The 121,896-nt window shown below is 42.1% G+C and overlaps 3 protein-coding genes across 3 annotated transcripts; all 3 read left to right on the top strand.

Annotated features, from left to right (window-relative positions):
• Window positions 1–8,497: 8,497 nt before the first annotated feature.
• sdk2a (sidekick cell adhesion molecule 2a) lies at window positions 8,498–86,364 on the top strand. The gene is made up of 45 exons (XM_026363182.1): window positions 8,498–8,729; window positions 50,903–51,065; window positions 52,540–52,646; window positions 52,931–53,078; window positions 55,033–55,166; window positions 59,431–59,542; window positions 59,981–60,171; window positions 60,418–60,501; window positions 60,647–60,841; window positions 61,331–61,447; window positions 61,715–61,882; window positions 62,351–62,453; window positions 63,288–63,464; window positions 63,740–63,876; window positions 64,502–64,649; window positions 65,794–65,934; window positions 66,298–66,479; window positions 68,943–69,058; window positions 69,335–69,530; window positions 69,630–69,728; window positions 69,856–70,047; window positions 70,180–70,301; window positions 71,645–71,754; window positions 71,919–72,069; window positions 73,464–73,701; window positions 73,793–73,908; window positions 74,050–74,239; window positions 74,482–74,580; window positions 74,985–75,179; window positions 75,288–75,489; window positions 75,574–75,677; window positions 75,953–76,023; window positions 76,134–76,269; window positions 76,407–76,463; window positions 76,881–76,982; window positions 77,122–77,237; window positions 77,364–77,550; window positions 78,997–79,134; window positions 79,761–79,922; window positions 80,063–80,188; window positions 80,298–80,462; window positions 80,549–80,689; window positions 81,846–81,990; window positions 84,335–84,464; window positions 85,857–86,364. Exons 1-45 carry the CDS (start codon window positions 8,573–8,575, stop codon window positions 86,265–86,267), a joined length of 6,681 nt encoding a protein of 2,226 aa, XP_026218967.1. The 5' UTR covers window positions 8,498–8,572; the 3' UTR covers window positions 86,268–86,364.
• Window positions 86,365–92,294: 5,930 nt separating this feature from the next.
• Window positions 92,295–103,636, top strand: cdc42ep4a (CDC42 effector protein (Rho GTPase binding) 4a). The gene is made up of 2 exons (XM_026361943.1): window positions 92,295–92,579; window positions 100,544–103,636. The coding sequence occupies exon 2, from the start codon at window positions 100,639–100,641 to the stop codon at window positions 101,695–101,697; it is 1,059 nt and encodes a 352-aa protein (XP_026217728.1). The 5' UTR covers window positions 92,295–92,579; window positions 100,544–100,638; the 3' UTR covers window positions 101,698–103,636.
• Window positions 103,637–117,959: 14,323 nt separating this feature from the next.
• On the top strand, window positions 117,960–120,694 carry pmp22a (peripheral myelin protein 22a). Its single transcript, XM_026362423.1, has 5 exons — window positions 117,960–118,094; window positions 118,835–118,925; window positions 119,128–119,221; window positions 119,332–119,472; window positions 119,623–120,694. The coding sequence occupies exons 2-5, from the start codon at window positions 118,848–118,850 to the stop codon at window positions 119,775–119,777; spliced, it is 468 nt and encodes a 155-aa protein (XP_026218208.1). The 5' UTR covers window positions 117,960–118,094; window positions 118,835–118,847; the 3' UTR covers window positions 119,778–120,694.
• The last annotated feature ends 1,202 nt before the right edge of the window (window positions 120,695–121,896 follow it).

The following is a 121,896-nucleotide window of genomic DNA, read 5'->3' as shown; positions in this document are numbered from 1 at the left end:
TCCAGTAGTTTCTGGCTTTCTAACTCTGTATGTATGATCGACTCCTATTGACTTTTGGCCCACAGGAAAGAAGCCTGCAGAGAACAGAAATCATGTATTTTCTCTTTCTTTTTCTTCCATATGAGATGAATATCCAAAGGCATAAAAGTATAGTTCTGTCTGAGCAGATGCAGGTTTTTCAGCTCTTCAGCATCATTCCCATGTGTCACTCTCCTCTGTCACATTGGAGCTGATGAGCTGCTCACATTGCTTCAGCAACTCAAACAAGCCTCTAAACAATTTCGAATTGGTTGCTTTTCTGATTGGTTTCTTTTCTGAAGTCAAGCCAAGTTTTTATATATACAAAGCTTGAAGCTACAAAGCATGAATTTCTGTCATTAGAACACTTTCACTTTGTCTTATTAACATGATAAGAAGCGATGGCTGACAGAGACACAGAATCCTTTTGAACTAGACTAGAAAGGAGGATGGTGACAACAGGGCTGCTCACTGAGTCGCCTCCTTTTTGTTCATTCAGCTTCTAAAGTATTTGGTCATTTTGCCTTGTAGGACAGAACATGACTGGCCTGGATGCTCTGCCCCACAGTGGGACGCTGCCCTTCACACCTGGGTTTTGAAGGCATGCTAGGATGGCTAGAAGATCAAACATAGGTGATGAAAAGCATAGTTGAGCCTTTTTGTCCATGCAGTCACATCCACTTGGGTCAAATTGTTGTGAGGTGACACAGAGAACCACTGAGGACAGTGGGTTCTTGGCCTTAGGGCATAAATTCACATCCAAATTGAGCTCAAATCTGACTCACAACATTGGTGTTCAGCTTCCATTAGCCTGCCGGTGGCCTGCACCAGCACATAGCACACTACTCTCAGTCAGGGTCAGCCCCTGCCAGAACTAGTCATCACCATCTTGGCTGGATGGAAAGAGCTGCAGGAGCAGCTAACAGGTGTGAGTCCACTGTTCTTCACCGTCTGAGAGTTGTTGCAGACAGGGAGGGTTGTTAGCGGGGCATGGATCTAAAGCAGGCTGTGAGCCAATAGAGCGTCTTCTTTATTGCAGATGCTGTTTTTGAAGCTGGAGGATAGAAGGGAAAGAACGGAGCCTTTTTGCCATGCGTATGTGTGCAGAAATATATTTTTCCACCTTAAAAAAACTTGTATTTGAATTGACAAGAGGTCCTCTGAGTTCTCCCAACATGTTTATTTTCTTTATGCAGTAAATTCATATATGGATTTGTGAGATAAGATTAGATTACACCCTAAAGATGAAGGAGGGAAAAGCTGTTCAAGGGTTTGGGAGCTCAGTCACACTGAAGTCTCATGAGGCAGCTACTATTGAATTAAGAACAGCAGAGGTAAGTCAATAAAGACCTGTGAGAACAGGAGAGCAGGACAAAATGAATGACCCAGGATTCATACATTCGACAGACTCCACTTCCTCTTTACACTTCTCACCTTGTGTTGCTAGTTTTGCATAAATTAAGTACAGTTGATTGGACTAATCATCACTTGATCTTAGCATAATTGCTTGGGAATTACATCTGCTGAGGCACAACACAGAGGAACAGTCTCTCTTAAAGTTAATTTCTAGTGAAGTCTCTCATAACATCTTTTATTATTTACTGTGGTTGATGTGTATGATGCGTTTAGGAGATGTAAACATAAAGAATGATGACGACAAAGCTATCTCTGATGTGTTTGACTGTGATCCCTTGACAGTGGTAAACCGCAAGCTGAAACACAAAGGCTCTGCGTTTGGGAATAGATAAGGGCTCAATTGTACACTATTGAGGCTGCTGAAGCCCGCAGGCATTCTTCCTCGAGGTTTGGAGGCTGACTGTATAGACTGACTGAGGCTGCTGCATCAACAGGAGATAATATCTGACTCCCCTCTCTTATTGCCTAAGGGGGGAAATATATGTGAACCTGGAATGCGCTCACTCTATTCGATCCAACTCCGTTGTCAAAAAGGCAACCACAGGCCTGCTCAGTGGTTAACGTTTAATGGACTTAAAGGACATGATTTCCCATTGGCGCTGTATCAAATTTGTGGAGCAGCTATATTCAGTGCCAGAATGAAAGGTTTGGCTCCACACTCCTAATGACAAAAATGACCTCGATCACAAGTGTACGTCTCCTGAAGTTCCTGCAGCTGTCTAATTTCAAACCCGATATGCTGACGTCACCAGGACACTAATTATGTTTTTGACATAATCACTTCACAAGAGCTCTCTATGATTAGCTCAAGTGGCTTCTCTAATGAAAATAATGTCTTGCTTTGTTAACCTTGTGTGGCTTTAACACTCAGGTGTTAAACAGTGGAGGATGTGGGCTGCATCCTGAAAATAAGAAATTACATCAATAACATAAACCCTTAGTCTGCAGCGCCATCAAATCTCCTCGGCTTTGACGATGGTATAACTGGGTTATGGCTGGATGTACATTACAACCCACTTTATGAAAATCAATGTTATTTTATGGCAAATCTTAGAAAAACTGTCAATAAACTGTTAATGGGTCATCTAATTTTACAGTGGCCAGCTGCAAAAGGGACAGTTTTTCAAGCCTAATTTGCAGCACAGGATCATGTTGCACAAATCTGCTCTCGGACGACATTGGTGACAATCATCATTACTCAGTCTAACCAATCCTTGGTATGTCACAGCTATATGCTGAATAATTGCTTTATTTATGTCATTGTCAGTCAGTTTCCTCTCGCTGACACTGTACAGTTAGACGAGACAGTCAGAAACCTGTAACACAAATAGTAGTGTATAGTCGATGGAACTTAAAACACACTGCTCAGACTTCACATCACACTGCTGGAAAAGGATGAGTCACTCCTTATTTTATAGTCATCTCATTTACACTCTGATTATGTTGACAATAAGAAGGAGGGTGCACAGACCCTTTAGACTGAATTCTATTTTTTGTACACCTTGTCTTATGCTTTCAAGACAGCCTAAACAATGTCGGACCCACATGGGAGCACTCCAGCTCCACCGCATTCATTTACATTACACTACAGCCCAAACTCCTGAAAACTACATTAATCACTCTGTCACTGCAAAGCTACTTGGGCAATTCAATTGGCCTAAGTTTAGCCAGCTAATATGGTATAATGGCATCTGTATAGTGCAATAATTCAAACCCAGTGATCTGGTTACAAGCATTCTGCTCCATAATTCATTGTGTTGAAAACGCATTCAACGTACGCTGATTGAGCAGACAATAGTTTCATCTTGGTAGAACTGACACAGGTGGGTCAAGCATGCATGTTATCATTTTTCTTTTTAGTTTTTCTGCCATTGGTTTTATTTTCACACTGCTGAACTCAAAGCTGGTTGTCGCTCTCCTTTGTGTACTGCAACACTGCCACACTGTAATGAACACCCAAAAACACAGAGATCGACAGAGATCAACATAATGCAATTGAAACACAGATCCTTCTCTGTTTAGATGCTGTGCCGGACAGGTATTCTGCAACAGCATCGTACACGCAGTAACACTTCTGATATCATGGTGACCACGGGGATGAATTTCACATGCTAAAACCGATGTGAATTGAGAAGAAACCTCTGGCTTCTACATCTCTATTCATCCCACCTAATCGTTACTGTGTCCAGGGTATTTTATAATACTACGAGGCGCCATGTTTGTAGGCTCAAGGTTTTAGCAGGATGATGCAATCAGACAAAAGGCAGTTGAGAACTGGTGGGGAAAAAGATTTTTACTCTGCATGTAAATACCCGCTTTAATTACCTTCCAACAAATGAATATGAATATAACAAAGATGACCTTTATCAGCTGGAGATCTAAAATTACCAGGCGTATGCTCTCTAATGCTGCTTCCGCTCACATTTTCAGCTTTCTTTTGTTTACAGTGATCCTAACAATCTTGTGATTTATGATCTGCTTTTCATATGCAAGGAAGAGCAAGCAGTCATACTTATTGATTAGCTGATTCAATTTATTTAGTAAGAAAACTCATAACTCTGCAGCACAATGTGGTAAACATCAATATCTCACTATCTATGCAGTGCTGTAAACTCAATTTCTTTGCACTCTATATCTCAGAATGACCATGTCTAATAAAAATATTACTCTTTATATGCTGTATATGCTACAGCCTTAAGATGGATCTAACTAAGTGAGAGGGAGGACATAGATACAAACAAACAACAACAACAAAAAAACAAAAAACAAAACGATTTCCTCAAACAGTGCTTTCTTTTGCAAGGACTTGGGGTGGAAGTAGAAACAATAAATTGCCAAATCAGTGTGGGGAAGGTCGCAGGGAATGACACAGGAAGGAGGAAAAGTTACAAACAAGGACAAAACAATCGCTAAACAAATGTCAAACTGTCAAGTATGGGACTTATGAAAAGAGTTGCTGTGAAAGCAAACGGTCTGATAAAGACTTGGCCCTGGCGTGGCAGTTTATGGCGTGGCAGTTTACAGCGTGACGTGAAGTCGTAGTACTGGTTGACTCTGCGTTGACATCTAATGGAATGCATGTACATGTGGATGTATACTATTTATTGTGCTTTTTTCTGACAGTGGATGGTAGGCAGAAATTACCCTCTGGCGAGGCAGAATCCGAATCAATCCCAATAATGTTGCATCTTTCAGGTACAGTGCAGCTTCTCTGACAACTTGAATGAGATGCAGACTTCACATCTCCACTTTAAGTCTTTCAATTTCCAGCTGCTTCTTGGGGCAGGATTCTGCAGTAGAAGATCAATGTAAAATGACTGGAAAATTGCTAATGTTATTTACATCAAAGTGAGACTGGAGGAGACCAATTATTCCGGTGATTCAAGGCAATATTCCTAAGTGAGTTGTCCTTTGGGTAATAAGGATATAATATTTTGAGATTATTAATATTCTGAGAACCATCTTGTATTGTTTCTTTTTCTTTTTTTATAACAAAACATAGACTTGGACAACATAACTGCATGTATCTGATATGCTGTGGATGCTAGAGCCAGTTTAGCATTTGGAATAATTCCTTTTCAAATGCCAATTGTAATGACGAGATTTCAGTCGCAAGTTGAGAAGACGTACAAAGAAAAACAAATTGAGTTTGTTGTGGGGACAAAAAAAAAGAGGGAGTGAGATGGAATACGGGGCCATCCTCTGATATCTTTGCTCAGACACAGTTTTGCATCGCATAGCAGCAGTTGGGTTGTATTTTTCATGTTTCAATTTGCAACTGGAGTTTACCACTGTCAAGGAATGAGCTATGAGATGATCTGTTACTGGGGAGAAATCAGATTTTGTCTGTGAGACACTATAGATGAGGTGTCAGGACTGATGCAGCAACTTTGTGCAGTGTATTTCCTGACTGTGTGTGTACAGTATGTGTGTGTGTGCTGGCACTTGAGAGGGAAATCTCTTTTTTTTTTTTTTTTTCTGAGGAAATCTCCTCCACATAAGGAAATCAGCAGCGGGAATATGTGTGTCAAATGGCAGCAGTGTCTACAGAGGAACATAAAGAACAAATCTGAAGTGAATGGCTACAATGGTTTTTGTTCCAAACAGACAAACAATAGTAATCTTACTGTGTGTACAGATGTGATAGGCAGAGATTGTTTTCTCATGGCCACTTTGTTCACTTTGCATTTTCATGCCTGCATATACAGTCTAAGTTAGGGAGTGCAGGGCTTCTTTCAAATGGAGCTCATTTCAATCAAGTCATTTCAAATCATGCAAGCCGCTGGAAAGAGACCAGCTTTTGAGAGGCCATGGTGCATTCCCCTCACTTCACAGACCAACATGAGTATTTATTTTGTTGTGATGCTATATGAGACTCTCTCTGATGGTGAGCTACAGTGAACTGCCAAGTGCCATCCGTGACCACGAGAACATGTCGAATCCTTCAAAAGTCCCCGCGCTAAGTAAAACGAGGGGCAGAAATAATCACATGTGAGCGATGTCTATAAGCAGAATCCATCTACACAAGACTACCACTTAATCCAATGGCAAATTGCAAAGAACATCTTTAACACATCTTAACAAGTCACTTCTAGCTCAAATTCAGCTTTCAAGACTACCAAGAAAATTGCTCTTGATTGTAGAAAATTCTCACAACAACTACATGCTATAAGAAAACAGGACAAAATGAACTGTTAAGAGTGATGTATTAAGGTCTAAAACATGTGTCCAAGGTTGCCAGAAGTTGTGTACTCAAGTTAAAGGTCTCTGCTTAAAAACAACAAAGCGTGCTTTTGGATTTTTTCAGTGAAAATCACTTAAAGAAATGTCAATGTCTAACCATTTAGGCCATCAAGGACTCATGTGGTACCTTTTGAAAAACGCCACAACTTGTTATAATGCGTTACACCTCTGCCATTCGTTTACTTGTCATACAGCTGAAGCCCTTTGATTAAATACATTGCAATACATTCTCCTTGGAAACTAATACATTTTGTCTTTGTCTGAACAAACGGAGCAGCTGTGACGCTCAAAGAATAAATCGGGGTTTTTTTCATGCTCTGTGTAAAACTGTACACTGTCTCACTCAGCAAGTGAAACTAGCTATTTTCACTCAGTGTACGTATAAATGTCAGTTACACAACACCTCATTGTTTGACATCAACCTGGGGTGTCAAACGCACACATACATACGCACGCGCACACACACGTGCAACTGTGGCTCGTGACATCAGGCAGCTTCTGCTTCGTCTGCTGCAGAGCGCTTATGGAGACGGAGACGGAGCACCTGCCCTCGTGCCGTTCTCGGCAGCTTGCTAATGTCAACCTGCCTGATACACACAGCGGGGTGGGGGCTCCAAGACAGCAGCAATTTTCCACTGCATGCGAATGAGACTGGAGAGCAATCTGCTGGCCCTAAGAGCCTCATAATCAGCACATCATTATCAGGAGGGGGTTGGTGCACGGGGTGACAGCAGGCTGAGGAAAGAGGAAATAAAGGAGGGAGGAAAGGATGACACCAAATGAGCCCCTAGCAGCAGTGGGATGTCATAAGACGTAGAGGAAGGGGGAAGCTGGTGTTTGTAAAAGACAGGGGAACAGATTCACTGTGGGACTCCACAAAGAAAAGCCTAAAAGGGACTGTGGTGAGGCAACACCCCACAGGCAGAGAGTACCACCTTTGCCTACACTTTGACTCGGCTCTTTGATAAGCAGACGAGTGAACATCCAAGCTACCAAGAGCCTGGATGTTTCCTGTTTGTCAATATTACTCGTGGTCTTTGGAACTCCCAGATCGGCACACGTCCTCACATGTTTTAAGGCAGAACTAAAGTGACAGCTCTTTGAAGCTTACTTTGCAGCGCATGCATTTTTCAGTGAGTTCAGAAGGAACGAGGAAAACAAAGCCCATATCAGAGCCCATGTGTAGCTACCTGCCACTGTTTTCAGGAGTGCCCGCCGTTTTCTCTGCACTCGAACTTGCTTTTCATCCTTTGTCTGGTGGTGGAGGGAGCATTCTGATGGGGAGAGCGTTCGCAGATGGTAACAGTCTGCCTTTCCACTTGATCTAATACCTGAATCACATTAAAATATTCAAATGGAAAGTCATTCCGTAGTCTGTGTGGTGGTTTGGTGTGTGCAGCTTTGAACCACACCACAGAGCCAGGGTTTGCTGACGCTGATGCAAAAACATGGCTCAGACCACTTGCTCATATATTTTATCCTAAGCAGCAAAAACATCCAAAACCGACTTAGTTGTCATCGGGTAGTTTTTAAATCCAGGTTTTAGGTTTTAAGTTGTCAGCAATCAATCACACCTGTCCGAATAGATTTAGTTTTTTCCCTACCACTTTGTGCCGCGTGGTGGCAGTAGCGCACAGGCCACTTAGGCTGGCGTCGCTTAATTCAGGTTGTGCGTCTGCGTCTGTGCTGCTCAATTCATAGAGAACTGCTTGGATGTATAGTCAGCGATCACACACAATGACGAACCCAGAGCCCCAATATAGGTCATTTAAAGCATAAGAACCCCTTTTTAACCCCTCTGTCCCAGTGGACAGAGTCTAGTTACACTTTAAAACAACACACGCCAGTGAGGCAGAGTGCAACCTAACTCCTGGCCACTGGGTAATGAAATGGAAATAAATGGCTTTCCTGGAGTGCCCTGGGAACAGCTGCTGGAAATAAGTATGTGTGTAGGAATCAGACAGAGGGTTATGACACTGACAAATGTCAGACAAAAGGCAAAAGCTGTCACTCAGGCACTACGTGAAGTTGGAGACCGTGTGGAGACACCACCTCACGCCTTTCTGTTTATTTTACGCATCTCTCTGTGACACATTCGCGGGTTATTCGGAGCAGGAAGAGGATGATGTCAATACACCGTCTCGCACACTTGACAGCCGAGCAAATTCAATTGGGCTGACTCCGCCTTGCTCATGCGGGACTTGTCCACAGGCTTTTCACACTACCAGCGTGCCCGTGTGCATGCCTGGCGCTCTCTAACGGAGTGAGCCCCTCGCCAGCCACACTCTTCCCCCCCCCACCCAGTCACTCACCCGCATCACCAGCGAGGAGCAGCTTGACGCACAGGACCAGCAGCAGTAAGGACTCTTTCCCGGGAGTGTGGCCACCGAGCAACATGTTCCCAGCGTGGAGACGGGGAAGGCGCATCGGGAGGTCGACGGTGGCACAGCGGACCATGGTTACAGTTGGATGGATTGGACAGCTTGGACAAATGTCGGTGTCCTGTTGGATGCTGCTGTCGGCGACTTGTATCCTTAGCGCCCAGGCTCAAGGTAAGATGCGCAACTCTGATTTTTTTTTCTTGACTAAGTGTAGGTGCAGTTGTTGTTGGCCACAGAAGCGCACCAGAAAGTCTTTAGTGAATATCTCTAGGGTGGCTTTCAAGGCAAACAGTAACTCTCCCATAATTACGTGATTTTAGAGATTTGCTCGTGGAGCCAAACTTAATACAAATATAAAAAAAAAAAGAATCTGTAAAAATTCATTCAGTCAAATAACAACATGTACAAAGATCACAGTCTCCAGTCACAGAGCACAGCCTGCCTCTGCAAAACTGGACACTAATGTGATAAATGGTGGGTGGTTTTAATGATCCTGTTTGTGAGCAATTTAAAATGCATCAGTCATTTCATATAACGGCATATTGCTCCAAAGCGTTGTGGCTGTGATATAGATTTCACATTTTCACAGTCATTAGGCTAAATTTACCGTTTCCCAGTTTTAAAAGTTTGATATTAATGATAAATTAACCTCCAGTTTGTTGAGTCCTCACGACCTGTACAAAATATTTTTTATTCATTTTGATTACTGTGCTGAGGACCCTCAGAATAAATAGTTTTGCTCCCTGTCCCTGCCTATAGGCATTCTTAATATTCTAGCAGAGGCGGTCATTAACTTGCATGCATATGACTATGAGACAATGAAGCAGGGTCATTATTTGATGAATGTGTTACATTTGCCAAATGCCTGTTTTTCTCACTCTTACTTACAGGCTGCGTGGACGTAATGTGTGTGGTACAGAATGGAAAAAATCAGAACATGTGCTATAGGTGTCAGTCTTGTCCATCACAGTCAGTTGTATGTGGATGAAGGTGTGAACATGATTACACTAATCATACAATTATTGGGAATTTGGTGTGGCTTATCGCTTGTCATCTGTCAGAAAATGACCTATAACTCTTGACCGGTGAGAAGGTAATGATAGATTTTGTAGATGCTAGTTAGATGGAGTAAATCAAGCCTAACTCCTTACAGTATATCATAATTAGAAAAGCATAACTGCCAGTGGAAGAGCCGAAGGTAAGTTGACAAAGGACAAAGCATATTGTGTGGGCTTACCGGCATATGAATTTCCTCAGCACCCCTGGTGTACATTTACAAATGACATTTATTTTGGTGCTTCCGAATTCAGAACCACAGAGTTATAGCTTTTATTACAGAAGGATGCAAAAGAAAGATGCAAGTTTTACATACAAGTCCTTGGGGTATTTACTTGAATAGTTCCAATGGGAGAAAAATGTCTCATATTAGAAGTTGATTCATATGAGAGGAGCCTTATTTATGCACTTCCCATCTTATAATCATAATGCTCAGTGCACCAAAGTGCTAAAAGCAGCATAATCCCTTTGCTTGTTTGTCTTTGAACAGGTCGCATTGCTCTAAAGTGCTCCCAACCTTATCTGAAAAGAGTCTCAGGCGTCTCTTATTATGCAGGGCACAGTTCACCTAGCTGTTATTACCATCCTTTTCTCAGACTCAACATGCCTGGAGTCTGTGAGGAACTGCTGAGCGCATCTAGGCTACTTTACAGGGCTTTACCTTTTCTCCCAAACAGACCTCTTTCTCATCATTGCAGTTGGTATTCAGGGCCCTTGAATGTTCCCGGCTGCACATTAGCATTGGTGAGAGATGCACTCCTCTGTCTGCCCGCTCTTTTAATTGAGAAGGATCTTCTCTATGGTGCACAATTGCTGCTTTTGGTTCTTTAGTGAAGATGCAGTTGCAGTCTTTGTAGGGGGTCCTCTCAGCATCCAGAGGGGTCTTGTTCTTCTGAAGTAGGAAGCAGATCTCATCCTCGTGAGGCATCTGTGTTAGCAAATGACTGGCAGTGCAGCTGTGCCTGTGCATAAAGTTAGATACGTTGCAGTCATTCCCAGGGACCACAGGACCTCTGAGGATGTCATAAATTAGGCGACACACAGGCACATGGAGACCCCCGGGGAACTGGAGGTGGCATGTACTTGTTTTTCAGCAGGTTCCTACTGAGGCTCCTGCTGCGTTTAATACTGTCGGCTGCTACAGAGCAGAAGAGCATACCTGAGAGAGTCCACAGGGGGAGCTTTCTCCTGCCACAGGCTGCTCTCAGTGGGGCATTTTAAAACTCATTTAGGCCCCCTCATCGAAATGCCAAAAAAATAGATGTGAAGTTGTGCCTTTCTTCATCTCTTAGCGATATCTGTGTCTCCTCACCCTTCCTCAAAGTGTCTGCTGCCGAAATGTACGAGCGTGTTTCTGTGTGCGTATGTAAAAGTGTGAGTATATGCTTGCTGGTGCTTGTGTTCCTGTCTATTGAGCTTTAATCTAGATAGCAGCATTGACATTCTGCCAACCAGCAGCTGCTATAATTTTCTGGACGTACATTATTATGCAGCTTGACAGCTGTCAGCCATTTCCAAATCTTTAAATCTTATGATAATCCACCATGCTTACAAAAAAGCATTTGTTTAAAGCATTCTGAATCCGTGTGTGATTAAAACTCTCTGCTTTAATGCGGGCACCAGATCATAATTCATCTACATCAGTGACACACTAACACACACGCCTGCAAACACACCCACAGAAAAAATAGGAAAATCAATGCGTACAACATTACACAACTCCATCAAAAGAAATATAATACAGTTTTAATAGAATCAAAGGCATCTCAGTTTCAACAATGACTGATGACAAACCTGATTGTCTGCGCCCACACGTACAAAACTCTGCCACAAATAATAGAAATCTGTTTTTGTGTACCTACACAAATGTAGACCCACAGACTCACATTCATGCCACATTTGCCTCAGGCATCTGATTTTAGACACGATACTAATCCTGAGCCCTGTGTGATGAAATCATTGCATTTTCCTAAACTTAAAGTACTTTGATCACATCACAAGTCCCATTTGGGGCATAGTGACGTGGGAGTGCTGTAACTTCTCAGCTACCATACCATAATTACACACAGTGCATATTTATGACATATGCATCTCTCTTTTGGGTGAAATGTAGTTAATTAAACATGTTTACTATTCCACAGAGCTAACAGATGTCTGCTGAAATTTGGACTAAACGCTTGTTTTCTTCGCAGCGTGGCTCATGCCCAGAAAGACCAGCTAGTGGCTCACACAGCCTCAGGTGAAACATGGTGGCAGCCTGACTTCCAAATCAGGCTCCTTGTGTGTCTTCGGTGCCTGCCTCCCATATCTGGCTGGTTGGTTGCATTTTCTCTGGCTGCCAAATGCTGTCTACACATGTTTATTCATGTTGCCACAGGACGCTTTATTCACCAAGATGGAACATATCACAACTGAGTTAGAAAAAAAAAAAAAGAATCTGTGCTCACTTACAGCACCATTTGAAATAAATGAGTGGAAAAAAAAGCTTTTACATAAATTAATGGTATTGTTTCAGAAGGGAAAGTAAATGTAAGGGCCGCGAACATGTTCCAGGGTGACACATGATTACAATCTGCTCTATTGTTGAAGAACAATGGGGCCGCTGCGCTGTCAACGTTTTTTAGCTTCAGGAGGCCTTTAATTGGCTCAGTCGAGCAGCAAAACTGTGTTTATAGTTCATAATGGAAATGTAATCAAATTAACTTGTACCGCAGGGTTTTGGCATTCACCCCTTGCCCAGTAATTGCCATTTGCCCAAAGGGCTATAGTAATGGCTATTTGCACGGGGAAAGAGTCCTAGCCCCACCATGCATCTGTCATGCTTAGGGCAGCTGGCTGAAGTTATTACTTGCCATGCAGGACTTTTTGTTATGTGCTAGTGTTAGCACATATTACTAGGGCGAATTCATCACCCAACTATCACATCCCTACTTTGCCAAATGGGTGAAAGAGACAGTTTGGGAAATGTATAGGCTACTCAGATTAGATTTTTCAGTGCTAGCAGACTGAAGAGACAAGTCCTTCATTTGGGGCCAGTTTTAATCACATAGCTGAGAGTGGTTTTGTTGCCAGTTCCTTGTTTACTGATGAGACTGTGGGTAGGAGCGCTGCAGGGGGATACAGACAAATTCTTCACATATTAATTCTCCTGGCTAAAAGTCTAATCAATCTGACACAGGACCGAGAGGCACCTATTCAACTATCAAGAACAAAAGGAAATGTCTCAGCATAAGCCCTGAGCTGGGATAAAAATTAAAAGAGGAAATGACCTTGGATAGGGACAGGGGTGCAAATTAGCACCATTCATTTAATTTGTCTAGTATGGTTTTGACAAGAGAGCAAATGTTGAGATGTTGTGCACGCTGCCTCATCAAAGCATCATTCTAAGGGTCCATTTGAAAAGCTCTCAAAATGGTATCATTAGTTTTATCCAGGGAAAAGAGAAATTGTACTGAGGCAGCATTCTTGGACCATACATCTGTCTTCAAGCCCCCAGGCTGTACCATGTAAACATTTAAACAAAACAAAGGCAACTCAATGAAAACTGTGGTGAGAAACAATGCATTTTACAGCATAATGTGTGCTCAGAATCTCTGCTCACATTCAGCGTGCCCCTCCTGGGGACTGGTGAGTGTATTCTTGTGTTGTGAATAAAATGGCAAAAGAGGCAAAGAAATAGAGAAATGGAGGAGTGACGGTGTAGGGGGTGGGGTTGGCAGGTCCGTGTTTTCTTTCCTCTCCTACTGAAAACAACTGGTGGTAGCGATCCATTTTTCTTTGTACAGTCACATGAATGAATTCACATCTTGACATTCTGCTCCACTCTTTTGCTGACCTCAAACCAAGCCAATCACAGTACTCGATAATGTTTGCCAACCACCTGCAGTAAGATTCCCCGTAGTAAGTGATGATGCCGATAGACACGCCAATATAGCTCTATATTCGCTCAATACAGATACAGCCTGTCAGCGGAACAACAAGCCCCACAACATATGGAACTCAAGAGGACAGAAAAGATAGGCTTGTTTCTGCTCCCAGTCTTCACTGCCTGCTTGTTTGACTATCAAAGCTGCATTTTCTTTCAGCTGATACTGACAACTTTTTACATTGCGCTTTGAAGAGTCTAGATATTGGATCAAAACCATGCATGTAAGTGGGGTCATGGGTCAGCGGGTTAGCAGGGCTGGGTGAGCAGAGGAACTGGTTCAGTCTGCGGCATACTTCCTGTCTGCAGGCAAGGTCTTGTCTGGAAGGAAGACATGCTCTCCATCTGCGGGGCTGAGTTTGGTGCTCTGCTCAGGCTGTGCTTGGCAGCAGGCCTACCAGTCATTATAGGGGGACTGGCGAAATGCCTGTAGCTGCATCTCAATGCCTTGTGCTCAGTATTGATCAGGACTCCCGGTCCCCATTATCCTAATCTTGGCCACATTGGATCTCATATCATGTTTGATTTCACTTCTGTTTTCAATCCCCTGACTCTTTGTCTACTCCAACGTAGGCTAAACATCACGTCCTCCTCACTCCTATCAAATTTTGACAATACTCCAACTTCACTGTAAACAAATAGCTTGCAACAGAGGGATGTCAGTGTGTGTGTTTGTGTTAAACAACATTTAAAAGCATCAACTGTGATAAATCCCAAGAAACCCTTACCTACAATCTCATTGTTGATAAGAAATTCCTGTCTGGTGCAGTTATTGTCTGGTACAGGTACATGTAGAGTTAGCTGTCAGTGTAGCATGGCAGCACTTTAATGTACACATATCTTTGATCAATGCCCTTGCCTCTAACATCAGCAGAGTGTCAGTTAAGAAGTGTGATGGTGATGGGAACTGGCAGCAGTACTGCGAGCTTCTGCTCTATGGCTCTTGTCACATCTGTATTCCCTTTTCATGGGCCCTCAGCAGAAGCCATGAAAGCATATGGTGGGATTAAACCTCCGGTGAAAGCCCAGACAAAGTATCAGAGGGTGTTGTAGTAAATGTTTTTACCTTGTCAGTTATGTTAGTTAGATCAGTTATATATATTCAGATTTTTTTTTTACTTCTGAGGGGAAACATTTTTGACCATAATGTCTTAGATTATTACATTTTCATTATAATAGGGAAAGAATTGTCTGATACAGCTTAAAGTACTTAATCGAAACACATGCAGTGAACAAAGGCTCCAGAAAAGGCTCTCTTTATGTAAGTATGCTGTACATACGAAAATCAATACATCCTAGCAGCTTCTATTGAAATCAGCAAATTGAGGAGCTTGTGGTATCCACTTTGCTTCTACATGTTTACAGGATTAATAGGTTCAGGGCCATGGAGAGCCAGTGTTTGACAATGAAACATGAATCCACCAATACACAAATCAAGTCCGCCATGTGTTTCTGCCTGAAATGATTTAGGATCAGTTTGAGAGAGCTCCTCAGAGGTTAAGTGGGAAGTCTGTGGTGCATTGCCCCGCTGAAAGCAACCGGTACTGACAAGGATAAAAGAGATCCTGTGCAGATACATTTGCCTATTTATTTTAATTTCAAAGACAGCCTGAAAGAGGAAACCAATAACAGTCACTTTATTGCTTTAATACATGTTAGCCGATGCAGAGACATGCACACAGCAAAAGTGTGCATGTACCCTAATCTGCAAACACATTTTCTTCCTCTAACCCATGTATCCAAACACATGAACGCAGATTGTTTCATTATCGCTAAATAGAGCTTTCTCAAAAGACCAAACCACTGTTTTTGGCATAACTAATGAAAGTGGGGCACAGCCGTGGTGTCTCATGTGAATAGACAAAATCAGAATCAGCTTTTTCAGTGTGAAGCGTCATGTTCGGATGGTCCTGTGCACAAAATCATTTCTAATTTAACTGGTCTCCCTGCCATGTCATTGGTAATAGTTGAGAGGTACCAGAGAAAGGGAAATAGAAGGAGAAATGAATATTGCTATGGATGTTGTGAGGAGGCTATGGGGGTTGGGTGTGGGGTGAGATGGGGCCCGGTTGGGGTATTGATGGAGGAAAGAAAGGAGAGCGCTGCATCAGTGGGGCAGAGATTGCTGTGGTGTACAGTAGCACAAATCCTAAATTCTGTGCAGATCCGACGGTAGCTAGGAAACAGCTGACAGTAAAATGGGGGGATCAAAGGGATTAGTGTGCCCAGTTTGAGCCCAAACAGTAACCCTTCCATTTCACCCACTGCCAGCTTTTTTTTATACATTCAACCCTGTATTCCAGGGGTGTGCTCGCTTTGGTAGACACATCCCATCTCCGGTCATCATCCCCAGAGACTGATTGTTTAATTTGGAATCCCGTTTTTGCACACTCCTACATGCTTTCATAGACGATATGCAGAAAAACGTCAATGTTTTAGGACGAGAAAGACGCTCCAACACACATTCATGGGCTGCACAAAAATACAAATACATACACAAGTAAGTAATTCAAGCAAAACAAAGACATTGCATCTGATGGAAGAGTATGCACATGTCAGACACAATCAGTGCTGCCTTTCTGATCTGAGTGAGGTTTCCTGTCACTGGGGCTTGAGACGTAGTCTGTTTAATTCTACAGGGGACTGCCATGTCCCAAATACCTTGGTTACTGTCTCCTCTTGTCTTAGAGCCTGAAAGATGTTTGAAACAAATGAGCCCAAGCGTTCTCTTTTGGGGGACTGCACCAGGAGGACTTCTGACAAAGTTGGGCCCCTGTCTCCACCCTAGGGATGCAGCTAACATGTGAACACACTCTATACTGACACAATGCTTTACCCAAGAGAATGAAGCCAAATCAGATCTACATCACATGTGATGTCCATATGATGGCACACATCTGATTTGTGATGCCTGACTTAAGCAAGGGCATTGTGGCAGCAACAAAGGCAGGGTTTGGCTCTTGTTCCCGTTTGGGAGCCAATTCTGCATGTGGACACAGGATGGCTGCAGCTGCTCTGGCTTGTGTTGCTGTTTCAGGGGCCTTGGGCTACATTTCAGTGTCATTGTACTCAAAGATTTCACAAATTGCCGGTCAAGCAGTTTTAATTAGCAAGAAGGGGGCTTTCAAAGAGTAATTTCCTTGTTCTGTGAGAGGAAGTGTTTGAGCACATATCTTCTTGCAGCAATGTTGGACATGTTTGCCTTTGGGGGAAGCAGAAATGGGAGAGTCAGTGGGATTCTATCATTTTAATGAAGTTGTTCTGGCCAGTGTTTAATTTCATGAAATTCAATTAAAAAGCTTTTTTTCCATTTCTGTAATCACTCAAGGGGTCACTGTCTTTAGATTATAGAGAAGGCATTGTAAGAAGTAATGACCAATAAAGAAAATTCTTTGAGTGCTATGAGTGTTATACAGATCTGCTAGTGTCATTCCAAGGCTAACCAGTGAATATAGTGACTATAGTTTCAACAGAAAACTTAATTGTAGGCAGGTAAGGGAACAGAATGCAATAAGGACAAGGCTGGGTTTCTGTAGTATTTCTGTGTTGAAGTAAAACAGCAACTACCTCTCTGCTTTTATCTTCTTTCCTTTGTGGGAGCTGCTATTGGTGCTCAGACTTTATTGTTGATACTGATATTGCTATATATTGTACTGTATGCGAAAGTGTGCCCAGCACTCTTCTTTCCCTCACTGCATTAGTAAAGGCAAACGACAAACAGAACATGCATGCCACCAGCCTTACAAACTCAGACTGCAGAGCTGACATATGCAAACTCAAAGGGTGGCAGTGTTTAAAAGCTTTAATCACACCACCGCTCACAGCCCAATGTGGCGTTGCACTTTGCATCATTGAATGCTTGTTTTATTAATGTTGTCCAGAGTGAAGTATGGTGGGGTAGGGCGGGTGGTGTGCATTGTGCTCTTGATTTAAAGTGGGGTGGAGCAGAAACAATGGTCATGAAAAAAACATGGCAAGGCTGTGAGAAACAGCCCACTTCCATTACTCGAGACGGCATAGTGCCCCAAATGGTGCAAGGGAAAGTGCAAGTATGGTATAAAGAAAAAAACATTCACGCATCTCTCTCTTAATTTGCAAATAAATAAATAAATAATGTATATGCCAAGATACAGTCATGCCAGTCTTTGCAGAAAAGTGTGTGTTTTTTTTCTCACATATTAGTCATAAAAAAATTACATTCTTGCGCTCTGACTGTAGAATTAGTTCATTATGTGCTTTATGTGACACATACAAGCCAATCAAGGCAAAGTGCGCTGTCTTTGAGCTGGTGGGTAAAGTTAAATGTGGTGTGAGTCTGATGCCTAATTGCTCTCATTAGCAGCCGACGTTCAAACCAGTTATTCTGCACAATTAACCGGCTGCCACCAAGATGTTATGAGGCAGAATATCGCGGCGGGTCAAGAGAAAAAAAAAAGGTTGTAATTAATTCTCGCTTAAATTAATGATTTCAAATTTCAAAGGGTGGTACAATGGCATTTTTGTTGACATTCCCCAAGGGAGACTACTGATGAGTGTTTTTTTGTGTGTCGTGTGAAAATGAGGAAGTGCGCACAGTTGATGGAAATCAGGAGCCATTGTTGTTTGACAGTAGGCACCTTTGCAGTGATTGCCTGTGTTATTAATTTGTGAGATGAGAGGAGGCAGGCTCCTCCAGCCTCTGATGGGGTACGCACCACATTAAAGAACGGCTGCTATGAATGACAGTCAGGACTAATGAATATGAATACATTTATAAAAATAGGCACGGACTCCCCTCTCAGTGCAGATTGGGAGTGACAGTCACATTGGCTGGGCATGGTTGATGAGAGAGGAAACCGCTGCCCCTGGAGATGGAGGATGTTGCAGGGATCAGACAAACACCCTGCACACACACACACATGCAAACACAGACAAATGCCCCGGCATGATGACATTCAAAAGGGCTCCAGGATTTAAGAATGACAATCTTGTCATTTTATGATACTATTTACTCCCTGGACACAGACAATCTGATAGATCAAAGCTTGTATCTACCTCATTGTTATGTCCCTTATAAATAGTAATTATCCCAGTATCCATCATAGGTAATTGCTCCATTTGCACATGATGTCACAGTGAATAGATCATTTATATTATTATTATGTGTGAAATATAGAGCAGGTAGGTGGCTCCAAGGAGGATTTCTCTTACTTCTAAAAATCCACAGGTGTCATGTTCTTAACTAATGATTTATGCTGCACAAACAGCACATTTACATTGCCTGTAAACCAATTTATTCACTGTGTCTCGTGGACTCAAAGTGCTGCAATTTGTTGTCATTAACACACAATGCATTGCTTTCAGACAGACTTTAGGGACATGAAGATATGTCAGTTTATCTCTCTGTAGTTGTAGTTTTGGATTTTAGCACATTTGTTAACCTTGCAAGACCATTAATAACGATGGCATTTAAAAAAAAAAAGTTCATGTTCAATGTGGTGGATAAAAAGAGGAATTCATTTTTTTATTACCACTAGAAGAAATAGGCAGTATGACATGTTTTTAATGATTCAAACCAGTGACAATAAGTTATCTATCACATGCACAGTCCATCTCAGGGTTCTTTTGATAAAGATGGATATTTCTTTCTATTTATTAACATCAAAAGCTCTGACCTCAAAAAAAAAAAAAAAAAAGCCACAGCCCACATCCCACATCCCCCACAGCCATCAGAGAAATGTGTTTTTCTTTAACACTGATGAGAGAGATGACAAACAAGAATATGCAAATGTGTTCATCTGTTTCCCTCAGTAGGCGGCGATTTTAATTGATTAATTGAAGATGTTTATTTGATTGGTTGCAGCTTAATAATCCAAGATGTTATTTGTCAAGCTGCTCAGTTTAGGTGCAACAGCGTGACTGTTTCCCCTATTTCTATATTTTCCTAGAAATTGAATATCCTTATTTTTCCCAACTTTGATGCACAGGCAGGACCAATCCCTCAAAGATCTGTGAAGGTCTTTGATTGAGATAAGTGGGATACTCATTGGCTCTGACAGACATAACCTTGGTGAGTGTTCTCTGGCAGCCACTTGAGGAGCGTGGCAGACTGTGAGTGCCGGACACTAGGCATGACTGACACAATGCTGCTAACCTTGAGCCAGGTTCCTGTAGAGCAGCAGCTCAGTATTTAAGGCCCAGAGAAAACTCATTGAGCAGCTGACTTAACTGGGTTAGACTGCATCCATGGATGCGAGCCATCAAACTGAACTAATTAACAACTGAAACAACCTTGAAAGCTGCAGACAACAGTGTGTTAGCAGCATTTCACCCCCACCACTCTCATTCCCTCGCTATTTTCTGGTGGGGAAATATGGGCCTGTGCTATGTGCTATGCTAAGCAATTCATTTATTTTGCACTTGAACAACAGTTACTTTATAATCTTTTTCTCACCAGCTGAAATTAGGTTAGAAGTACCTTCCCATCAAACCGTTCTGTGGAAAATTGGAGAGGCATAAAAGACAGATAAAAGCACTACACATTGCCCTGAAAAAAAAAAAAACATTGGTTTGTGGGGTTTGGAGACAGACAGAGAGAGTGGGAGAGAGAGCAAACACAAGAGCAATCTCAGAAAAATACTTGTCACTTTCTAGGATGCTCGTGAAGACTCTGCTTAATGGGGTGACTCATTTATTTACTTGTTATTTGTACATTGGCTTGTCTGTGTTCATGGTGTTGCCCTAGAAAGTGAATGTCTCTCCGTTTGACTTATGTTCACATGAATCAAAAACAGCAACAAGGATTTACTGAAAGGGGAGACTCATCAAATTCTGTCAGATTTGAACTCTCATACCGCTAAGCCCCAGGGATTCTGTTTGATTTCCTCCTGATTCAGCAAGGCTGCCATTTTCTTCTGAGGGTAGTTTGGCGTAAGTTGCTGCTGGGGGTCAGGGGCCAATTCAGAGTTATTGAATAATAAATAAATAGAAATGTGTTCCAGCTATAGCCGATCCCTGTTGTTTCTTCTCCCCTCACATCCCTGGGCAGAGCGACAGCAGCTGCGGCCTTGTATTTGCTGTAATGGCCTGTATATATGCAGGGTTTCATATTTCAATCACCGCCACGGCAGCAGAAATTGGTGGTTTAAGATGAAGTTGAAATTGGAAAGTGGCTATCGTGCCTGCATGAGGAAACACATTTGAATCCCGGTGGAGAAGGTGCTTGGCAGCCGCATCTGGAACACAGAGTGACAAGTCCTTAGGAGTAGAGTTAAAGTTAGAGCCACAAGTGCTCCAGCGCTTTTCAAGCCTTTGCCAAATGATTTTCCAGTGGAGGTCGCGTCAGGGACATGAGATTCGAGGAAGTATTTCATAATAGCACCATAATCAATGATTCATCCCCGGAAATATTAATGAGCCATAAATGATATATTGGACTCTGATGAGGTAGCTCTACAATCACATTGTTAAATGTCACAAGGGTGTTCATTCATGGTAATAAGGTATTTATAATAATTAATGCTTTGAGTTATTTGGCTATAAAGTCTGTATGGGAAATGATATTAGAGTGTGCATTCCTTTTCCTTTTTCTAATTGTACTGTAGTTTAAACACGCTGAAAACAAGTTGAAGAGTTTCCCCTTTTTATTTCTTGCTGTCACTTCTGTTTCTCGCACGGTCTCTTCTCTCTACTACACTAACTGATTATTCATTAAGTGGCTAATAGTGGTGCCTTTGAAGAGGAATGATCATATTTAATTTTCTCGCCTGAGAAGGAACAAGTCGGTGAGGAAAGGGCGTAGAAGAGGAGTGTGGAGAGAAGATGAAGGGGAGGGAGCGAGAGAATTAGATCAAGCAAAGAATGGAGCGACACAGGGGCACGGAGTTTATGGACGGGCTGAGGTGGGGGGTTGGCTGGCTGAGATGAGTCTCCAGATTACAATATGATTATATATCAGTCTATCTGCCTGATAGCATTGATTGACCTGCACCTGTGTCTCTCTAGCTCTATCTCTCGATGCATTACAGTGTACAAGGGAGCATTGTTCTCTCCTCCACATTGTGCCTCTTCTGCTTAGAAGAAAGAGAGTCTTTCTTTTTACTTTTTTTTGCCTTACTCTTGGCAAGAGGGGATCAGCTTATGAGAAAAAAAAAAAAAAAAAAAACTCAACCAGTGGCCACAGCGGTATTTCTTTGCTCCAGCAGCTGCAGTCCCTGGCTGCGTTTATCGCTTTATCGATTACCATCACAAGGCAGTAATTTGCCGGGACTTGCAGGGACATGATTAAAGATCCGCAAGCGATGCATGGTGGCTCAAGTTGGTACCAGGGTGTCATGTTGATGAACACACACTGACACATATACACGCATACACTGACACACTGGTAAGCAAGAAGCACTCAAGGGAGGGGGGTAAACGGTGCATTCCTGTCATAGACATCAATGGCTTTAAATCTTCTGCGCTTACCTTTTAATGCTCTCAGATCCTCATGGCTGGCTGGATAATTGATTGTGTTTGGTCTAATGGGATTAAGAGGCAGTAGTGGCCTTGGGCTGGACACAGTGGCGATGCAGTGGCAGCAATGGCAGTGGATTGGAGGATGGGGAGGTAGATAGAGGCACAGAGCGAATGGAGTGTGGATTGAATTGAGGCGGACGTGTGTCTGTGTGCGTGCGTGCACGTGTGTGTGTAAGAATGAGAGCGGGAGAGGGAGACAGACAGAAGGCAGAGTGACAGAGAGAAGCGGCAGATTTGAGAACGTCTGCGAGGATAAAAACAGGGTGAATAGATAGCTGCAGGTCTGCTTCTCAGTCCGTCACTAATTAGCTGTATGAGAAAACCAGGGAGCCGATGGTATCCCCAAGTGAAAAGCTTGTTAGCGTAAGAGATGCTATCTGCTGGCTATTGGTTTTGGCTGTGTTTTGCTCACTGGGTGAGTCACCGGGTCTGCGGTGTGCAACGAGATGAAAGCGGCGGGAAAATGAGAGCCAAGGTGGTTAGGCCCATCACCCGGGATAAAGCCTGTCCCATCCTAACTTATCAACAGCCGCTATGCTTTAGTTTCATCCCTTACACCAGAGCTTGTTTGAATGTGTCAGTCTGCTAGCCCCCCTTTCTTCTCTGAATTATTTTTAACTTCCCTCCACACTTGGGATGAGATAAAAGCAGAAGTTTGTGTGGGAGACTAGTGAGGGATGAGGCTGCAGTTAGTAAATTGTTGCCGGAGTTTTCACTGACTGCTTGTCGCTCTGTATATTGCAGCCGTGTGTCTGGAATCCCTAGTCTCTTAATGCGGTGCATAGCTCTATCATGAATCCACACACAGCACAGAGCTGTCATCATCAGTGCCAGTTTTTCAGTTTGTACATCTACCGCCTCTCTAGTACTACACACCAGCACCTCCCTCTCAATTTATCCTGTATACAGCCAGGCAGAGCCTCATAGTATAAGGGTTAACAGGGTCTGTCATTGCTGGATTGCTGGCTCTATTCACAGGTCCAAGCAGCCAGATCATGCCACAGATCCAGGTTTTGTCTCTAGTGAATAGAGAGGCTACTGCAGCCCAGCAGCCCTTTATTCTGGGCCACGTTTTCACTTGGGCTCAAAATATGCCAGGTCAGGATAACTCTTGCCATTTGGTGGGCGGTGAAAGGCATTTCGCCAGCTTCGTGTGGCAGGAGTGGTGGAGTTGAAATGCGTTATTTGTACTTATGTGTCTGCGTATGCGTTAGTATCTGTGCAAGTGCTGGTGAATGGGAGGGAAGAGAGAGCACAGCACAGAGTGGAGAAAAAGGCAGATGATAAATATGGGGTGCATAGAGTAGATTTTGTGTATCTTCTTATGCTCTGATGGGAATATAAGAGAGTGTGGGGAACTGTGCAGCTCATGAAAAATCATCCTGTGTTTGCGAGTTAGAGAAAATGTGTCACTCTGACCTGGCTGTCTGCCTATTCTTGTCGAGGAGAAGACAGGTGATACGTTGCTATGGTTACCTGGAGTAGGGGTAGGGTTGGAATTAGTGTTTTTGTGTGGTGGCCTTACAATTTCACATTTAGAAGTTTTTTTTTTTTTACACATCAGGTCTAGTTTTGTTGAGGTGATGGGTGATATTACAGTGCCATATGGGTGCAGCAGGTGTTACCGGTAGTAGTAGTAGTGGGTGTTAGACAGAGCTATCAGTCAGCCCTTTTCTCGCTCCATAGGGACTTCCCACAGAGCTGTGTTGTCCCTACGAGGGCCAGATGCTGCCTCTGTTTGCTCTGCTGCCCTCTTTCCTCTCTTCCCTCGTTCTCAGGCCCACATCAAACACACAGAGCCCATTTCCCCCCACAGCTCTAAATCTCTTTAATTCCATCATCTGTTGCCGATTGAGGGCAGCAATTTAGTCTTTACGCAGCATTTTAGTGTGCCATTAAAAATTCTGTGAGGTTGGCGGCCAGGCCCTGTAGCAGAGAGGTGGCCAGTCTTCAATCTGTGTCTCTGTGTCTAACCTCTGTATGCCGTCCCCCGAGATAGAGCTAACCATAAAGATGGTGTTTGAACAGCTCGGCCTGGGTGCACAGAGAATAATTTACGTATTCTCTACACACCAAGCTCAACCACACCATCAGGATGACTCTCTACATCATTTATATATGGTTAACTACAGAGGCCACACCCTTGGATAGTTACTTTTTTTTCACTCACTGTTTAATAGCTGGAAAATTAGATTTGACCCTAGGTAACATATGGAGAGGAAGGTTATTAATGCAAGCATTTTTTAGTTTTACGCTATTTCGAACAATTTCACCATGACTTTTGCAGTGAAACTGGCTGTTCTCTGTTAATGACTTCCCTATCCCACAGATGGTGAGCAACACCCACACTCAAAACAATGATAGAACAATGATTTGCAAAATAGTTCTGTTTTGCAGAATTATACCAGTATGAATTGTTTACATCAGTACAGGAACAAAACTCTGGACTAACCTGTAGCTGCTCGAGCAATAAGGCAAATTGTTTTGTTGTACACTGAACCAGGGATCACCTTAAATTGGCAGTCAATGGTTCGTTCCTATTAAACGGGGGTTAAATGTACCAGTGTTGGTTCTGTGCCACTATGCTCAGCCATTCTCCTTCTCTAAGTTGAAAGAGATGCTATGTCCTCAAGAGACCTGACATTGACACAAAGGAATCTATTATTCTAAAATAGGGCCCAGACACAAACACAAGTCAAATCGAAACTCGTCCAACAAGCCAGATACAACCGGGTTCAATGTGGGAGAGAGGTTGACCACATGATGAATGGATCATTGCTGGAGATAGGCAGGCTTAAATGATTCACTATACATCTCCATAAATATGCTGTTTAAGGTAGAATTAATAGGCAACTTAAGTATATTGGCGCCGCAGTTACATCAGAGCCGGCAAATAAAATTAAACTCGCCTCCATCTATTTTTCATATTTGAAAACACATATTTATGTGTTTTAAAATACAGTAAATATATATTCCTACATGTAAATAACAAATAAAGCATATCAGAGAATATAGAAAAACAGAAAGTTAAATTTTTTGTGGACAGTGGACAAGATCAGTTGACATCCAAGAATCTCATAAAAGTAATAATTAATAAATCCATACTGTATCTGTACTGTATCAGCAGGAAAAACATAAATGCAAATATAATTAGACAAGGCAAAACAGAGAACTCTCTTTAATAATCATTTTATCTGATATATAAACTGGGGATTTTTGTGCTTCACAAAAATGGCTTGAAATATTTACTTAATCTCAGTACTTTAAGTCATTTCACTGTCAATTGACAATATGTAAGTAAAAGCTTTCTAGTCCAGTGTTTAAAGACATACAGAGAAATATTCCCAGTTAGATCCAGACTGGCCCTCTCACCGAGTCCAGAGATTGAAATAATTGATGAAAATGCTGCTGCTGTGCCAGTCATGTGTAAAATTACACACAGTTCCTCTGTCAAATCCAAGACTACAGGTGAATCGCATGTATCACTTTTGTTGCTTTTGGATTTAATATTTAATCAACTACACAGAAAAGATATGATATTCTACAAGTTGCTGGGAGCAGTAGTATTTATATGTTTTCATTCATAATGATTTTATTATTATATCGTCCCTCTCAGCCTAATAAGAAGACGTATTTTGCTGTATATACATGCACCCATGCTCCTTAGTAGGGTCACATTGACCAATGAGGCATCGGTGTCAAGTAGCGCTGGAAGACAAATCAGGCACCCTCAAATGAATCATAGTGCATAGACTGGCACCATCATGAAATATAAAACAAATTATTAGTTTATAGCACTGTGTGAATCATTTCCTCTTGGTCTATGTGCACATTTAAGTGACCGTTTTTTTTATTTTTTATACTTGCTTAACACTCTGCATTTACCAGCACATATACAGAATGTGTTATACCACACAGTGTTTCTACCAGTCAACATGACAGTGAAGATGTTTATTGTTGAAAAAAGGGATCCTCCATTCATCTGTTTGATGAGATTATTATCAGTAAATATTCCCTGTCTAACAATTTACTTTGGTATCTCGTTGGTGGTGGCATGCTCCCATCTGGGAGTGTTCACCCGGTATCACACAGACAAAGATAAACACCGGTGTTGTTTGCTGGTGAGCTGATGTCAACACCAGTGATGTCACTGAAACCCACTGGAACAAACAAAACCATGAAACAATGATTTGGCATTAGCTGCCTGCCAATCAGGGACAGCCCAAGGGTAGAGAGATGCAGGCTTGTACAGTGCTTTTGTTCAACACATCTTGCGGACAGCTGTCCATCCACATGTCAACCAGTGCAACAAGACTAATCCACAGCTGCATGACACCGCATAACAATAGTGACAGTAAGGAGAGCAACAACATGTGCCCCTCCCTCTGACTCTGGAAATGCTAGGTGCTGGATTATTTCTGGTGTGGAGGATCATCCGTGGCCCTCACACCCACCCAGTCAGCCTCAGAGGTGGATTAAAGAGCTGGTAATCTGACTGTGTGTGGTGACACATGTCAACCACAGGATGTCTAGAGAGGAGCTGGGGTGAATTAGAAATGGCTGGGTAATCCAGGCTGTACAGCCCTAGAGTATTTCGCTTCATTGTCACACCAGCCCCCCAGCCACACAGAAACACACACACACACACGCACACAAATGTATGAACATATTGCACACGCATGCAGACATCCCTGTACATGGGCCTGTGGGCTTCCTTGACATTACCTCCCTGACATTACCTCCTCAGCACAAGCCCAGTCTTGGATTCCTGTCACATCGTTCCATGGGCAAGACTCACATTTTCATTATGGTGGAGCCAGTGGCGCTGCACAACCTTTTTCTCCTCTCTTCCTGTCCTCTTCTCCTCTTCATCACTGTGTCAATCATCACAATGCTGTCACTCTGGATCTGTCTAAGATCCAGACACACTTGAAAGACCGAAGCAGACTACTCACCCAGACACTTCTCTCTTGAAGTTGTACCAGTATTTCACTCTTTTCTGCCTCTTGACAGTTCTGTTTTTTTTTTCCTTTTCCTAGTTTTTTTTTTCCTTTTTCTTTTTACTGATCTAATTTGCAATACTGTATTTCCACATATTAGATGAAGCCTGTACATGCGGAACAGAATACACATGGCCAGGGAATTGAGAAGTGCAAATAATTCCCTCATGTGGAAAGGCTGCAATTAACTGGGGATGTCAGCCTTTGTAAAATATAATTGAGTTCAGGACGAAATGAACGTCTCTAATCCGGCCGACAGAGCACTGTCAATCAGCGTTCCTTGCATCCCCAAAACCAACTGTCATGCTTGTTTATGTCTGTCTTTCTACTGAATTTTTGGACACTAATGCCCTGGCAGCTGCCTCTAATGCGTGGGTGACTGAGTGACTCTGTGCATGTCCGACGTTGCACTATAGGGAAAGACTGGACATCTGTTTTTTCTGGCCAGGCTGGTGATAACACTGTGCACCGAGGCATGGTGTCAAACACCTGTGTGATTGAAGAAACATTTTCTCCATTACAACGCATAAATCACTTCTTGTGACGTGCAGAATGATATCAACAGGGACTGTAGGTATTAGCATGGCTTCACCTCAATTCGGGGGGTCAAATAACAGTGAACCGTTCAGCAATCTCTCTAGTCAATAGACCTCTTCCTCTCCCGTAGATACTGTATATCAATTACCTTTCCCATCATTGCAGTGCTGTGCAATGTTGTGTGTGTGCGTGAGTGTGTGTGTCTATCCTCAAGACACTCGTGCAAATGTCAGCCATTTCAATGTCAATATTCAAATGCTGCCTATCATGACATAAAAGTGTCTGGATAAAATACTCCATTTAGAGAGCCTCGTTTTTTTGTTCTTTTTAAATTCTTTCCTGTAGCACCGTCTGCTTCCGGTTTTGATCTGTGTCTTTCTCCTAATCAGCTCCTTTACTGAGAGGTAAAGCTTTTAGCCCACATCATATATGCATGATATGATATGCACTCAGATCGTCACTCAGAACAAGTTTCTCTGTCTTTCTGTGTCTGTCTGTGTCACACAGATCAGTTTTTGTGTTTCTAATGATTGCCTTTAAAGGACCTTCTAAGTGATCTCCAGACTCCCAACAGGCTTCCATGGAAATGGATTAATTACAGGCCGCCTGACAAATGGCTGTCCTCCGTTGTGGCGACTTTGTAAACTCTCCTGACTAATCAGCTAAGGACAGACTGGTCACTCAGCGTGACCTCATCACTAGCCTGACACTTGTAGTGGTGGCTGAAGAGCCTTTAGTCACAGATTATTGCTGTTCACTGTTAGCGCTGTCGTCTCAGTCTTGTCAACAAAAGTGGTGGTTCTTCTGCCTGGATACCTGTGGACCCATGCTGATGGAAAAAAAATAAATCTAGTCCACTTCAAACCGTCTAAGAGAGCTCTTAAAGGAATTGTCTCACTGTGAAGCTCTGTGGTTGAGTTCAGTTTTCTCTGAGATTGTTGAGCAATTGAATGATATTTTTGCTTTGCTTTATTTGAAGTGATCAAGAGGAAATTTAAGATGTTCTATTGCAGACCTTCTGAGCCATGAGCATCAGTATGAGTACATACTGATGTGCAAATGTCGAGCATGGTTTCACTAAAATCTCAAATAACCAGGAGTCTTTGTTGTCATTCCCTACCCTTACTGTGAATTACTTCACAGTCTGTAGTCTGTTTTCTTAGCCATTTACCTACCATATGTTGGTTTTGAAACTAGTTTGAGATACTCAAATCTGAATATTCATTTAATGTATTCAGTCTGCATTTTCTGAAATACAGAGAAGTGCCTGCAGCATTGTTTATAAATTTGAATAAATCTAAAATTGTTGAATACTCATGGCGTAACTCTAAGAACACCTTTGTAAGTGAGTAAATGTGTATGTGGAGGGAAGAGCAAGATGGATGAGAAAGGGTTGGTGGGGTGTTGGGCATGCGTGATCCCCTTGACTGGGATCCAGATCCACAGGCAGAGAGCACAGAGCTCTCAGTCAGCACATCACATAAAAGCACCAGGCTTTGCAGGATTGCAAACTGAGATTTTTTTTTTTTTTCCTCATTTGTTTTCCTTCCTCTTGGTGAGGACAGGTTTTCTACTATTGTGAGGAGTACACAAAAGAGTCTACCATTATCACAGCCGTAATCGACCATTACAGTTTCTCTCCCACTAGAATGCTCGTTAACAGCAGGACAAAAAGCCTCCAAAACAGACAGTGTGTCCTGCTGCAAACAACAGGGTGGTTCATCATGCCAGCTTAAACCAACAGCTTGTAAATTGAATCCTGTGGCATACAGTCAAGTTTACAGTGTTTAGTGGAGCTTTGCCACTATCAACCAGCCAGCAGAGCCCCAAACTGACCCTGTGGCTGAACAACACCTGGCTCTTCCCTTGTTAATCGTGGGAAAGGAGCCAGTCTAGAGAGAAGTGTCTGTATGGTTATTGCATTTCATGTCAGATATAAACCATACTTATAAATCATTGTATTTTTATACTTCAAAAACAATGCTTGTACCTTGTGTCCATAGGTTTATTGTCTGTGTAGCTGTACTCTTTCGTCTTTCACGCTTAGTCCCACTGCTTATTATTGATACTAATTGGTGTAGATGCCATAAATGATTGGAACTGTCAGCATGTAGATAAAAATAAAGGCCAGTTAAATGTGGACCATGTGTTTTAAAGTGTGCGTCTGTGTATGCGGAGGGACAAACTGTTACCTGTGTTTGTGCCTGCATGCAACTTTCCGTACGCTTCAGGTGGCTGATTCTGGGGGCGCGCTCACGACAAACATCCAGTCGCATCAGAGAAATTATGTGCGACAGCAATCACTTTACATCCCCAGAACTGAGCAGATGGAGCGTGCTATACAGTGAAGTAAACACACTAGTGAATGAAGTACTGGTAAAATCAAGCCACCTCTGGGGGGGAAGGGACGTAGAAATAATAAAAATATCATGGAGAAAATAACATTTGCCAGAGCTTTATTCAGGGCTGCATGTTGTGTTGATGGACTTAAGGTAGAGAGTTAATCTTTTGATTGAAGTAACATTCGTCCTTAACACCAAGTCATCCGTTTATTTTAAACACATCATTCTATCCCTCAATCTGCTCTCTTCAGATGTCTTCTATTTTTATTGTGTTGTGGTCAAATGGGATTATGGGGAACTGGACCACATATGGCCTGTGCTGGTCCCCATCCCTGTTAGGGGATGTAATCCTACCCCCACCCCCCACCCCCACCCTCTGCCCTAACTCATTATCAGATGGTCAGCATGTGTAGCAGTATTATGCCACATACCATCACTATCAGCAACACTCTCACACAAAGAACTAAGCACTTCCTAAAGAAGTTTATATTTCCTTCAGTTAACTGTCTCATTTCTTTTCCTTTATCTCCACGGAATTGTATCTGACCTGGATGTTTGATATACTATATTTGGTGGACTTGGGGGACACAACGGACTTGCAAAGAGATTACAGTGAGGGAAGTAGAACAACAACAATGTACGGATTACAGGCAGGATTTGTGTGAGGAACGCATGATATCCTCTCTCATCCCTTTATCAGATTGGCTGCGATGGAGAGACAGTAGTGACTGGTACCAGAGAAGAGTAGGTTTGGATTCATTAGGACAGAGCCAGATCAGGACAGAGAATGATGATAGCAGCTCATAATTCAATAGAAAATCATCTCACAGTCAGATGAGGCGCCTGCCTGCAAATTCCATCTTAACAAGTAATGTTAGAGTCAGCCTTTTCCCTAAGACAAGAGAATAAATTTGCCAGTTGGGTTGGATAATTGCAGCTTATTAGACTTGCTTTGATTAATGGATTTCTATATTTTAGACACATTGCTATCGAACATATCGAACAAGTGTAGTAATTTCACAGGGGCACTTGTTATAGAACCAAGAGAAAGTAGCCTTGTGAAAATGTGTTTTTTAAAACCAAGATTTTAAGCATCCACCAGGACTGAATGTCCCAAAGCAGCACGTGTATTCAAGCATCGTGGGAACTGGGACTGTTGTCCTTCAGTTGCACTTGAAGAAGTCAGTTGATATGAGAGTCACAAAGTCTATATGGAAAGAAGGTCATTCTCATTTGAGGGCAATTATGTTCACATATTCAACAGAGAAGACAAGTGGTTTGAGAGAGCTGTGAGGGAAACTTTGCATATGCAAATAAAACAGAGGTGGAGGCCTTATATAACCTGTGTTCTTTTTATCAAGCTACGCTTTCATTCTGAACACACAGAAAAATCTGATCCAATTCACACATTCACCAGGTTGGCCCCACCTTAGAAACCCATTTTAGAGAGTAAGAGGGGTTGGAAGAGGTGTGACTGTTACATCTTTTTACACCCTCCCCTTTCATTCTCTCACCTAATGAGCCTTGTCAGGTCGGTTGTGAAGTGAAACTAACCTGGAGGATAAATTTTTGGTCTCTAACCAACTATTCTCAGGCTGAAGAAGCTACTTGGATGAGTAGTGAAGTGTTTCGACTTAACAACAAGTAAGTCCATGTTGCCATAACTCACCTGAGTGATTGAGAATCTTCACCAACTTAACTATGTTAGGGTTACAATTGTAACCATGACAGCAAAGGTACAAAGCATACATGCTGAAGCCATTTAAACTCAAACATGTCTGTTTCAGAATAACACAGTGTAAAAAAAAAAAAAGCCCTGGATCCCAATAGGGTGGGAAAATGTCATGATTTTTCTCCAAGGATTGTGATGTAAAGCCACTTTTACCTCTGACTAGTAGATTAAACCACACAAAAACAGCTTTCATGGTCGTTTAAGTTACCACAAGAGGGTCCACCACATAAATAATGTGAAACTCTTGAATCTTGGAAGTAGTAAATGGATTATAATTTCACCTATACGGACAGAAAAGTCTTTTATTTTCTTCCCATGAAGCTCAAACACAGAGCACTCAGCAACATGCCCTTTTACGTGTATTATGTGTGCCCTTTGTCTGTTCTGACCAAGGGGGAAATGAAAACACAATTCGCTGCCGCATTCATAGCCTGTCTTCTAGAGAGCCCAACTCTGGCAGCGTCAAACAGACGAGGCTGGGTCCATCACAATTTAAACTGACACACCTTCTCGCAGTGCTGTCCTCCCACACCTTTCTGTCTACTCCCGTTCATTTTCTTCTCTAAATAGCCACAGTACTGACTCGCTGTTCATGCAATCGCTGTTAAGACAAAACACGCTATCAGCAACTTTTTTGCAGTGTAACTTTAACACAGTGCCAGACAGAAGGAGTCGGGAAAGTAGCAGGCAAATGAAAGAGCGGAGAAATTTAATATCTAGAATGAGAGAAAGCGAGAATAGAGGACTTAAAGAAAGGCAAAGAGTTGAAGGACTAATAGAGTGAGAGGAATGGGGAAGGAAATAGATTGAACAAGAGGATGCCATGACAATTATAGGCAACAGAGCTCTAACGTCAAGGTGGAACCCTATTTCTGGGATATGTCTATTCTTTCGAATGTGAGACAGTAAATACCTTGTTTCCATCTTCCCCAGGCGTCATTGTGACCACCAGTGCCACAATGGAAACCCTGATGAGGAGCACATGCAATTGCTCTCTCTTAATAAAATCTCACAGTTCCCATTACACCCAGGCACAATGGGCCTTTCGGCTGCCCGCTGATTGAGTTCCTACTCTCCAGGAGCTATAATAGCAGCCAAGCCACTTCCTCCCGCCACCCTCATCCATTTGCTTCCCTCTTCTGTCTTCACCAACCATCTCCAGTCCCATGCTTGGACCTCACTTTTTGTTACAAGTGAGATCTTTTCATTCAGTGTTACACCCCTTCCTTCTCTCATCTCTCTTCCTTTATTTATTTATTTTGCCTTTTACTTTTCGCTCAGAGGAAAGAGTAAGAGCGGCATGATTTCTTTGGCCTGTATTTGATCGATAAATGACTACTGTTTGAGCGTCGCCCCATCTTACAGATGTGTGGTGCACCTTTATCAGCATGACCTCGGTAGCTGTGGAGACAGAGCCTGTCAAGGAGCAGTGCTGATTATGAGGGATTTTGTGGAGGTTTGCAGAAAGAGTCACAAGGTGGGTTGGATTCCTTTGCCAGGGAAAAGGGCAAGATTTTTCTCAGAAGTGTGTTTGGTTGTGAGAAAGGGATTTTATATTGTGTAATTGCATTTTCTTCTGTAGCAGTACAACAACCAACAAATATAATAGTGGATGGAGAAACAGTAATTATGATTTCTTTTTGATATGTGAATGGGTGCAGTTGAATGTCAGTATTAATGTCTTGCATAGACATAAATCAAATAAAATTTGCCATAAATACAAAGTTTGCCACCCATAATGAATGAATAGCATAAAATCTGCATCAGTGGAATTTTGTCTGTGGCGGTCAAACCATGACCTTATCTGATCTTTTTTTAGGTTCTGGCTTTTGGTCTTGAATTGCAGTGGTTGGAACAGTCACATGACTGTGACTACAAATTAAAGGATGAACATGAAACTCAGTTTTGATTTATTAAATTCTTCTGACTCACACTAACTTTGAGGGCTTTCGCAGCACAGCCCACATCCACTTTGTAATGGATCAAAGAGGTAATTTCCTCTCCTTATTGACTTGTAATGATCAATAATCAAAACATAATAATGTTTAGGCACAGGAACACCTTGTGTCCTGGTACCTACATAAATGTGCACACACAGCTCCTCACAGGTGGTAATCCATCAGAGACCTTTTGATTAGCTGTTTTTTAAAACATAAGTCAGGTAAACTCAGGCACTCCCTGCTGCTATGTGATGCTAGTAAAGGTCAGCAGCTTGTGGCTCTGCTCTCACTCCCTGAGCAGAACGTGGACACCCTGGGATGGAGGAGAAAAAAAAGCGTGTATTCCCTAGCTAGCATCATATGGAGGCCACACATGTATTCTCCAAGGATGACACACAGAATTGTAAGCAGATGTTTAAAAAAAAAAAAAAAAAAAAAACAACGGACAGGGTCTGCAGTTTTTTGTGCTTTACACGCTTTACACACTTTTTAAGATAAGAGAATGGCTTCCAGATATCAGTTTCTTTTCTGGCACGAACACTTTTTTGATTTCTAAACTTGGCAGACTGCGAGAAAGCGAGGAGGAGAGATAGAGGAAAAGAGAGCTGTTCATTCTGGCACTGTCCGGCCTGCTGTTTAACTTCAGTGAAGCTGTTTCATGCAGGTCAGAGCTCTTGATGCAGACTTTCTCTCACTCTGATACTCCCTAGGCCTGGCATCAGCTGCTTATGTCATATTAATTTCATATGGACTAGAGGATGGGCAGCCTTTGATGTACTTTATATTGATTTTTTGTTTGTTACTTACATTTGAGCCAGTTGGCTGACTTATCTGTGTCAGGGACTGATACCATGATGACAAGGGTGTCAGATCAGTCGGATACCATGCTTTATTTCCCCCTCGACAAATCTGCAGAAGTTTTCACATTTCATCCCCACGCCACAGTGACAGGCCGACAGGAGGGGTCTGGCCCGACAAACTGCAACGATAGACAGCTCATGCTGACAATAATGCCATCGTTGGCCATGCTGACAAGAGCCTATCCTTTCTCATTTCATTGAGAATAGAGGGTAGGGGAGAGAGAGAGATGGTGGAAGATAGAATGGAGGGGTGGGAAAAGAGAGAGCGGCTGACTGGCATCAAGTCAAGGAAAAAAGGCTGCTTTTTTTTCAGCTCCAGACAGCCTGCCACTGCAACGGTAATCCTTCAGCAACGCCCTTCTTCTGCTGTGTAGGTAGACTGTCAGACTGATAAACACATGCAAACATAAAGACAGATTATATAAAGTAGGGTCGTACATATGTATATGTTGTATGTATGGTAACATACTGCCCAGGAATAATCACTGTTTGAGAAGAGAAACACATTTACCACCACAAATAATCACTACACATGCAAAAACCAAAACATTAGTTGAACAGACTGGAGGACAACTGAGAAGCTTAAAGTTAAAACTGTTTTCACAGCAACATTTTATATGTTATATTCAGTTCATATGTATTTATATGTATTCAATCCCTCCTGCAACTCTTCCTCACTAGTCTCTAAGATAATATCTATGGCCTTCCTACATATCAAAAGCAACACTGGCTAATAGTGGAATGAGATTTTTGTTTTGTGTTGAACACTCTGAAATGCGTGGTATACAATATATGCACAGAAATGGATGCCACATCAAAGAACATAACTTCAGTTGTCTTCAAAAGCCTGAACATAGGGCAGTGCATCTTCAGAGTTATTTGTATCCACATTATAAATTTTTAAGTCATATTCTTGGCAATATGTTAAACTCACATGTCAAATTCCCTCCAGTGAAAAGCTGCCAAAAGTGAAAATCATCATTTATTGTGTTAAAATGTGGGTGTGTGGCTCTTTGAAACTAATGTGATTAAACTCATGCACAAATACGTTGGACTTGACATTTCTTATTTGGGAGTGGACCTGATAATCCAAACATTAAATGTGAGCTTACATCTGTGATTTCACACCAATAACTATTATTACTTTCAGCTGGAACAAAAGGCGTGATTTTTATTAATTATAATCACAATTGCTGAGAAAATTCTGAAAATATTCTTTTTTAATTTGACTTGAATTGCTCTTCAGTACTGAATAATGACAAACTGATTTTATCCTTTTATCGACCAACAACCTAACAAAACTACCTTACACTGCTGGGATATAATAGTGAACATGATAAGAGAAGATGCACTTATTAATATTGTTCAGTACAAGAAGAATCACAACATGTGTGAAGGAAACATTAATAGTTAATTAGTACTATATAGGAGTTGCATTAAAACTAAATAGGTAGGTAGGTACTGAGTATTAGTTTAGTGATTCCCAGTGTTAAACACAGTGAACAGAGCAGCAGAACCTCACTGCTCAATGTATAAACACGACATTCCCTGGCTGATATGCATTGGATTAGATCATAGTGGATTAGAGCAATGTGGAGGCAGGTTGTGAGAACAGATCACCAAGATTGAAGAGGGATTTCTAACACTTCTAAATGAGATATGGGCACGCATTCAGAGATAAGAAGCCACATATGAAAATGGGTCAATTGTTCTGCAGGTTTAGCTGGTGATTAAGAAGATTATGTTCCACCACTGAACAACAATGGTAAAGTCAGACAGCAGCCCAGTTCTACTTAGCCACTCCGTCAGCCTGGCTGATCCTGATTCTGTCCTTTCACCAGCATTCAGACTTTCATGTTTTGAGCGATGGGACTTAAGTAGTGAGGCTTGTCAGGCAGCAGATTTTCTGCTGGAACAGAACATAACAGAGCACAGTATAATTTGACTCATTCCCAGACCAAAGACTGTTTTTGATGAAAGTTTGCGCGGGTGTGTTTCTGGTCCTACCACCTCATCCTCCATTTTTCAGAGGAGAGTGATTAGAGCGGGGGGCACTTAGGCCAGAGCTAGTGGACTGCTATTGATTGATCAAACCCAGCCGTTCAGTCCTGGAGAGAAGGGAGGGTTTCCTCCATAATGAAAGGGAGGCAAAGCTTGCTGTCTCCTTTGATCCAGAGGGGATTAAAACAGTGTTGCTTATGGAAGTAGAAAGATCAGGACTGCCTGTTTCTCTGTCTGTCTGTCTGTCTGATGTACTGCTGGGAAAGATATACAGCTTTCTATTGTGCAGTCAGAGGCTGGGTCCCTTTCCCTTCTACTTGTGCCAGGAGATGTATGGTCAACTCCACCTGCTCTTACAATACTTGGATCGTCAGCAACATCACTCCATCGTGTTTGTTATTTTCAACCTCAGTTTTCTCTCTTTCTCTCTCAGTATGCTCTGTAAGATGAGTTGTGCCTCAATTGTTTGTCTGTTTGTTTCTCATTTCCTTCCAGAATCATATCTGCGTTTGCTGCTATTTCATGTTTCCTGTGTGTCTGCTAACAGTTGTCTTTGTAATGCATCACAAGTCTTTCAGTGAAGGCAACAGATCTGAGATTGGGGACGATCTGTCTGTTTACAACAAGGAAGGCAGGTTCGAATCGGTAAGATCATTTTGATATGATCAGCCTGATCTTGGATAGCAATTTGACGGAAGCCCTGAAAAAAACACTAATAAACTTGAAGCCATGCTTTTAATAATTAAAGCTGATTTTCTCTGAGAGAAAACATTTTCAAAGGAGCTGGTGAGGTGGAAGGCTTTGATACAGCCTAGAAGCCTTCATAAAAGTTTCAGATGTAGAGAGAGTAATTGACATTTTTCGCAAGTTGGCAGTCAGAACCACATATGCTTTGCCAAGTGAGCCCTCAAGTTTGTGTGGTCAGTCTCTCTCTTTTCACTCACTCATTTTTTCTCTCTCTCACACACACACACACACACATGCAAACGCACACACACACACACACACACACAGGGCATTTTCAGTTTGATCTGTTTTATAGATTTCTCTCACAGCTCAGTTGAGAAATTCAATTAATTGAGCCACGCTGTGAAATATCTATCAGATGAGGATACAGTCATTTTTCAGAGTGTGGACCATGCGGTATTCAGATCTGCATGATGCACAGATTGCAAAACATAAACTATGGTGGAATAGTTGATTTATGCACGTATCCGCCTGATTTATCTGCGCTGTTACACACACACATTGAGGCGGGCACTTTAGGTGATAAAGCAGTCAACCAGGTACTTAGGTTTTCTAGCTGCGGGGGAATGAGAATGCACTGTACAATATGTACAACTTTTTGTATGGGCTTAAAACTGTTTAGAATGGTCTATTGATGCTAAAGCCACCAGTGTTGTGTAGTTATTTAACACACACACACAGTTTGGTGAAGTTATTAGAGAGACACTGATCGCTGCTGGCAGAAGGTGTAGCTCCGTCTGATTGTCCTCTCTTGGAGCGCTGTGTTATGAGAGGGTGAAAACGCAGCAAGTGGCGTTAGACAGAGAGGCTCTTTCTACTCCGTTCATAGTCTCCCTCCAACTACCTTCTCATTAGACTGGGCATGGTGGAGCTGCATGAGGCCCGGTAAGTGCGTGTCTGCCAGAAGAACGTCTGACATTATCGCCTATTTATCAGAAGTTGCTAAACTCATCAATGCACTACGAGGCATGGGTGCATCAATAAATCAGTGATCACTATGGGTGGTCCTGACTTCTATAGCTTCCTGTCGCCCTGACACACTTTTATATACTCTGTTTTATTCACTTTTTATGTGCTGGGTTGATGTATTTTATTGAGCTAGTTACTACAGAACATAAACTAGGGATTACAACCTTGTGCATAAAAAATCTGCCCCCAGAGAGAAATCGAAGCAATCTGTTTTTAATATACTCTACTTCTCATTCTCTGCACTGTTTCCACGCTTCACTTTCCGTCACTCAGCCTGCCTTCCAACGTATGCAGAAACTGAGCAACATTGTTTTTATAGCCTATTAGCCAGAGAATTTGCCTGGCCCTCTCACCCCTCTCACTTCCCTCTACTTTACCTTTCTACCTGTTATGACTTCCAAAGGCAGATGCTGTTATCTCCCAGGCTTTCAACAGCCTGTCACATCCACTAGCTGCTGCCTTCTTCAAAAGCTGTCTCCCACTACCTTGCTGAATGCACTCCCTGCGGTTCCTGATACCTGCTGGGAGGTGCAGCTGGTGATGTCAAACTTGGAAGACAGCAGAAAAAAGGAGGGAACCAACAGAAGGGTCCGAATGATGGAAGGAAGTAGAAAGCATATGAGTGGAAGACTGAGGGGTGCCACTCCAAAAGGGTTGTTATTTTTTTTTCCTTCTGTTTCCAAAGCTGACTCTATTGATTTTTCTAACCTGAAACATAGCCACAGTAGAACCTTCCATCGTCCTATAGATTGGAATCGATTGCCTTGGGGCTCTCTTGTCCTGTAAATATTTGCAAGGCTTTATTGATTCCATTAGTGGCTGGCTTCTATTTGTGACAATGGTATGGATGGTTGCTGTTCGTAAGACTAAACTAATGCTGGGAGGATAGTGCTTTTTTCACAGCACATTAAGATCTTGTTTCACACGTGTATTGTTGTATACGACCTGTCCATGCAGCCATTATGAGGCAAATGGTTGGGTATTTAATTTGCGTGCCACTTTTTAAAAGCATGCTTAGGTGGATGATGTACTAGCTTTCAGCCATTCCCATTAGTCCATTTGTGTATCATCAAAGAAGGCATCAATACTCTGTTTGTTGCCAGGTGTTTCTGTGTATTAACCCGTATATGAAGAATGACAGATGTGTGCTTTGTTGTAAGGTGTTGCATTCCTTACCTTGAATGTGAGCCCTCACTTACACATGATGGAAAGGAAAGGAGGACGCAGCTGTTTTGAAAGAGCCTCACACTCGTAAAGCCTATATGCAGTGTTCAGTGATGTACAGTAGATGTACACTGTGGGTGTTTCATCTTATCTGAGGAAGCAAGGGGCTGGGAGAGTGCTGCTTAAGAGCACAGGGGAGAGTGAGGTGGCCCACGCACCACTGCTCTGTTAACTCGCATTCCCCCCACCCTCGTCCTGTTGTCTCAGGAACACAAAGACTATTTTCAGGCAGCCAATCCACAGCAGAGTGGGGAAACTGCAGCTCTGTATGCCCCTAAAAGCCTCCATGACTTTTTAATCAGTGGCTCGGGGCTCTGTGTCCAGTGGTTGGAGAGTGGACCCCACTGCCAGAGTTTCTCTCCATGGAGGGATCAAATCCCCTACTTGAATCTCAGGCCTGTCAAAGCAGTCAGGCATGGAGGTAGTGGATGGGTGGCATCTGAAGGTGAGAGAGGGAGGGAGAGAGACAGAGTTGGCAATGGAAAAGAACAGTTTGCGGTTGAGAAGAGTGGATGGTCGAAGGGAGCCAGGAGGGAATGTTTGTAGGGAGAAAGAATTTATGTGAAACAGCAGAAAGAAGGAATAGCCCTGCACCAAAAAAGCAATTTCTGAGGTGAGAAGAAGTTTGTTCAGTGGAGTTGTAAGTGAAAAAGGATGTGCTTGTGTGTGTGTATTTTTGTGTATATGGCACATTTGGAAGGGACAACACAGCATTAGGAAGTGATGGATTGTTACACCATACCAAACAGAGTAGGAAAGGTGGGTGGTGGAATTTATTGTAGAGCTGGAAAGGTTTTGTGATGAATAATAGTCATGGGTGAATTGGTCATTGTCAGAATCCTCTAGAGCCTATTGAATCAGCAAGGCTTGAGTTTTACAATGAGCTTCAGCCACGAAGATCAGCCTGTTGGGTCGTAATAGATGGAAAGTGAGTTGATGGAAGCAGGAGGTACAATAGATGAGGCTAGCGCTCACCAGTGGAGCAGCATTTGTCGGTGGGGAAATGTGCCACATTTCCTCCCACGCATTGTGCACAGATCAGAGAGCAATATGGGTGCATTTGATGATCACGTACAAGCATGTGCATGCACATGGTGTACAGGTAATGTTCATGCACACGTACAATAAAACTGAGCAGAGTAAACATCCTGCAACGGTAGCATGCTGGCTAATGATGCCCTGTTGACCCATTGCTAATGATTCCCCTGAAATCAGGCGGGAACATGATGGGGCTTTGATCTGTCTGTCATTAAGGGACTACAAAGTACATGCACTCTTTAATCTGATGAAGAATTCAAGTATACATGGCTCAACTCACTTGAGAGAGAAACACACACACACACACACACACACACATAGAAACATGAATCCACATAACAGCACATGCACTCTCAGGAAGACGCATCAAATTGGAGTCACATACAAATGCATTTACTGTATACAAATGCCAGTTTGTAGACACTACCAATAATACTCAGACATTTTGCATACACACAAACACACTCACACACCCATGCAGGAAAGCACAAAAAGCCTTTGAATTCATGTCAGAGATTAAACATGTAATTTATTTGCTACGCTAAAAGGGCTGTAATAAATAAAACTGATGATTTATTAATATCCATATTTATAATCCAATGCATTATATGTGTATTACAGCACATTACTTACCATGGTATGGTGAACGTTAAAGTGATTCTAATAAAATTCTTAAGTGCCTACAGGCATTTCAAAGCAGCAGCAGATCTCCGAGCAGTATCTTCTCAGTGTCTTACTAATGGGACTGATGGAAATATGTTCATTTGTGAATCTTCCCTCCAATTTAGCAGCGCTCATATTGTAGATGAAGATTATCCAGGGATTATGAGACTTGAAAAAACTGCTATTTGATGTGTATTTATGCACAGCTTATAGATGTAGTAATATGGAATTAGTTCCCATCATGGGTGGAAAATACAAATGGGAAAAAAAATATCACTCCTCCCTCCCCCCCATTTGGCTCCCTGTCAGGTTGTCATTTAGTGATATTCATTTCCAAAAGAGGAAATTTAACAGACGTTTATGATGCAAATCACAGGCTATAACTCTGTGTGGTGTGGCAGGCCGCATTAAGCCTTCAGATCACTTGTGCTGTTGCTTGGGCGCCAGTAACATTATGCCATATCCGCTTGATCGTTCGCGCATATTTCAATGCGTGATTGCAGCCAGCAAGAGTCAATGCCTCCGCTTTGTAAGTCCTTAGAGGCGGAGAAAGTTCAGAGAATTACCAACATGATTTTTTTTTTTTCCTTTTACGCTGGTGTGTTAAGAGCAGTGGTGGGAACATTTCAATTTCACAGGCGGAAATAATGCTCTCTGAATACATTAACCTGATGGAAGATGGTGTTCCTATTTAAATTTATGTAATTTCTAATGATAACCTCCAGGATATACCTGACATTGTGTGAAGACTAAAATTGCTGTGGTTGTGATTCCTTTTACTTATATATATATATATATAAAGAGCTCTTGCATATGTATAAGGCCATGTCAGAAATAGAGCTAACCTTGGTTTTTACTTTCACAAATTCAAAACTTTCTATACAACTTTGCATACTTTACATTGTCCTGCATATGCATGGGATGTATTGGAATTCAGAGTGTGATGGTTTGAATCCAGGAAGGGACAGGGTGGATTATCCCTTTAGCTGACTGCTTAATCTTTGCCCACAAGTCAAAAGGAAACAAACAATCCTGCCGATATCATTGCGGCAACACTGGGAATGATGTTAGCTGGAGTGCAGGCTTAAGAATATAATTAGAAAAACATCATCAACTGCATATATTAGATAGCATTGTTGGCACCGCGCTCCAAGCTGTAGCTTGTGCCAGTCTTATGATAACTATTGATTAAGGGGTATGGTTTTCTTGTAAGGTAGCTTGCAATTTTTAGATCAAAATGACACAGTCCTTACAAGTAAAATGTGTGCTTGTTACATTAATTGTGTAGTGAACAGATTAGAGGCCTTTGAGAAGGAGGAGATGCGTGTTCAAATACAGTTTGGTTGTTTTTATATGGTAAATATATCATTAGATTTACAGGACAAGTATTCCACATGGTATCTTAAGTTCTGTTGTTTTGTAATGAAGAGAAAAATACTCATCTTGAATGTTCTGGTGTAGTCTGTCCCCAGCTAATTAGTGTTGATTGGTTGTCATTAATTTAATTTTAAAGCATGCATAATTTCATAGTATCTACATAAGGTATTATCATGCACATCTGATTTTAGCAAGTTGTGCTTCACACACTAAACCGTCTGAAAGGATGTGAAGAGAACACAACCATTAGCGTCTTTGACTCAGAAATTCTCTTGCTTTGTTCGAGCTGCATGCTTCTCACTCAAGACCCGTTACTTTATCTGATAATTGAGATGAACAATCTGGTGTGAAGTCATGTAAGAACCAGCTAAACGCTTCCATTAGCATAATGTCAGAGCGTTTAGATCTTTGTCTGCCTGCTGGTGTGGTGTTGGCTGCCTGTCTTCACACAGTGCCACAAAACTGTCTTTCTTCACTGTCTTTTTTCCTGCTTTGGGGGATATGGCCGCTTCGATGACAGGAACAGACAAAGAAAACTCTTCTGTCTGTGTGGATACCTTAGAGGTCAGAAATGTGACCTGGTGGGATGCTGAATTGGACACTGGCAGCTTTAAGGTTCCATCTGAAGTATGTGATCTAAGGCGTGATGGGGTAGCTATCACACCATCACAGACCAGGACTTGGTGCTGTAGCATGGATGATGGGAGAAAATAGTGGTTAGAAGGCTTCTCTATAATGTGGTGGTGAGAGGCAGTGATGTGACAAGCTCAATTCCATCAGCTCTCACACTCCAGAGATCTCAATTAGGAACAGGGAATCTGTGCTCCTACAGGCTGCCCTGATCACAAAGGTCATGATCCTGCTGCACATCACTCCGGAGCTCCACCAAAATTAGAAAAGAAATAAAAAACACCCATCCTCAATACACTGTTTAACTCTACTCATCTATCATCTCTACCCTTTTTTCCTGCCCGCCTTGCTCACGTGTATTCGAGTCTTTGTGTGTGTGATGTATTGTCAATGTGAGGTCCCAGTCCCTGAGTGCATGATGCATTGACACCAAAGAAGGTGTTTGCCTTCTGCAAAACAGGTAAATAAAGCATTGCCAACACTGATTGCTGTTCTCGCCTGGGCCCTGAGGAAGGAAGGAAGACAGACAGACAGGCCATGTAAATGTAATGAAGGGGGATAATAATTCTTTTCTCTGTCAGCTGCTCTCTGCCATTAGCATTTACTGCCAGCCCCTGCCACTCACTGCTTGGCGCCCGTGCACTCTGCCACACTGATAAGAATCACAATCACCAGCCATTCCATACGCATATATTACAATGGCAGGTGCCCTGATACCTCGCACCTAGCACAACACTATTAGCATTCCAGTGGTATCTCTCCAATTCAGAGATTTAAAGGATCCGTTAGGGAGGAAAACACGAATGGGAAATGGCAGTTGGAGTCCACACATTTTGCCTGATAATATTCTGGTGCCTGTATCTTAAAAGACACACAGGCACATACGTAATGTTTTCATGTTCTGGCACACACCTGCACACACACACACACACACACACACATACATGCACTAGCAGGATAAAAGAGAACAAGGAGTAGGGCTTTTACTTATAATGTCAAGAGCCAAGATGAGTGTCGCGTCTAAAAATGTACAAGCCCGTATGTTAATGGTTGAATGGAAGGATCCAGATTTTGTCTGGTGCATCAAGCAATTAAATCAAGACTTGTCTGATGGCTGCATATCTTCATGGAGCACGCCGTGCTGTCTGTCCATCCATGCAGCGCGCCATTCCAGGTGCATCTGATCATCTCCATCTCAACGTGTGTGAAATAATGTTTCCCCCACCATACCATCTACTAATTAGGATCTAATTATCCAGCCTAGTGTAAACAATCGCAGCAGATGGTGTAGCGCACAGTATTACCTCTAATGACCTGGGGCCCTGTGGAATTCACATTTCAGCGCGTTTGTTTATTTTCCTCCATTAGTCTTTGCCCTACTTTCTAAATTCACTTAGGCCTATTTCCAACCTTCTCATGCCTTGAGAAAAAGCTGCCCGCCTCCTATTCCCGATGCTGCTCTTGTTGTTTTTTACATTTTGCTATTTTTTCCGCTTACTGTCGTTTATCTGTTTTGTGTTGCTTTCTCTTGTTGTTTTTTTTTTTTTTTCTTCCAAAAGATGTCAATTAGCTCTCACAAAGATCAAGTGAAATTTTGTACCTGTTTTTTTTTTCCCCAACACACTACCATCTCCCTTCTCCCAAGTGAAATGGGAAAAGAGGAAAGTCGGAAAGAAACGTGTATGTGATCTGCTGCACAAAAACCTTACTTCTTCCTCCAAATTGCAGAAGCCGTCGGTGACACCTGGGAAATAATTCTATGATGTCACTCACACAGGCACTATAACTGGTGGAAAGCCTGGATCATTTCCCATTGTGTTCTACACCTCTCCAAACCACACTTCCTTAAGACAAAAGGAATACAGCTTGTCCTTAGACAGTAAGAAATTGTCATAGTATCTAGCTTACATTTCTAAGTTGATACATTGATCTGTTGGCTCACACAATATGCTCACAGCTTCTTTGCTACAAGACAAATCTTATTTCAGTGCCACAGAGTCAGACAAGAATCTCTGCTTTATCTTTTACAAAGCTATGTCTATCCCTTGGCGATTAAAGACATAACTTTCTTACATCTAGCTACAGTTGTTCAGCTGTGGTTTCCCCACTGTTCATCAGACAAGGCTGAACAGACTAGAGAGTTGATGCTGCAGAGGGCGTGTAATAGTGGCTGTGGGTGTGTGAGGTCTCATTAATTGACGCCGGGCCTTGTGCCTATGCTCCTCTGCGTGCCGTGTTCTCTGCCAGAAGCTGGACTTGCTAATTAGGCTCCTGGATATCACAGACACGTCCCTCGGTACACCATACAATACACTGCTAGTGACTCAGAGTGCTGAAGAGAAGGAGGGAGCAGGGCAAGAGGATGGATGAAGATATAGGGAAAGGAGTGATGCAGAGAGACGGAGAAAGACGGAGAGACATCTTGACGGGGAGCTCAAAAGCGAGGGGTGCAAGAGAGAAGGATGACAAGTGATGAGAGGGCAGGGAGAAAGAGTGTGAAAACTACTATACAGGGAGAGATCAAGGCCACCAAGAAAGAGATATTGCCACAACCCACAGAGAGGAAAGTGTTATTGTGGTGAGGAAAAGGAGAAAAAAATAGAGGAGCTTACGATGAGAAAAGAAAAAAAAAGGAGGGAATCAAAGAGAAAGATAGTTCAAGACAAGCAAAGCAGAGCAGAGAAGTAGAGGAAGGCACTGAGAGAAGCAGCGAGGCAAACAGGGAAGAATTCCAAACATAAAGGGTGTGTGTGTTTGAGTATGTGTGCGACTGTGAATTTGTCTGTGCTGCCCGCTGGAGTGTCCAGATAATTCAATCTACTGCCCATTGACTGGCCTCCCGCTCCATCTTCGCTCCTAATTAAATCTCCATTTGTTGGCTGGATGCTACTGCTTCTAATTGTGTTGCTGTAGCATCAGATAGACACACCTAACCACACACACACACACACACACACACACACGCTCTCTTACACACATACACACACACACACAGGCCCTGCAGCGAGTGGGATCCCAGACACGTCACTGTGGTACATTACACCTCAATTAATCACATCAATTACACATCAATTAACCCGTGGCAATCCACTAAATACAGCTCGGGCGGAGGGAGTTTTTCATCTGCTGTGACCTGAGGACTGTTTTTGCAACATCAAAGCAGACGCATCATCAAAAAGAAAAACATTTTAGACAACTTAACATGAAAATCCATATTCCTGCTTCATCTCTTCCTCTGAGTATTGTGTATGACTGTATGAGCTGTTAAAATCATGTCACTTGAGCCACGGATTGGGGCCTGCAAATACAATGGACAGAGGAATGGGAGGAGTGGGGGGCGGCAGCATGCAGATGCCGATCCATAGACCATTTCTCTAAATCATGTAGGGCTATATGGTGACACTGTATCATCTCCTCTTCATGTCTTTTAGTCTTGCCCTGTTTATCTGGCTTCTGCTTTAATGGGTTGCTTCACCTTGCTGCCTACTGTTAGAGGACACCCCGTCTTTTCATTTCTCTTTCTCCTGCTTACTCTCTCATCTCACCCTGCTTCTACATTACTTCTCAATCTCTCTTTGTTTTTATCATTAAGTCCTGCCTCTTTTTTTTTTCCTCACCATCTGTTTCACCATCACTCTCTTCTTCCTCTCTGTCTTCTCTTGTCTGCTCTTTTTCTTTCATTTCCTCTCATGACTGCATGCTTTCTGTCTCACCTACGTGATGGAGTGTAAATCGGTGGGGTGCCTGTTGTCACGGTGACAGCAGCTTGTGACAGAGTGACAGAACAGCCTGACCTTCAGGGATGGACTGTGTTTTCACAGGGGATAGGTGTGAATATTTGTAGGTGTTTGTGTGTGTGTGTCTATGTATTTGTTAAAACTGCCTCATGCCAAAGCAAAATATCCTCACTTAAACTCCCAGAGCAACAAATGAATAGTAGAAGACAACCTAGTATGTATGTATGTATTCGACAGCTTTTAAGATGCTTTTAAAATCCTTGCACCAAGGCTCCAACACACACTATTTCACCAGGCCATTAATAGGCCAAGGTCACTGCCATGACTGTTGCATAACCCCCATCAGAGAGATGTTAAAGTCCAATTGGAGAAACTAAATGACAGCTGTAAATTTTCCTGGATGACATAATGTCCCATGAGGTGAACTAGAGGTGGTCGATAGAGCAGGGAAGTTATGTGCATATGCACCTAAACACGGGGCAGCTGACTTAGGAAGTAGAGACACTGCTTCTGGGGGGTCAGGCCAGTCCCTTGCAGGGCAACTCTGCCATCATTAGTGTGTGTTGTGTATGTGTGTGTGTGTGTGTGTGTGTGTGTGTGTCTGTGTCTGTAAATGGCTGGATAAGAAGCAGCATTCTAAAGTGCTTTAGCTAAGCTATAAAAGTGCTAAGTGCAGACCATTTACCATTTTCACATGTCTAGAAGAAGAAAATAGATGCCAGGGTATATTAAAAATAACAGACTTCCAGATGTTTCAGTGGGCACCTTATACCTGCTACATCTCAGTGGTACAGGTGTGCCAAGTGCCAGCTAGGATGTGGTTTCATAGGCTCAAACAAAGATACCCGAGGATTAAAATACAGGGCCGTAAGAGCTCCTGACTGGACTGGAGCAGAGGTAGGGAGGTGAGGCACAAAATAACCAAGAGAAAGAATACAAGACAAAAGCTGAATGTGAACACCGTCTGTGTGATTACATGCCAGCATGGCGCAGTAGGTAGCACAATGGGCCTTGGTTTATAAAGCTGCCCTGGTGCCTGTGGTCTTTGTCTCGCAGCCATTAAAATTCTGTGTATGCAGCAGGAGACCCGGCTGGAGCCATGCCACCATTCAACCTCAGCTGTCAGGTTAGAATAAGGTGTTTTTATATCTGTGGTGAATGGGCTGTGGTGGTGCAGCTTGACTGTTGGGGGGCAGCTGCTCTGTACAGCAGCCACATTAAAACGTTCCCGGTCTTCCCAAGCCAGTTATTGGCCTTCCCTAGATCTGCCAACTCACTTTGGTTGGCTTTTATCTCTGTGCATAGTGCTGCAGGAATTCCTGGTCCAGAAGGACTACCCTGTAGCTTTACATCTGGATTTGAAGCTTACAGCAGGCACTGCCGTGCATCTGCAAAATCTACCTCTGTCCCTTGATTCTTCACTGGAATAAAATCTTCATGGCCTATGCTCTTCATCTTATTCCTCACCCTACCCCTGACAGCTATACCTTGCCACAGTGCAATCTGTCAGCCACAGTCAGATAGACACATATCTTTCAAGCCTTATAGCCAGTGCTTTGTATTTTTCTTTTTTTGTATCTACAGGTATGTGTGTTTAAACACATGCCAAGGGTGTGCATGGTGTTCTTATGTTCCATAAAATCAATGCTGTCAAAGGAGTTGATGTGAGACATAATTAGGGAAAAGATCAGTCATCATTATACCACAAGTGGAGGCAAACAGATCGACCTGACACATTAGTGACAGCAGTTCTTTCTCATTCACAGTGTGCCGTTGCTATTTTACATAATGTATAATTCAGCAGAGGTTAGTGAACCCTCAGATATATATGTATGCAAGTTTAATGTACATTTACAGGAGAAAATAGATTTAAAAAAATGTTCACATGGAAATATGTTCATCTATTTACATTGGCACATGCACAAACTAAGTAAACTGAGAAAACACATTTTAAAATAATCTGGCTACTGTCACCACACATGCAGTTGACTTGGATTTTGCAGCACAGATCATGTTGGTCTCACCCTCGCTGGCTTTAGCTCTGGAAATACACACTTCATAATGTAATGTAAAATTGGACACAAATGGCACAGATAGCCAGTGCTCTGAGATTTAAAGTCAAGGCGGAAATGAATGGGCAGCAACAAATTTGAGCACATGAATGGCACTAAAACAGGTAACCACAGCAGGGATTACAGTGCACTCAATTCCCTGTTCCACAATTTCACATCAGTAACTTGGTATTATGCATATCCCTTGCCTCAGACAATCGATGTGGGAGTCTGGGTTTGGCATGAGCAGGTCTCTAATGGTGGCTTGTTGATGGAGCTGCATTGCTAAGTGCACATAGCCACCAAGCCTCTGAACCAGCTGGAAGTGGTTGGTTGTTACCTGGGTGCATTTGTTCAGGCATAAGTGAATGTTTTGGGATTGCGTGTGTATGCGTGTGTGTGTGTATATGTGTGTCGTGCACGAATACATTTAGTAGTGGATGGAATTACGGCAAAGCCACCACTCCAGCAGCTAGTGCCTGGGGTGCCCATTTGGTCACAGACGGGGATCAGTTTCAAGGGCCTGTTGCGTTTGACAGGTTTGTTTTGGAGAAGTTCGTGCAAGGGTGGTAGAAAGACAGATTAGCCAGGTAGTGAAGTATTGTTGTCACCAAACAGGAGAAATGTAAGGACTGGTTTTGGAGACAAAAAAGCAATGAGATGGTTGTTTGTTTGCCGGCTTTTACGAGTGGTGTGTTTGTGGGTGATAGAAAAGGGGAGTAAGCTACAGCTTTTGGAGGGTTATTGTGTGTGCTGCTGTATTTATCTGTGTCCTGTTATCTGTGTTTGTGTGTATGTACACAGTGTGCGCATGGCTGCTTGTGTGAAACACGGAGTAGCACAGTCATTCTTTTATTTACAGTTTCAATCAGGTTCAATTTTCTGTATCCTCTTTCCCCGCTCAGCAAGGCAGCCCTCACACTCACCTAGTTCCTCCACACCATCCTCTGCATTTGCCGCCATAAATCTTGGTTGTGAACTTGTCTATGGGTGTGGAGAGAGATCAGAAAAGAGCCCCAGTAATCAGCCATGAGAGTGAGTCAGCTAGTATGGTAGACCTAGAACCAGGCGTGCTTCAGGCCTTGGCGGCTTACTGCATCTATTAATACAGACTTTAATTAGCCCGCCACAAACACTGGCGCAATCGGCTCAGTGTCGCCCGTGGCTGGTGAGGCAGACAGATCAATAGGTCTGATCATGCCTTTTTCATCAGCTCAAATGAAAGCACTTTGTCTCGAAGCTCAGCCCTGGACCTCGCGTATCACCTTAAAGGCTTTCTGTGGCTCCACTGGCTGTGTGCAGCGTTGCGGATGGGGTCTGTATAATCTGGCTGCATTAGGGAACTATAAAGATAAATGAAGGGAGGCACAGAGCATAACTCATCCTGTCAGAGAAGAGGGTTTAAGACTGGGAAACTTTGTGTTTTCTAAAGCAGCCCCTACCACCCCAACACCCATGGCTTCCTAGTTTCTCACTCTCTCTTCCTCCTACTTCCTTGTATTTTTTCCTGTGTAGAATCTCTGCTGTATTTTTCTCCCTCTGTTCTGTCTATTTTCCTTTCCCTCCTCTCTCAATTTCCCTTGCTGTCTCTCACCCCATCCTCTTTTAGTGATCTAGAGGTATGGAAGTGTTCATTTACACTTCTTCTGCTGCACAAATTGCTCTTCTACATCTTTGCCAGCACATTTCAATTTGAAATAAAGGAGTAAGCTGCTTTTGCGGTAACAACTTATTCTGTTCTTTTTGGCAGGCTTTTTTGTTGACCTTCAAGTTCCCAATCAGAGCAGAAGAAAAATGGAAATAGCTTGTTCTGAGTCCTCATTTCCTGTGAATTGCTGGAATTGTGTTGTGTGTCTGCTCACAGGGGTTACTGAATCACTGAATCACTGCCTTTTCTGTACCGACTGCCCCCCCTCTCAATGCTTCCCTCTCCTTCTTTTTCTTTATTTCCTTATGTTTTCCTCTGTCTTTTTATATAACTCTCATTTTATCCCTTTTATTTGTGCTTCCTCTCTGCAGTAGATGATGTCCCACCTTATTTTAAGATGGACCCTCCTCAAACCCAGGTCCACCTGGAGGGAAATCGCCTAGTCCTAACCTGCATGGCTGAGGGCAGCTGGCCCCTGGAATTCAAATGGATCTACAATGGGAGTGAAATCACTCGTTTCTCCTTGGAATACAGGTAACCTTGCCTACCAAAACTGATTCTATTATCTTTTTGTAAAATTCATCACCTATAATTAGCTTACGACATTGGGACATTTTAGCAGCATTTAATCGTAACTGATAGCTCAATTGCTCATTTTTATTCATATTCCACACTCATTTCTATGGATTTATTCAGTACTGATTCAGCTACATGTCTCCTTTGCGACGTAACATCTTGTGTTCAGGGGATTGTCAAATTTATTCTGACTTGTATCGCACACTGTATTCAACCTTTAGAGATGTTGTGAGCAGATAACTCTTCTTTTCTCTCTTGTTGTTCACTGAAATACATCATTGCTGCAACAAAATCACACAATGCATATTTTCATCAGATTGCACAGTGTGGGTGGGTTACTTTGCTCTGTCAGCACTGGGATGCAGTTTCACTGACCGTGGAGTTCTTCTGGACACTTTTTTATTACATACTTCAACTACTAAGCACACTGCTGAAAACAGAGCGTGGCAAGAGAAAGCTTTAGCCCGTGCTAACAAGTGTTAACAATGCCTCTGTGTGGTGTGTCTATGCACATATGCATTGATGCACTGTGCACATTTGTAGATATCCTGTATGCATGAACCAGTATGTTCACAGGCCGCAATCACAGTGAAAGTCAGTTTCCATCCAATTCTAGTCCTGTTTTCTGGATTCTCTACTCACTGTCTGACTAGACCCTTAGACATGGACCGACATTCTCAGGTGGCATTGTCTGATTGTTATCACTAGCACACACCTCCTCTTCCCTGTCTCTTTCCCCCCCTTCTCTCTCTCTCTCACATCCTCTCATCCTCCCTCTCCCCCATCGTCTTCCCTTTCTTTCCCTGTCTTTCCTCAGCATTTGACTGTGCTCTCACGTGGCTTAGTCTCTGGGTCTGCCTTACAGGCCAGCCCTCTGCTTGTTATTCTTCACCAGTCCTGATCAAAGAGAAGAACTGGAATCCATTTAATCAGACCCCCCACCTCCCCCTACCTCGAATTGCAGTGCAGGGGGAACATGGCAGGGGTGGACTACACACTCCTAAGTGGCTGTAGCAAACCAATTAAAAAGGGACTCAGCTCTGGGGTTATCTAGCTAGCATTTCACACACACCATTTAACATAAATGCACATCACGGGGGGAGAAGGAGCTATGGCGGTCCAGGGAAGGATAACAATGGGATTTTGTCAGTCCTGCTACTCAGGAACTCAACAGCCACGTGCCTTCAAATGACATTCTTCTTACTTTACTTTGCTATGCACTGTCCACCAGACTCCTCTGTTATTCCTAATTTAGAATCTTTATGTCTCACAGCTAAATGAAATGCCATTTGAGCTGTGTTTCAGGTGCACGTTGAAACATCTCGATTAATTTAGCATCTTGAGTGTGGGGGATAAAAGTGCCAAGATGACAAATGTCGCTGTCTGTCATGATGATGATGACTAATGGCACTTTATGTTGTGTGCTCATTAGGTACCTGATCCCTTCACTGGACCGATCACACGCTGGCCACTACCGCTGCATTGTGAGAAACCGAGTGGGTGCTATAATGCAGTGCAGTACTGAAGTTCAGGTTGCCTGTAAGTGCTGGTTTCCTTCTATAAGCTCCGAGATTTGACAGAGTATGGGAACAGTACTATTTTTATGAAAGGTCTGTCATGCACAGTATGTGGATGAGTCACTATGAGTAAAGGACTGTAGCTTCTGAAAAAGGTACATTACGTGATAATAGTGACAATTCTTCTGTATATTCTCTTCGTTACTGACATGCATTTAGAACATTCTTCTCTAACAATATTTTGTTTTCATTTTTACGTTTCTTTGTCGCGTCTTCTTACACTCTCTAATCCTTTCTACCTGTTAGACATGGGTGGTTTTGTGGAGGGTGAAAGGTCTCAAACTGTATCCCAGGGTGAGGGTGCGCTCATCCATGCACCTCGAATACACAGCTTCCCCAGGCCACAGATCACATGGTTCAGAGATGGGCGTAAGATTCCCTCCAGCAGCCGAATGTAAGTCTACTTTCGCCTCAGCTTGATTTGAGCAGAGTGACTTGTGTGTGTGTTTCTGTGCAGCTGTGCTCAGATATATGAGTTGTTGCTGAATGCAGAGATGCTGAAGCAGAATATCTTTCACTTCAGAGAATTCTATTCAAGTTCAATACAAAACATAGAATTTCTCCAATGCCCCCCACACACCATGTGTGAAGTTGTGCAGAATAGTTGATGAACGAGTGTTGGCGCAAGCCTTGTGTTCATCATTGAATCATCTCTCAGTGATAAAGCAGGTTATTATATCTCTCCTATTGACTTTGCAGGCAAAATGATTGAAGGGTAGAGAAAGAGCAGCCAGCAGGGGAACCAATTAGACAAAATTGGACAAAAGGCCTCAATTGATGATACGTTTGACTGACAGAGCTCCCCTTGGGTGGATCTGTGTAAGGGAGGTTGTGTGTATGCATATGTGTATGTAGTAAAAATCAATGAGACAGTATGTGCTCAGTGGGAATTCTGAGGGTGACTGTATATGAGTATGGGCTGTGCTCTCACTGTGGCTGCATGTGTGGTTGTTTTGTTCTAATCTGTTCAGATGCAATTTTCCTGAAGAGTCACTGAAGGTAATCACCTGAGATTAATTTTGCCATCCAGACAAATAGAGGTAGGCAGTATACAACTCCTCAGAAACCACCTCCTCATCTATTATTCAGCAGTCAGCTCTACCGTGTCATACTGTAGGTGACATGAAGACTTTTTCTCCTGAATCGAGGCTCTTGCTTGACGAGCAGATTGATGTGTGTGTCCTGTGCCCGAAAGGTTCAAAAAAACACAGTATAAGCACAGAGGGAGATTGCAGGAAAAATCTCTGCCCATTCTATGAATGTTTGACCAGTTCCAGAGCTGTTTACTATGCAGCTGAATCTTATCAGAAGTGTTGAAGCTTTGCTCTGTGACAATGAGAGGCACTGACAGGACACTCTACATTTGCTGCTTGTTTGCTCGCTTTGTGTCAGCCCACATTGATATTCACAGGCATGTGTGTATTGTTGTTTTGTGTGTTTCTGTAAGAGTACGTCGCGAGAGCCACAGCTCCTAATTGTCCAGGAGTGTGTCTGTTTATCCTGCACCAATGAGCCAGATGCTGGCAGATACGAATAGCCTAATCTGGCAGGGTGCTTAGCGTCAGTTCTCATTTAATGGGCCTTTCTCAAACGTTTGAGACCATCAGGCTACATTCAGCGAATCCTGAGGCTACTGGGCCACTGCAGCCACATGTTTTTAAACGATCACTTGGAATATTTCAAGCCAATTGCTAGTAGATCAATGTAATTTTACAATAACTCTATTCGGTTGCACTGAGCTGTTGTTGGACCAATTAACTTGTCTGAATATAATGAGACTTTTTTAAATACATGGTCAACTGAGCAACTGCTTCCATGAACAAAACTGTCATACAGTATCTCACAAGACCGGCCTAGCTTATCATAAGCCCTTGGGTTTTTACACTACTTAAAATTAAACTGAATTTTATATTGCTATCCAGGTAGTGTAGGGACAGTCAGCATACAACAGTGTGTTGCAATAGAGAAATAACACAATAGAGATCACGTGTGATGTCTTTAAGACACTGTACCTTAGATGGAAGTGCTCATAAAAAGTTTCCTGTGGCACTTTTCAGCCATAATTTATAAGTATGCGTGTGTTTTCGTGTTAGTTTATCTTCATGATTTATTGACTGTGAGAAACAGCGACTCACTGATTTAATGATACAAGTGTGTCTGTGTGCTTGGTAATGTGTGAATGGTCGAGTATGTGTTCTGGACAACTTTGGGAAAGCACACCAGTTGTCTGGGGATGTCTGTTAAATTGGGATTTAATTCAAACACTGTACATAAAGTTGTGTCTTGAGAATGGAATGCGGTGTTGGTAAAAGTAAAATAAATCGGTGTGTGCTTGAATATTTACTCAGTGCCATCACCCTGGACAACACGCTGGTCATCTTGTCCACTGTGGCTCCTGATGCAGGACGTTACTATGCCCAGGCAGTCAATGACAAGAATGGGGAGAACAAAACCAGTCAGCCCATCACACTGACAGTGGAGAGTAAGTACGAATGAAAGCAAGCAAACACACACGCACACACACAGGTGCACACAATTTGATGCAGCAGTGTTCGTGTCCTACTCAGCAAAAGACACAGCTCACCAACAGATTGTGTCTGAGTGTCATCGGCAGACTGCACTAACAAGTTGCTGCAGGTGAAAATGTATTGTTTTTTTTAAAGAAAAGTTTTATTACTCAAAGTCTTTTACTGCCTGTAAAGACAATAGACACAGAGAGCGCCCTCTAGTGACCATTCTTTCTACTGTTTCTCTCTCTGTCCAACACACCTAATCATACATTTACCTATCTATAGATTTAGTGAACAGGTAATGATTAAATACACAGTCAACAAACACAAAAACACACATCAACATTAGAAGGCTGGTCTCACTTATAAACAGAACATGCTCACAGCTTCAAATGAAGTGTAGCGTTATTCATACAAACATGGTTACATGTCAGATTATTGTGTATAGTGTTTAGCTGAAACTGATGCTTCTTGATCCTCCTACCTACTGTCACCTTCTTTCATTTTAACTGAGTCACACAAATACAGTGCACCCAGAAAGTGTTCACATACCCCATAAGACAATGTGAGGGGATTTTGTTTAAAATCTTTTAAATGTGTTAAAAATAAAACATGAAAAAATCCCATGTACATAAGCATTTACACCCTTTGCCTTGATACTTATTGAGCTCTGGTGCATCCTGTTTCCACGGATCATCATTCAGATGTTTCAGCTGTCAGGTGAGCACAGTGGCCTCCATCATCTGTAAATCCACCAGGAGTCATCCTAGAGCAGGCCGCCCAACAAAACTCAGTAATCGAGAGAGAAGGGTCTTAGTCAGGGAGGTGACCAAGAACCCGAGGAGCGCCAGCGTTTCTCTGTGGAGAGGAGAACCTTCCAGAAGAAAAACCATCTCTGCAGCACTTCACCAATCAGGCCTGTGTGGTAGAGTGGCCAGATGGAACCCACTCCTCAGTAAAAGACACATGAAAGCCAGCCTGCATTTACCAAAAGGCATCTGAAGGACTCTCAGACCCTGAGAAACAAGATTCTCTGGTCTGATGAAACAAAGATTGAACTCTTTGGCCTGAATACCAAGCGTCATGTCTGGATGAAATCCTTAATGAGAACCTGTTCCAGAGCACTCTGGACCTCAGACTGGGGTGAGAGTTTATCTTTTAAGAGGACAACAACTCTAAGCACATGGCCAATATAACAAAGGAGTGGCTACAGCTCTGTGAATGTCCTTGAGTGGCTGAGCCAGAGCAAAGACGATTGAACATCTCTGGACAGATCTGAAAATGGCTGTGCACCAACCTCTCGGACCCTGGGAGGTACTACAAAGTCGAATGGGAGAAACTGTCCAAAAATACCTGTGCCAGGCTTGTAGCATCATACTTAAGAAGACTTGAGGCTGTAATTGGTGCTAAAGGTGCTTTAACAAAGTTATGAGCAAAGGCTGTGAATACTAATGTACATGATTTCTTTTAACACATATGCAAACAACAAACAAATGTCTTTATGGGATACTTTTTGTAGAAGTTTGAGGAAAATAATGAATCGAATCCATTTTGGAATAAGTATAAGGTTGTAACATAAAGTTAACATCTGGATATACTGTGTGTACAACCTACTGTTACTTATTTAATCCAAACAAAAGCAAAAGAAAAAGTCTTTCTCTATTTACTACAAGCAGCTAACTAGGGAAACCACAAAATGTATTTTCCAGCTAACTGGCTCTGAAGATAATGTTTATGATAACATTTTATACCACACACTGTTTAATATACCTCTTAATAAAAGATACCACAGGGTTTTTTTTTGAAAGTTTTGTGTTTTTAATCTAATTGGCTTTCGACTGTCGTATGAGGATTTTACCCTGTTCGTTGTAGAGCTGCACATTTTTAATATTGACTTTCTGCTCGCTACAGCATCTGCTCATCATATTGTTAATACCGTGTTTGTAAATCAGTGCTCAATATGCATGACACAGCAATCTGCTGGGATAGATAGATATCACTGAATCTGACCTTGCACATCACACAACTGCATTTTGCATCTGAGTCAATAAGATTTTTACAGCTGTATTTGTTCATACTAGCAATTTTGTTGGAGAAAAAAAAGATGCCGTTGAGGGAGTGTTATTCTAAAAGAATCATACAAATGAGGCAGAGCTGAGTGTAGAGGAAAAAAGCAAACTGACTTTGGGTAAAACTCCAAGTGGGCAGACATTTAACTTTTCATTTTATTCTTTAGAGTGGGAAATACACTGGGTTTAAGCTGGGTTTACAATTGCCTTTGGACAGAGACAAATGTCAACAGCATGGCGACATAAGTAGAGAGAATTTGCTATGCAGGTCACCACGTTGTTTTCTTTTCCCATTTAATTAGAAGATTACACACTTGAGGTATTCTCAACACTGAGAGTTTATGAACTGCAATACATTAATTAGTGTCTGCCAAGGAGCCAATCATGTCCTCTGGAAAATAAAATGAGGTCTTTGACGAGTAAAATGGATTCAGTCTTGTTTTGTCAGTGGCAAACAACATTTACAGCCAGAATTTCACTTTATTTAACAAACCTGTTGGATTATTTACACAGATATCTAAAGTATTTAAAAAAAAACCTACCACACAATCTCACCTGTTAGTTTGTGAAAAGAAATAGTTTTAGATATATAAATAATAATTAAGTAAATAGATCTCCAAATTAGTGTATTTTATTAACTCTAGCCTTTTTTTTTCACTTTCTTTAGGCTAATTGCCTCTTTTTCTACTGACAGCAGTCTTTTATTATCACTATGCTAATGTCAGTAATACCATCAAGATTATGTTTGTACCACTGTAATGACAAAAATCTTTGAAATAGCATTTTGCTGGCCTTGTCTTCCTGACTGTTCACTTCACACGTTTCCATTTTTTGTCTACCAGATACGATGACAATGAGGGGTCAGGATCCAGCACTTGCACTGTTCTAAACACTCTGTGCTGTCATAAGGAATTATCTTTTCAGTATGTGTTAGGTGCACTTTGACACCCAGTGTTTTAATTTTGAAATGCTTAATGCATTCTTTAGATGTGCCAGCAAAATGTCAACAGCGACAGCTAAATTTTGTTTTGTTCTTTCTTTCCTTATTTGCTATTTCTGCTTGAAGCTGGACAATAAAGTCAATTGTGTATGGATTAGCTGAAACCACTACACACTGCTTTAATACACAGTTATCATCGTACTGTCTCCTATCTGATTTATCAAAACATAGACAGATGGGAACATTTGTATTCAAGGCCAAAACAAATATAACAAAATGTATACTTTAGTCTCTTTTAGAGTATTAGTTAAACAAGAATTTCAGCTTTTGAAACCTAACAAGAACCAAATTTCACATAGTAACTTGGTAAAAGGTGTTATTCAATGCATTTATTGGACTGCATTTATAAAAGTGTCATGCAACTTAAATAACGACTTTAAACTCTACAACTGAAGAGCTGGAGTCTTGAATAAAGCAGTCAAATGGAGAGTAGAACCAAAAGCAGTAAAGCCATGAGTAGGGCTGCTGTATATATTCAGGTAGTGTTTGCAGAGGAAGCTTTGCCCTTAGATTCTGCAAAAGAAAAAGGCCTTGAAAAGCTGTGTTTTGAAATTAGGTGGCGCAAAATAAAAATAATGTAAAAAAAAAAAAAAAAAACTTGATTAGGAGCAAATTAAACTGAAAAACAAATCACAAATGCACATGGACGTACTGTACATAGACACCCACAAATAAATACACATGCACATAGCACACTGTAAACGTGCAATCACTCAAACACATACAAGTGCACAGGCCCGTATGCGGGCTCCAGGGAGGTGGGGGAAAATGAGATCAGATTCAGAGAGAGATCACTGATTGAGGGCAGTGAATCGATGGTTGGCTGGAGGCTCTGTGAAGCCCGTGAGTGATGGTGCTGCATTTAATCGCCTTTTGTGTTTGTCTCAATTATGCTACATAATGGCTTCTAACACCTGGGCTAACACCATGCTCAGGAAATGCTGTGTGCACTAGAAAAGGATCTAAAGTAAAGACAGGGTTGTTAATAGTTGGGTGATAGCATGCTGGCTACCTGGTGGTGATGGTGACAGATTGTCAGTCTTCATGTTAAGATCTAGTCACGCTCGGTTGGTCGTATCAGACAGATACACAGGCTTAATCTGGGGTCGGCACATAGTTTTAGACTTTGCTTCTCTTCACCTCTTGCTGTTCTTCTGTGTGTGATAGATGTGGGAGGACCCGCAGACCCCATCGCACCTTCTATCATCATCCCCCCTAGGAACACAAGTGTAACAGTGGGGAGAAACGAAGCCGTCATGGAGTGTGTCGCCAATGCGAGGTACATTTTCGCACAGCCGCTCTCGGATGCTGAGAGCGAGAGACGCAAATGCAAACATATGCAAATCCGGACATGAGCGCATTACCAAAACCCCTCCACCTTCTTTCACCTCCACATCTGATATTTTCTGATTTAAATGAATCTTGAAATCTTTTGTTTGAACATAATAGAAAAATGTTTTGTTCATCTCTCATTTTGTACCTCTCCTCCATTTTTCCCTTTGATTCAAGGCTTCACTCTGTTCTCCCTATCTTGCGCAATCCCAGTCCTGAATTCTGACTATTATCTCCAATTCAAAGACTTAATCAGGATGACAGATGTATCCCGTCGCTCCCTCAGTGCTCCGTAACCTTGAAACAGAATATGAATCTGTATTAAACACCATGCTCTCTAAAACTCTTTCTCTCTTTTTCTCCTTTTCATCTTTTTCTCCTCCAGACCACTCGTCAAATTGAGTATTACTTGGAGGAAAGACGGAGTAGTGGTTAATACAGGGATCCGGGATTTTGGCCGTAGGTTGGTGATCAGTTTGCCTGCGGTCAGTGACAGTGGCTACTATGAGTGTGAGGCATCACTCCGCAGCAGCAGTATCCCTTCAGTAACTGCTGGGGCCTTCCTGCATGTTCTTGGTAAATAACCCATGGCTTTCAATTTAACCTTACAAAGTGTAATTTAGCCTAAATTATCCAAATATTGCATCAGCATGCTAACACCCATGTTGGGAGGCATTTAGTTGCCCTTTTATATGACAGTTACTGAGTTAATGTTAGGGTGTTGCAAACACTCTTTAACCAGAGACAGAGTTGAGATAAAGAGCGCAGAGTTGTTTTCAAAGGCCTTAATAGCGTGTTGTGCTTTTCTTTTGTCCGAAACAGAGTATCCTCTGTTTGTCAAAGAGCCACCAAGTCACATAAGTGCAGAGATGGAGAAGGTGGTGGACATCCCCTGTCAGGCACGAGGTTGGTTCTGTTTGTTTTCTCTGTGCTGCTGGATGTGTGAAAGAGCAAGAAAGCATGAAAAAAAAATAATAATAAAAGGAACAAAAGGGTCACGGCGACAAAAGAAAATAAAAATAAAACGAAAAATCCTCTCATCCCTCTGCAGGCACACCACAGCCAGACATAGTGTGGTATAAAGATGCAGTGCCCATCAGCCCGGTGAAGATCCCCAGGTACAGGGTGTTGGTAGGAGGCAGTCTACAGATCAACGGTCTCCTGCCAGACGACACTGGGATGTTTCAGTGCTTTGCCCGCAATCTTGGTGGAGAGATCCAGACAAACACCTACCTAGCTGTTACTAGTATGTCCCCTTGAAAAATTTCAAAGCTATCTGCACGTCTGCTGCTTAATTCTGCTCATCTCCCCTTCTCTGTTCCCACCCTTTTTTTTTTTATTCTTAAATCCCCTCTACTGTTCTCATTTCTAATCCTCTTTTCTCCCTGCCTCTGTCTTGCCTCCTACACTCATCTATCTATATATCTCTTCACATTGACAGATTTGTCACCTTGGATGCTCGGGCAATTATTGGCTATTTTTGAATCAGAGATTTCGCGAGAGAAGCCAGGGAGAGGGAGACGCCTTGTCACATTCTCAGAGCTGTCCTTGAGAATAAGATCTGACAGCCGCTCGTTTTGTCAAGTCTATTAAGCTCCCAGTTGTTGCCTGCTTTGTTAGGGTGAAAGATGTTTATGTTTCTCATTATCACCTTTGTCTTACCTGGTTTTGTTTGTGTGTTTGTGTGTGTGTTTGTGTGTGTGCGTGTGTGGCTGGCTAACTCCTCCACTCTCAGGTATCGCTCCTAACATCACCGCCGGCCCTTCTGACAGTGCTGTGATTGACGGCATGTCAGTCATTCTGCATTGTGAGACCTCAGGAGCCCCAAGGCCAGCCATCACTTGGCAGAAAGGTGCGTGGGCTAACAGCATGAGGTTCTGAGTGGGGTTCATTATGCCGCATTTGGACTTGTCAAAGCTAGACAAGAGCTATGGAAAGGATTTAGAATATGCATTTTTCCCAAACAAGCTTCACTTATTTATTTCTGCTGCACAGTTTCCCCTCCTGTTTGTTTTCCCTGACATTTCTCCAATGCCCTTATCTCTATTTTTTTCTTTCCTCCACTCTTTTCCCCTGTCCTGCATCCAATCCCATCAATCACTTCTACCCTTTCTTGTAGGTGAACGTGTGTTGGCCAGTGGCTCGGTCCAGCTGCCCAGGTTCACTCTACTGGAGTCAGGCAGCTTGCTAATCAGTCCCTCCCATCTGTCTGATGCTGGTACCTACACCTGCATGGCCAGTAACTCTAGAGGCATTGATGAAGCTTCAGCTGATTTGGTGGTCTGGGGTAAGGGTTAAAAAGAAATGAATACCCTGCACGTCATTCATATTAATTGCATCATCTGAACTCTATGTCTCAACTCTAACTCAAACTCTGTTTTTTACATCATTCACTATGTGCAAAGAAAACACTTCAATATATGAGGCCAGGCTAAACCTTTAGAAAAACATTGTTCCATTTTAAATCTATGGTTCTTCACTTGTTGATGCAAGTACCTTGTTCCTGGAGGTCACTGTTTAGATATTCTGACTATATAGTCTAATGACTCACAGATTTTCTGTGCATAAATTTTCATTATCAGTCCTTGAAAGTCTTGCAAAATACTCCACCCATCGGCTATACTGCATGATTCACCATGTTTCAGAAAAGACATTGAGTGAAAGCTGATACCAAGTCCAGTTTCTGAATAACTACTTCTGTCTGTGTGTGTGTGTGTGTGTGTGTGTGTGTGTGTGTGTGTGTGTGTATTTGCAGCACGCACTCGGATCACTAAGCCACCACAAGACCAGAGTGTTATTAAAGGGACCAAGGCTGTTATGACCTGTGGGGTGACCCATGATCCCAGTGTAACTGTAAGGTAATGATGACATACACTTGTAATAGCTGTTGGGATTTGTCAAGACTTTTTTAATCACATGAAATAGAAATCAATGTCAGACATCACTTTTTTTTAAATTATTGCTTGATGAAGCGGCAGTATAGAAAACTAGCATGGGTATCGGTGTTGTGCCTGATTAGTTTCTGAAATCTTCATGAGATTTTACAGTGTTTATCCAGCCTTATATGACCTCCTACAAGAAGAAATTCCCAGAGTCAGATTGAGGAATTAGCCCATTGCTTTTCCTCACTCTTCTGACAGTCTTGAACATGATAGAGTGTGTGCACACGCATCTGTCTCAGAGCCAGTGAAATTATGTCTATGGAGCCCAGTGATTAGAGTGCCTGTCACCTGTGGGCCCACAGCATTGATCAGATCGTGGGGTAAACAGATGAATATGTAAACAGAGTAATAACTTCAGACAGCGCCTTTAATTAAACGCAACACAGAGGAGATTAGCTGGAGAGCCCAAACAGTCGCAGTTAATCACAGGAGTCCCCAGTGTGCGCATGCATATGTGCACATGTATGTGGGGATGGTTCGCCGTAAGTGCGGCTGGGTACGTGACAGGAGAGGAATGCACAGAGCAGAGGATCAGCACAGTGCGCGTGATGAGAAAGATGGTTTTCAGATTCAAATCACTCCAGATCGCACAAAGCTTTACAGTGGTGTCAGTGCCTTCTGTGTTTTGCTGCTAGCTGGCCCAAGCCAACAGATTTACTGTCACAACACTTCCAGATACAGAATATTAATGTGTGGGTGTACGCAATATATGTGTGTACTAAACTTCCAAATACACATCTATACCTTCAGATATGTATGGGAGAAGAGTGGCTCAGTGATTGATGTGAACACGTCACCCCGCCTGCGGCTGGATCCTGACGGGACCCTGCACATCTCCCAGACATGGTCGGGCGACATTGGAACATACACCTGCAGGGTGACCTCAGTGGGTGGCAATGACTCCCGCAGTGCCCACCTCAGAGTCAGGTCTGCATATTTGCCTCATGTCTCCCCTGTTTTATCTTGCTGTCTGTATGTTTTATCATATTTACACCTGACTGGGACATAATGGATGGATGTTTTCTACACTCCCATAGTTTATCACTTCTCTCTGTGTAATACATCAAGCCCCTGTAATATTTATAATGCAAGCGTCTCGGTTTGGCAGTTTAATTCTGTTATTTGCTGCCTCTGTTGTCTGATTCTGTTTCTCTTTATCACTTTTGTCCATCTCTCTCACACTCACACATACACACATACAGGCAACTGCCCCATGCGCCAGAAAACCCAGTAGCAGTTCTGAGTATCACAGAGAAGAGGGCCATCAACTTGACATGGGCCCAGGCTTTTGATGGCAACAGCCCCCTCATCCGATACATCTTGGAAGTCTCAGAAAACAGTAAGTGGTCTAGAAGTTTCTCCCATCACCATTAGGAGTGTTTTAAAAGCAATGGTGCCACTTTTCACTGCCTGGATTCCTTCATTTACTGTGTCGTCAAAATTGGCAGTTGCATGGTCGTTTACCTTCTATGGTCACTAAAACCGAATTGACTCTTTGTGCTTTTTTGTGAATGAACAAGGCAATCAAACCAGTGTCCAATGCTCATATCTTCCTTTTGCTTAATAAAATCCAAGAAGCGCGAATGCTTTCACCCATGCAGAGTAAATCGTTCGACCATTTCTCTCACAAGCACAGGCTAACTGAGAAGATGGCAACTCATTAAGAGGAAAATGAATCTAAGGATGCAGATGGGATCTGTGTTTTTTGGATAATTGAATTTCAATCTGATATTTAGAGGGAGTGTATACAAAATAAATTACTTGTTTTGTATCAGAAGCTGCAATATTAATACTGAAAATGAAACAATGGTGTGCGATAATAGTCAGGAATAATGTCGAATTTAAATTTGTTTGCAAGTGCTGAAGAGGTTTTTCTCAAGAATGCTAATGCTCTCACAAGGTCATTTACTATTCACTTGTTATTGCCTACAGCTCTGTCTATGTGTTCATCTTCTCCATCTCAGATGCCCCTTGGACAGTGCTGCTGGCCAACATTGAGCCAGAGTCCACCGGGGTTACTGTTGGTGGCCTCATCCCAGCGCGCTCCTACCAGTTCCGCTTGTGCGCCGTCAATGACGTGGGTAGGGGCCAGTTCAGCAAAGAGACTGACCGGTGGGTACTCCTGTTCCACATCTACTGAATATTAACAATGTTGCTGTGTAACTCAATGTGTACACAGCGTGTGAGAACAGAGTTGCTCTTCGTGGGCTTTCACAGCTCTGGAACAACTCGTTCTTCCCCCTTGTTTTGGCAGTTCAATAGAAAAATCCTGTGAATATTTCCAATAAGTCCTCTTTTTGGAGTTCATGCCTGTGGGTGTAAGAGATGAGCCGGCTTCAGGATGGGCCATTTCAAGATAAAACTGTGAATGAGCTGAAATTGTGCTTTGTGAAGACTTGATGGGTGCACTGACCTAGCTTCATTTCTCTCCCTCCTATTAACTCTCTTTGCCGTACGTCATGAGTAAAATACAGAGCGGCTTGCAAGAGGCAGAGCTTTACACAGACTCAAATCTCAAGTGAATTCTCTTGACTAGCCAGACAAAATCATCATAATCACACAGGCACAACCCACACACACTGATACACACACACTCTTAGCCCGTCACAATTCACACAGTACTATTTGACCTTGTCCACATCAACACACCTAATTTGCTGCTTTCATACCTGCAGCAATGAACTCCCTCAAAGTGAAAGCCATCACTACCCATCATGCACCTTTTGCACCTCACACTCATTCACAGAGTTGAATTCCTGTGTGAATGTGCCCAGACAAGAGTGCACCGCAGGAGGGTGACTGAGCATCCGTGTGAGTGCAGGGCTTTTCTGAGGCATCTCTCCGGCACACCTCTTTGATCCTAAACACACTGCTTTATCTCCTCCAGAGCAGTGCTCCTGTGCTCTGGGAAGAAATCAAGATGTCATCTCAAATTGACTTGAGGGAAAAGTCTGCTTGAATCCCTCTTTCTTGTTCTTTTATATCATTCTCTCGCTCACACTGTCTCATCTTATGCTGCTCCATTTTCACCAAGGCCCCTTTGATCCTTGTCATGTCACAGCAAGATGTCCCTCTGCGGACAGTCATATAGAGAATGTGTTTTGGACAAAGACAAAACCCAACTCTGCCTTATGGTGATCCAAAAAAAACAGTGGGCTTTATTATGATTTGATATCTATGATGAAATAGGAAAGAAATATGCAGAAACACACAATGATTAAGGCATAGTTTCAACGTTCTTTCCTTTCTGCTGCAGAATAACTCTCCCTGAAGAGCCTCCCAGTGCCCCCCCTCAGACAGTCATCGCAAGTGGCCGTACCAATCAGTCCATCATGATCCAATGGCAGCCACCCCCGGAGAGCCATCAGAATGGTCCACTCCAGGGCTACATCATCAGGTAAGAAGACCGTGACAGCCTGCCTAATTTCTTCTCAGGGATAGGTGCCTCTCTGGGCCAGCGCTATTCAGATGTGATAATAACTGTTATGTCAGCTCCTTTTCTTCCTCTTTATTTCGCTTCATTCTCACTCACTGCGCAATAGAATAATTGGTGCCAATTAAATACCTTCCCCTCTATTCATCTGTTCTCACCTCTCTTTTGTAACCATTTTATAACTGTTCTGCATGGCTTCTCTTCCATTAGTACCCTCCCTCCCCTTTCAGAGGATCTGTGTTCTAATACATTTATATATTGTCTGTCTGTGTGGTCTCCGTCTGTCTGTCTCTTGGTCTGTCTACCAATTATTCCATCTGCTGTCAGGTACTGTCTGTCTGGGCTTCCAGTAGATTGTCAGATGAAAAATATCACCACCCCAGATCAGACCAGTCTGCTTCTGGAGGACCTCATCATCTGGACCAACTATGAGATTGAAGTGGCTGCCTATAATGGAGCAGGCAGAGGCACGTTCAGCCACAAAGTCACAGAATGGACACTGCAAGGAGGTGAGGGCAAATACCCGGGACTTACACCACATGCAGATTTTCTTTCCTTCCTACCTCCCCACCTAAGTCATGGTGGCTCCTTGGTTAATGCTAATCATGCAGCATGACACTTGACTTGACTTGACTATTCCAATACCCTGTTTTTAATGATCAAATTAAGATTTGAACAACCATCTTTTGTCCACATCATTATTTTTTTTGATTTGCACACATTGTAAGGGCAACAAACACCTTCCTTCTGTTTCAAATCTGGTGTTAGACTTAATTTTTTTAAAAAGGCACAAGCATGCAAGTGCCGGTTGCTTCGCAGCACTGCTTTTGTTTTGTTTCGGCGAGGTTTTATGCAGTTATTTCTCAGTCTCTCAGAGTTCTGCAGTGCTCTCAAATTGCTTTTGAAAAACGAATGGGTTGCAGACGTGAAATTCTATACATATTCATCAGAGCCTTAAAAATCTATACACACTTTCACTGTGGTTTTAATGTTTGCATTGATCATTTTAAATCTGTCAGATTTAGCAGACTTTTTTATTTTTAGGTGAAGAACTTGACACAAAAAAAAAAGTTCATATTGACCACCTGGAGCCGCCTGCCTGCCACTTTGAGCACAGATTTTATTGATTCTGCACATAAATTAAATACCAAGTGATGATGTGCATCAGACTTGTGACATACATTTTATTGTTGCCAGAGGAAACTGTCTTGGCTGACTTCTTTTTCCATTGTACATGTTGAGTAATATAATTAGAACACATGTTGTGAACTTTCCCTAGTGTCATACAGCTACATATTTCTGTCACGCTCACTGATTCCAACACCTCATGTTCTTTGCCTATTAAAATCCCTGTCTTTTCAAAATCTGAGGATGAAAGTAAAGTATACCGTGCCAAATCTTGGATTATTTTACGCATCAAATATTCCTCAGAACAAACCGAGGTTGAAAAAGTACGATTTTACTGTGTGATTTCACCTTTGAAAGTGCACATTAACACGCTGACTTTTTATCAGTAAATATAGCCGAAGTCGGCTATAGCTAATGTGTCAGCTTAATGAAAGGTTAATCCATGTTTTTATTAGAGGAAGATTAAGTAATGCTGTCTTTACTGACTTTCCTAAAAATTCAATTCATAGATTACAGTGAGTTTAAAATGCTGCTCCTAGACTTTAACAAACACAAGGAAGAGGATATCGCTCCTGGTTTAGATATGCTGTGCTGGCTTCCAGTTCGAATTTAAATTCCTTAAGTTGTATATAAAGCTTTGAAAGGCTTAACATAGTCACATATCTCAGAATCCCTGTCATGTTAAATCCACTCCACGAACAGAGATTCCTTATGCCAGACTTACTAAATATTCTCAGAAGGTCTCATAAGAAAATTGGGTGTGTTTCTACCTCTTATTCTGTTTCTCAACTCATACAATTATTAGAGAGGGTGAATCAGCAGAAATTTCCATTTCTCCATTAGTATACTTGTGTTGCAGTTGCTTTGAAGAAGTTGCTCATATTATTTATTTGTTTCTGTTTTCTGTTGCTTTATCTGGTCTTTTCTTGCTACTTCATCTTTAAATCCTTCTCAGTATTATTGTATATTGTTTCTTCTGCTTCATTTATAATTTGAGCACTCTGCAGGTGTGTGTGAGTGTATAAAAAGACGGCTTCATTCGGCTGGATGATTACAGATACTTCAAATGCTTCAGAAATGATGGATTCTATCAGACAGATATATTATTGTTAAAACCTTGGAAACTTCGCCGTAGTTTGTTTGTTGCCTGATCAGTCACTCACTTAATAATCAGGGGCCAAATCGGAGTCTGTTGCACAAGCAACAATGTGAGAAACAGCATGGTGGTGTTTAAATAGCAACACTGTGAAACCTTCGAAAGTATGGCAAACATCGCCATTTTATTTCCATCTCACTTCCCATGCAAAAATTAAATAATAATTTCATCATCCAAGTCACTGTCAGTGAATAACGACAGTGAACAAGGCATTCGTGTTGTTTAACTCAGCTCTCATTAATTGGATGTTTCCGTCACTCATGATGTGCATTTAAATACCTTCAAAGAGAATAGTACAGAGACATGAGGACCAATACTGGCCAATCAGCTTCATTAATGTGTGGCTCACCAACTGTTTTCCGGTGTTACATCAGAATGGCATGCTCACTTCAAACAAACCGCTGCAGGGTTCACCTGGAAGCCGCCCGAGGCAAGCACTCTCACACCTGTTTTGATTGGCGTGTTCTTACCTCCCTAAATGAGCCAAAAGTAAAAAAAAAAAATGCTTCAGCCTTATTCTCACGCTCTAAATGAAAGTGGTCTGAAAGGGCTTGTTGTAAATTTTCTGTACCTATCTCATCAATATTCCCTTTCTCTCCTCTCTCTGTCTGTGTGCCTTTACCTCCACCTCTCCTCTTCTTTCACCCTCTTTCTTGTTTTGTTTTTTTTGTTCCTTCCTCTGGATCAGTGCCCACTGTGCCACCAGGAAATGTACAAGCTGAGGCTGTCAACTCCACCACTGTGCGTTTTACCTGGAGCGCCCCAAGCCCACAGTTTATCAATGGTATCAACCAGGGATATAAGGTGAGCAACCCCTCTCTGTCAACTGGTGCTCTCTAGTGGTCAGAGGCAGAAGAGCTCACTCATCTCAGACGGTGAGCTGGTCGTAACACTGTGAGACGGATTGTACAGAAAGCATAATTGTATCTTTAAATCACAAACTTGACTTAACAGTTTTAATTTGAAAGGTCATGTTAATAAAAATTAAAAAAAGAGATACTGATGCTATAATTATGTCAGGATTTCTTGATAATGTACTGTAGACATTTAAATCATGTCCCCGTCGCATGACGTTTACAGCTGCTGGCATGGGAACCGGGTCGTGCAAATGAGGTCACTGCGGTTATGGTGCGTCCAAACTTCCAGGACAGTGTTCATGTCGGTTACATCTCCGGCCTTAAGAAGTTCACAGAATACTACATATCAGTGTTGTGCTTCACTACGCCAGGAGACGGACCCCGCAGCCCACCTCAGCGCCTACGCACACATGAGGATAGTAAGTGTCCTCATCCAGGATATTGTGAAATATTTGTAGATAATTACTAGCCAGGCTGTTGTTCTGTTTCTTTACTGCCTGTTTTTATTATCTTTATAGCCCCTGGTGCCGTGGGACACCTTAGTTTCACTGACATATTGGACACCTCACTAAAAGTGAGCTGGAAGGAGCCACAGGAGAAAAACGGCATCCTCACAGGTAACCATTAGGAGACAACTGTGTAACGTTTAACACGTCTTCTCTGCTTCACACAGCTCATGTATTTCCAAGCTGTGTTTGCTGTAAAAATTATGGAGCACTATTTATAATTTATTACGTCTTCCAGGCTATCGTATCTCCTGGGAGGAGTTCAATAGGACCAATACTCGAGTGACCCATTATTTACCCAACCTGACTCAGGAATACAAGGTGACGGGACTCACTGCCCTCACCACGTACACGATACAGGTAGCAGCCATGACATCCAAAGGCCAGGGCCAGCTCTCCGCTTCCACCATCTCTTCTGGTGTACCACCTGGTCAGTGATCATATGAGCATATTATCTGTTTGACTTAGAAATTATAACTTAACTTAATATATACTTTAATAATTTAAACAGATCTATAACAGCTGTGATGATTTGATCTTAATTTTTCTTTCCCTTCCACAGAGTTGCCTGGTCCTCCCACCAATTTAGCCATCTCCAATATCGGCCCTCGCTCTGTCACTCTGCAGTTCAAACCTGGTTATGATGGCAAGACATCTATTTCCCGTTGGCAGGTTGAAGCTCAGGTAAGATGCTTTATATACACTGGAGATCAAAATTAGAGAACAATTAAAAAAACAAACAAAAAAACACTTATCTTTTTTTAAATTACAACTACATTTTCTGAAGGTTACAACAGTCAGTAGCAGGAGGTGTACAAGCCCTTACTTTGAATGACTTCTCTCACACTGCTCTCACACTGGGTTTCTTGGACATGCCTATGTTGCCAATGATTTTCCAGAGGTTTTCTATTAGGTTTGGATCAGGACTCTGGCCTGGTCATTTCACTATTTCAGTGTTTTCACTTTCAAGCAACTGCTTTACCTGTTTGACTGTGTCCTGCATTCAAATTATTGACTGAAGGTGAATGCAGAGAAGGAACTGCATGTGGTTGAAGAAGGTTCTGATAAACATTTGCATTCACTCTGCCATGTAGAGCCCCGACTCCTGCTGCAGAAAACATTCTCCAAACCACGACACCTACTCAGCATCCACCATTACCTGACTACTTTGCAAACTTTGGGTTCAGTTTGACGCCAAACATAAAGTTTCCCATCAAACCCCAAAAAATTAAACTTGCTTTCATCACTAAAGTGAACTTTTCACCAATTCTCCTCAGCAAAGGTTAGTCTAGCCTTTTGATTCTGTCTGCTAATGAGAGGTTTGGTCACTGCAGGGTGGGCTTTAAGTCCAAATGCTCTTAAATGTCGAGACACTGTATGATGAGACAGATCCTTTCCATGCTCAGCACTGATCTGGCGAGCAATTCCAGCTGCAGTGTTGAACCGATAGCCCATTGACATTCTCCGTATCATCCTGTCCTCTCTTGCATTTGTCTTTTGAGGGCGACCAGCCTTCTTGGGGGACTTGTGTGATTTTGAGACGTTGTAAAGATGCAATGTTCTGGAAATTACAGATTTTACAGAATTTACTGGACAACCTGCTGCTGCAGGGTTTCAGTCACTTTAGGACGACCCACCATGTTGCAAAGTCAGTGAAAACTGGAAGGTTTGGCCAGTTAAATAGGATTTGGAAATTAGCACCAGGTGCTAAATGAACACAAATAACTGGGAGGTATCTGAAAGTGTTCTCTAATTTTGATCAGTGTTCTTTTTCAAACATCTCGTTTTTTATACTGTGCTTCAGAATATATGTAACTACTGAAATATCCTGAAAGTACTGCTGTTTTACTCCTGTTTAGATCATTTCAAATAGCACTAAGCAGCGACCTTAATATTTCAGGAATTGGTAGTTGTTTTCTAATTTTGATCTCCAGTGTACATGTGAACATGATATTTGATGTTTTAAATATTAGTGAACATATTTCACTTTAGTTTCCAATCATATTATTTGTCTTTATGCGTTTTAGATTGGTATAATAGGAGAAAATGAAGAGTGGTTGATGGTTCATGAGCTCGCTAATGAACCTGATGCTAGATCACTGGAAGTGGTGGATCTGAACCCTTATACCTTCTACAGGTGAACACACACACTCACAAACACAGATTCATAATGTACGTTACTGAATATGCTACAGTGTGCAGTCCACAGATAGATCATATCCTCTGCCACTATAGCACATCATGATTAAACTACCACCCTGAGATGATTTATCCACCATCAGTTGGTTTTCTTTGCCCCAGGTTCCGAATGCGTCAGGTAAATATTGTGGGCACCAGTCCACCCAGTCAGCCCTCCAGGAAAATCCAGACCCTGCAGGCCCCTCCAGACATCTCTCCTGCAAATGTCACCCTACGCACAGCCAGTGAGACCAGCCTTTGGCTGCGCTGGGTGGTAAGTTGTCACAGCTTTTTGAGCATTGGTGCAATGAACCTTTGAATCAGTGTGAAGTTAGTTGAGTTCTTCTAGATGTATGATTAGATTAAAAAATGTCTGGATGTCTAGGTTGTTCCGTTTTAGACTATTGGAATTGTATGCTGTTTTTTTTATGCCTTTGTATGCACATATGAGTGCATAAAAGCTATTTAAAACCAATTTTAGTTTTTTTCTTTTGTGGTGGTGATGGTGGGAGTGGTTGTTTGTTTTGTTGTTGGCAAGACTGAACTGGCAAAAGGCCCATGGGGTGTAACATTGTAAAGATAAGCTTTTAAACATCTGATTCAGGCTTTTTTATTTGGCCATTAATATTACAAGAATCCAATTTTTCCTATATCAAAATGTTTGACATTAAATGTTGACTGTCTCTTAGTTGCTTTTAAATTAATTGATTCAGAAGCAGTGAGTAATATAGTTGTGCACAAAACCTCAATTTCCAATTTAGCATACTTTCTATGTCCTTTATCTGCTTTTGTAAATCTGCTCTTGTACTGTTGGAGCTGTTATGTGATGAATATAGATAATGGCACTGATAGAGTGTTGGAAAGCTTCATGCACTCTGTCCTTGGTTATTGCTGCTTTCTGCGTCAGCATTTGGCCAATGGATTGTTTGCTACATCTGTCCATTATTATCACTGCGCCAGTGCCTGAGCAATGCCAGAATTTGAGAGACAGAGGAGTGATACCCCTGCAGCTCTTGCAGGATTTAAAAAGGTGTATGTTACCGGTATTTAACAGCAGGGGAGTGTCGGCTTTGGGATATATATAGCTCTACAAAATTAATGACACAGGTCAATGATTGTGGTGCTTTTCAAAAGCTGGGTGTTAAACTGTGTTAAAAGTTTGTGGTCCACTTTATTGCTGTGGTATGGATGTCTTAGTCAAGGCCACATTAATTTCCAGAACATAAATGCTTTCATAGAAATAAGCCCCAGTGCATGTTTATGTTATTATGGTCACATAACATGCTAATCACAGCGATCTGCACTGATGTATTATATGGCATTCATGTTTTATTTCCTTTTCAAGAAGTATTTAAAATGACTTATCATTTCAGTATTAGAATTATATTTTAATATTTTACCAAACAGATTGCTTAATAAAATCACTACCATTATTTCCATGCAATGAGTGTTACCACATTTTATTGAAACCTGCTGAGAGCGTTTAAACTCTCTCCTTGGTCGTTTCTGACAGTATTATTACGCAACAGCTAAGTATTTTAGCTGTTGTAAAAGGAGAGTAAAGTACAGCTTCTCATGGCTTAATGCTTTATTATGCACTCAGTTATGTCTTTCATTTTAATTTAACTTGAACTCTGTGAATAAAAAGAAACAAAAAACTTCTTACAGCCTCTTCCAGAGTGGGAGTACAATGGGAATCCAGATCTCGTTGGTTATCGTGTCCAGTACGCCAAAGCCGGATCTAAAGGGGGAGTTCTTTCCCATGTCATCATGGACCGCCTGGAAAGGGAGTTCACTATTGAGGACCTGGAAGAGTGGATGGAGTATGAGGTCAGAGTTCAGGCCATCAACGGTATTGGCTCCGGACCTTGGAGCCAGCCTGTCCATGGAAGGACTCGGGAGTCTGGTGAGTCGGGAAATATGTGTAAATAGGTCAACACAAATCACACAGATATGCTTCAAGTGCTCACATTATTTCCCTTTGCCTCCTGCTGCAGTGCCCTCCAGCGGCCCCACAAATGTGTCAGCGTTTGCCACCACATCCAGCAGCATCCTGGTGCGATGGGGGGAGGTCCCAGAAGCTGACCGCAATGGACTCATCCTTGGCTATAAGGTCACTCTAGAGAGCTCAATAACATTCATACGTAATGTAATGGAAATGTATGACGGTTCATCTTTATTATTAATATTATTATTATTATTAAAACACCCTTGTGTTAATAACTAACTGTTTAACATTTCCTTTGTACTTAAGGTTGTGTATAAAGAGAAGGATTCAGACGCAGACCCCAACTTCTGGACAGTGGAGGGCAACACCACCCACAGTGTCCAGCTAAGCGGTTTGGGAAAGTATGTCCTGTACGAGATCCAGGTCCTCGCCTTTACACGTGTTGGAGACGGGAGGAGCAGCTCACCATCCATTCTAGAGAGAACCCTGGACGATGGTAAACAGATCTACATGTGTTTTTCTCTGTACTTATATTACTTTTTAGGCAAGTATTTAAACTTACTGTGTACTTCTACCACTAATGCATTTTGAAGAGTAATATTTTTATTATTAATATTATCACTTGTTTAAAGTAGTGTTCCGCTGATAAAAACTGTATCCACTGATCAGTTGTGTCACAAACATAACGGTCTTATGTATGTGCTCATATTATCATTTTGGTGATTGAATGTGTGATAGTGCCAGGCCCCCCAGTCGGCATCCTCTTCCCAGAAGTCAGGACAACCTCTGTCAGGCTTATCTGGCAACCTCCTGCACAGCCAAACGGTATTATCCTGGGTGAGTAATATACAGACTGTTATTCATAATCTTATATATAATTCTGAAATGCAAGGAAGGCAAAGTGAGTGAGTGTAGCAGCGTATAGCAACAACAAGATAATTTAAATTGCCATAAATAACACACAGGTATAGAAGAAACATAAAGTAATGTAAAAAGAGACACATGAATAGGACCTTTAAGGAGTAATAAATGGAAGACAGAAATAAAATAATAGAGATTAATGAGGAGACTAGAATTTACAGCACAAATACAGAGAGCAATGCAAGATATGACCAGCTTTAAGCTCTGTGTGCTGGTCCAAGAACAGAAAATTCTTTAAAACTTTGCTATATAGTACCAATTCTGCAGTGCAGCTCGTTTTTTATGCAAGACCCTCTATTGATTGGAGTTTGTCTTCGTAGCCTATCAGATCACCTACAGAAGAAACTCTTCGAATAGCAATGCTGCTACCGTAGATGTACTGAGCCCCAGTGCTCGGCAGTACACAGCGTCTGGACTGAAACCCGAAATGGTCTATGTATTCCGGCTCACTGCTCAAACACGTAAAGGTTGGGGTGAAGCTACTGAGGCGTTGGTTGTTACAACAGAAAAGAGAGGTAAGTGTTTCAGCTAAATGTAAAATTTTATAAATTATTCAGCGCTATCCCTTAAGTTTGAGAGCGCGTCCGTGACCGCGCGCGTGTGTGTGTATATTTGCCCTTTAGCCCGACCTCAACCCACGAGCCATCCCATAGTGCCTCAAGAAGAAGTCCAGGCTCGCAGAGTGCTGTTGTCATGGGAACCAGGCAGCGATGGCCTATCCCCAGTTCGTTATTATACAGTCCAATACAGAGAGCTGCCAGACAGTAACTGGACTGTTCACTCTGCATCAGTCAGCCACGAGACACACTCCTACATAGTGGACAGGTAAATGATGCAGTACACCTGCATGCCCTGCAACATACTGTGCACACTGTGCACAACATGTGAACTGTTTTCCTCTCTTTAAAGGTTAAAGCCCTTCACTTCCTATCAGTTTCGTGTAAAAGCAACCAATGACATTGGAGACAGTGAATATAGTCAGGAGAGTGAGGCCATCACTACACTACAAGATGGTAAGCACCTGTGACTTCTCTGTGTAGACACGGATCAAACAGTCGTGAGTGATTGTTGATTTTCTGTGGCGTTGTACAAGAACACTTTCCCATGAACATGCCTTTATGTCAGTGTTTTGACTGTGGATTTTCACAATGAATGCTTAACGTCAACACTGCGTGTGTTTGCTCTCAAGCTATTCCCTACCATAGTGTTTGAATCATCTCTCACCCTCCACGGCTGCGTTGGTTTGCTGAAACCATTTTTTTTTTCTTTTTCTTTGTTTCTTCTCTAGCACCAGACAAAGCCCCAACAATTCTGTCTGTTACACCTCACACCACCACATCTGTGCTGGTCCGTTGGCAGGTAGGTTGGTGACGTTTTTGAAACTGTAATTTGTGAATTGAAGAAAGGAAAGTTGACCTGAAGTGGTGATTGTGTTGAATATTTGTTGATCTGACCTCTGCTCCTTGTAGCCTCCTTCTGAGGATCACATAAATGGAGTCTTGTTAGGATTCAGGGTCAGGTACCGGGAGTTGCACTATGATAGGCTGCGCAGCTTCACTGTTCGCACCGTTAACAGCCCCTCTGCCAATTGGGCTGATCTCACTGGTGAGTTTAGTTTTTTTTCCTGCTTAACCATCAACTACTACTTGAATACTAAGGCTTTGCTAACACTGACACTATTTTCTGAATCTGTGACCCATCTTTGTTTCCCCTACCTTGCCCATACTCTTTCCAAACTCCAGCTCCGTACAGTGTCAGGAACTTGAGTGAATCATCACTCACCCAATATGAACTAGATAGTAAGTATTATGTCTTCCTTTATGTCATCTTTCTCCATCTGTTTGCATGTCATCTGTTATTTCACAAAATATGCCATCTGTATAATAATTCACTGCAACCACACGTTGCAACATCCTCCCACTCAGCTGTAATCTCTGAGGGGCCACTGCTGATTCTTATGATGTGTATATGACTTTAGTCTCTCCAAGCTGCCCTGTCATCATTTCAGTGTGTTTTCTTCCTTTTTAATCACTGACACATCTTCCCCGGATCCCCAACAACAACAACCCTATCTTTTCATCAGTTTTCTTACTTTTTGTGTGATATTGTCTTGCCACAGGCAACACTATGACTGCGTGCCTCCCTGGAGTAACTTATTTTTGTTCTTTTATCATAACTGTTCTATTATAATGCTGCTATGGGTTCTCTCCTTGCAGATTTGAGTAAACACAAACGCTACGAGATCCGTCTCAGTGTTTATAACGCTGTGGGGGAGGGTCCTAGCAGTGCACCACAGGAAGTATTTGTTGGAGAGGCGGGTATGTTTCTTTTCTCACTGTGCAGCATGTGTGTTAGAGTGCTCACCTTTAATTGTACACATTTAACAATTCATTTGGCATATATGATACAAGATAATATCAGTGTTGTATTTGTTATTCACACTTTGTTTCATTCTAGTCCCAACAGCCCCTCCACAAAGTGTGGTGATCCAGTCCTCGACAGCCACACAGCTAGATGTCACATGGGACCCTCCTCCTCTGGATGCCCAGAATGGAGACATACAGGGTTATAAGGTAACAGTAATAATAATGTGTTTTTCTGTGTTACCACAACTTACATCATGCCGTTTTTTTTATTTTTATATTTCTATTGAAAAAACTATAAATCCTGCATCCTGAACTCTTCTATTCTGTTTATAGATCTATTTCTGGGAGTTTCAGCTCCAGAATGAGACGGAGCGTCTGCGTACTTTGTTCTTGCCGGAACTTGGGGTGAAGCTTAAAAACCTGACAGGCTACACCACCTACATGATTAGTGTAGCAGCCTTTAATGCTGCAGGGGATGGGCCCCGCTCCCTTCCCACCAGAGGGCGCACTCAGCAAGCAGGTGAGATACCCTAAATCCAGATGTGGATAGAGAGATTACAGCTGTTCGAGGACCAGTGACGTTTGTCTCGTTGCTACTATCTTCTCCAACACCACGTTGCAAATCATAGTCCTCGGTTTTGTATTTCTAATGCATCTCTGCCTTTCCTCTGACTCTTCTTATGATACTCCACATTATTCAAGCTCCTTTTTTGTGGTTCTCAAGTGCTTCTGCAGAGTAGCGTCTCAAGGCTAGTCCTCCCCCTTGATATACTACAACCCTTAAAAAACACAATACAAGACTTGCTCATCTTATTCACCAACAAATAGGACATTTTTTCTGAAGAGTTTAATTCTATGTGATATTGTAGAAGAGATCACAGTCATCTTGGCACCTCCTCTTAGCCAGGAGGGTGGAAGCCTAATGACAGCAGAGGAGCAATGAATGCAAAGTGCGGGGGACACATATAGATTAGCTTTCTGGTCGCAGCAGCACAATAACGTCTGTGTTTACCAGCTATGAAAAGTCCCTTCTTTGTGGTTTTAGCACAGTATAGCTCTGTATAAATTTCTCTTGTCTTTTCCACCCCCTTGAAGGTTATGACATTGGCGAGGGGTACAAAGTGCTGAGAACTTAAAAACACAGGCAGGAATTTTGACTCCCTGCACCACATGAAACTGGGAAGTGTGCCAACACAAGCTTTTGAGAATTTTATGCAGGATTGTGGCTAAATCCAGACACTTAGCTGGATCTGGGTTGGGTCAGAAGGCGGAATTCTCACAGCTCTTGTTCAAGGTCACAATGATTGTGGACACTCTTGTGTCTGCTTTGAGTTCGCTTTCTGGTGACTCATTTGCTCGACAGTCATACAGGATGTTTTCTTTTTCTTTTTTGTAATGATCTGAGCTGTACACCATGGGAACTGTTTTTATACACAAAAACATTTCATTTTTCATGCTCTGATAATGAACAATGACATTTAATCACCTTTTATCTTCTAATAATAATAATACTCTCCTGTTTTTTGTCATTTAGCATTTTGTTACGTTAAATCACCTTCCCTTCACTTCTATAGACTATCACAGCTTTTTGTGGATCATATTGTTCCAATAATTATTTTGTTGCCAACGTAATGCATCTAAAACTAAATAAGCTGCAAGAGTACTTTACTAGTACTTTACTAGAGTACTTAACCAGAGTAAGTCTAGATTACCAATGTGACTCACTTATACCAAACAAGAAAGATTACGTTAGAGACATAATTGTAAATATATTTAAATGTTTTAGTATTAATATTATTATTATTGTATGTATTTTGGTTTTTACATTCTTCCTAAGATATATTCTCGGGCATCATGCCCATTTGCAACCTTGCTGCTGAGTGTCCAGATTACGTTGTCTTTTGTCTCAGAGCTGTGAAGAGATCCAAATGAAAAATCACCTCTTTACCTCTTTCTTTACCTAAAGCACCCAGTGCTCCGAGCTTCATCCACTTCAGCGAGCTGACCACTACTTCGGTCAATGTTTCCTGGGGAGAGCCCAAGCAGGCCAACGGCATCATTGAAGGCTACCGCCTAGTTTATGAACCCTGCACCCCAGTCGATGGTGAGAAACTTTGCCTCGAGCCTAATAACTCCATGTCTTTAACATTCCTCAGCTGGATTTCTCAGTGATTTACAGCCTCTAGCCTCGTTACCATATTCAGTTTTAACTCATGCTGCTTAAGCTCATGCTCTAATCTGTTAAAGATGAGTTTAGACCCTGCAGTAATATGGCATGGCTGATAGCATATGTCTCTGGTTAGACTTTGCACCTATTTCTCTCTCACAATGAAAAACATGGCTAATAGCTGGCTAGGTGTAGTTGCCTGGATCAGATTGTCAAGTAATTGGGAGCAGAGGTGGAATGCTGAGGCTGCTGTGGTCTGTTGGCCATTCACTAATGGTCCCATAGCAAAACAGAGCAACAAAGCGAGGGAATAGTTGGTTATAAAAAATGTCCTGGTATGTCTTCCCATTTGGACTTCTCGAAGAAGCCTCCTTTAAATATGCAACAATGTGCAATTCCCTGTTGTGTCTGTCTGGTCTTCTAACTCTTCGTATTGGTGAAAGTGTCTGTGTGTCCCAGTGTGTCTCTGTTCATATGAGCAAAGCTTGGCTATGTGTCGCTTGTAGAAAGCAGCAGCTAGAGTCTTAGTGTTTCCTGTACAGACTCCTCTCCTCGCACTCCAGGTGTCAGTAAGGTAGTGACAGTAGATGTGAAGGGAAGTGCTCCACTGTGGATGAAGATTAAAGATCTGGCTGACGGTGTCACCTATAATTTCCGCATCCGGGCCAAAACGCTCACTTATGGTCCTGAGGTGGAGGCCAACATCACTACTGGACCTGGTGAAGGTGGGACTGTCTAATTCTGTGATGGGTTAATGCTTTGTCTGATGGTCGGGTCAATAATATCATATATACAATCATTTTGAGTGTCTTATTGACAGCATGCCAGTTTCTCTGACTATCCTTTCTCTTTTTTTTTGTTCAAGGAGCTCCTGGCCCTCCTGGAGAACCCTTCATATCTCGTTATGGCACTGCCCTCACACTGCACTGGACAAGTGGTGATCAAGGGCGTGCCCCAATTACACGATATGTCATTGAGGCCAGACCGTCTGGTGAGCTGCATAAACAAACAGTGCATGAATTCTTCGCATGAGTTGTTCCTCCATGATTACTATGGCTTTAGCTGTCAACACATTAACATCTTTCCCATCTTGCCTGTAGATGAAGGATTGTGGGATATCCTTATCAAAGATATTCCTAAAGAAGTGACATCCTACACACTCAACCTGGACATGCTAAGAGAAGGAATCACCTATGACTTCCGAGTAATTGCTGTCAACGACTACGGCTATGGGTCCCCAAGCATCCCCTCCCCTTCCATATCAGGTTAATTGCATTTAAAATAATAATTATAGCATACATGCAGTATTTGATGTAGGTTTTAGTATTAATATTGTTTGTTGTGTTTTCAGCCCAGAAGGTTTCTCCGTTCTATGAGGAGTGGTGGTTCCTCGTTGTGATTGCTCTGGTGGGCCTCATCTTCATCCTGCTCCTTGTTTTCATCCTCATCATCCGGGGCCAGAGTAAAAAATACACAAAAAAGGCCGATTCAGGTAGGAAACACAGCTGTCTGCTAAACTCATTGCTAGTGTCTCAGTTCCTCTTGCTGTCAGTGCAACTTAAGCAATCGACTAGAATTTGTCTTCCTCCTGGACAGCTCTGCTGAGAGTAGCATTGTAACAATTGCACATACTCTGTTTTATTAAATGGGAGTGTGAAGACTTCCACAATTAGACAAATTACCTAGGTTCTCTTACATTGTTTTAGTTGACAGGCAAAGGATGAAACTAAAGGTTACCAGTGAAAAAGGCAGATGAATAAACATTAATGTTCATGTTTAACTGCAGTAAGGATCAATACTGGGATTAATGGCTTGGCAGTGGTTTAATGCTCAGGTCATTAGTCAGCCTGAGTGTAATTATATAACTACAGCACTAGTGGCTCTCACACAGCTACATCAAGAAGCCAATTTTCATGATTGTGAATTATCCGATGTGACATTACTGCTACTAGAAGCTCTCTGTCTTCAAATCCAAAAACATAAAGTAATTGATGTTATTCAATATTAGTAGACTTGCTGTTGATATTTAGTTTTTTAAGCTGGTGTCAGGCCACCCAGCAGCTCAGAGTTGCAATCTACAGAGTGGTAAGAAGGGAATGACAGAGATTTGGGGGTAAAGAGTAGGAGTTAGGGTCAGATCAAGCCTCTGTCTCTATTTCTAACTTTTTAGCTTAGTCAGCATTTATCTTGGTCCCAGGGTTACTTGGGTCAGTAAACAGAGCTTGTCTAGACCAGTACGGACAAGGACGTTTTGTGTGGCGGTACAAAGAGGACTTTTTAGGCCCTCTGACCCCTACTCAATTCTCTCAGCCACGAAGCTGGCCTGTCTTACTGGACACAGTTTGTTTTACTAGAGGCCTGGACTGGACAGTCGGCCTGAGTGACTGATCATGTTCTGCTGCAGCAGTAGCTTTGAGTAATAAGATATCTGTACTGTATTTAGCTTTTTTTTTGTGTTTGTTTGCTTTTCATTTTAAGAAAACTTAATTTAACTGAAGCTAACTTCAGGCCATAAATGTGATTTGAAACTTGTTTCTGTTATTTCATCTTTTAACACTGAACAGCTGAAATCTATATCTAATGGAGGATCACAAACCACTCATTTTATTCCATGACCCACACAGTGTCGTCCTCATACCCCTGTCCAGGCAACCACTCCAACTGCACAGCGCTGCCTCTGACCCACGGAGAGATGGTGCGCCTGGATGATGGACGCTTCCCGGCCCTGGAGCTGAACAACAGACGCCTCTCAGTGAAAAACTCCTTTTGCCGCAAGAACGGCATCTATACACGGTCAGTCACCATCACATTAAGTCATGTGTTAATCATGCAGTAATAGTCAAGCATGTCGTTCAGCATTCACTTCCTGCAAGCAATGATTCCACTTATATTGGCTTCCATTTGAGAGTGTTACTGATACCGACTGGAATTAATGATGTAGTGTTTTGCTCTCCTCCCTCACAATGGCCTGTCAGTCTTGAGAGAACAATCCAAACCTCGAGGAGCCGAGCTCCTGATTTGAGCTTCCTTCCGCTCCCCTCGTTAATATTCAGTGTTTGTCCCAAGCAGCAATTTATATAAGGGGACAGCACAATACCAGCTAATTAGTATTCATGAGCTTCTGCATGAGCTCTTTGTCTGTCCGTCACCTCTTTAGACAGAGGGTGCTTATGGGTCAGTGCTGGCCATTTTCCTTTGGCCTTGAGCTCAGGGTTTCTCTGAAGTGCAGAGCTGTGAGAGCTATCTCAACATAAAGTACAACACAGTTCGAGGGAGGACGCGTCCTTCGATCTGTCGGTAGGCCTTTAGCAGAGTGTCTCTTTGGTAATGTGAAGGTAAACATTAGATAAGAAGAATTTCACAAAGTGCAAAAGGAATGTTTGGTAGCTGGACAGATGGTCATGAGGTTGTGTTGGGGGATGGGGAGTTCAGAGTCTGCTTCTTGTCACAATGCAAACAACAGCAAAAAAAAAAAAAAAAACACTTTAGTGTGCACATTATGGTGGAATGTGATAGAAGGGGTGTATTAAAGCCAGGAGAGTCTAAGCTGTTTTCCCCTTGACCAAGGAGGCCAAGTAAGGGATCAAAGGGCCTTGAGATCCTCCCTCTCTTTGAAGAGCTCCAATCTGGTACCATGCTCATTGCTAATGATCTGTGGACTAAGGAGGAAGAGTGGGAGGGGTCCCTATGGGATATTTGAAAGGGTGAGAGAAAGAGGGATGAATAAGATAGATAAGGCGAGAAGGAAAATACACTGCTCCTAAATAATTCAAAACTCTGGCAGCATTTTGTGTGATCGGTAGCAAGATCCATTGCCTCTCCCCTGCACTCACGTGGCCCCATCCTTTTTAATGTCTGACTCAGCCTTGTATGAATTCAAAGTAGGTGTCTCTCTCTCTCTTTTTTTTTTTTTTTTTTGCCTTCCACCGCCTCACGTCATCCTCTTTAACCGAGAAGAGACGTCTCTTTGTTGTGTCAACCTTTTCGTGGTCCTTGTCACGTTACGCCTTCTAAGCTTCTTGTTCTTGGCATTTAGCTCCTGCATATATTGTGGTACATATTAAATTTTACTCGAGAGGTCGTCGAGGTTGTCTTATGCTTGTCTATTCAGCCCCCGCAGACGACGTTTTCCATTTCACATCATTTGAACATTTACTTTCATGCCATTCCTAGTTTGTGTAATTCTTTAGTCTTTTTTTTTTCTCTGAATCCAACTGAGCAAACTCTTCTCTTAATGTTGCGTTCTCCCCATTGATGTAGCTCAGTGATGTGAGGGTAGTATTCCAGTTGAGGCCCTCTGACCATCCAATTCAATCTCAGCAGACCTTGAACACAGCAGCAGTCATTACTACAGAAGAAAAAAAAATAATTGTCAGCACAGATGTTTCTCTCTGGTTCACTTCATAGACTTAATGACTGGAGCCAAAAGAAACTGGGGGTCTTTTTACTTGACTTGCGTTCATAAAAGAACTTTATAATACTTTACTGAGCTCTGAGCCATGCTTAGTTACGCAGCTTTTCTGCAGGAGGTCTAAAATCTCTGACTGACTCAATCTCTACAGCCATTTAGCTCTAATCACCACAAAGAATCCTTTCATGAGTTGCTCATATGTTTTTATACAGAATCCTGTTTGCACATCTCATGGCAGTTGAGGTGAGCTGAACTCACGTAGAGCACATCCCCCCGCCTATGCTCCCGACAGATACATGGCAAAGATCAGAAAGAAATTGCAAATGAATGAAACCAAATATACCGTCTTCCCCGCCTTGTATATTAGTGACTATCAGCACTTCACAAATAACTCATTCTGTTTTTGTCTGAGCTAAGCTATAATTTTTATTTTAATAATCCATAAGTCTGTGCTGAATCTGTGCATGCTCATGCCACTGAACCCCCCGGTGGGATGTGAACCATTTTCATTTTTAGAACAATTTTAAAGGCTTTCATTAGTCATCTGAAATGTGTCATTCATGGGAATGACAGTGCTTTAATGTTTACTCATATGTGTTTTCCGAGAGGAAAGAGCTGATGATCAAATTAAACTGTTTTTTTTTTTCTTATAAAAACGATTGTCCTTCACTCAGTTTCTGTCTTTCTATCTCTTCCTTCTCTGTCTCATTTTCTTCATCTGCCCAGGTCTCCACCACGACCCAGTCCTGGAAGTCTGCACTACTCGGATGAGGATGTCAGCACTAAGTATAATGACCTGATCCCAGCAGAGAGCAGCAGTCTGACTGAGAAACCCTCTGAGATATCTGACTCTCAAGTAAGCATTGACCCTGGCTTGCAGCCCATGTCCTTTCTATGTCTAGAATAGTCAATGAACTGAAATTAAAAAGTAAAATTTGACAGTTTGAATTTCTCAAAGTCCTCCAGGGCAAAGTCGCAACCTTTTCAAACTCAAAAATACTTCCTTTATTTCACCACCTTTTACTTTTGTCATCTATCACCTTGATAACCTCCATTCTTTTTTGTCAGAATGAATGTTTCGCTAATCGCTAAAACTAGATCTGTCTACTTAGAAGCATCATTTCTTAGGATAAATTAATGACAGTCAGAAAACCAATCTACCTCAAGTGGATTACCTCAGATTAAAAATCCTCTGCTAGGCTAGTCATGGCTGACAACTCTGGATCAGTGTTTTAATACTAATTTCTCCCATGGGGAAGAAGTATCGAGCTGCTTCTCAGTCTCACGTCTTGAAACATCTTCACAACTAATTAATTTTCCCGCAAACAGGACATGTCATGTTAATTGGGGCTGCTGGGTCTCAGCTTGTTATGTGATGATCTGAACAGCTCAGTGTGTGTGTGGACACTGAAGAGACAGTGAGGTTAGAAGTGATGAGCGATGATGGATCCAAAAGTTAGAGAAACTGATTGTAGCAGATGCTGAACATCTGTCTTCCCACACTTGCGCGGGGGTCTCCCTGGCCAATTTATGTGGTACCTGCAGAGTCAAAACATTGTTCAACCCAGTTTGAACAAACACTGCTCTCCCGGGAGACACAAACTCGAGTTATTCCTTCCCTCCGTGTACCTTCCCACTGTTTACCTGCCACTTGTGCAAATAAATGGTGCTTCAACATCTGTTAGGCTGTAGTGTCTCAATAGAGCAGTGGATGGGCAGGCACTTATCCAGCACACAAATGCGCCAAGTGTGTAATGTTTTCTCTGAGAGTAATATGCTCTTCTTTTTTTTTTTTTTAATTGCCTCCGTTTCTCAGCCAGTGCAACGAGCTGGAATAGCGACAGGATTCGCCCACATAAATATTTGTAACACAACAATACAAGAATGATGGTTTAATATTTCAACAAAAGCAAATTAATCCTGTAAACACTGTCTCTGTCCAATTCTAGGACGCTCTTGTGTACGCTTATCACATCTGTGCTCCACAGAGCTATGGGTGAGCTCCTACGTGTGAAAGACGCTCAATAGAATTGGTTATCTGCCCCCATAGAAATGCACGTGGATTAATAGATTGTCACCTGTCTCTCAGTCGATTCTTCCGGCTGTGTTTTGACTCAGTAAGACAGTAGCGATAGTATTAGCCTGGATTTGTGTTCATGTGCATTTAATGTACAGTAGCTGTTGTTGCTCTCTGATGTTAGAATCGTCACTACACACTAATTTCTTCTAACTCTTTTTTGATTCACAGTGCAGCGACAGCGAGTATGAGGTGGATCAGAGCCGACAGAAGACCCACTCGTTTGTCAACCACTACATCAGCGACCCCACCTACTACAACTCCTGGCGGAGGCAGCAGAAGGGCGTCTCTCGTCCGCCGGCGTACGGCTACTCGCAGCCCGAGCCCCTGGTGGAACAAGAGTCACGGCAGCACCCCCCACCCGTGCCCCCTCTGCCCCCTATCCTCCCACAGAGTGCCCCATCCCCGCAGCCCCAGTGCCAGGGCCAGGGTACTCTGTTCAGGCCAAAGGGAAGCCGGACTCCCACCCCCTCCCTGCTGTCCTCTGAACCCACCAGCCAGCACAGCACCCTCTACCGCCCCCCCAGCAGCCTGGGCTGTGCCGCTCAGGCACCTACCGCGGGCTTCTCCTCTTTTGTTTGACAGACAACTTTCCTTCCAATAACAACAGGACCCTGAGGACGAGTCTTTGATTTTGTTGTTGTTGGTTTATTTGTATTTTGCTCTCTTTTTTTTTTTTTTTTTTTTTTGGATCTTTCTTTTTTTCTGTCTTACTGACAGAGTTGTTGCTCAATATTAAGCATTGCAGGCATCTTGAATAGTGCTTTCTCCTCTGTGAAGAGTGTGCGTGTATGACTGTGTGTAGTGCGTATGGTTGGTTAATCCATGTGATATGTATTTTAAGAAAAGACAATCATTTGAAAGTTTTTACGCGTTGCTTAATTAAACTTATTTGAAGGTTCAACCATCTAAACAAGGGATAAACAGAACCTGAGGTTCCAAAAAAAAGAAATCCTTGTTTTAAAAATACTGTATAATTGTTTAATATGAGAGCTTTATGGGAAAACAACCACCTTAGGACCATATAGAGTATGGACCACCTGCTGAGACTGGACAATGGACAAAACAGCTCCGACGGCTGATGACTCGAACAGAGGCAGTTGTGGTCACAGTTGCCGCAGCTCAGCGTGATCATTGTTAAAACTGCATTACGTGTTCACTGTATGTACATGTCTCATACTGTTTACCGGATATTTATATCAATCAGCTTCAAGCTCAACATTTCCAGAACATCACTAGTGATAATGTTATGAATCACATTAAAACATTGTGGCACCTTCATAGTAGTCTGGGGAATGTGTTGATTGTGTGCTGGTACTCCTGTTAATACACACGAACCGAGACGACTTTCTTAAAGTGCATCTGTTTGCTTTTATGTTAATTAGACTGTGACAGAGCAACAAAAGCAAGTGTTCTTGATTCAAATTATATTATTGCATCCCAGCTGCATAAAACAACAGGCTGTTGTCTGTCGAAGAAGTGACTCACCCAAATAACTCACTTTGATCGGGTTACTGAGGCAGAAAGAACATTTCTAAAAGGTGTGGCACATTATCAGAGCAGATTTGTGAACCGTCATGTTGATTTTCATAAAAGTGACCAGACTGAAAGCACTTAAAGAATGCAACCCGCTTGAAATATGTGTTTCTTTGACAATATTCCTGGAAAGACAGCATGTAATTGCTCACGTACGGACAGTACAAACTCAAAATGAGACTGCTTGTATTATGTATTTTACAATCTCACATAGTTCAGGAGGCTGAAGAGGAGCTCTGCTTAAATGTGTATGTATGTTTATTTAAAAAAAAACGACTATTATTTAAGGGTGTTCAACAGCAGGATGCAGTTCTTCTACATGAAACGCATCACCAAGGAATGTCGTGTGATACCATGTGTGTTCGACATGTTACGGTGTAACATGGCGTTGATATGATGACAGGAAATGTGCTTTATGCTCGCAGTACATTGGTGTACATAAGTTGTGACGAGATGTTTTGTACAACACTTTTTAAAAAGCTGGTTCTTTGCAAAAGTTAGATGGGGCATTGATGTGCCTGGGTTGGACACATAGTGTATAAAATTGCAGCCTTCGAGGTTCAGAATAATTTGTTCAATTCCCAACATGTGAACATCACTGTAAACATCATGAAAGAAACATATTCATGGTAGCTCTTTAAAATAAATTATTCTATTTTGCAAAGTTTTTTTTTTTCTTAATGCTTCATGAATACAGTCAAACTTTATGAACAATAGGATACAGTGCAGTATTTCAAATAAGAGAGGGATTCAGAATCCTGACATATGAGAGATCTGGCAAAGGTTTGACTTTTAAACCTTTCAGATAACTATTTCACAAAGACGGCCCTAAGTAGACCGATTTGCATAGTCTGGAAGACAAAGTGATTACAGGTGACATTTGATCCTACAGCGCATAAATGACTTGAATCTCTCAACCACAACAGAAACATAATTGTGAAGAATAGGAGCACGAGTTACAAAGAAGTATTTGAGGTAGAACCCGATCCAGTACAAGTATGCCGAAAAGCCGGGGGAGGATGGGAGAGTGTGCCTGGATAATCTCCTTATTTCAGGTTGGAAAACATTGATCTTAGGCGAGGCAAAGGGGGAGGAACAGAGGGATCAAGCTGGACGGTTTTAAGGAGAAAGAAAAAGTGAAGCAAAGGATACAGACAGTTGGTGTTGGAACATCTTTATCCGCCCTCATCAAAACCTCTAACAGACCGAAAAAGAAGGAAAGCTGCAGTATAAATCACACTGACACAGCTGTTATAGTCAGTGGATGGAACATCTTCTTCCATATATGGGTAATTTATCACTATTCAAATGGCATTACTTCTGGGTTATTGAGTTACAGTACATTACAGTGATGTGGGAACTATGTGGCAGAACAATAATAAGGTAAAATCTAACTTTTAAGTTAGGAAGGAACAGGCAGAAATAAGTGCAGAGGGGAAAACTGTAGCTCGTGCATAACTTAAAAAAGTAAAAATATTAGTAGTATTCTGATAATATAATACCTCTTTGTTCTTCAATGCCACCATGAGGATTGCTCACCTTCTGCCAGTTTACTGCGAAGTGGCACGCAGCATCATCTTCTCACTCACCCACACTCGCAGACAGACTCGGCTTCACATCAACAAATCAGTTTTTACATTTCAATTCTCTATCGCCTCATGAGATCGACTTATGCGCAACGTGTCCTAGTTCTGACTGCTCTTGTTGCAGTGCATCACGGCACACTTGCAACACAGCTAACTCATCTTGACTGGTGACTCCAAAATTAGGACAAAAACATGTTATAGAAGGAAATTGGAATGAATGATTTATGAACAAGGACTGTTTTCAAAATGTGGTCGTCAGATTTATCATATTTTACTCATTGGCATAGTATCATCACTGTGGATGACAGTCAGTGAACATTATGCAGCATAGTCCTGTTTTTGATAGCATGTTTAAATCCTTCAATTAGGTTCTTTAACAGATTTTTAGTTGATGGGTCAACATGGCTAAAAGGTTAAAGGGCACAGCAATCTGTCTACATGTTTTATGGTCTTAGCCGTGAGGCCTGACTCTTTGTTCATCACAAGACTCACAATGCACCGATCATATTTGAGCACTGTACAAGCCATTCCAGCACCAAGAATAAATAAGGCATTACACAACTCCTTCTCCATCTTCTGGCACCAGCCTCAGCCATGCTGAGAGATACACAACAACTGCAAACCCTTGCCAAAACTCTGAAGTGAAAGTTCTGGAAGATGTCCAGTCTGGGAGAAACCTCAACATCTGCCCTCTAAGCGCTACTGTAAGCAGATGATGAAACCAGGAAAAGAGCCAGACAGCTTGAGATTTTCCTGCATGTCCAAAATGCCACAACCGAGAATGGATTCTTTTCAATGTTCGGCAACATTAAACGAGTAGAGTTAAAGCAAAGGCCGAGATGTCACTGCACAAACCGCTTCTTCTGATGAGCCACTTAACAGAGCTGTCTGAGCTGCAGATGCAATAAGCCAAGATACAAAAGGGGGAAAATGATTGTACATTTACTTTCCGTCATTTGGCAGATGCTTTTATCAAAAGTGACTTACAGAGTACAGGGCAACAAAGGCAGGGGTAAACCTAGAGAGATGTGGACTAAAGACCACTACTGGAGGTAAACCACAATCTCACCGCTACACTATTCAGCCACTGTATACAGCTCCAAGGTCGAGGATACCTGCAGAAATGTACAGAGAGAGCAGAAGACAGAGAGAAGGTGGTTGACTGTGTCAAAGACTGCAGATAGATCAAGTAGAATTAAAACATAATTAAGAACTAAGTGATTGTTTTTGCTTTTGTGAAGCTGTGAGAAAATGACGCCAGCAGGTTCTAATATTTTGTTAGATGGAGCCTTGGACTTGCACTACTTCCTCTCAGCACTCCTGAGCGTGGTGCGTTGTTCATGGATCTGGTCAGTGAGCCATTAATTAGGAGCTGAGTTACAGCCAGGTCTCGAAGAGAGAGGGCAGAGACTATCCAGACAAGTTCAAAGTGTAGTGTATAATTTGTCAGAGGCTGTGTCTGTGTCAAGGGCAGAGAGGACCTGTAGTGGGGGTAGGGTACCAGAGGCCAGCGAAGAAAACCGCTCAGGACTGAGAGTCCTGGTTCTGGCTCAAGGTGACAATTGGAATGGGAGTATGTAAAGTTTGGCAGAGAAAGTGTGAGTTAAATGAACGTGAATTTCAAGCAGCTTGAGACTGAACAAAAGGACTGAAGATTGACTTGGTATACCAAAACCACTTAGTGAGTATAAAAGATAAAATTGAATTGTCATTCTGTGCATGTAGTTTAGGAAAGTGACATCTGCCCTTTAATAATTATCAGCCATTCACACATTTCTTTCTCTTAAACTGGGTTCCTACTCATTTCCATTCCAAAAGGGACATACGACTGACAAAGTGCTGCCTGGAGCACATAAGGTCAAACAAATTCTTTAGTCACTTAAGTCATCAGTGATCACAGACAGAGAGGACTACACCAGTTTTGGTTGGACATCTTTAAAGTGACCTGAATTTGACTAAATTATGCAGGTTGTGACTTTTACAAAAAAAAAAAAAAAAAAAAAAAACGAAACCAAAATGAGAGAATTTACCTTGAAGCAGTTATTTCACTTTCATCCTGTTGAAAATGTTTGAGAATTTTATCAAGCCTTGAGTGTTAAATAGTGGTAGAATTCCCTTTTTATAACTAACTGTACAAAAAGACACTATGGGCCTTGACTTAGATTTTGTTTGCTTGCCTTGTTCCTCACTTGTAAGTCGCTTTGGATAAAAGCGTCTGCTAAATGACTAAATGTAAATGTAAATGTACCTATTTGCCTTGTTAGCTTGTGTACAAATCTATTATACTTGCCAGTGGTGTGTCTTCCAGGTACCTGTTCTATTACTACTACTACAAGACTTAAATTTTGCGAAGGCAAAGTTCAAATACACAAATAGTACAACTAAGAAAAAATGTGTTGAACCATGACTACTGACCTGACCTGTTTAATTTCAGATACTACACTCCAACTTAAGATGACCTTGTATAGATTTTGCAAAGGCAGAAAGTTGAAACCCACTTTATTAGTGCTTCCTACTGAAAATCTTTAGGGTGTGTGGGAGAAGACTTTACGCAGCAGTCCGATCCCATCATCAATACAAGATCTTGGCAAGAACTTAATGCAACTCTGGACAGAAAAAAATGTGCTGACACTGAAGCTTATTGAAATGATGCCACTGGCAAATGTGTGTTGTAATCAAAGCAAAAGGCAATCCAACAATTTTTGTTTTAGTGTGTGATTTTTCTTGGCCAGGCAATGCATGCGCCATATTTTTCACCTTTGAATTTTGTCAAACAAACCTGGACTAACGTGCACATTTTAGTTATTAACAGTCTGTCTTATCTTATCTGTCATTTAACAGTATTTCAAATACATAGATCTATTGCTTTTTTATATTGTGTCTGTTTTGCATATTTTTATTTAAATGTTAAAGCGTGTTCTTTGTACTTAGCATATCTTTAGACAACCACTTTTTTTGCAGGTAAACTTTCTTCACGTGGATCTCATATCACATCAGAAAGCAAAAGAGTATAAAAACACTTTACTTAAAATATTCTTCTTCTTCCTCTTCTTCTTCTTATCATTATTATTATTATTATTATTATTATTATTATTATTAATATACACACTAACACACCCTAGATAACACACTGCAAATCAGACTAAAATATGCAAATAGGCAGATAGTTATTGCAAAAAATTCTGAATCTGAAAAAAAAAACATATATATATATATATATATATATATATATATATATATATATATATATATATATATATATATATATGTTTTTTTTAAATATATATACATAATACATATCGATGTGTGTGTGTGTAAAATTCGGTTTGAAACGGTTTTTCTAATGATTTATTTAACGGAGACACAGACTCCGCCCTCACGGTGGAGGAAGTGATGGGGAGTCTGTGTGTGTGAGTGGCCCCATGCTGGTTGCCTGCGCCTTTAAGGGGCCATGCAAAGAGGGTGTGTTCACACGCACACACACACACACACGCTTCAGACGCAGGAGGCATTATAGTGAATTATTGCGCTCCAGAGCAGCAGCAGCAGTTTTTTTTTTTTTTCATTATTTCTATACTGGAAGATGCGGTGACAGCAGCACTAATCTGCTTCTACAAAAACAATCACGCGTTTTCTGACAGCGCTGTTTGGAGTCGCAGCAGCTGATCCGTGCGTTTTTCATCTCCCTTCTTTTGATGAGTGCGCCCTCATTGTCAACCTGCTGGGGCCTAAGAGTCGAGGCAGCACCCGGCTTTTATGAATGGGATGCTCGGTGAGTGTGCGCGCTTTTATGTTTGCGCTTAACCTTCACAATAACTACATAAAAAAAAACGTATCTTGACGCGTGTGCGTGCGCCTCGGATGTGCGTTTTCCTCCCTAACAGCAAAGCTTTGTTTAGTGGCCCGGTTGAGCGCACGGTGTGCATGGCAGCTGACGCTATTGTGATCAGCTACTCATTGTTCCTTTGCCATTGACCTACCCAGAATCACAGCTTTATTGTTATGTGATCAAAACACTAGTCACTTGCTAATCTTAAGGCGAATCCAGTGGAAGGATTTATTCTTATTTCTTACTTTTACTTTTTAATTTCTCTGCAGAGGAAATTGTTCCAATGTGCATCGAGCTTATTTGCATTTAAGACCACAGAAACAATACTAATGCATAGGCATTAATAGTTTTTTTTAATGGGCTTATTCAAGAACAGATCTTAGCCTAAGCTTCATATTTAGGTCAAACATGTATTTTAACTGTATTTGGCTCAATTCACCTTCTCACAGTAAAATGAATGTGTTCATATTAGTGGAAAAACCCTGACTTGAAGTTGGCTATGGATTTTGAATCGTCATACAACAGTTCATTAACCCCATGTCCTAGAGCCCATTGACCTGGCTGTAGTGTTAATTTTTAATATTCCCTGGCAGGGGTCACACGAAGTCATGTGATGAACTCATTCAATCAATTGGATAATAAGGTGATGAACCTCGTGTCTGTGGACCATCACTCCATCACCACCGTAGCTTGCTGACAAGAGTTGTTTGGGGGAGACGGTGTTATCAGAGATCCTTGCTTGTGAAGCAAACTGGGTGGCTTGCTTTTGTTTTTGCAGGATTAAATGTGACATTTGACCTGTCTTATCCAAAACATGCAGAGGGCTGTGTGAGATGTCAAACTGTTCTGGCCAGACACTGTGATGGATTTAGAGTGATGACACAGCAAACAAGCAACTCATTGCCAAGATTTATGTCAGTGGTTTAACTTTGTTTCTCCGTGCACTACATGCTACGACATGTAGTGTAGTGTGTATTCTTTGCACATCTGATCATGCAAAATCCAGAGCCAACATCAAACCCAGTGTCTTGCAAGTCGCCTTGTGTCTCTGAAATGTCTTTCACAATAGGCGACACATTTCCAGCCAGCCTGCACAGGTTCCGACCCCTCTTCTTTGCCCTGTTTCTTAAATTACAAAGCATCGAACCGCCTGCGGGAGACTTGTGCCTGAAGGTGAAAGTTATCCATTCTCCGTGTGGTGTCGGATGCTGTGCCAAGCCCGCTGTTATTGGGCACAGCACAGCGTAGGCAGCATTTGCTGGCTCGCGGCCCAGGAAGTACAACCTTGCACAGAAATTTGTTGACAAAAGAGAACGAGTTTGAGTGCCATATTTTCATTTTGGAGACAGCATCTGAAAAACTCTTTTTGGGTTGTGGCTGATGTGCAACTTTATTCTATTATTTGTGGTCACGGAATGTGTTTGAACATGTCTGCAGTTTTAGTGTGCTCATTTGAGGCAGTGTGTGTGTCCTGCTCAGCCCCTTCACATTCCAGGAAATGCCACTATAAACCGTTATTTATTTTCTTCCTGGAATGCCTCGGAGGATGGTGATGGTAAACTGCTAGATTATTATAGAGAACATGACAGCTCCTGTGCAGGATGTGTAGTTCAAGTAATATGTTGGGTTGCTGACGTTGCCTTTAGTTACTGTACCACCAGAGTCCTCCAAATGGCACACATGATTAGTTATTAATATTAAGGAATTATTAGTTTGAAACACTTTAATTAGCTCTGTATTCATAGATATGGTTGACTAGTGTGTTTTGAATCCAGTTTGCTCCTGTATATTTTCTTTGGTGCCATTGTTTTTGGTCTCACCCAGCATGATGCATTGTGACCTGGCATGTTGGGGTTCCTACTATAAACCGAAGGAAATGTTTATTCTGTTTCGCCATCCTGTTTTCTCGTTGTAAACATTGGATAGAGTTTACATCCAACATGGAGAGAGACAATGAGAAAGTCTTAGCGTTTTAAACCTGACAAATGTTCGGACGTGTTTAGTTTTAGAAGGGCGAGGTTATAAAGCATACTTTCCATTTGACATTTCCATTATTATACAGAATATCAATGTGCTTATCATCTATAAAAGAGACATAAAAACATCAATCATAGGAAAGATGTATACAAATACTCAAGGAAGGTCAATTAAAATATCAACCGTAAACCTAAACGCCAATGGAGGAAACACAGAGCAGCAGATACTCATTCAAGAAAGGAACAAATGCACAGTATACTTATCAACCAACAGTGCAGTGAGTCTTTGTACTTCATAAAAAGTTAAATTGCTGATAAATAAACACTCGACTGTAGAGAGTTGCTTTCTGGCTTCTCTCCAGCCTGTGAATTTTGTTGCTTTTTTTTTATTTTTTTGGTGCTAGATTCTCTGAATCCCATAATTTTCCTTCCTGCATTCTTTCTGTCGAGCAGCACAGGTTTCCACTTGAGTGTTCCTAAATGTAAACTCGCTCGTCTTCTAAAGAGACACCTGGCCAGCCCGTGTTAGTTTGTCCTGGGGAGACGATATGGACACCTGGGCCTTGGGCCTAGCCTGTCATCAGCTGTTCATTATACCTGCTGTGGGCAAGATCAAGTTGTGTTCATTATCTAAAAGCATTGAAGGAACCGGAAAACTGATGCACTCCATGTATTGATGCAGTACAATCTGCATTTAGAGCTGTTGTTGAGCACACAGTCCCAGCACTGGCCCACAGCCATGTCGTTTATTAAAACTGAGTGGTGATGGAGATATGAGCTTTGTTTGTTTTCTTAGCCCATCAGTAATACACTATGATGGAAGACAGCCTTATTTACATTGTGTGTGGTCAGGAAGGGCATGTTGAGTAAATTTCCGGAGTGACTGGGTGTGGGGGGGGTTTACTGCCTCATTTTCTCCCTGCCCTTCCTGTCAACATACCCCCCCAACACTTTAACGTGTTTCTGTCGAATTACATGTGGCTACTTTTGTGACATATTGTGATGTGATTGATGTCACAGTGCTAACTTCGCCTCCCCACCCACTAAATGTTTTTAGATGCACTGACCAATAAACAATTGACGTTGATGTTGAGCCATGCTGGCTGCAATTCCACAAATGTCTTTGTAACTTGTATTCAGATAAAGACCAAAGCTGAGATAGAAAGTATTGTTTGTGTGTAGAAAAAAAAAGCCTTGTTGACCCATGAACCTGATGCCTATCAGTCTTGTTTAACCCAGAGTACCTTTTTTATTCTTCAATATGTTGAATACGTTCATTCTCTTCTGCCATTTTTCTGTTTGTTGTCAGCTTTATAAAAACGGAGAACAGAGAGAAAGAGATGGAGTGTCGAGTCTGGAGGCTGTGTTGGCTGTAAATGTAAAAGAGACAAGTCATCTCCTCTTGGGTATCGGAGGTCAGCTGCTACTCATTGAGCTGAACTGCTGCAGGCCCTTTTTCTGCCAGGAACACTTTTTAATGGCTGTCAAGACTCTTTTGAAAGCTATAGTGTCTTTGTTCTTTCCTGGTCATCACCTGTCCATCACTTCACACTGACTTGTCTGATCTGTGTGTGTAACTAATAGTGACTTTATAGTTCCCCTGATGATGATGAGGATGATGTAGTGTTGCTCCACTGGTACAGCATGAATTGAATTACATAGATGGCATTACTGATTGTTATTTTTAAACACTGCTGAGTTCTTGCAAGTTTGTTCTTGCAGTGCACGCTGCTTACCTCTGATCAATTCTACTTTTGGATCTAAGGATAGCTCCAGATTTAGTATATACCAATATGAATGCCAATTCAAAAACCTGCAGGCGCCTTTTTTTAGAAGCAAAGCTCTGAGAATCTGAGGCGCTTTGATCCTTACCAAGCACGGTGTCCTGCTGGGTGAAGTGAGACATTAACACAACAAATCACTGAACAGTAAAAGTAGCAAGCATGCACAGTCTAAACTGTGCATTGAGCCTGGTCAGCAAACAGAGTCAACATATGTTGCGATGATCACATCGCTTTCAGCATTTCACAGCAACAGAAGTTGGGTTTTCCCAGCTCATTACACTGCTGAGGATTTACACCATAGTCAAAATGGGTCTTTTGCTTTCTCGCTGTACTGTAGCTGCATGGTGGATAATGTGTTTTAGGGCAAAAGGACACTAAAGATCCCTTGTAGGTCAACAACTTGATCTGAATCCACAATATCATGAAAGTAAATAGCTTGCTCATCCAGGGGGCCCCAAATGGCCCCTTTGAGCAACAGCTAAATCTGACTTTTATGTAAGTAGGAGAACTTTATTTGTAAATTCTCATTAGATCAGTGTGTTTCCCATAGCTGTATTTATCTCAGGGGGCAACATCAGCTTGATGCCTGTTGTTCCCTGCCCGTGTGATTGAGAGATAATGTGATTTCCACTGTTTGTCCCTGGGCTGCTTCTTCCTAAATGAGATATTCAGGCACACTAACTCAGTTGCATGGCAGATACCTATCTACTAGATGCCATTTGTCTGCTTAATTACTGGAACACTTGTGTGATGGTGTGTGCCGGCCTGAAAAACGGTACACATTTTGGTAGTGTTTCACAAAGACATATAGGAATAAATGCAAATTATATTGTATTGTAAAGCTCATTTTCCGATTTCAGGAGGTACACCAGCAGTTTAAGTCCCTATTTTTCCACAAAGATTTGGATGCATGTGACCTACCATCCCTAATGTCATTTCACCCTGAGGCCATTCGATTGTCGGTCCAGGTCAGTGACTTCAAATGAAGCAGACAGAGAACCGCTCCACTGCAGCAGCCACCCTCTCCCAGACGGTAGAATACACATCGTAAGAGTTAAACACAAAGAAGGTGCATCAATACTCAATTAGGGAAATGAACCATTAGTCGCATGCATGTGTGTCTGTCTGATATCACGTATATTGGTGTCGACTGGTCTGGTGTGAGAGACAAGCCACGAAAAGTTATTTGTCTTATATGCAAATTATCCACTAGGTCCTTATTTCTCTCTGCTGTTGAACAGGAGTCTTTGTCATGCAGATAAATTCACAGCCTTGTTGTAGGGGTTTTGTTTTCGCTGAGATGTAAAAACCTTAATGGCTGCATGTTAATTATGAGTCATGGTTTAAGCTTACAGCTACCGTTTGTTCACTTCCTCTGATGTAGCATCTGCCTAGTGTTAAGAAATGACTGGAGCATTTCAGAAATCTCCGAGGCGAATATACTGATGTTTTACTGATTTATAACTTTTACTTTTTCCCCTCATTTACTGGGAGTAAAAGAATCTGTTTCTATTTATTTTCACCCTATGTTATTTCTGTGTTTTTCCCTCAGAGAAATTGGGTGTGTATTTTCTACCCACAAAGTAGTGACTGTAACCATATGATATTTAAACCGTTTTAAAACCCTGCAAAGATGCAGAATTCCTAGTAGTAGTGTAGTTTTATGGAATCTATAAACAGAACTAACGTTGCATCCCTATATATTTGTGGGAATTGCCTGGAATATCATTTGCCCAAGCACATGTTTTCAAAAAGAAAAGATGAGAGAAACATTTAGAAACACTCCGAATGAGCTCAAGTTGATCTTTGTGTGTGAGAACGCACGCATTGATGGTTTTTACTGAACAATTATGTACAATAGATGTGCCATTTCTCAAAGACCACTCAACCCTTCTCCAAAACCCTGTTAGATTGCTCTATGTGTGTTGGTCAGAGAAATGTGCAGCATCTGTTCATTTTTGAAACGCGTATAAACAGTTTTCGATTTTGCTGTCAAAATGAAATGATGCAGACGTGCTTCATTTGCTGGGCCTGTCTGTTTCTGTCCCACTTCTGTGTCTGCAGTGGGCTCTGCTGCTGCAGCTCGACCCAGAGCCTTGTGAAAGTCTGTTTATAAAGTTAATCTCCCCGCTTTGCCCTTGTAGTTCCCACGCTAACTGCTGCTTTCTCAGGCCCTTTGCCACTTTTTCGCTCACATGCACATCCGCACGTGCGTGTGCACACACACATGGTTTAGCAAAGATACACAAAGCTATAAATATAGCAGGGCTGTGAACCAGGTTTGTAGGAACTGTGCAACTGAGCAGCTGCAGAGCTTCGTGGATCTGGCTTAGATTCAGTTGATGTAAAGCAGTCGGCCTGGTGGTCTGAAACAAATTTCTACTTCGTTGTCCCTGCAAAGGACACCATTGAGCTTTGCAGCTTGATCCTGGCCTGCGGGAGTGAGATGGATGAGTGGGAGGCAGGCTTTTACTATCTCCCCTTGTTTCATCTGCTGTTTTTCCCTGAAAAACAACCAGCAGATGAAAGCAACTAGTCAGAAAAACTTTTTGGATGGGGATTATTTTCTCCTCATTATGTGTGTGTGTGTGTGTGTTGGTGTATATATACACAAATCCATATATATATATATATATATATATATATAATGATAGCATTGGAATAATTATTTTTGTATAAATTCTCATATTTAGAAATAAATAAAAAAAAAAATACATTAAGTGAGTAAATGAAAGGATACATAGGATCAAATGGGTGTTTTGTGTGAGCTGCAGGTTGACACAGAAGGTAGCCATATGTGGCAGGCTTGTATGAAGCCTAAATCCTTCTGCAGCCTCTGACAGGAAACACTGTTGCGTGCTTGCAGGAGGGTGTTTCTATAGAAACCAAAGCAGGTAAGGGCATTAACAGGAAGAGGAGTAGAAGCTCAGATGGCAAAGATGGGGGAGGAGACAGAAGATCAAGGTCAATGCACAAAAAAAGCTACGGCTGAAGTGGCCCAGTTGCCCTAAATGACTAACTTACATTTCTTTTGAAGGCCAGCCTGTAAAAAAATAAAAAACATTGTCATCATGATGTCATTGACTGCCGTGTTTTGTGCATAAAAAAAGAGGTAACATGTGCACGTCAGAAGTGCACACTTGAGACGGCAAGGAAAAGGTTGTAAAAGAGATTTTCCAGTCACAAGTCAGAGGTGCATGTGTTCTTGACATCTGTCTGTAGAAGCTGTTTGCACTTTGTTAAGCGGAACCATCATGGCGGCGCTCTTTTTATGCACATATAAATATGCTGGCCTGGATTGCTAATGAGGCACTCTGCTCCTGTCCTGTAGTGCAACATCTGAGTTAACGGCACAGCCTAGCTGCTTGCCTGCAGTGTGGTTTCCTATGTCTAGGCTGCAGAAACACACTTCCTATCAGCTGTCAGTCACAAACCTCTAGGGGCCTAAACGTTGTTGTTAAAGAAGAAGAAGAAGAAGATGACTGGGGAATATTTTCAGTAATTTCTCCATTTGAAATTGCACATATTTTTGATAAAACAATGCTTCTGTTAATAGCATGCCCAGTCCACAAGGGTATTATTGTTCTCTGATGCTTGTTATTGGTCATATGCTGTGACTGCTGTGCAGTCAAAGTTGTTTCACACCAGAAAATCTTGGCAGCCTTTCGCCCTCTGATTCATGTCGGTCTGTGGTTGGTGTTTTGCGCTCGACTATAATGGTGTTTTTAAAGCAGAATCCTGTGGTGTTCCCTATCTCTTTTTCAGTGCAATTTTGGAGGTCATCCTGCAGAGATGTTTGAGCGCTGCTTATCATTATGGTATTGCATAATTGGTAGTTTGAGTTCTTGTGATTAGGGGAACGTTTGGAATTCGTAGAAAAAGATGTATTTACTTGATAAGATTAAACGGCCAAATGCAAAGTTGTGCAGTAAAGAGGTTTCTATAGATTGCAGCTGGTTTGTCTGGCACCAGTAAATTTGTTTGACACAGAGACACAGAGATAATCATTTCTGTTTACTAATACACAAAACTGTAAGTGGACTCATACATGCTCTTTTTTGCAGGTAGTTGAATTTATTATATAATACGCATGTGCATTATTAGAGATTGTTTGTTTCATTTCTTGTACTTTCTTTTTATTTTTCAGATTCCCAGGCTGACTGCAGTTGAGGATCGTCACTATTGATTCCGCTATCTCTAACAAGGATTATATTCAAGACTTTTTGTATCCTGATTGCCACCATGCCGATCTTGAAACAGCTGGTGTCTGGCTCCTCCCAGACCAAACGCCGCTCACGAATGGACCTGACCAGGGAGATGATCAGTGCTCCACTGGGAGATTTCCGCCACACTATGCACGTAGGCCGCAGTGGTGATGCTTTTGGGGACACCTCCTTTCTCAGCAGTCGCTCAGGGGAACCTCCCCCTGAACCTACGTCCTTCCCCCGCTCTCCACGGCCTGGTCTCCTGTCTCGCACCTTCAGGAGCAGCAAACGCTCTCAGTCTGTAAACAGAGTAGACCAGCAGAGAGACAACACCCTGGTAGTCCCTGGTGGGTCTCCTACCTATGTGAAGAACGCCATGTCTCTGCCCTTTCTTAATAATGAAGACAGAAGTGACATTATGGTAGCAAAGAGTCTGTCCTCAAGTCCGCTGAAGCAGCAGGGGGAGATGGATGGTAGAGGGGCAGCTGCAGCCATTTACTCCCTTGAACAGGAAGAAAGAAGTTTCGGCGAGCTGACCGAGCTTCCTGAAAGCTCCTTTCACTATGGAGGGGGAATGAAACATGCCGTGTCCGTAATGTCTTTCCATGTAGACCTTGGACCCTCCATGCTGGGTGACATCCTGGGGGTGATGGAAAAGGAGGATGATGATCTTGGGTATGAAGAGGGTAAGAGCAGCGAGGGCCATGGCTCACCACATTTTAGCAACCACGGCGAGGAAGAGGACAGCATGGAGACGGCAAAAGATGACGATCTAGATAGACCGATGCAGGCAGAGGAAGAAGAAGATGAACAACTGGAGCAGCAGTCCTCTTTGCACCCAGCCAGCTCTATTGATCTCGGACCTGAGAACGGAAGGCCCTATATCCCAGAGTACACCCCTGAGACAAGGCCGAAACACTTGCAACATCTAGACAGCTGCTCCATGTCCAGCTCCGGCTCTGCTGCCATGGATGAGAAACCAAACAGCCAGATCTACGCCGGAGATACTGATAGTGCCACCTTCAGCGCCCCACCAGAGGAGGAGAGCAATTTCTCCTCTTTTCTGGAGGATGAAGATGATGAGATCCGCGTGTGAGATTCCAGCTCTTGGAAAAAAAGGGTTTCTGTGAAGCGAGCAAGTCCTTTTGACTGCGTGGATTTGCACTTGAAGACACTGTAGTGTGGGACTGTGAAGAGAAGGGAGGACTCCTACTTTGTGGGCCTGCAAAAAGAGTGCGACTGCTCCTTTAGGACGAGCCCAAACTCCATCTGTCAGAGAGTCGTACCCTTCACTTTGTTTGTCTGTCAACCCATCTCTCCCTTTTGAGCACCGGGGGAACTGACACAGAAGAGCAGCCACTTTTTGTATATGGAACATTCCAGTAGTGAGCAGAGAGGACGGCTGAGAAAGGAACTTTTGTAGGAAAAACACTTTCCATAACTAAAGCGCAGTTCACGCTTTTCTCCCTCTCCTCTCTCACTTGATGTGTCACATGTGCTTTTTTTTTTTTTTTTTTTTTTTGCATTCAGCGCGCCTCTCTCTTGTTGTGCTTTCTCTCCCTGGTGGTGGGACATCATGAGGCCTGAGCAGAACAGAAGGCCTTTGTCACCACAGGATCACTGGTGGGTATCTTGTCACAATAAAGGGGACAGTGTTTGTCGCTGGAGTACGAAGCCCTGCTTTGAGCCTCTTTCATCTGAAAATATTATAGTAAAGTGCCATAGATCTGTCAGTTTTCTCCTATCATGTAACTCAGGGTCCCTGTGACGCTGCTCAAAGGCTGCCATTTTACTGCTGTAAAGCTAGACCACAAAGCCCAAAACCAAAATTCTCTCTGTTTTTAATTCACTGTGAGCACCACAAAGACTCAGTGCAAATGAAAGAAAACAGGGCTATAAAGCTAGCCGAGATGCACTGGCCTACATTAACTATAAGACATGGTGTTACTACAGGAAACTAGAGGCGTGACGTGTGGTGAGGGACACACTGAAGAAGGACAATACACAATTTCTTTGTCTATACACAGATTCTTTGCTCTCTCGAAGCCAAATGCCATTTAACTAACCTGAACTGACTTTGCTTTCCTCTGATCTGTCATTTCAAGTTGAAACTAGGTTCGATAACCACTTCCTTCCTTTTTCGTTTTTTTTTTTTATATATATATTTTTTTTATACGTCTCGAGCAGCTGCAGCAGCTGAACGGTGGAAAAGTTGTTGTTCCTCATGATGGCCAGTTCTGTATAAAACCGTTTCCACCACTACGTTTGAGGGGAGCTTTAGGGTATGGATTGGTGAAAACGGGCACACCAGCAGGCACAATTAGATCACACACTACTTGGATTTGCTTTTGCGATACCTGTTGTTAATTTTGTATTTGAAAAATCCTTTGCTATACTTGTATTTTGTCTGTGTGAAGAAAAGTGGGGGGGATGGGGGGGGGGAACTCAGCCAGCAATAGATGCAAGAACATTAAGGAAAGATTTTTAGTTTTTATGCAAGTTGCAGAGTCATTGCAGCTTGACTGTATCTATTGCATCATTAAAATCCATGGCCAGAAGTATTGAGACTCAGTTGCGCTGATTGATTTCGCTGCCTTAACTAAAACTGACAGATGTGCCAAATCATAATTTTCTAGCCAAAAATGATTTTTTCCTAGTGAAGCACAGAGTGGGGAGAGCCTGTCATATCTGTCAGTTGTTTCCTTCAGTGTTTGGGTAATCAGTGCTGAATTTAGGATTCAGCTTGCAAGTTGAAAAAATATAAAAATAAAAAAACTATATTGTAAAACAATGAATTTGCATAACTGGATATTTATAATTCCAATCACTCACACACTACAAAACCTATTCAGGTAATTTACTGGCTTAATTCTGTGCACATGGGAATTTGTTGCTGTTGCCTTTCTGTGTAATGTTGTGTATATTAGGCCTTTCTTCTTCTTCTTCTTCTTCTTCTTCTTCTGCACTGTATATTTACAGCCTTTTTTCCCCCCTTGTATTATCTAAAATAACCTATATTTTTCAATAAAAGAAAACCTGAACATATGTCATTGCCGTTTTGTCAAATAATATTGCAGTTAAAGTGCTGCTAAGGAATTCCTTGAGTGCTGTATGTTTCCGCCAACTATGCTTTGGCTTCTCCCAGAAGAGGAAGGAAGCAAGTAATTCAGTCCTCAGCTGAAAATGTCTGGGGGGCTTGAAGTATTCTCTATATGAACAGAGTGATGAGTGACTGATAAGTAAAAAAAAAAAAAAAAAAAAAAAGTGTGAGAGGTAGGATACAGCTGTGAGGCTGGCTTAGAGAGCTCTGGTTGGATGCTCGTCACCATATGATGTTGGAGCTTTGGAAGGATTGAGGAGGAAAGCTGCGTCATTACGCGGAGCTGCGCTGATAAACGCTGCTGACAGGTAATTCTTCTCTTCCCCTCCCTGTTGATTGGACGATGGATGAGGATGGGAGCCACCCATCATCATCATCATCATGATGACGCCCAACCTGCGCTCACGTTTCGGCCAAAGTTCAGTTTGTTCCGCGTTGTTAACAGGATGGGTCCGAGTCTCGCCCTGCGGCCCCTCAGTATTAAAGCTGCAAACGTTCCTCCTCTGGTGTCGTTTGTTTTTTCCGATTCCATCTTTCATCTCCACTTTAGTGGATAGGCCTATTTAATCTCCCTCTGCTTTCAGTTTTTCACAGTCACATTATACCAGCTTCCAGTCTGCCAGAGGGCCAGAATAAGTCATTATTCTTACACTTGTGGTAAAAACAGGCCATTTGTATTGATTGTCGTGGTCAATACAAACCAGCAGCGCTATTGATCCTTCTTTTCTTTATCTGTATAGTCATTATTCTACTTAGAGATTGTTTTTGTTTGCTTCTTGCAGAATGCAACACTAAATCTGCACCAGTCACCGTCTGAATCCGTTTCCAAAAGTCTTGTCGTGTTAAATCACTCTCAATGGGAAACGTGATTCACTTGCGCTGCAGTCTGGTGCAGCTCCTGTTGTCTGCTGCCATCTAGTGGCTGCGCAGAGCTCGCGTCTGGCCATGGGTGTGTCTGTGTGATCACTGAGATCTTTAATGGATCTTCTCCATCTAAGTGTGCATCCTCTTACATTCAAAAATGACGCATTAACACTGGAGAAGTTATTTCGTTCACGTCTGAGCTGCACCCACATTTTACAGTGGCTACAGAAACAATAACCAGTGGACACCCCCCCCCTCCCCCTCTCTCTCTCTGTAGATCCTCAGCCAGACTGCCAAACGATTTTACACCGGGTGATTTGTAGTGAGTGGCAGGATGTGAACACTGCTCCAGTTGTTCAGGACGCACAGCTCCGCTCCCTCCTTTAGAAACTCATTGTAATTGGAATCCGCCCTGCAGCTGTTTCTTCTTCTCCTCTCACACACCCTGGATGCTGTTTCTCATCTGCTTCAGAGGGAGGCTGTCAAATGTCATTTCCCTTTGGCTTTCCAACTCGTGTGGAGTCCCCTGGCCCGCCGCTGGGGGGCGCTCGTCCTCCTTCCTGTTCATCATGTGAGGAGCCCCTGCCTGGACCCACAAACCCTTTTCCGCCAAATTCCATCAGCAGACTTGCAGCTTTTCCAGGAGGCCGACGGCATGTTGAAAATCTGGAAAGCATTAAACAACCTGCTGGCGGAGGGGGACCGCGGAAAGGTGGGTGGGATGGAGGGGGGGAGTAAAAAGTGGGGGGATGGGGGAGAAAAGGAACAGAATACAAACAGGATACGCCCCTTGCCAGCACCCTCTCCCCATCCACCCCTCCCTTCTTTACACACACATACACACACATGCACGCTTGTATACTTTTGCAGGCCTATGTGCCCCCCCCCCACTGAAGACCACTCCCCAAGAAGCTCCAGCACTTTTTCCTTTATGTTTGAGCAAGTCCCCCCCTGCTTTTTTTTTTTAATGGGTCATAAACAAACTGCTATGTAGTTCAGCATTTAGGTGGAGAGGTGGTGTGTGTGTGTGTGTGTGTGTGTGTGTGTGTGAAGCTGTTTGCTGGCACAGAGCTGGAGGCTGAGCGCCATGGCCGAAAGCTCCAACCGTGCCTTTGCTGTTTGGAAGCCGGGCGCCTTTCTTCTGCTTTGTGCTTATCACTGATCAACTGTGTGCACGCTGTTAGAGCACGCTGCAGCCCAGTGGACACGCCTGCCAATGAAGGATGATTTAGTTTTTTAGCAAGCAAGAAATTCCATCTTCCAGATCTGTCAGTGCACAGATTGGTAGTTTTACTTAAAAATCTCAATAAGGGTCCGTTCTGCTGAGATAGTTTGGCTCTGCTTCACATGAATGGATGATCAATACTGTATTTGTTAGTCACTCAATACAGACATTTCTCCTTCCCTTTTTTTTTTTTTATTATCGATATCTACGATATTTACAAAATGTAAAGTCAGAATAATTAATGTTTGCCTTTTCAAATACTCCAGTCCAGTGAGGCACATCATTTCTTTTTCCTTTTGTGTCGTTCACAAGAGGAAGATGCAGCCCTGCAGATCCTGGTGCTAACAGGAGCGCTGAACATAAACATTCCAGTACCCAGTGTTGACCTCTCGAACTGCAGCACTGGCAGCGGGAGACCACACACACATGGTGGGGGGAAGGAGCAGGGAGGATGAAAAACTTCTCCGGTGTCTTCACTTTAAAGACCCTTCAGATGCCTCAGAAATGAGGCCACCATCTACACATCAGTGCAGTCTTGCGGTTGCAGGTATACAACAGAATGCAGGTGGGGTTTTTCTCCAGTGGAAAAGTTATTCCATGGGAAACACATATCGTGTCTCTGTCGTTCTCTCATTGTGCAACGAGCAGTTTCCTTTATAAATCTGGAGCATGTGTCAGAACCACTTTGGACCAGAGTCAAATCTCCAGCATTAAAATGTGTTTTTCCATCTAGCAGAGCCGCAATTGCTAAATCGGCCTTCAACTCTGACTGAAAGTGAAAAAATACTGTTGTGTATTCAGCAGTTTTACAATCTTTGAAATAAATGAACAAACAGCCACAACAATACATGTATATTATATCAAATGTTTTAATGTCTTTTGATGTTCAAGTAATGTTTTGAAAGTTTAATCATTGATCATAAAACATACTTAACTTATAACTTAACTTATATTAATTAAAATAGACTGATTTAATTTCTTTTGTACAGTTCGTCGTACTTGAGCAAAGGGAAATAAATCTTATCTTTTCTTGTATCGTCTAACTTCCAACATGACCTTTCAGCTCTACTGTCTCACTTTCTGCATCTGGTGCTAAAATCTGAACATGCAGGACTTTTCTTTTTTTTTTTTTGCCATAAGCAGAGAAACAGTGATTCATCCCCTAATTTTCCATTCTTTCCCTCTGTCTGAGCTGTCTGAAGAGAATATCAGTTCCTGCAGCCATGTGTGTTCCCAGTAGGCCTAGCCTGGCCTGCACTCAGCCATGACAACATAGGAAGGGCTGGGGGCTCTGCTGCTCTCAACCCCTCATCTTTGCCAGAGGCTGTTGCCCTTCCAAGGCTGTCTATGGCTGACTGACACTAAAAGAAAGGAAGGTACTCTGTATATCTCAATACATATTGCTCACTCCATACACCCACGTATTGGGTCTATGGAAGGATGGTCATCGCTTTAAAGTCTAAACATGCACAAAAATGTGTGGTTAATTGTAATATAGAGAGAAATAATAGATGTCTTGAACATCTAATTCCTTTAATTCCAGTGGATTTTCACATATGAAATGTGAAGAAAGGAGTGAATAAAGATTCTTTAGATGTTGATCACGCGGTGAGGATACATCGTTGCTAACACAGATCTGGCGCCATCCCAACACAGGCTGTATGTCCATACAAAACCCTCCTTGTTTGCCAGACATGACAAGCCCACTGTGGAGTGAGATACTCCTCAAAGCTGACCAGGAAGTGGGTGGGTCGCATATGGTCACTTCCCATAGGCCAACGTTAAACTCTGACCTTCAAGTCCTTCCTCAACTTAATCTTCAATAAGTGATACCACTCATTCCTCGCAGAGGCTGAAGGAATTGCACGGCAGGGTCAGAGACTGATGCCTTCAAATATGTAGGGCAACGATTATCTGGAAAAATGAGCGTCTCCTTTTGTCCAGCACATTAGTTTTATTATGTGCCTCTTTTCTTCAGTGGTCCATGGTTATTTTTATATTATATACTGGATTAGCCATGCATATATAGATACATTTTTGCTCATCCATATGTTTCTCCAAACTAATTTGGTGCATGTGAAGTTTTTCACATGCACTGTACTTTAAATGAAGTCTAGAAGAGCAGATGTTAGAAGATATGCTATTGCTATGACTATCACTAAAACACATTTCACTTCACAGTTATACCAACGGAATATTTAAACAGCTCCTTTTCAACTTTCTACTTCATACTTGGTCAGATGAGATGAGATGATGTGCTATGATCAGGCGTCGCTCAACTTGTAGAAATTATGTTCACCGTTTACATGGAGTGATTTTTAGAGTGCACCCGCTAATATCTGTACTGTTGAAGCAAATCAGACAGACTTTCCATGACACTCTATCACCTTCCTGTTTTCATTTGGCTTCATACAGCAGCTCCACTCCACTAGTAAGACCACTGCAGCAGCTTAAAGGGTCATTTACTTTCTTCAAATCCTCAGCAGCATCATAAATCACGGCCTGTCTGGAGATAGAAAACAACACGAGGGTGAAGAATCCCAGAACTCCATGTGGAGAGATCACTTTAAAGCACACTGCACTGGGTGTTGGTCCTCCATTTAACAACTCTGTCATCCACTTTGTGCTCCCCTCCCTCTGGTCATGGCTCCCTCCGGGCTGAGCTGGAGAGGAGTGGGGGAAAAGTCCGACTGATGCTGGCTGACTTTATCGTCCTACCGGCCAGGCTCTGACTCTCCTGCTTCTCCATTGAGTTTTTCAGTTAATCAGATCTGGCAAAACATAACACGTCTGTTGTTTGTGAGTGTGAGACAAAGAGTCGGGTTGAGTTCAGATGTGTTTGTTTAATTTCGGATGATTATTCATTAACTGATTTAATTAGGCATTAATAAAACAAACATTTCCATGTGTTTGAAAGCAGCCAACTGTAGTGTCTAAGGAGGAGAATGATGTGCAGAGTGACACCAAAAAGCAAAAACATAGAAACTGCAATGATGTGCAAAATATTTACATCATCCATTAGCCTAAGTGCATTTCCAGTTAAGGGTCACGGGGGTGCTGGAACCAAACCCTGCTGTCACTGGGCAAGAGGCACACCCTGGACAAGTCACCAGTCCATCATCAAGGTATTAAATTCACTGAACATTAATGTGATCTCTTAAATTACCTCATGTTGCCGTCATGAGACATTTTTATTTTCTGCTTAGATTGAGGCATCAAATATGAATCTATCTGGTTTATAAACATAAAATCTCAATGTGACATTTTGCTTGTGATGTTTCACTCTTATCTCCAAAGCTGCAGCCAAACGTGAGGCCGTATCCTGGCTCTCCTGAATCAGACAATTGCATTTTGGCAGCGTAACCTTGCTTGGTGAAGCCTGCTCTAAAGCCCTCTCCACCCCTCTCCATCTGTAGCTGTTTACTTTGAACATCTCAGTACGCTGTCATCCCAAGGAATCAAAGAAGGTTGGGTGAGATTCATGTCAAATGAAGCACTGCCTCATCCGCACCACAATCTCCAAAATGTTGACACAAAAAAAACCTCAAACTTTATGGGAGTGGGGTGTGTGTATGTATGTGTGTGTTCAGGAATGCAATTTTACTTATGTGGGTGTTTGACTGACTTGGTGAGCAAGAGTGAAACTGGACAAAATGTGAATCAGAGCAGGATGGAAATAGAGAGGGAATGGTTAAGTAATCATCCAAATCTCTTTCTTTCCTTTTTTTTTCTCCACTATTCTCCTCCTGCGTGCTCCAGCTGTGCTGCAGCTTTTGGGCCAGCCAGGAAGTGTTGGAGGAGGAGGAGGAGGAGGAGGAGGAGGAGCGCATGGGGTGGAGGCAGGGTGAGGTCGCTGTGCTGTTGTCCCCTGGGATGGGAGGATAGCTGTGAGGAGAGAAGAGACACTCAGCCCACTGTTACAACTTGATCTATTCACTCCTAATCTTCTTAGCTGAGCCCTTCATTAGCAATGTGTGGCACATCCAGTATGTTCCAGCAGACATCTAGAAAACCACACAGTGCTGCCTTTTTGAATGCTATCAAACACTGACCCTGTCTTTCACATATGAGCCCACACACAGTAGATGTATAAGGGAGATTGAGCTGTAGGCATATTTACAGACGACTGTGTGAAGGCCTTGGGTGTGACCGGGGTGGCCTGTAATGTGTGGTACAGTCCCCGTGCCTGTCGTCTACAACCTGTCTCGTCGGTTCTCACTGAAGGAAAGCACGCCAGCCAGACAGCGAGCCCCACACTGTCAAACACGCAGAGGAACTGCTACTCAATGGAAAAAAACTGCTAAGAGAATTTGGATTTCCTGGGCACCAGCGGTTTTAGTGGGGAAAATAAGTACCGGCCATTTAGTCACTTGGACAAATATCCACAGAAAGTTAAAAATCAATTAGTATTTCGCTACCTGGTAGTGGTCACAGAGATATTTGGAGACGGTGGTGAGAGGTGACATAGTTTTACCATCACCACAGAGTTTCCAGTTTTCCATTGTGCAACTATTACACTGCTTCTCTTAGTGATTCTTAGGACTTGGCCCACGCAGACTACTCCCTCCTCCCATGACCATGTGTATAGTTTTTACAGCCTGGAGATCTACAAACCCAACCATGACCTAAGAGAATTAAATATTCTCCTTGGAAAACCCCCACGCTAGCCCCACATAAGTGGCATTTTAGGTTGTTGCATTGTGATTATATGTGTAGTTTTTTTTTGTGTGTGTGTGTGTGTGTGTGTGTAAGAGAGAGCACAAGAAGAAAGAATATACTGTTTACTTTAAATGTGTGACCGTTTAACATAAGCATGCATATCCAACTTGTGTTTGCTTTAGTTGACACGTGCTTGTACTTCTGGTATTTACTGTATAGCATAACCATAAGTTATTAAGCCCAAAAGATTGGGCTTTGCAGAAGTCCAGCTTACTGTAATGAGAGCCCAGGTAATTGTTTTGAAAGGGTAACGTTATAATGGAATAATATAAAAACAAACCCCTGCTTTCAATTAAGTCTTTCCATCCCATCCCCCCACACTTCTGAGAAAGTGGAGAGTTCAGCCCAAACTGCCATGCTACATTTTCTTTTCTGGGTTCACCACTTCCCTGCACTATATGTACACAAGTATGAAGTATGCATGTAAGTATGATTTAACATGTTTTTTCTGAGCCTTTCTTTCTTTAGATTTCTAAGGTCCTGTTTATAGTCATTGTAAACAACACCTTTTTGTTTTAAAAAAGGTAAACCTAGGAGACAGGTTTATGCGGAACGGATTGTTGCAAATATCAAGATCCTGTTTATTTTTCTTTGTAGTAATGCTTATGTCTGACCACACCCAGCTTGTCTTCTGTCGTAAAAGGGTGAAATTCATTACATAGAGGAACTTAGCAGAACACATGTTTTGAAACTCATATGGGTGGGGGAACAGACTAAGGTCTCATCTGGAATGCATAAAGAATAACAATACATCCCAGCATCTCTCATCACATTGGATAAAGAGCGAGGCTAGGCTTGGAAGGGAGATCTGTTATGTCTTAAATCCAGCTGGAGTTGTATAGCCCAATGCTGCAGGCTGTTTAGATCAAGCTGTTCTTCCTGTGCCTTTCTTCATATTTTGGATGAGAACTATTTTTAATTTGCCTTACAGTTAGGTAAATGTGATATTCTGCAAGATCTGTGTTTATAGGAATTTTTGGCACACTTTTTATTGTAAGCGGTGGCTACTGTTTTGTACGTGCTCTACATTTCACAGTTACCTTCCCATAATCAAACAACACTGCCAGCATTTGTGTTATGTCTTTCCTTAGACTTCCCTGTTTTTTTTTTTTTTTGTTGTTGTTGCTTATAGTGGTTATCACTGTTTGCAGTCACTACCCTTATGTTTATCCTCACCCTTACTGAAATCTGATTTCTGTTCTGTGCAATGAAACTTTTATTCTTGAGAAAATCTGTCTGACACGCTCAGTTTTACCAGCTGTCATAAACTTTTCATTCTTATCAAAACTGAAATGCTAACCAGCTCAGAGGATTCACCATGTCTGCTTGAGTTTAACAGACTGCCTTGCTAATGTTTGCTAAATAGCAACATAGAGGCTGATGTAAATGGAATTAGTGTTGCAATTAGGTGTCTATGTAATGGATATAATTATACCACTAAGTTAAAGCATCCCCAAAGTTATTACTATGTGTGGGACATGAATTTGTACTCCAACTTTTAACAAACACGTCCAGAATTTGCTGATCTATCAAACTGCTAGTGTCAGGAGACCATCTAAACTGTGATGTATAATACTGGGTATGAATATCCCTACAAAGTTTTTGTGATATCCATAGTAGTTGAGATATTTTTGTCAGGACCAAAATAATTGACCAATTGACTAACACACACGCCCGACAACATTGCCGTCCATAGAGTCATCCAAATAAATTATCATATTGAATTTCTTACAAATAATTTAAGGTCAGGGAGAGGCATTTTACAGAGAGTGTTTGGGTTGATCTAGAGGTTAGGGAAGAGTTGAGGGCAATTTGGCTGCAACAGTGTGCATGATGTATGTGTGGATTTGTAGCACGTGCTCGTGTAATGCTGTGTCTGCCAGAGTTTATCAATCCATCCTCACCTCCTCCTTCATTCCACCACTGAGAGGAGCTGTCAGTGGGTTCAGTGTACATCTTTTGCTAGTGACTGCGCTGGGCTGCAGTCCAGACCGATGCAGACGGATGAGCACACACAACACACACTCTCTGCTCCAAGGCAAGCTTTACAGCATCGCCACAGTTTCCTTTGGCCAGGTCACTATACAGTCAGTAGACTAGAAATTACACACACGCATACTGTGCGTGAATCACCACATTTTCCGAAGCCAACCAAGTTTGCCCAGCTTTGTTATTGTGAAAACACAGACAGGAAACTGAAACACCATGACATAGGCTGTTATGGATTCCATGATCAAGTTTGGTTTCATGTATCAACAGCCAGATGACGCATGCCTTAGGCACCGAGCCTGATCTAGACAGAGATAAAACTCATTCAGCAACATGCTTAAGATGTTCTCGTTGGTGTCCTTTTTTCCTTCTTCCTTTATTTCACACCACACAACACCAAACATTGGTCTTGCTAATATATAATATTAGTATTAGTATACTAGTATTACCATGTATGAACCCCTCTTGTTAACCTCATGGTATCAGAAATGCACACACCATATAAACACATCTCGCCCTCAGAGAGCAAATGAGCTCAGTGCACTTGGTGTTTTCACTGGCCTACCATGACCTTTGATAGCAGATGCGGCTCTGTGTAAAATTTCAACAAAGCAACAATAAATGCATGCCTGGATAGTGAGCTAACAGCCGGGCAGAGTCAGCTCCTTGCAGGTAGACCTGAATTACAAAAGCTGCAAGGTGCTGGCAACATGTGAGGAAAAAAAAAAACCCAAACTATTTGCTGGCACATGGCTTTTTTTCACATAAAGTCTGACTTGGCAGGCTGCAAAGGAAGTGTTGTAGTGTTAGCTGTCAAAAGAAGCCCAGATACACTGTCTGGAAAGATAGCACAGCAGCAGGAATGACAAAATCACTGATAACAAGAAGACAACCATTATTTTCTTCGCTGAGAGATGGAGGGGATTTTAGCTGCAGAGCATATGAATCACATGACTTTGACTGTTCATTCACATTTGATTAAAATACAAAATAAGTAGAACGTAGTGCATCTGATGCTGCTTAGATGCTTATCCTTGCATAACAGAGCTGTGAAAACGGTGTAGCAATGAGAACAAGGCAATTCAAGCTGAATTCTTTCATAGCTTTTATTGCTTCATTCCAAACCCCTGAGGCCACTATCACTCCGATTCCAAGCAACAGTTTGTATGCTGATCTTGTCTGTTGGGATGTGTGCGCTGATGACATAGACTCCAACAGGAAGCCAGGGACTAATGATTAGCACATGTTTAGGATCACTAGGGTGCCACAATCTGGAGTTCGTCATGCCATATGTCTTTGATTTATTCGGTTGTTGTTGCTTCACGGGGAGGGACAAGCTGAGGGAACGAAGCCCTTTCCCCTCTCAGACATCTTGGCTTGCTTTACCTGATTTAGCTCCCAGCCAATGGAGATCTTCAGCTCCGTCATGGTCCGTTTTGGAGCGTCAGAGTTTAAAATGTGAAATGTGAGCCGGGGCATGCACAGCAGATGCTCTAGTATGATCCTGCTTTATACATGAGCAGATCGAAACGTAATGCTGCCTGCTCTGCTGATAGCAGAGATGATTTTGATAGAACAGTCTCTTACACACATCCTTTAACACAAGGCTGTGTCTATATAGCTCCCGTCCAACTTGGCGTGCGCGATCTGTGCGATGTTATCTGATAGTCACTAAGTGGTGAAACGCAAACATGAAGAGCAGCACAGCGAGGCCCGTTTAGCCCTGGGGATTAGGAAGCATAAGGAAAAAGGCCATACACATCCTGGAAAGTTGAGAATTAATCTGTAAGAGGAATGTCACTGTCTATAGTTTCAAAGTAGACTAAATGTTGCATGTCACACAAACACAAACAGGACTCACTGAGCCAAGTTACAATTAAAGCATTACGATATGTGAACATCTGTGTGCAGAGTGGGGTGTAAGTTGTGATGACCCAGAGTTTTCCAGTGAGATGACCTAAGAATTTTATGTGGACAGGCGTTGCCAGCTACTCCTGATAGCATTTGATGAAAATGAGTTCAGAGCTGTAGTGTTTCCTCTTGTTTTGGAAGTTGTTTCCATAGGCAAAAGAGCAATGGGGCGTTTCATCATTCCTTCATAATCCCACGAGTAAAATTGACTGTACAGCTGTCCAAGTGTCCTCCAGACAGACAAGCCCAGTATCATATGCACAACCTAATCCCTTATTTTCTCCCTCGCTCAGTCCCATGTTTGCTATTGGAGCTGGAGCAATGCAAACGAGTCATTTATCCACTCCTGCAGGTGGAGCCCAGTGCTGAATATTGTGCTTGGGTTGGGCTTCTACTGACTCATCTTATCATAAAACAATAATACGCTTCAGTCTTGACTTGACTTTTGATATGATCACTGGCCTAAACCTGCCCTGTTATTTTACATAGATAAAGAAAAACCTGACGTAATATACAGAAGAAAGGAAACTGAAAGTTACCACTCTCCATGATTCAGAGCCAGCCTGAGGCCTAGTACTGAATATTATGTACATAATAAGACAACAACATAATAAATAATAAACACACATTTAAGAATATAGATTTTAAAAAACATGTAGAATCCCCCTACACTACATTTTTCTTAGGATCTTAGTATGAATTTCTAAGTCTTGCGTTTCATAGCATGACAATTCTTATTTTCAGTAAATAACAGTGAGATCACTGTGACACCTCTGTGGTTTGGTTTCGGGTCAGCTGTTTTGCTTGAGTTACTACTTAAACAGTCCTGTAGCCCTTTCACACACATCAGCGAGGATCATTTAGGGAAACACAAAGGTAATATCCATAAACCCAGTGATTCAACTTTTTACGTGACTGACTTTCTAAACTAACTCACCTGTATCCTGATGAATCCTTCAATAGAGAGGGGTGTGTCAGTTTTAAGTTTCAGCTGCAGCCTCACCACAATGGCCATGACTATAGTTACTGGTAGTGAACTGCTCCAGCCTGTTTGCTTTGTAATCTTTCACTTTCGAAAAGAACAGGAGCTATGAATGTGTTTGGAAATGGTTTTGGATGGTTTCCAGTGCTGCCAGCCATGTAGGAGAGATCATAACTCTTCCATTAAAAAAGACAATATGTGCATGTTTTTATAAATATTATTAAATATCCAACCACTGTTAGTTAATGATATGTTTATTGAAATCTCGCCTCTTATTAAAAGAAATCAAGTTGTAATGAAGAAAAGGGTGTGGCACTTTGTAACTCAAGGCAGTAATGGAGAGGAATGTTTCACAGAGACTGTAATATGTGATTTTTACAGCCACAACAGTGTGACTTTTAAAATTTAAAGTGGCCACAGCTTGATTACTTCAGGTTTTATATTTTTATTGTTGGGCTCCAGATTTTCAACATATTCCAGCTATACATCTTAGCTAGAATCTGATCTAGACATTATTATCATACACATTTCTTACATATACATGTAAGAAATGTGTCACCAAACATAAACTGTAATATACTGAAATATCAGTAACATATTGTTTACTGTTGATATGATGTAAATAACAAATATATCAAAACAAAAATATATCAGTAAAGTGTAATTCAAAATAAACATATATACAAAATAACTGATACAAAACAATGTCTCTAGCTGTCTTAGCTTGCCAGTCCTGTGCATGTGCAGTTGAAACAGCACTGCTTTTTGGGGCAGGTTGTGAAAACAGTTGCCCGTGAAGTGCTATAAACAGATAAAAACGTTGCTTGAAGTCTGTTGCTTTATGGTTTTTCCTAAATTTTCCATCACAGCCAAACAAAGACTTCCTCTGAGACATTTCGACCTCTGCACAAAGACTCCTACTAGTTTCAGCCATAAGCGGATCGGTGGCAGCTAGCCTGAGAGGGTAGGTATAATGGCATACTTAGCCCAAAATGGATGTCCGGTTGTGGAGGATTGAATTTGGAAAAAAAAAACAACTCTTGAGAATGAAACTAATTGTCCAGCCTGAAACCTGGGTGTTTCACTAGCAGCCGACAAACCACACATTCACCACAAACATTAGGCGTCTGTGGGCACCCAACTTCACAGTATATTAACTTCAGAACACGAATACCTATATACGACCAGGGCAAAGTTGTTGATGTTATTTCTTAAATGAATTTCTATTCTTTGACAGAAGGAAAGTAGTCTGGTGCTTAAAACCGTTGATTTGCATTTGTTCACTTTGTAAATAAAAGCTCAGTATGGTGTGCGGATCCTCTCTGACTGATTTCTATCTTCTACACAGCAGCTCTGGCTGCACAGCCAGGTCTGACTCCTCACCCTACCGCTGCTGTTGGCACTGTCTTCTCTCCGACCGCCGCACCAATTACATCTTCATAAACAGCACCGTGTCCAGCTGAGTAGTCGGCTGATTGTCAAAGAGCTCCCTCTTTCTGCCCCCTCGAGTTCTGCCAGGGCACTAGCTCGCCCGACATCCCGCAGCAATCCTGGGTATCGGCCAACTATTCCTCATCTCGCCTGTTTACAAACACACACCACAGGAATCCACCTGATGAGCCAAAAGCTGTGAGTGAGAGGAGAGACAGAAGCATGCGCTGTGTTCTCTGAGCGACAGCTGATCACAGCAACGTTTGAACTGGGATGGTTTCAAAGCAGCAGCGTGCAGCGGGCCTGTTCTTTTGTCACAGGTGTATTTTGCATTTCAGTCTGGTTTAAAACTTTGCCGCTTGTGAGAAAATAGCTGCATTTTGGTGAAGGATAAAGGACCACAGTGGGCTGTGGCAGGCGAATCTCGGCTACACATCCCAGAATCCTGTGCACAGGGACTTCTGAGCACCTTCATCTATCTAAAGCGCTGCACCGTGTTAACTCGCTTTGGACAGACTCCACTTTTTTTTCAAATGCAGGAGTAAACAAGAGCCCTGCTTCACACACACACACACACACATTCTAGGCATACCATGGGGCCTTCAGAGGGCTGGTCTGCTCACATGACCACATATGTACACACACACACCCACACACACACACACTATCTGGACAGAACACAGCTGGCCATATGTTTTATGAAGTTTAACATTCAGCTCAGCCAGTCACTGTGACAAAGATAGTGTGGCACATAAAGAAAAAAAAACTGAAACACAAAGGGACTGTATGATATGCAAATAGTGATCATCCTGGGAAGCAGAACCAGACTTTTTACATGGACTAGTTATACTGTAAATCATATAATGACTGCCATAAACACAACACAACCTAATTGGAGTTCAGCAGGTATTTAAATGGTTTAATTAGCAGGTGCGTAAACGTGGACTCTCATCCCTCTTATGTCTAAGACTTTGTTTGTTGGTTTGCACACAATAACTTAAAAAAAAAAGCTCCAAAATCAACTTAAATTTAGCACAGTGTAGATGATGGGCTACCACGGGAGGGAAAAAAGGCGGGGGGAAGGAGAAGGAGTGTAGGAGCGGGACCGTGGTGACGTGCGGGGCCTGCAGGGCGGTGTTCTCACTGACTGGGGTGTGAGCCACATCTGGAATAGTAGCTACACGGAGAGTCAGAGAGAAGCAGGAGAAGCTCGGTGCTACTTTCTCAACTCCTCACTTGAGAACTCCCTTTCCACGGAAACTTTATCTTTTTGTAAGTGGGACTGTGTTGGTGCGTTTTGCTTTTTGGTTTTAGTCACTGAACAAACTTTTTCCATGACTTTTTTTTTCCCCATCACAGCAGGACTTTTACGCAGGACTTGAACGAGCTTGGATTTGAATTATAACGCGAACTTTAAACTTACCCCGTAAACTCTGTTGCCGAGTCACCTGCCCTGAGCTCTTTTTAGGTTTAAATCCTCACACCAGGAAACGAAAAGCTTCGGATCGAGGCTCCCACATGGCGGCATTACGCTGGAATGTTTTCCATGCAGCTGGGTCGAGTTTGCGTCTTGTGCAGCCTGCATTGATTAGTCGTGCTCTTTCTTAATCACTCCTGCTTTTTAGAGCCTTTTCATTCTACGTTGCAAACACGCTCTACGTGCATTTAAATGTAAATAACTCGCCAGTTTTAATACAGCCGTGTTGGGATGTGTGCATTTGTTAAAGGCTGAGGATCGATTTTGTTCCATCAGTGCAGTCTTGGCTTTAAACTCACAAATGGACCCTTCCTGCACCATCAGGAAGGAATTACAGTCCCTTCTTTCTTTCTTTCGTTCTTTCTTTCCCTCTACGTTTGAATGTAAGGGGATACTTTCACGTCGAGGTAAACATTGCGGTTGGAGCTGAAGTCAGGAAAATGGCGCCACCTGGCGTCGAGGTGAAGCAACGCAGCGCTGCACGACTCAGCAAGCAAGTTTGATTTGACCTGTTTTGTCTTCTGTGTCCTTTTAGATCCACTTGGAAAATGCTGCTCATCCTGCTTGGAGTGCTCATCTTGCACCTCATCGTTCTCATTCTTCTAATTGTGTCAACAGCAGCCAGTGTAAGTTGTCCTGTCACACAGATAGTTCTTTTTAATTTGTGTAAAAGCGATAATAGGAAAAGGACATTAACAGAATAAACTAGCACCGGTTTAATTGCTTGGCCATTAACTATTATTACTGTTGGATATTATGGCCCTAGGCTTGTACTCGTGCTTTGGATGCTGCAGCGTAATTAAAAGTCTGTGTTGTTGTGTTTACCAGGCCTGGTCTGTAAATGGGGAGTGGAGCAAAGAGCTATGGTACAATTGCCAGACAAATAGCAAAGGCTACCACTGTGGGCCATCCAGCAATGAAGGTTTGTCAGCATCCATCAGAAACCGACTGTATATTGTGAATGAATTGCCTCTTGCATGAAAATCCTAAATGTGTTTGCACTCACGATGTCCTTCATTTATTTTTGTCCAGACTGGATCCAGGCGGTGCAAGCCCTCATGATCCTGTCCCTGCTCTTCTGCTTCTTCTCCCTCATTGCATTCGTGTATCAGCTTTTCAAGCTGGTCAAGGGCGGACGCTTCTTCTTCACCGCCATCTTCCAGATCTTGGCAAGTAAGTATGACTTCATCACACTGTGACAGGTCACAGCTTGAACAGATTTGGGTGGAGCAGTGAGATCATCTGAACTTTTTATTTATTTATTTATATATATATTTATATATTGCTTCAACCCCTCCTCACTTTTCTCCTCATCTCTCCTAGGTTTGTTCGTGATGTGTGCAGCGATCATCTACACTGTGAGACCCGAAAATGATTCCAACGCACAGTTCGGCTACGCCTACGTGCTGGCCTGGGTAGCGTTCCCTCTCTGCCTCATCAGTGGCCTTATTTATATCGTCCTGAGGAAAAAAGAATGAGAGAAGAAGCAGAGGAGGAGAGAGGAGGGGTAGCTATGACATCCCTTACCACAACATCGCACTGTGCCTACTGCCTACAAACCATAGACTGACATTCCAACACTACAACAAAATTGCAGGTGTCACTAACAATTGTAAACACAAGAAGGAGACATTTGTTGCAGAACGGGGATTTCTCTCTTGCTCTTTGCTGTATTTCAGTATCCGTTATGTTCCCATCACATGCTCAAAGAAACCTGTTTGCTATGTGAAATGTAACAAAACACATCTTCGACATTGTGTTTAGAAATGCGTTGGTGACATGTTGACTTTTGTTGTAATCTGGCACCCGACTTCCACAGATCCATTATGTGTAACATCAACGACCTAATCCTGCCTTCCTTCAGTACAAAGATGTACATAGTGTCTGTGGTTTTTAGACATATTTATAACATTTTACATACATTTTGTGTACATAGTGTTGTCAAGTTAACATTTTGTCTTGCTCTTTTCGTGTTAGAGCTCGTGTCTCTCACAAATCATGCAGCTGTGCCAAAGAGATGTCGCTTCAACTTCCAGACTTTTTTTTTATTTTTTATTTGACTTTGAAATTCTCTACAATGTGCCTTATTCAGATTAACCCTGTTCTTCTTGAAGGAAATTAGTAAGTCTTCAGAAGTAGAAAAATAACAATATGAAGTGTTAATAAACTCAGTAAGTGTTTTCTGAATTATCATTATACTTGATATGTCAAATAAAATGTTTGAAATTTTGTAATGTAGTTTTGAAAAATGGTGGTGCTTTTTCTACTATTCTTGAAATGTATAGCCTCCTTTTTGTTGCTAAATTGTACTGTCCTGTGATTAATCTGCTTTGTACAAACCTAAGTTTGCATTTTTTTTGTCAGTATTCTTCTAAATAAACATTTTTGAAATGCATTCTGCTCAGTGATAAGAAGTTCAGGTAGCCTGCATTGATTTTTAAAAACAGAAATCAACTGAACCACAATGACTAAAGTGATATGTCTTGACCAGAGGGCTAACTCTGAATATTTGCTAGATGAACTATTATAGGGTGTGGTACGATGGGACTAGCAAATGACTGGATAGTGGAAAGCTGACCCTCAGCAAAGCAAGGCTCCTTGTAGTAGCTTCATTGTCCCACTTGATGGAGCCATGAACAACATTTAACACAGGTATTGGGTAATATAGTGTAGATCTTACTGTTCCTTATCTAGCAAATTTTTAACAAGATAAATAAATTGAATATGGCGCCATGTTATTTATTACAGTATAGTTGGGTGTCTCAGTGAGTTAAATAGTACGAATCAAACTAACAAGGAAAGAAAAGCTTTTAAAATGTAAACATCACAGTTTTTATAACATGCGCACAAAGACTAATTAAATGATTGCTCAGAACAATTACTGAAATTGCTTTTTCATGTACCTTTTCATTACTCTTTGCCAACATGCAGATGGTAAAGACACAAACCATAGACACACAAATAGCACCATCTGGCTACAGTCTGAAAACATGCTTATCAACTCCTGGAAACTTGGCACCACGTAGAGCAAAACAGCATAAATCAAAGAATACAGTTAAATGCGGTTTAGGAAAAAATGCCTCGGCAGCATCTCCGTGAGGAAAGGAAAACGAAAATTCAGACATGGTTGGATCAATGACTGGTATGTAGTTTTGTAGAGTATCGACATTGATTTGTATTTAATTAATTCATTTATTTTTCCCAATTGTTTTTTGGGCATTTTAGCCCCAGATTTGTTTTGAAAGTCAAGAGGCAGGTAGGAAACATGAGGAGAAAGAGAAATGACATGCAACAAAGGACCCCAGCAACTCTGTTTATACCTACACAAGAAAAATAGTATCAGCATAGTTATGGCACTTACAATCCAAGTACAATTTATGACTCTCTATCATATCCTTTGAACTTGACATTGATCAGTTAGGCAATGAATCCATAGGTGCTCATGGTCAGAAAATACAGGAACCAATTACTAATAATTCCACTAGATGGTGACACTAACACACATTTGTAACGTCATTAACTCTTGACTCTTGAAAAGTGTTTCAATGTAAAAGAGGTGGGGGATGTTTTAGAACTGTATTACTGACTATATAGAAT

This window comes from Anabas testudineus, chromosome 8, assembly GCF_900324465.2.
Source record: "Anabas testudineus chromosome 8, fAnaTes1.2, whole genome shotgun sequence".
NCBI lineage: Eukaryota > Metazoa > Chordata > Actinopteri > Anabantiformes > Anabantidae > Anabas > Anabas testudineus.
Note: the sequence above shows the minus strand (reverse complement) of the source record. Positions and strands in the feature narration are given on the sequence as shown.

Excerpts from the sequence above, each read along its gene's own strand:
- sdk2a (XM_026363182.1), top strand. The coding sequence starts at position 8,573 with ATGTTCCCAGCGTGGAGACGGGGAAGGCGCATCGGGAGGTCGACGGTG. Across the intron at positions 52,647-52,930 it reads TACTGAAGTTCAGGTTGCCT|ACATGGGTGGTTTTGTGGAG; the intron begins GTAAGTGCTGGT and ends TCTACCTGTTAG. Across the intron at positions 74,581-74,984 it reads GCCAAACGGTATTATCCTGG|CCTATCAGATCACCTACAGA; the intron begins GTGAGTAATATA and ends TTGTCTTCGTAG.
- cdc42ep4a (XM_026361943.1), top strand. The coding sequence starts at position 100,639 with ATGCCGATCTTGAAACAGCTGGTGTCTGGCTCCTCCCAGACCAAACGC.
- pmp22a (XM_026362423.1), top strand. The coding sequence starts at position 118,848 with ATGCTGCTCATCCTGCTTGGAGTGCTCATCTTGCACCTCATCGTTCTC. Across the intron at positions 118,926-119,127 it reads TTGTGTCAACAGCAGCCAGT|GCCTGGTCTGTAAATGGGGA; the intron begins GTAAGTTGTCCT and ends TGTGTTTACCAG. Across the intron at positions 119,222-119,331 it reads TGGGCCATCCAGCAATGAAG|ACTGGATCCAGGCGGTGCAA; the intron begins GTTTGTCAGCAT and ends ATTTTTGTCCAG.